General features: G+C 32.3%; 4 protein-coding genes, 1 long non-coding RNA gene and 1 pseudogene across 10 annotated transcripts; 2 read left to right on the forward strand and 4 right to left on the reverse strand.

The window, feature by feature from the left end:
- Window positions 1-5,043: 5,043 nt before the first annotated feature.
- On the reverse strand, window positions 5,044-29,859 carry LOC134264509 (uncharacterized). 3 transcript variants are annotated; one of them, XR_009991541.1, is made up of 3 exons: window positions 6,718-6,825; window positions 5,752-5,869; window positions 5,044-5,260 (listed from the first exon to the last, which is right to left on the reverse strand). XR_009991541.1 is itself a non-coding variant. In XM_062746802.1 (3 exons), exons 1-3 carry the CDS (start codon window positions 29,848-29,850, stop codon window positions 5,140-5,142), a joined length of 381 nt encoding a protein of 126 aa, XP_062602786.1. In that variant the 5' UTR covers window positions 29,851-29,859; the 3' UTR covers window positions 5,044-5,139. The 3 variants fall into 3 exon arrangements, 2 of the variants coding, with proteins under 2 accessions (XP_062602786.1, XP_062602787.1); XM_062746802.1 differs by lacking the exon at window positions 6,718-6,825 and adding an exon at window positions 29,709-29,859; XM_062746803.1 differs by lacking the exon at window positions 6,718-6,825 and adding an exon at window positions 8,889-8,987.
- On the forward strand, window positions 16,766-22,735 carry LOC134264507 (uncharacterized). Its single transcript, XM_062746799.1, has 10 exons — window positions 16,766-16,811; window positions 17,022-17,117; window positions 17,260-17,319; window positions 17,406-17,502; window positions 18,238-18,328; window positions 19,307-19,426; window positions 20,262-20,385; window positions 21,759-21,890; window positions 22,016-22,320; window positions 22,595-22,735. The coding sequence occupies exons 1-10, from the start codon at window positions 16,766-16,768 to the stop codon at window positions 22,733-22,735; spliced, it is 1,212 nt and encodes a 403-aa protein (XP_062602783.1).
- A 3,382-nt stretch (window positions 29,860-33,241) lies between the features above and the next one.
- Window positions 33,242-35,068, reverse strand: LOC134264513 (uncharacterized). Its single transcript, XR_009991542.1, has 3 exons — window positions 34,927-35,068; window positions 33,521-33,680; window positions 33,242-33,375 (listed from the first exon to the last, which is right to left on the reverse strand). It is a non-coding gene; the product is annotated as an uncharacterized LOC134264513 (long non-coding RNA).
- A 14,955-nt stretch (window positions 35,069-50,023) lies between these two features.
- Window positions 50,024-101,425, forward strand: LOC134264508 (uncharacterized). 2 transcript variants are annotated; one of them, XM_062746800.1, is made up of 13 exons: window positions 50,024-50,069; window positions 51,039-51,129; window positions 52,195-52,332; window positions 52,538-52,627; window positions 53,099-53,194; window positions 53,286-53,349; window positions 54,122-54,212; window positions 54,884-55,000; window positions 57,889-58,012; window positions 63,295-63,432; window positions 63,565-63,869; window positions 64,141-64,282; window positions 64,645-64,733. In XM_062746800.1, the coding sequence occupies exons 2-13, from the start codon at window positions 51,051-51,053 to the stop codon at window positions 64,671-64,673; spliced, it is 1,413 nt and encodes a 470-aa protein (XP_062602784.1). In that variant the 5' UTR covers window positions 50,024-50,069; window positions 51,039-51,050; the 3' UTR covers window positions 64,674-64,733. The 2 variants fall into 2 exon arrangements, with proteins under 2 accessions (XP_062602784.1, XP_062602785.1); XM_062746801.1 differs by lacking the exons at window positions 64,141-64,282; window positions 64,645-64,733 and adding exons at window positions 100,807-100,948; window positions 101,330-101,425 and having other exon boundaries at window positions 50,042-50,069.
- LOC134264510 (uncharacterized) lies at window positions 66,695-118,160 on the reverse strand. Of its 3 annotated transcripts, none has more exons than XM_062746805.1 (3): window positions 118,022-118,160; window positions 116,272-116,389; window positions 66,695-66,867 (listed from the first exon to the last, which is right to left on the reverse strand). In XM_062746805.1, the coding sequence occupies exons 1-3, from the start codon at window positions 118,125-118,127 to the stop codon at window positions 66,747-66,749; spliced, it is 345 nt and encodes a 114-aa protein (XP_062602789.1). In that variant the 5' UTR covers window positions 118,128-118,160; the 3' UTR covers window positions 66,695-66,746. The 3 variants fall into 3 exon arrangements, with proteins under 3 accessions (XP_062602789.1, XP_062602788.1, XP_062602790.1); XM_062746804.1 differs by lacking the exon at window positions 66,695-66,867 and adding an exon at window positions 115,753-115,966; XM_062746806.1 differs by lacking the exons at window positions 66,695-66,867; window positions 118,022-118,160 and adding exons at window positions 115,753-115,966; window positions 116,820-116,976.
- A 4,395-nt stretch (window positions 118,161-122,555) lies between these two features.
- LOC134264512 (signal peptide peptidase-like 2B) lies at window positions 122,556-132,628 on the reverse strand (annotated as a pseudogene).
- Between the last annotated feature and the right edge of the window lie 11,551 nt (window positions 132,629-144,179).

The following is a 144,179-nucleotide window of genomic DNA, read 5'->3' on the forward strand; positions in this document are numbered from 1 at the left end:
ACAGATGCTTTTTTAATTATTATAACTCCTTTTATAAATGATAGTGGACATTTACAAATAGCAAATTGTAAAAAGTTGCATTGAAAAAAAGAAACAACTTTAGGATCAAGTGCCAAAAAAAATAGGGTCAGTCGGGTAGCAGGAAACAAGACTATTTTTTATACCTTATGTAATATTTATGTACATGTAATAAATTTATGTAAGTATATTGTATGCCCAAAAAGAGCCCTGATTATAAACAGATATCATTATAAAAGAAATATTCAATACTACAGGTGAAGCAAGCTATTGACTAGACAGTGTATTCAGCTTTCTCTGCTGAAGTAATGTGACTAAATCAAGTGTCACCTGGAAAGAGGAATTTCAAGGGTGCTTTTTACATTAACTACAACGTAGCCATTGGTTTGTTTTTTTCCTTTCAATTTACACTTACACATGTATCAGGGAAAATCAAGAATTTTTTTCCAAGAGGGTGGTAAAAAGAGGCGTTTATAATGCATGTATTATAAATTTAACTTTATGATTTTTAGTCCTTGTATTTTCAATTTACACACTATAATGTACATACAGTATTATTGTATACGTGTAGAAGCATTTTCTCAAGTCAATAACTTCTCATTGATCATATTAATATTTCAGGAAAATTCAAGCCAGATATGCTACAGCAAACTGAACATAAAGTGGCATACTTGTTTGTCAGGAAACGACGAATATGTTTGGCTGGACTGAGAATCTTACCGGGGATCCCAGCATCATGGTTAAATGCTTGTGTATAAACATATACACAGATATATTGTAAATTGAATTCAAAACTGAAAAGCCAAAACAATTGTAAAATGTAAAGATGTCTTCTAACTTGAATGAAATTGTTTCAAATGAAGCACCGAAGAATTGATATGATAATGTGAAGAAGTCAGTATTGCAAAAAAAAAAAATTATACCGGTAAGTGACATGGTTTTTTTAACAATACTGACTTCTTCATATTATCATAGGTAAATTTGCAAATTAAATCAAAATTTATTGTTAATAAATTCTACAAAAAATGATAAATATATCAAGCTATCTACTTTTTTAGCTCTACTGGTCAGAGACCAGAAGAGCTTATGCGAGAGTAATGCGTCCGGCGTCCGTCCGTCTGTCTAGCTGTCCGTCTGTCTGTCTGTCTGTAAACAATTTTTCAAAATGCTACTCCTCCTACAATTTTGGTCTGATTTCAATATAACACAAGTAGACTACACTAAGATACATAATTCTGTGCATCTGTTTTTGATTTCGATGAGCGATGTTGCCATGGTTACTAAAAATAGAAATTTCTTTAAAATTCCTTTGAAAAACTACTTCTCCTACAGTTTTGGTTTGATTTCATTATAACTTGGCACATACGTAGACTACAAAAAGATACATAATTCTGTGCATCGGTTTTTGATTTCGATGAACGGTGTTGCCATGGTTACTAAAAATAGAAATTTCGAAATGCTATATCTCTTACAGTTTTGGTCCAATTTCAATATAACTTGTCACACAAGTAGACTACACTAAGATACATAATTCTGTGCATCAGTTTCTGATTATGATGAACGATGTTGCCATGGTTACTAAAAATAGAAATTTCTATGAAATTCTTTCAAAATGTTAGTCCTCCTACAGTTTTGCTTTTATTTCAATATAACCTGGCACACAAGTAGACTACACTTAGATACATAATTCTGTGCATCAGTTTTTGATTTCGATGAGCGATGTTGCCATGGTTACTAAAAATAGAAATTTCTGTGAAATGCTTTCAAAATGCTACTCCTCCTACAGTTTTGGTCCGATATCAATCTAACTTGGCACACAAGTAGACTACACTAAGATACATACTTCTATGCATCGGTTTTTGATTTCGATGAACGATGTTGCCATGGTTACTAAAAATAGAAATTTCTGTGAAATGCTGCTACTCCTCCTACAGTTTTGATCCGATTTCAGTATAAATTGGCACACACCTAGACTACACTTAGATGCATAATTCTGTGCATCGGTTTTTGATTTCAATGAACGATTTGCCATGGTTTCTAAAAATAGAAATTTCTGTGAAATTCTTTTAAAATGCTACTCCTCCTACAGTTTTGGTCCGATTTCAATATAACTTGGCACACAAGTAGACTATACTAAGATACATAATTCTGCGCATTGGTTTTTATTTTGATGAGCAGCAAAGATCATTTTTCTATTTATTGCTGTTTTAAAGTTTCTTAACTGCTACTTTTCTCTTCCTTTGTTTTAAGTATAAACCAGTAGAGCTACAGTCTCGACGGGGACTTAATTTTGGTTTTTATTTTATTTTCATAATGTTACAGATCCCATGGAAATAGAGGATCCTTGGCTAATCAAGTGTCATCTGCAGTGTTACAAAAGAATAATGGATTTATATCAATAAGGTAATTGGGGACAAACCTGAATTTAAAAAATGGAATAAGATGTAAAAAGAAAAGTATTTTAATTCCACATATAATAGTTATGTTGCTAGTTGTATATGTATTGATGTGTCACTGACAGGCACATGTAGTTTTTTTTCTTTAACCCCATGATCTTGGCCTCGGAATGTGGCCTACATTTAGAAACTAAAATATTTGATCTTTATCATTATATACCAAGATTGTTAAATTAAGACAATTCATTAATCCAAATAATTTTCCTTGGAGCAAAAGAGCCCAGATTAATTAAGCCGACTTTATATGCATTTAAAAAGGCATCTCAGAAGTGTCATATTCATATAGACATAGTCATACTATGTTTGCAGTGTAAGAAAGAAGTAAAACATGTGCATGTATTTTCGTTCTTATTGCAGTGCTCCAAGTCACACTTGCTCTCAGGTCGCAAAATGGCGACCTAAAAATTTCTTTGGTCGCCATTTCAGAATTTCTGGTCGCCATTATCAAATATTTCACTCGCCATAAAAAAAAATACATTTTATGAATAAAACTTGATAATTTAAATAAGGATATGTATTATGTCTATATTATACCATAGATTACTTATTACTCTGACTATAAAAATTTGCTAGGTTGAATGAAATATTTTTATTGAATACATGTACCCTTATGGTTGTACAGAAGAACACAAGTAATCTGATTTATACAGAAATAAAATTTTATCAAATGAAAATACAAGCTTGACAGCTGTTGAGACAGGACTTTGCCTGCTGTTTGTCATGTTTGCTTACTTCTACGTACCTAACCCATTACACAGTCATTATAAATGCCGCTAAAACAATTTTTTTTAATAGAATGATAATACAATCATGATTCATTGTGATATGCAAGCAATTGATCAAATGCTTCAATAGCAAGGTCGGATCTTAAAAAGTGTACGAAGTTTGGATGCATTCTATCAGGAACATTATTTGTCCACGTCTCTGGTTCAGGTTCTATCAAACTTTGTATAGCATGCCATGCTGTCATAACATTACGTGATTTAAGTCCATGCAACGCTTTGTAAAGTGTATTTAAGTATATGTCTTCATGCCATTTTCTTGATAGAGAATCTTTACAAATGAAATCTCAATCCCGATTTTAAAAATTGGACGTTTCCAGCCCAAATTTTCTCAGTCGCGAAAATGCGAGTTGTTTTCATTTCTAGTCGCAAAATCAATTTTTTGGTCGCAAATGCGACCATTTTAGTCGCAACTTGGAGCATTGTATTGTATTAAAATATTTTGTTCTTTTCAGAAAAAGAATTACCAGAAAGAGACAGTAAAGAGAAATCTACATATCACATCATAAGACGTGCTTCAAAATCTGAATATACAGAAAGAATTTTGCTCAATGCAGATCCTTGTGAAAGAACACCTTTGTTGTATTGACATAAAACAACGGAATTGTCAGAATCCTTGAACATGACGCAACTGGCTGCATACGATGGCAATTAAAAATGCATACATGTTTACATTAATCTTTGTTAGCCAATAAGACAAAAAGCAAAATAGCAAGTTTATCCTATTACTGTACACGTACTGAATGTATTCACTTTATTTTGTTGAACTACATCATGAGTTTAAAAATAATCATTTACAAGTTGTCGTAATTTTAATGGGAAGCTCAATAAATGAATTAAAAATGTTGGAGAACAAAAAGAACGAGTAATCCCTGTATTTTTTTGATAGTTATGTTATTTCAATAAGTCTTGCAATGCGGTTTTAATATTTATTATCAGCAACTCTCAAAATGATTATTTAAATCACCTTTGAAATCATTATTTCAATGTTAGTGAGAGCTTTATTTCAAATGTGAACATTATTTCAAAAGTGGTTGCAACCTATGTTTGGTATTGAAATGCACTCCAAACCACTATTGAAATAATTATTTAAAAGTGGTCATATTTCAATAGTGGTTGCATACTATGTAGTTATTGAAATGCATTATCAACTGCTATTGAAATAATTACTTAAATAGTGATCGTTATTTCAATAGTGGTTGCAACAATGCTGCATGCAGTGATAAAAATCGCTGCATGATCAGGGGATGTTTTGAGCATGATATATCGATTTTCCTAAGAATATTTTCTAATACATTTTAACCCCTCAAGCATCACATGCTTCTTGTGATTTTCCAATTCAAACTTAAACCTATCAAACATTCTGAAATCAGGGATTTCAATATAACTTAAAGTCATGCAAACAATGCAACTATGTTCATTCTGAAGTCTGTGGCCCTTTGAACTATTAGCTAGACAGGCAAAACTATTCTACGTCATATAGTAAAAAATGCATCAAATCTGTGCTAATGACTGCTACTGAGTTCAACTTTTAAAAGCACACTTTCTAATTGCTTTAGTATGATGAATGCTTATGCATAGAATTGTATAAAATGTTAACTTTATGGCTCCTGGATTAGGGACTTTGATAACAAGAAGGGATTTTGAGTGAGCATTTTGACTTTAAACTTTTCTAAAACAATCTTTGTAACCCTTCATTTTTGAATATTTTCTTGATTAAGACAGGATGTTGCACAACAGTAGAAGAACCAACGAAAACAAAAAACTATAACAAGAAGGTACTGCATGACTTTTTTTTCTACTATTCAATTTCATTTCACATGTACGTATCTACGACTTTGCGTGTCATTCGGTGGTGTGCTTCATTCAGTGATGTAGTGACGTCACTTCCCTATAGCCATCAATGGCTGACATTGAGAGCCGTCAGATTCGTGAACAATCTCCTGTACACAGTCCTTGGTTATGACAACACAACCTTCTGGCAGCACGTAACTGGATGTCATTCTAAAAAAATACGATATTGCTTATATATAATATACCTATACATTGTATTTTTAATGAAAAAGGTGAGGGACTTTTTATCGCCATCTTTGCAAGTAAGCAATTCAAAGGAATTACATTTAAAAATACTTATAATGTATCTATTAAACATTACTGTTTAAAGAAAAAATCAACACGAGGTAATCATATGCAAGATAAAATTTAACAAAAAATAACACTTTTATAAATCAAATTTACACAGTTTTATGTTTTCAAAAATAATATATAATAAGATATTTTTGTAATTTAAGTAAATGCTATGTCGGATAAAATCTGCTGAAAAAAGCTTCCCCTCGCAAAAAACATTTTTATAAATCAAGACAGTATTCGACATTAATCCCAATGCAAATAATTTCACTTCCATTTCAGCAAAAACTCACTCACCAATTAATTAAGTCTGTTGGGAGGGAATTAAAAATGAAATATATTTAGGAATATTTAGATTAGTATCATACGAGCAGCAGGAAACATAATGGTTCTCTTCACATTCACACTTAAGACAGCTGGTCGTGTTCGTGTAGGTTTCTCCGGCCGCTAAACCCACGCCATTTAGATTACAGTGGTGTTTAGATGCTGAAAAGAGAACAAGAGTCATATATGCATCCTACGTGCATGTAGATGTTCGTCATAGCACATTTAAGTACCGCATTTAACAATTTCTGCGGTCATAATCGAAAACATAAGACCAGTGTGTTATGACTCATTTATTTATCATTTCGTAAGTTTTATGGTCAATACAATGACTTTGTCAGCAAGTACAATTTATCATTGAGTCAAATGATGACTGACGTTTTTCATACCAATTGTTAATCTATTATTTATACACTGAATTGACGATGGGTTTTTCCGTTATTTCCTGATCATGACAAGGAGCGCTAGCACACGGAGGGTGTGACCGGTCAGCAGGGGATGCTCACTCCTCCATGGCACCTGATCCCACCTCTGATGTTTCGGGGGTTCGTGTTTGCTCTGCTCTTATTTTGTATTGTTTTATGGACTTTGAGATTGAATACTGTTCGATATCTCCATATCCTTCTTGATTGTTTTTCTTCCATGAGTCACGGCACTTAACAACTACAAAAAGTGTCTTCATGTAATATTTACTTTTCAAGTTTCCTTATCACAAATAATGTTCTTGTATAGCACGTCTGTACTTCTGTATAATAAACAGTCAATGTATGATATTTTAGTCCTTGTAGTTCTACTGAAGAATGATCTTGTGATATTTCACTAACTTCATCGAATTCTAATCTCTTAGTGAAAGGAAACATGGTCTATTGCTTTGTTACACTCTACCTTAAAGCTCCAATAAATTTTTAAAAAACTGTCAATCTGTTATACTCCTCAGGAAATGATTTCAAACCAAGTAGAAATCAAGTTAATGATGTCAAAATCATTAATGAAATCACCCCAACTCCTACCTTGCGTGCCTTGTTGTGATGGCGTCGATGTGTAACACTACGCTGTGCAACAAAAGATGAAGGAGAAAAAGAAACACAAAGACAGAAGAACGGACTGCATAACACAAAGAATTATCAGAAAGAAACACAAAATTCTATAGGACCTATATCGATAGTTTACTGACCTACCTCTCTCTTATCTTTCGTATAATTGTTCTTGAATTTAATATTTACCTTAATATATTAATGCAGTTTTCAAGAGAATATTTTAACAATAAAGTATATTGACTCGTAAATCTTAAACTTAGGCTTATCTCCCTTTTTTGCCAATATATACGAGGGGTGATCAAAACGTTCGCAAACTACTTCTCTATCTACCTAACTACAGTTCTGATAAGAATGAAATTTGTCACAAATATAGCCCTAAACATGTGCTTTATGCAGTACGAGTCATGTTGAAATGTGCGTCATAATTATGACGTCATGATGTTAAAATGACGTCAATATAGAGGCGACTGTGACGAAAATGGATGAGTCAATCGTACTTGAACAAAGAACTATAATAAAATTTTATGAAAAACTAGGTAAATCCTTCACGGAAATATACGATGATTTACATAAAGTTTATGGGGAATGCGGGCTTTCAAAAGGTACAATAAGTAAGTGGATGAAACGTTTTATTGTGGGAAGGGAGACGGTGAAAGATGATAGATCTGGGTGCCCGCTGAACGTAAGTACCGAGATAAACGTGTCTGAGGTTGAACAATATGTAATAAAAGATCGAAGAGTTACGATTAGGGAAATAGCTAATGATCTTAGCATGTCTTATGGAACAGTTCAAGAGATTTTAACGAATAAGCTTAACATGCGGCGAGTTTGTGCGAGATGGGTCCCTCGCCTCCTTCTGCCAGAGCAAATGAGGGTGAGAGTGAATGCGTGTCGGTCCTACGTTAGTAGATATGAAAAAGAACAAAATTATTTCATGAATAGAATCATCACATGTGATGAAACTTGGGTACATTTCTATGAGCCAGAAAGTTAATAACATTGTTCAATTTGGAAACATCCTTCCTCGCCATCACCAATAAAAGCACGCGTAACCAAGTCAGCAGGGAAGGTTATGCTCATAGTTTTCTGTGACATCAACGGTATAATTCTAAATCACATGGTACCACCCAAAACTTCAGTTACTGGGGACTAATATGCACGGGTTATCAAATCAGATTTGATGAGAGCAGTAAAGAGAAAGCGCCCAGATCTGATAAGATCTGGATTCATTCTGCACCATGATAACGCACCTAGCCATAAAAGTCGGGTTGTGATGGACACCATGGAAACACTGAGTATAGAAAACCTAATTCCTCCCCCCTACAGCCCAGATTTGGCAATTTGTGACTTCTGGCTATTTCCAGTTTTGAAAGATAACCTACGGTGAGAAAAATATGAGCCCGGGAAGATCTTGGTACTGCTGTGAACAAGGTGCTAAGGGTCATGTCACGTGATGGCTTGGATCACGTGTTTCGAGCATGGGCAGAACGATGGGAAAAGTGCATAAAAGCTAGAGGGGCCTACTTTGAAAGAGAATAAACTCAAAATCTCACTTTGAAAAATATTTTAAAAGTTATTGAATTAGTTTGCGAACTTTTTGATCACCCCTCGTATTCTATGCATTGAAAATTGGGGTTTACCTTTTTGGGGGTTTAGCCCCCCCCCCCACTTTCAAATTGCCCGCCCCCTTTCAATTTGCTTCCGACGCCCATGGATAGATGGTATCAGTGAATTACATGTAAAGCTCATTTACAGCAGTAATATATTTTTCTGAAAAAGGACTATAAAAGCATAACTTTTGATTGCATATTATCTATAAAATTTTCTGGCAGAGTGTACAACTGTGTGAATATGAAGATCTATACTTTTATCCATAATAATTATGAACAAACATAGAGACAGTCCCCTTAAGATCGATAATATATAATAAGAATGTAATTCTAGTACATGGTCAAATTTATGGTCAAATATCATATATCTAATGATGATACAGTGGAAAACAATAAAAGTCCAAACAAAAACTTAATAGAAATCAATACTCTTTTAACTTAAATTCAAAACATACTATAACTACCCTCCCGTTTGAAAATAAACATTCTTAAAACATTACAACATCACATTTGAAATTCGTTCTTAATTCTTACCTTGTATTTGTGTCGGTGGGTAGGAGAGGCAGTATGCTGTACAGCAATAGATGCAGCAGAGGAAATAAGACAATATCACAAGAACGGACTGCATTACACTTCACTGTTCAAATATAGAGGACTTACACATGTACAACAATAGTTATACTTTAAACCTATCTCTTATCATTTTCATAGCTCATTGTATTAGATTATTTCTATATAAGGGAATGACTTGTTAATTAAACGTTTGAAGAATAATTTTATATATACAATATGATATGAATTTCTTTTTGTTAAAGTATAGTTATAATTTAAAATGAAACATGAACAAATCAAATTTACATTACAACACAGGAAGCCTTTAAGCTGAAGATTATACAATAGAAACTTCGCATATAAGATATCAATTTTTAAAATGAATTCAAAAATGAATGAAGAGTAAAAATGCCTTTCAAATTTCTATTCTTTACAACGAACTTAACATTTATCTTATCAGATATGTAGGAATAACAGAAATTGAAGTATTTTGCACTTACCTTTATTTTTACGAGGTCCAATGTACGTATAAGAGGCGTAAAGTCTTTCTTTTATAGGAAACTAATAATAAGTTTAACCATCGGTTCATTATCTATATTTGTCAAAATAATTGTCATTTACAGTGCAAATAATAGACAAATCATAATTTGGAAATAAAAATATACAAATGTCAGTTGTGAAACTGCTTACATAATACAATTTTGTCCCTTGCACGTAGGCCTCATTTTTTCATTTGGATTTCCGAAATCAAATAAGTTTGAATAATAGGCCTGCCAAGGTCCTTGAAAGGGACAATGTTCATCTTACTCAAGATGGTGTTGCCATGTTAGCATCCAATATTAAAAGATCAATCCTTCTAGCTTTAGGAATTGAGCAGGTTCCATTTATAAAGATTTGTATATGTATACTGTTAACAACCCCCCGAGGGATCACTTGCAATAACACGAAATAATGTTAATATTCCGGAACTTAATTGAACAGAAAGATATTATTCAATTTAAAGATTTAGGAAATATAATGCTTGTGGAGATTGTAATGCTAGAACAGGAAATGCAACTAATTATATACTAGATGATAACAACCAATATTTACCCTTATTTGAAACATATGAAACTGATAATGATATTTTCAACAGAGTTAATTGGGACACTTGTGTGGATAAGAGAGGAAAAGAACTAATAGATTTTTATATTGGAAACCAACTTCGAATTAGAATGGAAGATTTTTTGGTGACATTTTTTTGAAATTTCACTTTCAATTATTATCATGGAAGCAGTGTTGTTGATTATCATTTAACTGATGAAAAAATTATACAACGTTTTTTTTTGTTTTTTGTTTTTTGAAGTATCGGATTTTATTTCCACATTATCTGACTGCCACTGTATGTTATCACAGAATATTTTTTATCAACATGATTTTGCGTATAGAGAAAAAAAGTGTAGATAATAATAATGTACAACCCCCCAAAATAAAATACAATTTTAATAACTCCATGAGCATTAATGACATAGAATCTATAGAATCAACAATAAATAGATAAAAATGATTTCCTGGAATCTGCAGCCACTGTGTCATTAAAACCAAATTTACCTAAAAATAAAACATGTAAAATTAACAAAAACTATGCTAAACACAAAGAATGGTTTGATAATGAGTTGATAAATATGCGCTCAGAACTAATTAGGAATTGAACTTTATTTGGCCACAACCCCAGGAATATCAATGTTAAGAAGGAGTATTACAAAGCATATAGAATATATAACAAACTACAAAAACAAAACTTTAGAACATACCATTGTCATATCATCAATTTGTGATAATGAGTGGATCAATCACTTTAAAAAAATGAATAAAACTTATGAGATCAGTTTTAGAAGACCAACTAAAACAAGCTGAGTTTACAGACAGATAAAAAAAATAGAAAATAGAATAAAAAAGAATATATACATAGCATATTATATAAGACATATTTGTACATGCTAGTAAATAAATTACTAGTATTAAATATTGTGCAATAAGATAAAATTCATTTAAGAAAAATTTCTTCACCTGTTTAAATTATAATTTTGCAAATATGCTGATTTAAAAGAAGCTAAAGAATTACAGTTTCTAACAGTGTCATGCAACTTGTTCCATTAAATTGCAGTTGAAACTTTAAAAGATCGTTTATAATACTCAGATCGTGCTTTTGGAATGTATAAAAGGCCACTAACAATACTCCTTGTTGCCCTAGAGCTAACCTTGCTCACATATCTAAAAACATTCAAATACTCTGGTGTCATACTTTTCATCACTTTAAAAGCGAGGACAAGTTATATTGAATTTGATATTGACTCATTAAAAACAAGCAAAAGATCCAAGTGCTTTAATGGTCAACTGAGTAAAATACAACAATTACATGTATAAGGATCCAGAGAGTATAAAATAAAATGATAGAAGAAACTTTGTTGCGCAAAAGGGGGTAGGATTAGGTTAAAGGTCGAGCATTCAGTAACAACTCATAAATAACATGTTCAGTTCTAATCTGTCCCCTCATCGATTACTATCACTATTATTAACGGACTTCTGTACCGTATTTACCCCCCATATTTTAACCTCTAATATTGAACTCTCTTTGTTATTAAGAACACTTTCTCTCAAGGTTTTCTTTATTTGTTTTTAACACGTCTACTCGATCATTAAAATTATGAAATTACCTATGGCATTATACAATAAAAATCATCAAATTGTATAACACTTTTGAATACATTATTTACAGCGATTGATCATGACGAGTGAATGGAAGAGGAAAATCAAAATACCCCAGCAGTATAAAGATTGAGAACAACATGGTAGGACTAAAATACATGTACGTGACCAAATGACCAATACTGCAAAAGTATTACATTTGGCTGTTTATTCTTTTAGCGCTTTTGGCGAAAAGCAATTACCACTAATTTAGGTACAACGCTAAATGCCTTGTACATATACAAATAAAGAAGAATTTTATAAGATATGCTAAATCAGATTTCCGCTAACTAGATCGTAATTCAATTTCCCCCAAATATCATACAGGCTAAATATAATACATTTACAGTATGTTCATAAATCTGATATTTATGATATTAGACGCTATCTTATAAAAAAAAGTATTCTGGTTACCTCCAGTACAACAAAGAACAGAGATTTTTTTTTAAAAAAATGCATTTTCACTACCTATTAGATACAGACCTACACTACAAACAAAAGAATCCATGATCAATGATAATTATATTCACAGATTTGGAAAAGGTGCCTTTATCATTATGACAATGCACTGAGTAAAAAAAACAATCAAACCAATGATATTATTGCACTTAAAATAGCACAAGAATATACCGTCCTGTGAAACATCAATGCATAGGACATTAGACAACATGTTTTAGAAATTAAAAAAAATCGTAAGAATAATTCTTGCTTCTTCAAAACAATGCATTTTGTGTATCTGCTAATCACAACTAGAGGTACTGTGAGCGATGAGCTCACTAAATGATACCCCCCGCATATAGTTATAATGCAAAGTCCATGTTTTGCTGAGGCTGGGAAACCCAAAATATGTGTCGGATCAAAAAGTGAAATAGGAGGTGCACAATGGCAATATGTAATAAAGATTCTGTGAAAGTTTCATAAAATTTCATTCTGTGGTATGAGAGGAGTTGCGGATAAGAGATGGGTACCCCAAAGCGTAACAGACGGACGGAAGGACAGACGGACGGACGGACAGACGTACAGACGGACGGAATTAACGATTACTATATACCCTCCCGCTTTTCAAGCGGGGGGTATAAAAAAAACAGACAGAAAATTTAATACAATACCTACATTTTGATCGTGTTATCAAGACTAATCTTTACACCCGAATAATTGACCCAGGAACCATGAAACTTTCAATTCTGTAAGAGGCAATCTTGCTCGTCATAACAATTTTCTTAGAGTGTTAGATATCCAATAGTATAAAGAAATCAAGTAAAAAAACTTAGAAAAATATTTAAAAGACACATTGCTTCTTTTCACTAAATAATCAATAGAATCAACCCTCCGATTCTTTAACAAACCCCCCCCCCCCCATCTAAGTGCAAGAAATTCTACAACATACTTGCTGATGACAACCCTGCACAAAGGTAGTTTTAGTTGTACCCAGGAGCAGGGAAGGAGATTTTCAAAGAATTAATGTTTTAATTTTAAAAGATCCTCTCATCTTGAAATTATAAAAATGAAAGATGCCTCATTGATTGATTACAAAATTATGTACTTTTTTCTTTTCTCCTAGGAACAAATTAGCGGATTTTCAAAGATTCAATGAACCATCTTATTGAATAAATAAAGTCCCATCCTAAAACAAGAACCCCTGGCGAAGACGCAGTCAAATTATATATTTAAATAGTTTGTTTACTAAACAGGGACATAGAGAACACTTTTTTAAATTAAGGTCCTTTCACTAAATAATCAACAGAACACACTTAATAATCAATAGAACACTTTTCTTACGCCTCTTTCTTACCTTAAGCCCTGATCTTGTTGGAAAAAAGCTTAATGTTTATTGCAGTTTCATTGCTTAATGTCAAGTGCCAAAAAAGTTTTCTATAGATTACACTTATATTGATGGTTTTAGCCCCAATCTCATCATCTGGGGGTGGCGGAGGGGGAAGGGACTATAAAATTTTGAAGCAATGACAGACAAGCGTGGAAGTCAAAAGATGACCTGGGTGACTCAAGTTACCTCAAATATCATCTTAAATTATCAAAATTAAATTTCTAGTAGAAATTTGGAGAAGGATTTTTGATGAGCATACAATTCGATCTAAAATACAATTTAAAGATTTGTGATTTATTATTTTTTTTTTAACAAAAACCAAACTGGGACAACGGTACACATACATAATTCAAATAAAGTCAAAAAGATTCCTTATGTGAATGCATCACGAATCGAGCTACAAATATTTCTTGTTATTTTTCTTCTTCAGTTGGGTAAATTGTATAAAATAAAAAATTATTAAGTTATGTATTACTTAACCTAACCTGTACAGAATTCTATTTGCAGTGACCAATTATTAAGAGTTCAAAACAAGTACCCAGAGAATCTCATCTTCCAAAACAGTTTGACACTTAATACCATATCTTTCATCTCATGGAATGATAATAATACCTGCAACCCTATACCAGTAATTTGTAGCAATATGGAATGGCGAACCATGTGATTAAAATAAATCAGGTCATTTAAAGCCTTCAGGTCATATATATTTTTTCAAATGATGAGGGTTTTTAAAATTGTACACCTTGATAGAAAGCAAAAATGACCAGTTTTATCCTTTATAAGTTTATACACTGAGTAAAGTATCATCTTAAAATCAATAATTTTTCACCAAAAATCGAACTACAACATTTAAATTTATAATCTTATGAGATATTTTCCAAACAGGTCAAAATTGTATTTTAGTATGACCCGCTGTATTTACACAGGAATCAATGACGTCAGAATCAAAATACACACAATTTTCGCCATATTTGTAATACATCTGCTAGGTAATTTTTGTTTTTCTTTTTTTGTCGGATTTCTATTTCTTTCTATGAAGTTCCCATGTTTTTCATCTCCCATACCTTTCCACGCAGTAATATTTGACATTTTAAAGTAATTTAAAGTAATTTGTCGTCATTTAATTAACGTTTAAGGTATAATTTCCTTATACCCATCATGCTGCATTTTTATCGTGTTTTTACCCAACTAGAAAAATGCTTGTGATAACAATCAGAAAGTAAATCATGATTTTTTCAGAAGGTTGAAGGAACAGGCACATATTTCGTATACTGTTTTCCTACTTATTTTTATTCTATAAGCGTCACAATACGGGGGAGGGGGTGTTATTCCCCTTCTTTTTTGCAAAGATACATATACTGTAGGCATTGGAAACTGGACTTAACCTCAGATCAATTTTGTAGGGTTAGCCCCCTTCCCCTTTTCAATTTGCTTCTGACGCCTATGTACTTGTCATTTTATTTCATACACCAGGAACCCCCTACCTATTTTCATCAAAAGATATAACTCAATACTAGGAAATCTCTATTAAAGGCAGTATATAAATCTATCAATCTATAACCTTCTGCGATAGTTAAGTTTAAGATATAGTTTGCTTCAGACTTATTTTATCTCAAATGTATTGTCCCAGATGTCCTTGGTCAAGCCTCTAACCACCTTTAAATCCTTGAAAATCATATCATAATATCTTAAGACTTTAGAGGGGTTATATCATTTCCGGATATGGTTATAGTGTAGGAAAACCACAAGCTACCAAGATCTTCATTCATATATACTTGCCTTAAGACAGATGACAATATAAAACTTCCTTTACAGGTTTTTCAGCTACTTCTTTTATGTTTTAATTTTATTGATACTAGATTATAAAATGTGTCTCTCTTTCATAAATGAAGTATTTAGCAATTTTTTTTATTGTGAGTATTTAATTCAGGTGTACAAAAGTTTCAAGGAAATAATGTATTACTTAAATCTGAATATACATTAATATAGACTTCGAAGAGGATGAATGATTCAAAGGATCAGCAACCAAAAGATAATTGGCACAGACATGATTCCCTGTCGCTTAACAATAGTCTGGAAGGTAAAGTGTATCAGCCTTGTAATTGTGATATTTGAATTTAAACATATTGTATTGAGTATTTATCATTTTATGACTTAATCATATGAAACAACTAAAAAAATGTTGATATATTAAGGGAATAAAAGAAAAAGACAAAATTCTCTTAGACAAAGTTACCTTTTTTTTTATTTATCTTTAATTTCTTTCCATGTATGTTTCTGTATAAGTTGTGAAATTAGATATATCAGGGATTTTTTTAGAATAACATTTTGCATACGTGTTCATATATATGTACATGTAGCAAGAAACCAAAAACTGGGTTTCAATGTGCATCTCACCATCTAACTTGAGCTTTCTCACTTAAAATGGAAATCTTACCTAAGTTATATGTATAACATTTTTATCTATTTTCTTTTAATTTTAACTATTCTAGCAATTGTAAAAACAGTTTCAATACTTGTAATATGCATCATTGAACAAATCATGCCAATTTATGTGTATAGAATATTGTGATACTTTGATACTTCTTGCACTAAACATATGCTAAAATGTATGGTAGTTTTGGCATAAAGAAATTAAATTATGCAATTATGTTCTTGCATCAAATTTATGTTTTAGTGCTTACTTGTTGAAAATACCATATGGTATAAAAAAAGAAAGTTGGGATTAGTGATATAATTTGCAATATTAGTCAAAATATTCAGTTTTAAGGCTAAAAACTGAATATGTAATTAGTTTTACATAAATTTTCCTCCTTGGGAAGTATGTTGACTAAAGGTGTTGATTTAAAATCTACATTTAAACCTTTATTTTTGAAATAGTCCTTATATATAGTTACAGAAATATTTTTCAAGTTGATATATTTGGGACAAAAGTTCCTAGATTTAAAGAATGTTCAATAAATATAAACTACATACTGCAGTACATACATTTCACTACAAAAAATAATCCTTTATCGATATTGTTTTTTAACTGGATACTGGCTATAGTCCATTGTTTATATAAAATAGGATAGGAAAATTGGATTGTTTAAAAGTTATATATTCTGACCAAGGTTTTCTTAAAAGCTGACGAGTGACATACTGAACAAAACATTGAATGTTGGAATTTGCAGAAGATGGTGCAGAACCTATGGAAATTGACTATCAGGAAAGTGGTTATCCAATAATGAAAGATACTTGGACTAGGTTGAATGATTCAAAGGCCAAGCAGCAACCCACTATTAATGGTGACAAACATGATCCTGTGATGCTTATCAATGGTCGGGAATTTGGAATGCGCCAGCTTTTTAATGGTAATATTTTAATTCAAACAAACTGCATTAAGTATTGAAATAGTTTTTGACTCAGTTATTTGAAACAGCAATACAAATTTAATTAAAAATAAAATGCATATTAAAGCATAATAATAGAATGAGACGGGATTATTTTGGTCGGCCGGATATGCTTAGAGTCACTCACTTTTTCCAATGTTACTTAAAACATTAGAATTGTTGCATTTGCAGAAGTTGGTGCAGAATCTATGAATACTGATCATCATGAAGGCAGTTTGGTTTCAGTGAAGAAAGCCAAGGACTTAAACAAATTGTCCGAAAAATATGGTATTTGGAAGCTTTTTCATTCAAAATCTGTTTTTGAAAAAATTTTATAGAACAAAATAGGTTTGAAAAGAAAGATTAGTATTTATAGGAAATTCTGTAGCAAAGTTAGCTGTAAGAAACACCAGAATTCTTTTATTTACAGGTAAAGGTGTTACACCCATGGACGTTGACAACCAGGAAAATGAATCTATGTTCCAAAGAAGTAGTTTTTATTTATTTATCAGAAAAAAAAATAATAATTTGAATTTCTGAAATGACCATTAATAATTTTTTTTGTCATTTTTAAAGACTTTTACTTTTTAGAAGGAAACACAAATACATGTATGAATAAAGAGAAAAAAATGGAGATGATTCAAACAGGCAAACGAACAACGTTTGAGAAGGGGTAACACTTTTTTAAATTTCGGGAAAGAGCTTCCCAAACTATTCATGATCGATGTTTTCAGAGGTAGAATACTGTGAAATTACGAATTTTTGCGGGGGTTGAATTTTCGTTGTTTTCGAGGCATGGAGAGACCCACAATTTGATGTCCATCACGATATGTAAACTGTCAAATAAATAACTACTCAACAATTCTTCATCCACTAATTAAAATCCCCAGAAACCAAGAGTTTTTACTCAAACCATGAAAACCTGACCCCACGAAAATATGTGATTTTACAGTAGCTTAATTGCAAGTAATCAGGCAAAAAGTTGAATTCAGTCGAATTTATTCTTGAAGAAAGACCCACTTTTCCAAGGATTTATAGCAATGCTGTAATCTGAGTAAACTTTATAAATATCTGCTCCAAATCGTATATTTCGTTATAATGAGGGTTCCAAATAGCAATTTTTTTTTTAAATATAGTTTTTATTTGATAAAATTTGTATCAAAATGCAACCTTTATAGTCAAACACTTTGTTCCAATCTGATCAAAATTAACAATTACATGTGATCAAGCGATATAAAAATATTAAGCCTTTTTTCTTTGAATTGATTTCGATTAGTGGTCCTTTGAGCTAGTGGGTCATATTTTTTTTTACCTTTTTCTCCCTTCCAGTGCTTGCAAAAAAGTAACTTACTAGTTAAAGGCATTTCATGAAAAAAAAAGTTTGATCTTATTTAAGCTATGTTTACAGAAAAGTGGTGGATGGAAATACTCAAGCGCTTAAAGATTTGTTAAAAGACCAGGAAAATTTAAAGGAAGGCACGACAGGGGTCATCATTAAGGTATATATTATCAGAAAAATGAAACCCGAATAGAACGACCTCATAAGATAGGGTAGATTTTATTTTTTTCATGTAATATTCCTAGTGGTAAGATGAGGCCACAATAGGGACTTTAATCTAAAATAAAAGAAACGACATTCATAATCGTTGTTCTTAATTTCTATGTGTGCAAATTTTTCCAATGAGGTAAAAATGTATACGACATGTACAAATTAACATTCAAAATTTTAATATTTTATAACATGTAGTAAATCTAAATTTGAGCACAAGCAACTAATACCAGTATCTGGCAAAGAAGTCATAATTATCTCAAACAAGATTGATAAAATTCATATACTCATAAAACTCATATAAACTTTGCATCGGATATTTAAGAAATTTTTAATGGGCAACGAAAACAGATAATTACGCATCCAAACAAGCTTACAGTGTTTTTGTTTGCAATCCATCTAAATCCCCGATATTCCAGATACAATTTTAAGTATAGTTATTAGTACATTGGTTTTACTTATTAGTACATTAGTTTTACTTATAATAGTAAAATCTAGTATGTTTTGCATAATAAACATATGAGAAGTTAAGATAAATATCAGGTATGCATTATTAGTTAGGTCTGTTTATTGGAAGAATCTGAAGAGAGGGGTCGGACAAAATTGAACATGCAACGTTTTCTACAGAAAAAAAAATCTTAACGAATATTTATAAAAAAAAACCCCAGCATTTATTGGTTACATTTTTATAGAAGTATCCTAAATATGTGAAGATTTAATGAACAAGGTTCACTTTGGACCTTTTGACTCAAAATATATTCATACTTCTCAGTTTAAGATGAATATTAGACAATTTGGTCCTTTACTAAATGATTGGAAATCAGATAATTTTTTGTACTGCAGATAAAACTCTTTCTTTATAAAAATCCAATAATTACTAAAAATGTTTATAAATAATCATAAATTCTTTGTTGCACTTTTTTTGCAGGAATTAAAGAGTTCTGACATGGGAAATTTTGTTGAAAAAGAGACATTGGGAGAAGGTTCTTATGGTGCAGTGGTTCGATATAAAAATTTAGCCAATAATAAACAGCTTGCCATGAAAAAGGTACAATTTCTCAATATGTTTCGAAGATGGATTGTAAATGTAAATTCACATTAAGAAGTTTTTTTCATAATCTTGGAAGTGATCTTTAGATACTTGATTTGAAGGTTCATGTTAGTACTTCTTAATTATGAGATATTGTTTTTGTCTATTCGTCTTTCTTTTTTTTTTACTTTCTTAAAAAAGGCCTCCAAGTTAAAGTTTATCAATTGTGAAAATTTCCCACAAAAACATCTACTTTTTATTTGCCTCCAATACATGACTTAGAAATCGTTAAACTTTACCTAGATTTTTTTGTGATAAATATTATTAAAAAAACGCTCAATGAACTTACATTAATGATTTCAAGTTGAAAGTTAAGTTGTAGGTCATTCAGTGATGTATATCTTGCATTCTATTTCTGTCTAGTTATGCATTGTTTGCCTTGTCTGTCATAAACTTGTTAACATTTAAAGGATCAACCCTTTAAACTGATTAACAAATTTAAACTAAATTTTTGTGAAGGAATCAAAGCGTTTTTGATTTTTTCAAATTTCTTAAGATGCTTCATATGAATAAAAATAATTTGATTTGTACATGATCTATACAAAGTAGGCCCTATGTACGGTAAGTATTGTTAGTTAATGTGTCTTATGAGTAGATTTAAGAAAATAAGTTCGCTGATGGGAAAAAAATTATAATCTGAAGAACAACAGATTGGTCGGGCGACCATTATGGCCCATGTACCTTTTATTCCTGGATGTTTTAACTCTTAAAAAAGGTTGCTTTAAATAATTATCACTTGCAAAACTTCGTGAAACTACATGTAGCTGTGTTTTTAAAAGATGGTACATTTTAGGTACGCAAGAACTTTACTGTGGGGGAAGTTTTGATGTTGGCAAGTCTCGAACATAAGAACATCATTACCGTATACGGGTATATCAAAACAGACGGCATCTCTAATATCTTAATGGAATTTGCAGGTGAGAATTTTATAATGAGAAAATTTCAATATAGGAAAGCAATAATTATTTCATTTTTTTAAAGATCTATTTATTAGTCAATGGTAGGCGTACTCAGTGCAATCTAAAGATCAGATGTTGAAATTTAACTTCTATGTACATTTACTAGTTGTTAGTTGACCTAGAATGTATGAACACTGATGAAAGATTACACATAATCAGTATATTTTTACTGTTAGATCACTTATATTTAAGGGGTTAATTTTTTGCAATTTGAAAAAAAATGATTTGTTGGGATTTTATTTGTAAATATTTAGATGTTTCTTCAAGTGTAGTCTACATATTTCCAAAAATTACATTTTCTTGAACATGAAATTGTTGGATTCTTCATACCATAAAATGGACAAAAATTAAAGCCCCTACCACAAAAAGTAACTTTCCAGTAATTCTTCAGTGCATTGGGTGATAGATACAGATATCATAAAAGTTTTCAAGATATGAAAATCTGGATCTAACAGCAAATGAATCTTAACACATAGGCTAATCAGCAGACATTAACTGTTTTTTAAACCCATCAGACCTGCTCAAACAAAAGACCAAAAATACAAAAACTCTGCGCTGGACAAATGACCAGGGGATTAATTTACATATATAACATTCAAGTTCAGATGGTATTTGAAGGCTTTTTGACATAGAAGTAACAACAGCACACAAGTTTCTTTAATAGGAGGTTGACGATGAAGGAGAATTTGTGTCTATTTGGTTCTAAGAATATTGTCATGTGATGACAGAGAAAAAACATTTGATTGTTACAGGTCTTTTCAAAGAGAGAAAAATTTTTTACACCTGAAGAAACTTTTAAATTAATAAACCTATCCTTCATTGGGAATTACAATTATAGTCAACGAAAATATGTTCTCTGCCGCTAGGGTACAACACTCTCACTTTTCCTTTCGACAACTATTTTTAAAAAAGAGTAAAACACACCCATCCATAACAGTATGAAATATAGAAAACAATTCTGTTCTAGCTGCTATAACCTGTTAACATTCATCTCAATCTCTGCAATGATAATGGTTATTGGGTAACGGTTTACGTGTTAAGCAGACTTGGTTCTTTTGATCATTGGTGAGAAGGCATTAATTGTGCATTTTTAAAAAATCAATTTTTTAAGGGAAAATATTTTAAGGAAGGGGGTTAATAAAAAGATAAAATAAAAGAAACAAATATAATTTAGTTTAAAGAAAATGCTTACTATTTACTTGTATAATTTATTCATATTTTAACATATGTACTTATCATATAAAACCTCTTAATCTTAAAGGCTTTTGAAATCTATTTAATACTGTGGTTCATGACATAATAATTATTCAAAGGCTTGTACATTTGTTTAGGAATTAACCTGGAGAACTTCGTTTTGAATGTAAATATGGTGGAGGAGGAATTGTTATGGAGCATAATCAGACAAGCTCTCTTTGCCCTTGAATACCTTGACCAAAAGGAGATTAAGCACTTTGATCTGAAACGTAATGATTTATACATAAATTCCTATAGTTATTTAATACAATGTATTGAATGAAACACACTTTTTCCATTAAAAATGAGTTTATATGCAACAGTTTATAACTGTGAAGTTTTTATTTGTGCGTAGCTGCCAATATATGTGTCACAGACAGCATCGTGGTAAAGCTGACCGACTTTGGATCTGCCAGAAAAGGCATGCCGGAATCTGGCTCTCTTGTATGCACTCATGAGTACATGGCCCCTGAAATGTGCGTTTTTGTCAAACCTCATGCCAGCGTGAAGAAGACGGACATGCCACTGACTGGGAAATCAGACGTGTTTGCGTTAGGTCTAGTGATACAATATATCCTTGATAGAGAACACACTCAACTGAAATTTTATGGCCAATTCTTCAGGAATATGGAACAGCTGAGGGAAAAAATTATTTTTTACGTACGTAACTTTTTTATTGTGTTAAATAGCAAAAATTTATAAAAACACTTAACTTTCAAATGCATTTCTTTTGTCATAAAGCAGCAGGGTTTCCTCCATCAGCTTACAATAACATTATACTTAAAGGGCAGTTAAGCTCTTTGGGCCTCTTGTGTGTTTGTATTCTAAATTTTGACTTTCATCCTTATTATTCAGTGCAGGTAAAGATAACTCAAAGAATTCTCTATGAATGACCATATTTAATTTTTGACTGTAAATTCGGATTACTTCATAGAATGCAATGAACCCTGATATGGTATTGACAAAAATGATAACGGAAAATGGGAATGATGCCATACGAAAACTTCTTAAAAAGCTTCTACAGGGATGGCCACAAAATAGACCCACTGCTGCACAGGCCCTATGCATGGTCTAAGGTACAATGATATCATTAAACATTATCATAAATTATTTACAACTTTTATATATGAAGCTGAATCATATAGTCCGTGTTGCATCATTATGATACACCATTCATTGAAGAACTGCATGTGTCTTTATTTCATTTTCTTATTTGACGCCATTGAAGCTCTTTTCAGACTTAAGATTTGAAAATTCTCTTTTCATGAAAAGAATGGGCTTCAATTATGATATTTATGTGTAGGTATATGGGGTTGGGATGTGGGTAAAATGGGGACACTGTTCGCAAAAGCAGCTGCTTGGGCCAAAGTGTCTAAGGTTAGTGATACGACTCATAGGATTCTTGTATGTCTTTTATCACAAATAATTATTTCTTTTCAGATTTCAAGCTGGGACCAATGGCTAAGAAGCTGTATGACATTAATCCATAGTTATTTGCCAGAAAACTAATAAATCTGATATATAATTTGAATGAGTGTTTGTTGGTAATCACCGGGAGGGTGGATGATCCTATAAGAAATAAGAATGCTGTATATTGCGAAATTTTCGACCCCGTTTCATTTGAAAAAATCGCTTTTTTCGTCCTTGTCACAAGTCGGCGAATTTAAAACGGGGCTAGTTTAAAGAAATATATATGAATTCTTAAACAGAAATGTGACTGGAAAATTTAAAATGGGACAAAATTGTCAGCAAGTGTGAAGGGGCAAAAATAACGCTGTATACATTTATATTAGAGTATACATAATATAATGAAATTATGTAGAAATTATTCTGCTGGCATGTCCTATGATGCAATTATATACATATCAGGTTTAAACTGGTAACGGATAGTATTCAGTAAATGCCAGATTGGTTCGTATTTTACTCGATCTTGAAAAAGAAAAAAAAATCATCGTTATTTTGATTTTAATAATGCTCGAATTGTCTATAAGATTTTGGGTATATTTTTTTGTAATCTGGTCTTTCTGTCCTTTTGATCACACTTTCTTCCCCTCTTGTATCTTAAGCAGTACTGATTATTTTGGACTTTGATTGATTGTGTACTGAAGAAGTGCAGTAAGATAGTGGAAGTTTAAACTTTACCCTGGGACCAGGCGCGGCTCCAAGTCCAAGTTCATTTATTCACTTTAAACTATTCAAATGAGGACAATGAAGCATATATACTGTATATGAATTCAGGTAAGAGGTGCAATTCAAGTATATATGATATACTTTATAAGAAATCGGAGAAAAGGTGAAGATAGAAAAACACATATGATACATGTACATGTAATAATGAAAATTGTTATACCCTTATAAATAGATTTCTGAAAGAGAAATGCTGGTGTCCTCTATATGAGCAATAATTAGGTTTCATTTACATTTTCACTGGGGTTAAATGAGGGTTAAATTTGAAAGATTTTGTTAATTTGTGCCAGTGTTTTCATCATAAAAATGTATTTCTTGTGAAAAGACCTTTTCTTGGGTACGAACAATTTTTGATACTTGAAAAGGTAATATACTTAAGCATTAGTTTTGATATTTAAGTAGGAGGGATTTCCTATTTTAAAATTATACATACAGATCAGACCTAGCTTGTGGAAATCACCAATTTTAACCGTGACCTTGAGTTTGACGTAATTTTGAAAAGCTTAGTTGGAGTATTTCATGCGAAACGTTCTTGCCTTTGATATCAAAAACCAGCACATGGCATTTTGTCTTAATTTAATATGAAAATATAAATATTAATGAAATGCTATATATCAATTATGGATATATTTAGGAACCGCAATTCGTGCCAATTGAAATTTTCACAAGTTCTTCATTAGAAACTGAAAAAAAAAACAAGACTAATTTTGACTTTTTAAAACATTTTCAGCAAGTTTAAAAATAATGCAGTTATCTTCGAAATAATAAACGATTCAAAGGATTACGATCGAATCGCTGGATTTCGTGGACGTTTATTATTTTCTTTTTTTATTTTCTTTTTTTTTTATTTGTTGAAACCTTTCATTCACGAATAAAAGTCCATTATGAATATATAAACAATTACATTGTATAATTTAACTGTGTCTTTGAAGGTAAATGAGAATACACGAAGTTGAGTTATTACAAACCTATTAAATTTTAGCAATCCATGAAAATTTGCTCCAGGAATATAAATGATTCTATGGTAATTCTATGAAGAAGACATAATTTGAAAATGGATTAAATGTATCAAATCAATGTTAGATCGCGTATAAACGATTGAGGGACAAGATGAAAACCATCTACTGTTAACCATAGTATTTTTGTTAGGGATCCTTTTGCATTCAATAAGCCAGAAGTGAAGAAAAAGTTAGATAAATTAATTGATCAGTACTTACTGGTCCCTGCTGACAAAATTGATAACAACATTGTCTTCGTTTGAAAGACCCCTTATATAAATAGTACATAAGAAGAACTTGGATATAATTCTACAAGTAGTAATCCAAATTATAATCATAGTTCTCTTTCTAAGGAAGAAATTCTTGAAAAAAATATATATGTGTTTTGAATATTTTTAATATGCCGGAGAAACAAAATGAATTTGAACTACCACGCATATATTGGATTCCGAAGCTTTATAAGAATCCTTACAAACAAAGGTACATTGCCAGTTCAAGAAAATGTTCAACCAAGCCTCTTTCGTTAAGTCCGTACAATGTACTAAGATATTGACAGTAGTGGAGGCCAACCTGTAAGAGTAATGTGCAAAGATATATTCAAGAAGTGGTGTAAATCAGATGTGGATACTCAAAAATTCCAAGGAACTTTTGGACAATTTGAAATCACAAGATTTTACCAAAGTAAATATCTAAAAAAAAAAAATTACGACTTTTCAACTTTATACACAACTATTCCCCACAATAAATTTAGGTCCAGGGTTTCTGAAATCATTGACAGGTCTTTTTTCGATGTAAATGAATTTCGAAAATTGACTTGCCTGGTCATTGGTCATTTGCAAAATTATTTTGTTAAAACACATTCTATGTAGATTTTGGAGACCAGGTCTTCCAATAATATATTGGAATCCTAATGGATACCAATGGCTCTCCCTTGTTAGCAGACCTATTTTTATATTTTTAGGTAATATTACGGAATTAGTACTTGATCCAGCCCCATTATCTTTTTTTTTTATAGAAAGCTAGATATGACCAATTGTTTTTTTTATGATGTCTAGTATAGACACAAATGTATGATTTATGAAGTCTCACATATCCAAAATTAAGTTAAAATTTCGGTAAAAATATAGTTACGAAGTTAAGGTTACGGAAGTTAATTATTCAACTTTTACAACAAAAGTTAAAATTCTCTGCAATAGTTAAAATCAAAGCTTGTTTTATGATATTAAACAAAAGTATGAAGAATTTCGCTCCCCAAAGAATGAAAAAAATTATTCTGTCATGCAAAATCCTTCCTGAATTACCATTTCGGAGGTAAATGTTTTTCTTCGGTTTAATCTGCTATATCTAAAAAGGCATTGTCTTAAAAATAAATAACTGACTCGCAACTAGTATTAATGAAATAAGGTTTTTTTTGTAAATTTCAGTTCTTTTTGAAACATGCAAATAATCTTTCCGTCAAATTTAGAGCAAACTCAGTACTGAAGTTAATTAATTTTTAGTGATATGCTATGATTACTTATGAAAGAAGATCCATGCATTTCTTTTTCGAGAAGTGGTTTAATTTCATTTATTTATTAAAGATAAAAAACTTTAACATCCATTACAGTTTGTTAGGAACGCTTTTACGGCTGAGAATCCCGTCTTGAAATTTGTATATAAACTAGAGCAAAGCTCGTTGCAAAGCAACGAGTAGGTCTTCCGTCCTGTTTGACCGGGAGTAACGTTTATTTAAAAAAAGAGAGAGAAATGGCGTCTCTAATGATTAAAATCTTCCAAATCTATGTTGAAAATAGCAAAAGTAAGATATTTTTTGCTACTTCCGGTTTGCTGATAGTGACGTCGACGGACGGAACATTAAGTTTCATGCTTCCAGTGACAAATATTTCCCCAAAGCATGTCGGAAACGGCTAAAATATGCAGTTTCGGACTACTTCCGGTTGGCCGGAAGTGACGTCACAGGACGTTTTTTGATGACATAATTAGATTTTACCAGAGATTTTCAACAACTTTGCTTCTTAGATGTATAACAAATTCTCAATACTTTTTGAGGTATCTTGAAAAATTTTTTGGCCCCTCTAGATCCCTTAATTTAGGGGTCAGCCCTTTTTCCGAGATTTCATTTGAAAGATCTTGTAATTCTGCACAAATTATGTTCTGTGTATTTTAACAAAATGTTTTTAGTTTAGAAGATAAAAAGCAAAATATGAGTAATTTTTGGCTCTTTTAAGCGTTCTAATTTTTGACCCCTATATAGCGCCATATTGAATAAAGAAATCGAAAAAAAAAAACGATGTGCACAACTTCAATCCTTCTATAATCTAAAATCAGTAGAAATTTTGCTCCAGCTTTAGCCGTCTCTGAGCCTTTGTCTGGAAAATATAAATTTTCGTTTAAAGGGAAATAACTCAAAACCGGAAGTGACTTTTTGAAATTTTGGACATTATTTTCATAGAGTTTAGTAACTTCTAGTAACTCTGAAAAATTGAGCGAAATCAATTGAGAAATGAGTGAGATATGAGGCTTCAAAGTTGGCGTCTAGGAAGTAGAAGAAAAAAAAAGAATAATAATCTTTGCCAACAGAATCAGTTGAAGGTCTTCCGTTGGAAACGGAAGACCTCAATGAAGCGACATTAAGATTTGCATTGGAATACGTTTTCAGCATTAGGCATTCATGATGTTCATATCTAAACTTTAACTACATATATATCTTAGAGCTGAATTCGATCTTAAAATTTATACTTAAGATATTATAAGGGCAAATCTGTAAGTGACATGAAAAAAAAATTATAATTGTCCATGCTTGTTTTTTTTTTTTAAGAATGGCTGTTCCGTGCTATGTCTCTCCCTTTGTCTCTCCCTTTGTATATAACAACCATGGTAACAGAAAGGGAAATAATTCAAACGAAATTAAGTTTCCGATTTTTAAAAAATAAATATCTCAGTGTATATTTATTATTTTATTTTCATGTTCCTATACATTCATTTTATATTAGATAAAGATAAGGGTAAGAAAAATAATCGCGTCAGTTAAATGCAGTTTGTGCGTTAGCAAAAATATATCTTTCATCGAAATTTACTCCTAATATGTTTCGTCGTTGTGACAGCTTTTCCTTTCAAAGTACATTTAAAATACTAGCCTAAGGACTCGAAAAAAGATCTATAAGCTTGTATATTTTTTTAAAAACTTTTAATAACACATCCGAAAAGTAAGAAAATGGTAACGACAATACCTGATTACTTTATAAATTATTCCTACTACATGTAGGAATGACATTGAAATAGTGGGTGCGCGAAATCGGGGCGTTGGGTACTATCACTTATATTCTAAAGCTAATGAGAATTCCCTTTATTACATGTTTATGGCTCAAAACGTTTCGTATATTATACTTCTTCTTTATAAATAATTCCTTTCAAAAATTAATCAGTTCCATATATTAAAAGAATCGATTTATTTAAGATCGAGCTCATGAACGATTTCATTGTGTACACGTAAAACGTTAGATGACGTCATAGTGTTTTTTTTTTTGTTTTACTCGAAAAAGTTCCAATATTCAACAGCAAATATTTCTGTAACGGATGCTCGTACCTTTTAATGTCCAATGAAGAAAATGTAGGGAATAGTCCCCGCTTTTAGGATATGGCATTCATTTTTTTTATCGTGTGCTGTAAGTGAGATACAACCTACAGAAGATAGCACAAAATCACTTATTTATGCGTAATTTTACTAACTTCCCGCAATTATATTCAATGTTCAATTTAAGTTAACAATAATTTCTTAACATCGCAGAGAAAAACTGATAGTTGAAAAATTGTTGTGTTTCTTCTCTAGTTTCAGAGAATATGAACTGTTTTGTTGTATCCCAATTATTTACAAAACGTCAATAGTTAAATCACTGTGATGCTGAAAATGCGCAAAAGGCGCACTTGGCCGTTAAGGGGTTAAGTGAGCAGTGAAGGATATAACAAAACAGTTATAGACTGGGATTCGGGCAACATATGATTTGTTGGACCCGAAGTATAAAATGTTCCCTTTCACCTGCGGCCTCAGACAACATTTTCATCTTCAGGTACATCAAATCATCTGTTGCTCTCATACCCAGTCAATAGCTGTAAAATATGTTAGGCTTTTATAATCAACTATTTTCCTCAAAAAGATTACTGCATAATAAAAGCGAGAGTTTTTATTGCATGTGATCTATAATATTTCAGGTACAGTGTACAAAAGAATGCATATAATGATTATTACTTTTATCTATAAAAATAATTAACCAGCGTAGCTAGCTTAGTCCCTCAAGATAAAAAACACAGTAAGAATGCAATTCTAGTGCAGAGATAATTTATATGGTACAGTGATATAAAATATCTAAAGACGATAATGTGGGACACAAAAAAGTCATAACAAAATCTTAAATCTCAAAATCAATAAAAAATAATCCTTTTAACATGTATTTAGTACATACTGTAATGTGTATCCTTGCGTAGGGTTCTCAGGGGATAATTTTTTCTCTTACTTTACCGGAGTTTATGATTGGACTTTTCACAGAATAATTTTTTTCCTAAACCTATCTGGGTTTTTCTATTATATCTAAATCAAGCAATTATATACAAGTGTGGCTAAATTATTGTGACTTGGTAACTTTTAACTAAGCACCGTGTACCTTGCCAATGGTTCCTATTGATGGCGGATACTAGTAGTTTCGTTCTTATTCAGATCTACCCCCCCAATATCTCCCTCAATTCCCTGGGATTCTTGCCACTGGTGCAATGTCCTATTTCTTTTATTGTACCATGAGTACACTGTACCCCCTTCGTTAATAGCAAAACATGACAATATCACATTTTATAGTCGTCCTGAGTTCTTACTGTGTGTTCCATGCCCTAATTGTGGCGGTGGGTAGGTGAGACAGGCTGCTGTACAAAAGTAGATGAAGCAGAGAAAACAAAACACTATAACAAGAATGGACTGCATTATACAACACTGTACGTTTGTAGAGGACTTACACATGTATAACAATAGTTATACTTAAAACTTATCTCTTATCATTTTCATAACTCTTTGTGTTGCATTATTTCTAAATAATGCAATTAATGTTTATTCCAATGTATATCTTTGTGCAATTTACTAAGGAATATTGAATCGCTTTGATTTTTAAAAGAGTTTTCCTATGAATTACTATGTTAATTTTTGACACACGATTGTGGTCCCATTTTACACCCAGGGTCATGATTTGAACAAACTTAAATCTACACTATATGAATATTGGTTCTACATGAGTTTCATCTCTTTTGGCCCAGTGGATCTTTAAAGAAAGATTTTTGAAAGATTGTTCCTATGTATCCGTATGTTAAACTTTGATACGCAATGTGGCCCCACCCTACCCCCCGACATCATGATCTGAAGAAGGCCACATCCTACACATGGGGGGTCATGATTTGAACAAATTTGAATTTACACTATCAGGAGATGCTTCTTCATGAGTTTCATCAATTCTGACCCATTGTTTCTTAAGAAGAAGACTTTTAAAATATCGTTACGCCATTAATTTGTCACTTATTCATAATTATCTCTCTTTGGAAAGAAGACATGGCGCTTTATTTGAACAAACTTGAATCTCCTTCACCCAAGAATACTTTGTGGCAAGTTTGGTTGAAATTGGCCCATTAGTTCTTAAGAAGAAGATAAAAATGTGTTAAGTTAACGACGACAACGACGACGACAGACAACGGACAAATTTCGATCAGAAAAGCTCACTTGAGCCTTCAGCTCAGGTGAGCTAACTGGCTTACATTTGGTACATGTAACTAGGTCGATGAAGCTGAGGGTATCGGAATTCACGTAACATCAACATCCTACTCGTAAAAACTCTAAATTGAGTAGCAAATAAGTTTGAAAACATGACAGCATAAGCAGATGAAAGTAAAGTGTTACTAAATGAATTAGAAATCTTGATAGAAAAGCTGGTCATCTCATTTGTCACACTATTTCATTGTAACTTTATAGTAAGCTTGTATATTCAATGGTCAGTAAAACTTCAAAACTGGAAATAGAGTTGACAGAGTCTGGGATACATCAAGGCCATCTATGAATAAAAACAACTAAAATTGTTATTTCTGAATGTCGAACCAAAGACTACTGCATATGTTTTCTTCTCAAATAGTTTCAGATTTGGATGTTTCACTGATTATTAAATATTAAGGCTAACTATTATGTAACAATAAAATAGCATGTTAAACGAGATACCAGCTTTTTAACCAAGTTTCCTAATGTATTTATTAAAATCCAACTTTCTCCTGCTTATGCTGTTGTTTTCAAACTTATTTGCTACTCAAAGCTTCAATACATGTACCAAATATCGGGTAACCTACATGTGAGTGAGTTGTCTGTTCCGGCTTGTTTCAAACCAACTGTAAGGCTTTCGTTTTTATAGAGAATTTGTCTACGAAAAGTATCAACGACCTGATCAATGCATATGATGGTGTGATCGGTAAACAATTACGTTAGATATCACTTATCCGTGGTCAAATAGTATCTGTGCTATTTTTGAATGAAAAACAAAGGGAAATTATGTTTATCTCCTTAATGTGGCAGCACAGTCACTATGATATTACGTCAAATGGTTCTGCTATGCTTATATGACACAATTCACAAATGACATCATATAGCTTCTTTGAATTTCTAATAGCCTTAACTGTTACAGTAGAAATATAAAATTATAATTTGTAGTACTTTACTTTACATTAGCTTATATGTGAACACAATTAAATTCACATTAGTTTAAATCAGATTTTATTTCCCATGAATTTACTGTTAATTTATCTATTCTTGGGAACAGCAACCTACTGAGTATCCCAATCTAATATGAAGAAATGTCATACAACTCTGTAGGAATGAGAGAATGTAATGGTGTATATCATATAACAAAAGTTAAGATAAGTTTCATACCTTATAATTTAATTTCAATGTAAACAATGAGACAATTTTTTTCCATTTTCTTCCTCGGAAAAAGGCTTTAAGGATATCCGATCCTCAGTTAGGAGGGATAACTCCAAAATTTAATATTTTATTTAAAAACCGTCAAAATGAACCTTGAAAATCAATTTTTTCATGAAACAATTTTCATTTTATTCATCTTTATAAGATTCACGGTTTTTGGAAGTCTTAGAAAAGGTCTTATAAAAGTTAACATTTGTACCCTATAAAAGGAAAAAAAAATACAGTTTTAGGAAAATAAGATTTTCTTGTATTAATCCTGAGATACTAATTCTTATTAGCACGATAAGAAATAAGAAGTGATTTGTGATGTCTTGCAATGACAGCAAAAGCCTTTAACACTATATATATTAGAATGCAAGACGAATATCGAAGACAAAAAAATACCAAATAAGTATAAAAATCATGACAATTTCTCTGAATGCTTGGATACCTATCATTTTCAACCGAAAATATATTTGTTGATCAATTTGCAATAAGAAAATGCATTGCTGATATTCCAATTTGCTTTTTCTGCAAAAATATTGGAAAACTGACAATTTTCCCTATATAATATGATTAACTTTAATATTTAATTTTAAAGAAATACTGTGGATAAATTAACATAACTTTGTGGAAATACTTTTATGATACTTTTATGAGTATTTTTGATTGCTTAACTGATAATTTTATAAACCTGAGTATCGCACTACCTTAAATATCGCATATTTTAAAAGTTAACATCAAGCAGATAATACGATTTTGACTTAACTCGTTGTGACGTTGGCAAGTTATGTTAAACAAAATGGATAAAACCGTTTAACCAATCAAATGACGCGTTACAACTAAAATTGAATTATTTGTAAAAAGAAAAGTAACTGACTTTAAATTACACATGTACATGCATGCAGTCTTTCGATAAAAAATAGAAGAAATATACATACATGTAATTATTTTTACACAGCTGAATCAAAATTATAACCTGAAAACTTTTTTTTTCAACTTCATTGCCAATTTTTTTTTTTTGGTCTTTTGTTTATAAAACAGTAGTTTTTCAGGAGTTTCAGTTTTATTTTTGCTTTTATATTCTCATTCTTGTTGTTATCATTTACCTTCTGACTAGAATAGAAATCATCTTCCATGCCACTGCTGACAGATTCGAATATGTAGCAAATAATTAGTTGCAATTGTCAATAATTTGATAGATAAAATGTTACAGTAATGATCTCCTGAAATTGAAAAAAAAATGAAATTGTATAGGAGGTGAAATTGTTTGCAATGTAGCAATAAATAATGTTGACCCCCCTCCCTCAGAGCATACAGTTTATACGATTAACAACACAGTGTTTTATAAGCACAAGAAGTAATCAATTCATATTATCACAGATCTTTAACGCTCCTGTATCAACTGCTGGATCCACCCTTTATTAGTCACTTATTGATCAGCAGCCTGCTCTCACTCCCTCCACTAGAAGAGCTACAGCTGCTGTTCTGATCATCTGCCTTTGCTGTTACAACTGACACCCCAGTCTGTGTTTGAGGCTGTGAGCTTGTTTTTTCCTTAAAATAAATGTATATTCAATCACAATATATACAAGTAACACACTGTACAGGTATAGTTTTTGATGTACATGCAGTAAATACTAAAGTATCTGAGAGGGATGGAGTAAATTAAAGTCAGTTGTTGTAAATTGTAAACTTTTACCTGTTTTAAAATACCAGTCCAAAGGGAGCGAGCTTCTCCTCTAATACACCAATCACAAATGTTGTTACAAGAGTAAATGGCACAAGGTACAACAATGCTGGTTGGTCTTTGTCCATCAGATAAAGAGCAATAAAGGTCACCACGAGACCAAGGGCATATGCTGCAAAAAAGATAATTGGATGAAGCTGTCATTTCAAAGGCAAAATGGACATGAAAGGTGACAATTAAACTTAAGTTACGAGTCAAATTATTTTGATATAAATCTTTATATGTTCTATATTGCACCAAAGTTTGCTTTCTTTAAAATCTACGAGAGAGTTGAGGGGGCATGGTTCTAGAAAAATATAAACATAAATTCTATATCAGGAAAGCATGACTTTATATTTGCCCCTCTAATATTACATTCATATAAATTGTTCTGCCAGATTTAAAAAAAAAAGTAAATGATAATAAATAGAATAATTTTTTTCAAGAAGGAAACATTTATCAGCAACGATAAATCCCAGATTATTTCGTAAACCAGATATTCAAAAATCCTTTTTATTCACAAAAACTTAAGTAAAATATATTCTGACAAATTATCTCATTCCAGAAACAAAAAAGGCAATGCCAGTGCAATTACACTTAAACCCCTTCCTCACAGTAACGCATTTTTACGCATATACCATTTCCTATTTCTAACGCAAAATCACGCATATACCGTTTTTACCGCAATCACGCATTTTCACGCACTTTAAAAAGCTCATTTAATCTTTAATTTAATGCCAGTTTCCTTCTATTTTATACTTGCAAAAATCTCATAAAATAAGAAACGTTATTTTTGTATTAAAATGAACATCAGAATATGATTCACGCTAAACTTAAGAGAAACGTATACCGTGCTAAAAGGTGCTTGCGGGGAAATGGTAAATTTCTATTTCTATGACGTGGACATTAAGTGTATGGTGCATAACAGTTCAGTAAGTTGTAAAGAGTCCATGAATCTAACGCGCTTCATGAAATATGCCGTCATGAAGCGTCGTAGTTCATAACCTCATGAATCTTCAAAAATTAAATTCATTTCTTAATTGACCGTTCACGGTATCTCAATCGATAGAGCGCTCGCTACGTGATCGGGAGGTCGTGAGTTCGTATCTCGGCCGCGACTGACCTAGTCGTTAAAATTGGAAGCAACTGTTCCTTCGCCATGCGCTCGGCCCTTTGAAGTGAAAGTTGCGGGTCCTTCGGATGAGACCTTAAAAACCGAGGCCCGTGTCAGCGGCAGGCGTTGGCACGATAAAACTACGAGTAAAGGCAAAATTTGAAGCCCTTCACCGGCACACGGTGACGTCTACATATGAGTGAAAAATTTCGAGAGGGACGTTAAACAATATACAATCAATCAATCAATCGAATCGTAATCTTACCTATAACATTGGCTATAAAATAAATCTTTCTGGTGCCCAATCTTACGTCAAACCTGTTGTTATAACTGACCAGTAATCCTAAAGAGGAAAGATTTTTTATTATGAATAGCAATTCTTAGCATTATTGGTGAAGAAATTTATTTTAAGTGACAAATTGTAATTGCATAATCAAAGTACTGAAAGTACTGATGGGAGTTGATTATTAAATCAATTCGATGTATGATTGATTGATTTATATTGTTTAACGTCCCTCTCGAGAATTTTTGACTCATATGAAGATGCCATCACTTGCCGGTGGAGAACTGCAATTTTTTTACTTATACTCGGCACCCATTGACCAGAGAGAGAGAGGTCTTTTTTCAAGCCAGCACCTACTGCGACCAGGGACCTTCGTTTACACGGTCTCATCTAAAGGACCGGTCTCCAAGTCTTTCGGTGCATGCGATTCGAACCTGAATTCGATGTGTGTAACCTTGCCCACTTTCCAAATTATACTTATATTAATGCTTCTTGATTGAGGCATGTGTTCAAGAAGCAAATGCACAAGTGGATTTCGTGATCTTACAGATTCAAAGCGGTATGGTTTGTTCTACTGTAAATCTCTTATTATTAGAAATTTATTTCCGCGTAACTAAGCAAGACAGCGTAATTTCTCTCTCGCACATATACAATACTTTTGACAGTTTTTAAGATATAACCACAATTCGTAAAGAAATATTTTGTAATGCTAATAAATAGTTACATGTAATGACTATCTCGCGAAAATAAGATGTCTCGAAAATTAAGTGATCTACAGTAATTTGAAAATAGCTTGAACGATATGCGAAATCTTGTTAGATTGATTGTTTTCCTCACAGACTTCGTCCTTATCTTAATAGATGAAGGTTTGGAACTTGTACTTTCAGTATCTAAGATAAAAAAGGTTGTTTTAGGATGAAAATGATACTCAAGACAAATTTGAGAGAAAATGAATAACGCACTCAGTGGGGAAAATGCAATTATCTTAATTTAGGTATGGGGAAATACTAATATGGATAAATATTGACATAACTTGATAAAAATATCATCAAACGATTACGACATCACAATCAATTCATGAATAAGGAGGACAGCGTTTTTCGATATAATGAAATTTAATTGTAATAAAATAACAAATACAATCTAAATTGGTGATGAGAAAAGAACCACGTACTCTAACTCTTGATTCCCGCCTACATTTTGCACCCTTTGAATTCAATTTTAATGGCAATTTGGCCATAAAATCTTGGTTTAGTACAAAGAACAGATCTATGGTAATTGATTAATCATTTTAATTCCAGCTCTAAATAGTAAATGATCATTAATTTCAGCTCCTCAAAAAAGGGGGGTAGACGATATTTTCTAGTGAAATCGAACTTTCAAGAATCACTTAATTATGAAATAGTCTTAAATATGATTAAATGTATTTCATATCTTTTCTTATGCTGTACACAAATAAATAAAACATATATAGATTATAAAAATTCAATTATTTAGTTGTAAATAGCTTTAGAATTGGTAAAAAGTCAAAAAAATTTTCGTTTTTTGTCTATAAACATATGATCCCCCCCCCCCCCCCCCCCCCCCGTGAAACACAAAAAACTTTGGCATAAATTTGTAAAATGGCAGTTTATATTACCTGTAAAAAGGAATTTTTGTTTCATGGGGGGAAAGATGTTTTAAAAATATTTTCCGTTTTCCATTGATTTCTATAGTGAAATACTCAAGTTTTACCATAATTATAGAGTTATCTTTCTTTGGTATCCCAAAAATGTAACGTTTTATGAAAATTCATATAAATATCTATAAAAAGTCTGAAAATCATTCAAATATGTTAACTTTTGAAAATTGACTTAATGCTAGGCGGGAGAACAATACTATCGTTCGTGGTTCTTAACGGAACTTTACTTTGAAGGTATTTCACAAATAAAGATTTTGGTTCACAATATTCATCTTGTAAAATAGGAAAAGACTATTCAAGCCCATATCAACAAATTATCATCGCTAGTATTATGTCTAAGTGTAGGGTTAATCTATCAGATTCAGAAATTACATTTCCTACAGCAAAATTAGTAACAAATTTTTACACACCAGGTATTGAGTTTTAAAAAAATCAATTGACTTTTTTCACAGATTGAGCAGGAGTAAATTCTGAAAATAAAGTTTAATAGCTAGGTTGCTTTTTATAATTTTTTATCATATATACGAATATATATTTTTTGTAAATGGGTAAAACCCCAAAATTTCATGTTCATACAATAAAATAAGTTCAATGATGTTCAAAAATCTGAATATAAGTATAGTTCATGTAGTTTGTGATGTAACAGATTGGTGTATGTATTTCATACTTAATAGAAATCGTTCGATTATGACATATTAATTATGCCTTTTTGCCTGGTATAAGGCCATCCTTAAAAAAATGATTGTTTGGAATTGCCGCCTGGGGGTTTTCAGACCCAGGAGGGAGGGAGGGATTTTATTTATTTTTTTTTTTACAAATTGACGCTAAATGATACAAAAAAATAATAAAATCTCAGTGAACAATGGTAATTTCCATTTATTATCCTCTTTCTTTTATTTTATTAATATTATTTGGTCCGATTTTCAAAAAAAAAGATATGCACAGAACGGTACTCAAATATTAGCCCCTTCACGATAACTGCGGTACTACACTTTTGCAGGGCAAAACAAGAACGTTTGGCAGAGTTTTTGTTGATAGATAATTAAATGACGTATTTTAAACAATTACTTTTACGTCATATTTCACCAAACTATATCATTTTGCCCTGCAAAAGAACAGTACCGTAGTTACTGTGAATCTCATTTAGATGTTAAGATCTGTTCATTTATACCGTTCACGGTAGCCTAGTGGTAGAGCGTTCGCTTCGTGATCGGGAGGTCCGGGTTCGATTCTCGTTCCCGGCGCCGCGTCAAACCTAAGACGTAAAAATAGGTAGCGACTGTTCCTTCGCCAAGCGCTCGGCATCAGAAGTGAAAGTCACGGGTCTTTCGGATATGACCTTAAAAATGTAGGTCCCGTGTCACGGTAGGCGCTGGCACGATAAAGAACCCTCACTGCTCAATGGCCCTGAGTGCCGAGTATAGGTCTAAATTTGAAGCCCTTCACCGGCATACGGTGACGTCTCCATATGAGTGAAAAATTCTCAAGAGGGACGTTAAACAATATACAATCAATCAATCAATCAATCTGTTCATTTATTAATAGTTAAATTTCAGCATCAAACTTCTAGTTTATTTTAAGAATCTTTATTAAACAATACTTTTATCAGTCTATTTCGTAGTATTCAATCTCTTTGTTAAGAAAATGCTTGCAAACAGTTTGAACCACACAATTTTTTTTTTAGGAATAGTTGGGATGTTTTGTGGAAAACCGGAAGGGGGTGCTTGGTACGTTCTCGAGTTTTCATCATGCATCAGTTTTAACATTACGTTTCAAAGACTTGTGATACTGATAGACAACATTTTCCCTTAAGTATTTTGGGATTAAACGTGTCTGATTCATGTAATTTTTTAAGTGGGAACTGAACGATCTTTTTTTTTCAACATGCCGGACTTAACTTATCAAGTTCAATGTGCAATATATTACAATAGCTCTTTCCACGTATCGTTGTATCATTCCATTTCATTTTTTATTCACCTTTTATTTTGATAGAGATGCATTAATGTTGTACTCTTCAACACAACGCTTGAATGTTTCTAACATGGTCTGACATTTTGGCGGCTTTTATTTTGTTAAAACGCCACCTATATTCGCTATATCATAAACACTATGAAGAAAGCGTTTTGTTGACCCGAGTTGTTAAGGAGGCTGGAGGGTCAACAAATTAATCCCAAATTAACCACCAGATTTAAATTATTTTTTTACATACGGTATCTTTAGCTATCAATTTTCAATTGACAAAGAAAAAATTCAGATATTTTAGCTTTAAATTTTGTATATCTTTATATGGAGCTCTCCTTTTAAAGGAGATTGAAATAGTCTAAAAATGGCTGCCACCCCCTAGCCTCGTTAAATTAATGTGAGCCCAAACCCGACTTAAAAAAAAGCTATTTCGACGAACGAACTAACTTGTATTAAACAATGTAAGACGATAAAACGATAAAAAAAAATATTGATAATATTTTGCCAATAAAATTTTTTGAGCGGGGGGTATTTTAAGGAGGCGGGCGGCAATTCCAAACAAACTATAATTTTATTTTGGCCTAATTCATTTCTAAAATGAACATTTTATATTTTTGAGACTGATTTCCGTGAAATCTAATTAAAATTGCAACGAGATATTTTTAAACCACAAAGCATAATTTACTAGTACGTGTGTATTTGGACTTTTTTCCCAAAATGTATATGCACTAGCATTACACAGATCTGTATTAGAGGGAATTTGGATACCGCAGCATCCATCCACATCCTTAAAATACTCAATGTGCCAAAAATTTGCAATAATCTATTTCCACTCTTTATCTAGCTTGCTTAGTCAAACCAGGGACCTATATACTTATAGTATATAGGTCCCTGGTCAAACAGTCATCACGCAAATTGACTATCATAAACTTTATATATAACTGTACAAATTTCCAAAAACAAAAGAAATTAACAAGCTTCATAAATCATCCTGCATATACTTTCATTAACTATCATTCCGGACACAAAAGTTAAAAGGCGAGAAGTAATATTAATCCATGCAGTAGGTCACTTCTGCAGCAGTGGAGAGATCTTGTCTAAATTAAGCTTTACACATATTAGAGATTCGCAAGCACACAATGCCCGCTGAGTTATCAATCAGCCTGAGTCAGGTGCACACATACACATGTATCGTAAACAAAACAGCTAGCCTAGACATGAAGTTTTGTTCTCTGCTTTCCAAATTGACTTTAAATTTTATAGCACATCTGATTACTAAGCCCATTGTTTTATTGTCTAAATATACTGTATCAATTTTTTTTCTGTTTTTAACCACCAGAATACCATCATGTTTTCTCATCACATTGCAGACGCTATGTTAGTAGGGAATTTCCTGTCTTAAAATTAGAAAACATGCACAATGTATGAATACATATCAGAATCGGTATGATTATTTAGGTGACAGATGCCTAAGAGGAAATTAAAATGACAGACTAAAGTTGAATACAAAGTGATTGTGGACTATATTGTCAAGAATTATGATTTCTTTATAGTAAGTATAATGGGGAACTATTTTCTTAATCGCAATGCTCATTTTCCTTGGCAGCTGTTTGTCAGTTGCACTTCCTGTCTGGACCACTGACATAGAGTCGTTGATATAATCAACTCCCAAAAATTGTAACCAGTATTAATTGATTTTCTACATCTACAGGAAAATTCTCTCTAATTTAATTTCCATCCCTTGCGCCCTCTTCATGATTTGTCGAATTTAAAATGGAGCAAATTCAAGGAACACAGCATAATTTTTTCAACAAAAATATGATTGGGCGAAATCAAAACCAGGCAAAACTGTATGCAAGTTGAAAAGAGCGAAAATAATAAGGTGCAAAAAAAAACCTGTACCAAGTATTGAGACAAATGTATTGATTTTTTTTTTCAGTACAGATTCTGGATAAAAAATTCCCATCACTTATGAATGCATTAACTATCTTGCTATTAAACTAATATAGTAAATTTAAAATCTTTATTAAAGGCAAGGGAACATAGCAATGAAAAATTCATAGTATAGCAAATCATTTTCGATATAAAACAAAGAGTTACTGTCCTTTCGTCATAGAAAACATTTTTTCCAAAACTTTAAACCTACCAGGAACAATGTCACCAAATCCATGTAAAGAGTACTACATATTACACACGTTTTAAAACAGCGCGTTGCCGAGGCGAGTGTAATATCCTGTAACTCAGTCTATTAGTCAAAAATACTCAATATTGTTAATTAGTGTTTCCCGTAATTGTCTGTCTCGTGTTCGTATTGGTTTTGTATTTTATGTTATATGCACATGTTCCGGAAAAATAAATATAAAAATTCAGATTGATTTTACAAGTTCATGGTTCTATAGTCATGATGAAATGATATATTAAAATTACGGTCATTTTTATGCGCCCGGATCGATAGATCCCGGGCGTATATTGTTTTTGTCCTGTCTGTTTGTCTGTTTGTCTGTTTATCTGTTTGTCTGTTTATCTGTTTGTCTGTTTATCTGTTTGTCTGTTTGTCTTTCTGTCTGTTGTCAACTTTAACCTTCGCCATAACTTTTGAACCATAAGAGATGGAGACTTAATAATTAGTATGTATACTCCACTAATAAAGTCCTTTCAAATGACATAAAGGTAAATGACCTTGTGACCTTGACTGTGACCTATATGCTAAAAATAACTTTTTCCACTGTTTGTCATAACTTTTGAACTATAGGAGATAGGGACTTCATATTTAGTATACTTACTCCACTAATAAAGTCCTTTCAAATGACGACAAGGTCAATGACCTTGTGACCTTGACTGTGACCTATATGCTACAAATAGCTTTTTACACTTTTTGCCACAACTTTTGAACCATAGGAGATAGGGAATTCATAATTTATATGCATACTCCACCGATTAAGTTCTTTCAAATGACACCAAGGTTAATGACCTTTTGACCATGACTGTGACCAATATGCTAAAAATAGATTTTTTGAACTTTGTTGCTGCCGGGCGCATAGTGTTTCACAAACACATCTTGTTTAACGTAGCATTAAAGAAACGTCATTGAATCAAAAGACAAATAACATTGCCGTTCCAAAATTAATATAACCAAACTTTAGTTATTTATATACGTACATGTATAAACTTTTGGTTTTTAAAAAAAATCAATTAATTTAACTGTTGCCATAAAATTACACATTCAATACTTGAACTACTGTGCGCATTAATCGAATTTGCCTATGATGATATCAATATCACATTCATCGAGAATATGTACATGTATGTTTGAGATGCTCTTCAATTATATTCTGAGAGAAGTTTTACTTGTACTAGTAATACTAATTGCTTGTCATTTGCATTTAGTGTAAGATAAAAAATCAGAATTAAATACTATCTCGCATGATTAGAGGTCTATGGCTTTAAAATGTGTTACTGAGGATGTATGAAGTTGCTAAATTGACTATGTGAATTAAAAAATAAAGTGTTAAATTTACAGATTAAAGTGTAAATTTTACAGATTAAAGTGTGAATTTTACAGATTAAAGTGTAAATTTTACAATTTAAAGTGTAAAATTTACAGATTAAAGTGTAAATTTTACAGATTGAAGTGTAAAATTTACAGATGAAAGTGTAAATTTTACAGATTAAATGCATCCTTTTTTACAGATTAAAGTGTAAATTTTACAGATTAAAGTGTGAATTTTACAAATTAAACTGTAAATTTTACAGATTAAACGCATCCTTTTTTACAGATTAAAGTGTAAAATTTACAGATAAGAGTGTAAAATTTACACTTCAAAGTGTAAAATTTACACTTTAAAGTGTAATATTTACACATTAAAGTGTAAAATTTACAGAAAAGAGTGTAAAATTTACAATTCAAAGTGTAAAATTTACAATTCAAAGTGTAAAATTTACACTTTAAAGTGTAATATTTACAGATTAAAGTGTAGAAATTAAAAAAAGTGAAGTGTCCAAGTGGCACTAATACGCTTCCGTACCAAGGGGAACCCAGGTAGTTAGAATTTTCACCGTGATAACTCGTTACAACACACTAACATCGATTCGTTTTTATTTGTCACATAAATATAGGATGGCCCATGTCGCACGAATAGGTATGCTTACATATAGGAGGTGCACTTATGGATATATGGTGTAAATAAGGAATTTGTAGACCAGAAAACCGGTCTTTTGTTTAACTATAGCACAGGTGGCTGTATAGAAACTGGCTGAATTAGCTGATAAACTAAGATTACCAAGCTAAATTACTTGATGGATATTGCTCAGTAAGATGCACACTGACAACCCATTTTGAGTCATGTTTTACGAGTACTTATCAAGAAAATACTTCTTAAAAAGTCTTGATATAACTTATTTCACGAGTAACATAACATAACGTAAATATAGAGAACGAGAAATACCTTTAAGAGAAGACCAAAAAGTCCCTTTTTTTTTTTTTTTTTTTTTTTTTTTTTATTGTGCACTTACTTTTTTATCAAGTCAAAGACAAATTCTCTTTGCAATTTGCAAATGAGGAAAAGAAAAACTGTACTTTATGAAATTTAATTTAAAAAAGAAAACTAAAAAAATATACAGGCACAAAAGGAGTATTATTGTACGGAAGCCCGTTGAGGCCAGTTTAAAGACAGAAATATTTTTTCATCGCGTTTAATTGCAATAATTATTGCGTAAAAACGCAAATCATTGCGTTTAAATGCAATAATTTGTGCGTTTAAATGCATAAACTTGCGATAAATCGCAATAATCATTGCGTTTAAACACGAAGTATTTTGCGTTTAATCGCAATCTTTTGCAATTAAACGAATGATTTTGCGTTTAAACGCAGTTCTTTTGCGTTTAAACGATTAAACGCAATGATTTTTGCGTTTAAGGAAATACTTTTGCGATTAAACGCAATTAGTTTATTATATAAAATATATTTCTATGTAAAATTTTGATCGGCCATTGTAGCCCCACCCAACCCCTGGGGGTCGTGATTTGAACAATCTTGAATCTACAATACCTGAGGATGCTTTCCTAAAAGTTTTATCTTTTCTGGATCAGGGTTCTTAAGAAGAAGATTTTTAAAGAATTTTCCTATATATCTATCTATGCAAAACTTTGATCGGCCATTGTGGACCCGCCCTACCCCCGGGGATCACGATTTGAACAAACTTGAATGCCCACTACCTGATGATGCTTCCCTATGAGTTTCATCTTTCCTGGCACAGTGGTTATTGAGAAGAGGATTTTTAAATCATAGCATCTAATTTTTACTATTTCTGAATTATCACCCCTTGAATAAGGGCATTGCCCTTCATTTGAACAAACTTGAATCCCCTATACCTAAGAAATTGGCAAAGTGGTTCTTGAGAAGAAGTCAAAAATGTGAAAAGTTAAAGACAACAACGACGACAAACAACGGGCAAATTTTGAGTTCATGGCGAAAGAACTGTTGCTACATACACCTCAACGACTTGGGTCAGTGGGGGTTAAGATGAAGAATCCTCATGGTGCGAAGTTATGCTTCATTGATAGTTTCACGGTGACTTTTCTATATGAGTCAAAAAATCCTTGACCATGAGGCAAAGCAACGTGCAATCGAGAAATTCATTATTGTGATTTGTTTTATTTAATTTTTTTTTTTATTTATGACAGTAAGTACATTGTATGAAAATGGTCAATTATTTTTAAAAAGTGTTTCTCTTAACACAAAATTCCAACGCATGAAAACCAGGACAAAAATATCACCTTCCTTGGTTCATATCAATTTTTGATTAATGTTATTATAATGCTTTATTAATTGACATATATCAACATATTTATTTCAAGTTATTTATGTTGACTTACAATTGATTGTTCATAGAGATTAATGATTATGTAATGTTCTTAGACATTCGTTCTCAAACTATATTCTGTCAGGAAAATTGATGTTTCAATAAACGTAAAATAAATAAACACTTTTACACACTCGGCGGCTGAAAGTAATATTACTCGTCCTCATTTGTGGACAGATTTTAAAATGCAAATCCCCATGACTAGCTCAACATTTATTCACTGCGTCAGACGGATTTTCATCTCATCAGCACTGAATTAAAAAAATAATAATTTAACGCTTATTGATTTCAACGTGCAACCATCTGGTGAAAAATTGTAAAACAATAGTGTATGAAAGAGTTTTTTTTTCAAATCAAAGATTGACAAATTACATTTTTTGTGTGTTTTCATGTGCATGTAATTATCAAAAGGAATAAGAACAATTTACTCTACATTCCGGACACATTATGTAAACCTTAAGGTCAATATACTGAAGCTATACGTAATTATGGCAACCAGGATACTAATATGGAGAGTTCATATCAATAGCTGTCGATACAAAGTTAATTATTTTTTATCGTTTTACCACTGTTGTGATTAAAGATTGACAGGTCATGCATGGCATAAAAATCTAACTTTTTATAAATCAATAATAGGTCGACAAAGTACATGTAGTCTAAACTTTTAATTATTGAAGGCAAAGAAAATAACATTCTTTTTACCACATCTCTTTAAGAAAATTAAGGTCTCTGAAAATAAAATTTTGGTGTGGCATTCATATATTGTACGCATACACAAAAGCCTCGAGTCGACCATTTCCCTTTTTATTCTATTAAGAGATAACCTGAGCACTAGCGACAGAAATCACGTTTACATTGAGTTATCAGACTTTTGTTTAGATATACATGTTAACGTTCTAACATCCTGATATACCAAAGTGTTCAAATTGACATCAAGCAAGCAAGAGATCCAAGTACTTTAATAGTAAACAGAGTATAATTCAACAATGAAGAGGATTCATTGAGTATAAAATAAAATGATACATTGTAGAAGAAGCTTTGTTAAACCAAAAGGAGGAGAAATAGGATGATTAGGTTCAAAGGTCTGTCTTGCATTCAGAAACAACTCATAAATAACGTGTTAAGTTCTAATCTGTCCCCATCGATCACTATTATTAACGGACTTCTGAACCGTATTTACCCCCATATTTTGACTTTTAAAGGGACATGGACACAGTTTCAGCTGAAATTTTAAAATTTATTTTTTCCCCATTTTTACAAATATTTAACTAGAATCTGTCTAATGATGATCAAGAATTTGACCGCCAGTTGTCCAGATACAAGACAGAGCTCCAAACCTTTGTTATGTAAACAAGGTTAGTGTCATGTCTTTGTTTACACAGGTTAATATACTAATTCATGTATAAGATCGCTCAAAGTAGAAACATTGTAATTTCAAATAAAAATTAATTTTAAATACGATTCGACAGTTACTATTGATTTGCTGAACTTGTTATAAATATGATATTTTCTCTATATTTAAACAAAAACAAGTCACGAGCCTTGTACACATTATGAAGATCTTTAAGTTCTGTATCTTGTTTGTTAATCAACGAACGATGTTCAAATTTTTGCTAATTATTCAATGATGCCTTCGGTAGGAATTGTAAACATAAAAATTGGTTTAAAAAAATAAGTTGAAACTGTGTCCAGGCCCCTTTAATATTGACCTCTCCTGTTATGAAGAACAGTTTAGCTTTCGTTTTTCTTTATTTGTTGTTAACACGTCTACTTGATCATTAAAACTATGAAATTACCTATTGCATTATAAAATAAAGATTATCAGATTGTTTTAAATTTTGAATACATTATTTAAAGTGATTAATTATGAAGACTGGACGGAAGTGGGGACTTTAAATACCTCAGCAGTATAAAAATTAATAGCGCCATAGCGAGGACCAAAATACATGTACGTGAACAAACGGCCCAGATATCTATAAATCTGGTACATGTAATGGATCCTACATCTTAATAAAAATATACTCTGTTTACCTCCAGTATGTCAAGGAGCAGAGAAGCTTTTCATTTAATGCATTTTCACTACCGATTCAATACAGACCTACCTTTACATCAGAACGTACCATCAAGGATAGGTATAAGTCACATTATCCAACGATGGGGTATACGATGAGAAACCGATGCGTTTTTTGATGAAAATGGCGTGGTTGCCGGCCGGGCACCACTAGTGAACGGACGGTGACTGAGTTTTTATTTGCGAATCGGTGGAGTCATCGGTAGGAAATAATTCGTAGTTAAAATTCAGTGATGTCTCCAACGATGCTTCACATCGCTCTTCATCGGCAACCCATCATTAACATATCTTTCATGGATCGGCCGATGTATGGCCAAGCATCGTCCAATATCCGTTGAATCTGAGGTCATCGGGGAGTCTAGTGGTGTTCAACAGATAACGACCGATCATCGGTCGATGTTCGACCAAACATTGGCCCGTAGTCGACCGATGTACGAACGATGTTCACCAATGTATGAGCGATGTAATATAAATCGGCGAATTATCCTGGAACATCGTTTTATGATTAGCAATGCATCGCTGGACTTTTGTAAGTACGGCAGGCAACCACGCCATTCTTCTCATATAACGCATTGGTTGCCCATCGTATGCACATTGCTGGATAATGTGACTTATACTTTAAGGACTACTAGACCGATGTGTACCGATGTTGGGGCATCGTTAACACCACGGATTACTACCGATTACCACCGGTCTACGTCTACCGGCCGGGAAATGTGACCTAGGCAATAATGAAATTCACAGATTTGGAAAAGATACCTTCATCATCATCATAACTATGTACTGAGTAAAACATTATCAAACGATTGACGTAATTATACTTAAACATCAACACATATGACGCATGGACAAGATGGTTTAGAAATACAAAAAAAATTAAATCGTAAGAACATTTCTTGCCTCTTTCTGCAAATCACAAAAAGCAGATATGATAATTGAAAAGAATACATGCATTTTCACAATATTTCAAGACTAATCTTTTTACTTGAACAATTGACCAAGGATCCATGTAAATCACAATTCTGTACGAAGCAATCTTGCTTATCATACCTATATTCTTGGATTGTTAAATTCCCAGTAGTTCAAAGCAAATAAAATAAAAAGGGACTAGAAAATATTTCAAAAAAATTATGCTTTTTCGCTAAAAAAAAATCGATAGACTTTACCCAAAACCCCAATCCACGGGGGTTGTCCGTAAAGTTTATGGACGACATTGATAATTACTGAAAAACATTAATAAAATATTTGTAACTATTATTTTCATTAATTATTGTTTCATCTTATACATATGCTAATTTCAAACAAAAAAGCGCAAATAGTTATAATTTTATCAAATAAAAAAGACACGCAGTCATACCTGGGGCACTAAAACGAAAATCCCTGACGTTTCCCGACGTCAAAAGCTTAATAATGTAACTTTTCTCAACACAGTCACCATTTAAGTTAATACCTTTCTTATGTCGTGTTAAGCAGTCATTAAAAAAATATGTACAATCTGTTCAGATTTCATATGTAAAACAATATTTACATGTAACACTTCCTGTCTCAGATCCTTCTAATCATCAAACCTTTGTCCGCGTAAAAATGAATTTATTTATGGAAATAGGGCAGAAAGTCCCTTTACGAAACTCATTTTTATAGCACTGCAAATCTGTTCCTTCTGTCCAAAAATTTTATATTCATTTTAAATACTTAACTACGGTTTCTTTACTATATTTTTCCAACTGATTACAGCATTTATGGGTCTCCGTTGGTGTTTTTCCGACGTATACTCAGAATTTTATTACTGCTCTCTGCTCAGCCTTTTCCCAAAACGTCCGTTTTTCGAACAATGCCGATCCTGTCTTTATACATTTTTACCTCGATTTCTCGGCCAATTCTAAACTCTTACGTTCAAATTTTGCAGGTTTGAAGTTATAACTTTTGTCAACCTCACCATGTAAAAGCAATTGGAATTCCTGCGGAATTTTATTAGATACATTTGTAATTCATACAGTTTAAACAACTTTTTAATTAAAATTAAAACTCCGGGTCACCATCCCAAGTCAAATAATGAAGTCATAATTGAAATTATATATTTGAAATTGAATATAATTTTACATGTTGTAATTTACATTTAAGAAATTCTACAACTTTGGAAGAGACATTCTTGCTGATGGATAGCCTGAACATAGATAGTGTTAGTAATGCCAATGAGCAGAGAAGGTGATTTTGAAAGAATTAGTTTCTTTCACTATATAGTCAACCTAACACCAGATCCCCTCATCCAGAAATAACAAAATTGGAAGAGGTTCACTTCGTACTTATTTCTTTAATCCTTGGAACAAAGTAGAATATTTTTAAAGATTTAATGATTTTTTTTATTTAATATATAGAGCCCCATCCTAGCTCCAGAAACACTGGCGAAGACCCCGTCAAATTAGGTGTTTGAATAGTTTGTTTACTATTCAGGGTCAAAAAACGTGTTATTTTTTTTATAAAGGCATTTTCATTAAATAATCAACAGAATATTATTCTATCGTCACTTTCTTACCTTAAGCTCTGATCCTGGAGCCATTAATTTTAAAGGGTAAAGAGCCCAATGCTTATTGCAACCATATATAAAGCTTGATTGCTTGATGTCAAGTGCCAGAAAAAAAAATCTAAAGATTTCACTTATTTTGATGGTTTTACCCCAAACTCATTATCGGGGGTGGCAGAGGGGGTGGGGTGGGGAGGCAATGACATTTTAAAGCTATGAAAGACAAGCATGCAAGACAACATATGACCTAGGGAACTCATATTACCTCAAATATGATATAAAATCATCAATAGTAAAGTTATTTTACATATTTACTGACGGATTTCTGGTGATATTACAAATCTGAAATACAATTTAAATGGATAATACGTAGATTTTTGCTTTGTTTTTATTTCATTTCTTAACGAAAACCACATCGGCCACAAACTTATAACACGTACATCATTCAAATATAGTCACAAAGATTCTTTATGTCAAATGCATCACAAATCGATCTACGAATTATTTTTAGCTGGGTAAATTGTAAACAATTTAATTTTATTAAGTAATGTATTGCTAAACGTGAACTTTTACAGAATTCTCCTCGCATTTGCCATATATTAAGAGATCGAAAAGATTATCCCAATACGCTTATCTTCCACAACAGTTTGACAGTTAATACAGTATCTTTAATCTTTTGGAATAATAACACTACCTTTAAACCTCTACCTGTAATTTGTAGCAATATCGGATGGCAAACCCTTTTTATTAAAATAAATCAGGTCATTTAAAGCCTTCCAGTCATTGATATTTTCATCAGATAGTGAAGATTTTTTTCAATTGCACACCTTGACAGAAAGCAATGTATAATTTAAAAATTAATTATTTTTCATGAAAAATCAAAATATAGCATTAAAATTAAAAATTTTATGTGATATTTCCAAACAGGAATATATAGTTTTTTAGTATGACCCACTGTACACAAGAACCAATGACGTCAGATCAAAATACACAAAAGTGTGGCCATATTTGTAATGCATAAACTTCCAGGTAATATAATTTTTCCTCTATTTTTTTCTAATTTCTATTTCTTTCTATTAAGATCCCCTTTTTTCATCACTTATACTTTCACACGCACTTATATTTGACATTGTAAAGTAATTTGTCGTCGTTGAATTAATGTTACAGAGTATAATTTCCTTATATCAACCATGTTCTGATTTTTATCGTGTTTTCTCTCAAAAAGAAAAATACTTATGATAACAATCGTAAAGAAAATCCAGATTATTTCAGAAGGTTGAAGCAAGCACCATTGCGCACAGGCACATATTTTTATACTGTACTCCTACTTATTTTTAGTTCATAGGCGTCACAACACAAGGGGGTGGGTGGATTATTCCCCTTATTTTTTGCAAAGAAACATATCACGTATTGAAAATGAGACTTAACCCCCAACCGATTGAGTAGGGTTAGCCCCCTTCCCTCTTTCAATTTGCTTCTGATACCTATGAACTTGTCATCTAATTTCATGCACAGGGTACTCCCTACCTCTTTACATCAATAGGTAACTCAATCTTAGCCAACCTCTATTCAAGCCAGTATATCAATTTATCAATCATTAACCTATTTCAATATAGTTAAATTATAGATATAATTTGCTTGATATTTTTTTCTTCTGTAATATATTTTCCAGATGTCCTAGGTCAAGCCTTACAGCCATAACAGTTTAAGAATTTCGAAGGGTTATAATGATTTCCTGTTACACTTATCGTGTAGAATAAACCAAAGGCCTCTCAAGATTTTCATTCATATATACTTGCCTTACAACAGAAGACAGTATAAAACTTCCTTTACATGTTTCTCAGTTACTTCTTAGACTTTTTATTACCAAGACTTTTATTACAGATGAAAAATTGTGGCTCTCTTTTTAAAATGAAATATGAATGATTTATATTGTGAGTATATAATTCCGAAGATCCAAGGAAAGAATATTTTACTTGAATATGCTCATTATTATAGACATTGAACAAGATGAATGATTCAAAAGATCAGCAATCAACTGATGATTGTCACGGACATGATCCAGTGTCACTTACCAATGGTCTGGAAGGTAACGTGTGTTAGTTAAATGGTTATATTTGATTTAAACATTGAATTGACTATCTAAAATTCTATGACAAAATCACATGAACAGCTAAAAAAAATCATCACGTTGATATGTTAGGAGAATAAAAGAAAATGACAAAATTCTTTTTTGTGGTTGAGTTTTAATTTATTTCAATGTATGTTTAGGTATGTCACGTGAAATTAGATATATCAAGGATTTCTTTGAGAAGTATATTTTGCATATGTGCTCATATACATGTACATGTAGCAAGATTCAAATTGACCCAACGGTATACTTAAGTTGAGTTTTCTCACTTAAATCTTAAATCTTACCTAGTATTACTATTTTATCTATTTTTTATTCAAACTATTTTAGCAGGTGTAAAAATAGTTTCAATACCTGTAATATGTATCATTGAACAAAGCATGCAAATTAATGCACATAACATATTGTGAATCTTTAATACATTTTAGTACATGTACTTAAACATGCTAAAATGTATCATAGTGTAGGTATTGAAAAATCTTGATAGGCAATAAAAATATTTTTGGATCAAAGTTTATGTTTTAGTGCTTGTCGACTGGAAATCCCATGTAGTATAAAAGATAATACAATTCGGAATCAGTGAGATAAATTATGCAATATTGGTCAAAATATGCGATTTTACGGCTAAAAAGTATATACAGTCATGTTACCCTCATTCTTTAATATTTCTTATTTTCTTTGTAATGTCTATTTATAAAATTGGTTCTAAGATATACATTGATATACATTGAATGCTATATTTATGAAATATTCATTGTATATAATAAAATGAAACATTCTTCAATTAAAATATGTAGAACTAAAGATGCTCTTTTTGAAGAATTTTCTTCTAAATATACATTATAAATACATTCCATTACAAGAAATAATCCCTTATAGATCTTGTTTTTAAAAAAAAAATGGATAAATTTCATTGCTGATGTAAAATAGGATAGGACAATAGGACTGTTTAAAAGTTATATTTTCTGACCGTGATTTTCTTATTAAGTTGACGAGTGATATACTGAATATTTGAATTTGCAGAACCTATGGAAATTGAGGAAAGTGGTACTGTAATTTTGAACGCAACTTTAGACAGGTTGAATGCAAAGCAGAAACCCACTTCTGATGGTGACAGACATAAACCTGTTTTGCTTATCAGTGGTCAGAAATTGGAGAAAAGTAAGGTTTTTTTAATGGAAATATCTAAATTCAAAAAGATTGCATTAAGTATTGAAACGGTTTTTGCCCCAGTTATATAAAACAACTAATACAAATAATAAAATATAACATGCATTATAAAAGAATGAGGCGTATTTTCTTAGTTAGTCGGATAGGCTACGAGTTAATAACTTTTTCCACTGTTTTTCCGCTGATGCATTTCCAGAATGTGGCGCAGAATCTATGGACACTAATAATCATGAAAGACATTTGGCTCCAGTAAAGAAAGCCAAGGATAAACTGACCAGAAAATCGGGTATTTTTAAAGAATTTTCATTTTGATCCTGAGTTTATTTTGAAAAATGAAAATAGAACAAAACTGGTGTAAAACCTTTCTGACGATGCAATTTCAGTTATCCTACTTTTATTATGTATTGTTTTATGGACATTGATATTGACCATAACTTTTGATAAGCTAGTGCTAGGACTTTCATATTTCACATGTATATTTATTGTGGCAAGGTCTTTTCAGTGTTATGACATTGATATTGAATACCGCCCTTTATCTCCATATAATTCATTGATCATCTTAAGACATTTGAATGAAAATAAGCAATAACAGGTGTGAAAAAAGATTACATAGATCATTTTCCTTGTCGTCAGTTAATTAAGCCACAAACGATGTAAATTATTGTTTTCAAAAATACATGCAATGATGGCTGAATTTAGAGGATATTATGTGGCAAAGTTTTCCAGCACAAAACACTCAAAACTCGTTCATTTACAGGAAAAGGTGTAACACCAATGGACGTTGACAACAAAGATAATAATTTGCTGAAAAGAAGAGTTTTAGATAGACTAACACATTCTGGATATGTTGATGGTAATGTTTGATGTTTTTGCCATAAAGAAAAAAAAATCTGATTTGAACCATTTCTGAAATCACAATACATAATCAATTTTTTTTTTCAAAGACTTCCACTTCCTGAAAGGGGAGCCAGAGATTCAAACAAGCAAACGATCAACTTTTGAGAAGGGGTAACAGCTAAATAAGATATTGTGGAAAAAACTTTCCAAGCCATCGATGACTGGTGTTTTCAGAACTTAATTGCAAGCACTCGAGCAAAGAATAGAATTTAGTTTGGAGAAAAGACCCAATTTTCCCAGGAAATATGATCGATTTATATTATTGTTGTATATCATATACACTTCATGACTTTCTGCTCTATGTTGTAATTTTAGTTATAATGAGGGCCTTAAATTATTTAACATAATGATGAAATGTCTGCAAGATTTTGAAAATGAGCAGATATTAAGGATTGCTACCATGTTCGGTTTGAGATGGAAATCATTCTCTAATTCGATTTCTTTTTTCCACATCATTTGATTAAAAGAATCATTTTATTTCATATCTTATAACATGCGTTCCATACGACACAATAAGTTACGCAAAAAACGCATCACTCCGCTTGATGGTACTTTCAGAAAACGCTCAATTGAAGGGCATGTTTTGAAGAGAAAACAAAATAGTATTCCACTGGTAATTTAGGCTTTCAAAGTACAATTTTAATAGTCAAACACTTTAACTTGTTCCAATCTGATAAAAATTAACAAGTACATGTAATTAAGGTAATATAACTAAACATCTTGCTTCACCTTCGAATCGATTTGGGTTAGTGGTGCTTTGAGCTAGTGGGTCATATTTTTTTTAACTTTCTCTTTCACATTGCTTGCAAGAAATTAACGTATCAGTTAAGGAACTGTTATGAAAAAAATGCTTGATTTTATAAAAAGCTTTTTATACTTACAGTAAAGTTGTATATGGTGAGGTTCAAGCACTTCAAAATTTGTTAGACCATCAGGAGAAGTTAAACAATGACAAGACAGGGGTCATCATTAAGGTAAATATAATGGGGAAAAAAATGAAACTCGTACGGGAGCTTCTTAATAAGGTACAGTAGAATATATATTTTTTTCAATAATGCCCCTGGTGGTAAGATGGGTTCACGATAGAGAATTCAATTTTTACTTTGCAAGATAAAAAAAAGATGTTCAGAATTTTTTTTTAATTAAAGGCATCATGTCAAAAAAGCACGGAAGCCCATTTAGGACCTATCGAAAAATGTTTTTGAATCCGATATATCGAAATGTCGAATTTGTGATAACGAATTTAATTCGTTATAACAATTTATTTGAATTCGTTATAACGAATTTAGTCTGTTTAAAAAATTTGTTGATTTCGTTATAACGAATTCAAAAATTTGTTAATACGAATTAAACTCGTTTGAACAGATTCTAAAACTTGTTATAACGAATTGAATTCAAATAAAGGAATTCCATAATTTTCTAATTATTTATTCAGTGCTTTCAAGGGCATGGTAATTCCATAATAGGGAATGAGAATTTTGCATTGGAATATACGTATAGATATATGAGAGCCCCATGATAACACATGTCCATCATGTCATTTTTTATTCTATTACAGAGAAAATTAAAAAATCAAGTTATTTTTTGTACTGCAGAAAAAAAAACTTCCTTCATGATAACTATAACTTTGTTTCACACATTTCAGGAACTGAGTTCAGACATAAGAAATTTTACTGAAATAGAGAGAGTTGGGAATGGAGTTTATGGTGAAGTGTTCCACTGTCAAGACCGTGCCACTGGAAAACCGTTTGCTCTAAAAAAGGTACACACTATTTGCATGTCAGAAAGACGAATTGTGAATGCAAATTAACAAATTGTGTCATGATCATGTAACTGATTATGAGTTCTCTGGATTCATGGATTCATGTTAGTATTTATGATTTGTTTTTGTGTATTGTCGATGTTTAGATTTCTGGCTTATCACTTTTGCCTTTTATTTATCTACCTTTCTTCCAAAATGCCTCGAAAGTAAGTTTGTGCAGTTAAGATAAATTCTCCTATGCTTAACAACCTACTACTCATTTGAGTCTATACATGACTAAGAAATTGACTGACTTTGTCTGGATATTATCATTTTAAAATTACAGAAACTCTATGAAAGAAATTTTGTTAAAAGTTTCATGTTTCAAGTTAATATTTTTCATCGCTTTATCGAATTAGCGAATATTTGAAAATGTAGATTCAATGATTTATTTGTACTTCACCTGTTTCATTCAGGTGATTTTTTGCATGCTTTGCTGATCCTGTCCAGTGCTGTGTATTTTTTTCATGTATTTTTTTTCCCATATTCTCTATGTGTCTGTCTTTAAAATATTAACAGTTTCAGCTTTCCCCCTTTTTTTATATTAGGACCTAACCCGATCAAAATTAAACTGATCCCTATCAAAATTAATACAAAATAAATAAAATTCTAATTTATCGTCTCTTCATGTATTTACAATGAAAAAATCTATTTTCTTGTCCAGTTCAATAATGTTTAACCAAATGAGCATTCTCGGGGAAATGGTATTTATTTTCACTAATTGTACAATTATAGTTTTGATCGGTTTAATTTTGATAGGGATTGACCAAAATAAAAAAAATAAATTTCTCTTAAATTTGGCTATTTCGTTTCGATTTCTTTATAAATGTAATTAAGGAATGTGTTCTTTCCAGTTGTGACTTGTTCTAAAAAGATTTTAACCAAAATCCAAGCCAAATTTTGTGTTTTATTTTCAATTTTTTTTATTTAAAAAAAAGTTTAATATCTAAACGGTTTCTCTTTACATATTTTATTAGGTATTCATATGATGCATTCATTTACATTCTTTTTTTACTAGAAAGCATCTAATTTGGATGTATATATTATTTTTTTTCTATTGTCTTTGGAAAAATACAACAAAAAAATCATATAAATAATTAAGATCTAATGTCAGCCTTTCAATGATGACACCATAGTTTAAAAAGTTGACTCAGAGATCTATAAAATAAAAAAAGTTGGTTTAGCAGTCCTTCTCAAGTTAAGGCTGAGCTATATCGATCATGTACATGCAGTGAAGAAAATGCATTAATTCTTTCCAATCTCCCCCATTGAATATTAAGTTTAAAAAACTTGATGTATGATTATTATGCTTAATGTAACCTCTAAAAATTGGAATTTGTGGGCGTAAGGTTCTTTATTAGACCAGGACGTTATTGTCTGTATGGGAAAATTGAATTATCTCTTTGAAAATGCTTGGAATGTAAGGGAATAAACTAATTAAGGTAAAAACAAAGACCTTGTTCTTTTTCTGGCTTCCCAGTTGCAGACTTCTTCAGAAGCACAAGGCTCCTTTTAACCACATTAAGAAATTATGCGTAAATTCTTTTTCAAAACAAAGAAAATCGTATTTTTATACTTTCCATTGACGGCTCCATCATGTTGAATGGCATGTGTCATCTTGTGATGCAGAATTGTTAGTCCGTTAATTATACCCTGAATTGACGACAAATTTTACTCTATTTTCTGATCATGACAAGGGGCAGCGGGTGTGACCGTTCGGCAGGGGATGCTCACTCCTCCATGGCACATGATCCTTCCTCTGATAGTTTGGATGTCCGTGTTTGCTCTCCTATTTTATCAATATTGTTTGATGGATTTTTAGCTTAAATTCTGTTTCTTATCTCCTTATATATTATCTGAAAATTAAAAAGCATCTATATATAAGGCAACCTTAATAAGGTTAAAATTGCATATATTTTTTGTTTTAGTTATGTCTCTTGAACTTAATTTTTGTGCAAACAAATTAAAATTATATTTTGGTTGTATTCGGGAGCATCTATGGATCTAGTTTGATTAAATGTTGGTTGCATTCGAGAGCATTTATGGCTTAACGAAACATCTAGTTTGATATGACCTCCTTAATTTTTATTGTTATGCCATGAACTTGTGAATTTGTCTTATTTTTATATAGAAATATTAATTGTGATGAATCCTTATGGAAACATACATCAACTCCATTGAAAGTGATGTTATTAGTTTCAGGATTTTTTTTTACATAATATATACATGTATATTTATAATAAGTGAGGAAAGCAATGGCTAGTGACACTAATTTCTTATGGATTGAACCAAAGTATGTTGTTTTACGATTCATTCGAGGATTCGTGTTGTTATTAAGCTTTCATAATCTACCGTCCAAGGACTTCAAATTTCGAGCTATAGTTTTCACGACTAATGGTCAGTACTGTGGTAACGCCCCCTTTTCTGTCTTGTAACATAGTTTTAAAACGGTCCTGTTTTATTAGCGATTATTGGAAAATAACCCCTCATATGACTTCTTCTTAAAATCTTTTTTTTTTTGCTCAAAACTCAGAAATTACCAGAAATGTTGACATAATAGACCTCATTCGTACCATTGTTTTTTCTGATTTATCACATAAAAATATTCAACTTATATATAAACAAGTATCGATGATGATATACATTGTGTATAATCTCACAAAATAAGTTTGCTGAAGGGAAGATATTTAGAATTTGAAGAACAACAGGTCAGTTATGTGACCATTGTGTCCCGTATATCTTTGATTTTGACTGTTTTACAAGATACATGTAGCTAAACATAACCATAACTTGCTAACTTCTGTGAAACTAACAACTGCCGTATTCTGAAAGGAGAGGACTTTTTTTAGATTTCCAGGAACTTTAATGTGGAGGAGGTAAAGATGTTAATGAGGCTTGAACATGAGAACATCATAACCTTGTATGGGTTTATCAAAAAAGACAGAGTCGCACTTATTCTAATGGAATATGGAGGTAAGAACTGCATGAAAAAGTAATTTCTAATGAATTTTCTTTCTATACTCTAACCATACTAAAATGATTTTATGGTGATTTTCATCTTATGATACCACCTTCCCATTTACGAGATGAAACTTGTTTTTACCTATGCTATACGATATGCATGTTACAACGTGGGGCATAAAAATTTTAGGGGAAAATTGGGGGGTGGGGCGGGAAAGAGAAATAAATATGAAAAAAAAAATTAAATAGGAGGACGCCCACTCGATACATGCATTGTATAAAAAGGTTAACATCAGTACTTAAGAGGCCATGCCAGTAAGCATTGAGCTTTGAATGGAAAGTCAAAAATTTTAATTTTCTTGAAATCAGTGTTTATGGATTATTTCCATCACAATTAAACAAAAAAATACAAAAATACTGATTTTAACCATAACGACACTGTCGTATCCAAGGAAAAACATTTCCTTAGTTACCAGAATAGATTTTTTACTTTCAAAACAGGCAAATATTGCCATAAAAAGAGTATATATGCACATAGATGTTGTCAAAAGATTGTTTGCAATTACTCATTCCTTAAAGAGGACTTAATTCTAAGTTCTTAGGTGACCAACTAAGTATGATTACATTTTTTCAGTACGTTGCTATGGTGATGGGAAGAAGAGATATGATTTGAACAAAAAAATAGTTGAATTTGCACCATTTTTTGAAAGGCTCTTAAAAAAATGCTGTGCAACTACTTATAAACTCTTTAGTGTGATTTTGTTAGGGTTGGGTTAATTAAAGAATTAAAAAAATAAAATTGGGTAGACAATCAAAAACAATGTTGCCATGGAGATTCAAAGATATGCAAATTTAGGCATTTAAAGATGATTTCCTGCAAATAGTTCATGGTATTATAAGTAATTTTTCATTTAAGAAACAATGTCAAATGTAACAGATTGGTGCATCTGGAATGAAAATAAGTCATAAAATACCATGACCTTCTTTTCACCTTGACCTTTGATTTCAATGTCAAATTATAAAGGACTATACATGTTAAGAGCCAATTTTGCCCCCTTAAAAATCAACATTTTAGAATGATATTAAGATATGTTTAATTGATATTAAATTTGAAGATGAATATATATTAGAAATATTTTCTTCTTTTTACCTTGACCTTTGACTTCAATGCCAAATTATAAAGGACTATATATGATAAGAGCCAATTTTGGCCCCCTAAAACTCAACATTTTTGAATGATATTGAGATATGTTTGATTGATATTGAATTTGAAGAAGAGGATATATTTGAAGTATTTCCAAATATTTTTCATATTTATATGCACTCACTGGCTGAAAATGACATGAGAAATAATGCTATTTTTGCTATCTAACCAAAAAAGGCCAAAAAATAGGCCCTATTGATGTTTTGTCTTATGGGAAACAGAGTGCAGTGTAGAACATACATATTTTTTCTGTCACTAATAAGTATTGGATGGAAACATCTTTGGTAAAAATATAAAGCTTGTTCTAGTCTGCGCTCTATATTTTCTGGAAGAAAAACTGCTTGAAAATATGCAGTTTTATACAAAATATGCTAAAATGGCGGGAAAATGTGAACTTTATGATGTCATATTTCTGAATTAGCAGCATTTTGATCAATTGAAAATGACCAATAAATGTTGCATGTATAGCTGCACAAATTAAAGCTATATATAAAGTAAAATAAAGATATTCATTGTAAGGGGCCATTTGAGGCATTTATCATATATTGCTCTTTATTTTTTGCATCATAATTTTCAAGTCATGGAGATTTAAAAATAAGCAAATTTGGGTATTTTTAGATGATTTCCTGTTAACTATTCAGATCACTAGAATTAATTTGTCCTTTAAGAAACAATATAATTATATATTCTTATTCCATATGGGCTCAGTTGTAAAAGGTAATGAGTCATACATTACTTTGACTTCTCCTTACCTTGACCTTTGACCTCAAGGTCAAACTATTTTTTTTTTTGTTATATATTCTATGTGTAATAATTTCTTATCTAAATCTACATGGCTTTTTATATTTTGAACCCTGCTTTGAATATTTCATACATTGATACACAGTGTTTGTGAATTGTTTGACAATTCAAGAAGAGAAATTCATGTTCTACTGTTGACCTTGACCAAAGCTGCAAGGTCAGTTGCTTAATTGAGGTCCATGTTAATAATTTTAAGTATTACTGCCTGTTGTTGAAATACATGTACTAAATATTTCAAACATGTGCAAAGTAATTCATCATGATCAACCTTTTGTCAATACTACATATTGATGCTTCAACATGATTAAAATACCCTTGATGTTCCCTAAGATTTTTCTGCTCTGCAGTATGCAGTATACTATATACTGTTTAAGATGATGAATTCCAAACAACAGCAAAGTTAAAAAAACCAGTTATGACTAATTCCCCTTTAAAAGTCTCTCCTTTAATACACTACTACCGGGTACATGTACTGAAAGCACTTACAGGAAAATGCAATGAAAAATTTATTTTATTTTCCCCTAGCTTTGCTTATGTTATTCATGTCAGACTAGACTAAAAAGTATTTAACAAAAATTAATTTGACCACATTGTGCTTTCATTTGACCTTGACCTCACTTCCATCAAATTGTGTTTCAATCTGTTTTAAAGAAACCATTCATAATATTTTTTGCAACTTCATATGCTGATACATACTGATGAGAGCTTTTCAACTGCATCAACATTTTTTGACCTTGGCTTTTCCTTTGACCTCACTTTTCTGAAATTAGTGTCAAACTTCATTATGCTGATACATACTGATGTAAGTGATTCAACTGCATCACTATTCAAGATATTCTGGTCAAATTTCACACACTAATTCAAATTTTCATGTTGCATTACTAATATAACCTCGACAGGGTATTCATGCCCTATGAACATATTTCTAGTTTTTTTTTTTTTTTTTAAATAAAATAAAATTTAAAAAAATAATTTGTCCCCTTTGCACAATCCTCATTTCCTTTTTAGGGAGGAGGTTTCTTTTAAGTGTATGAGTACTAGTAATGCTTCAACTCTTGACAACTAGTCCTTAACATGCTTTAGACAATACCTGGTAATAAATAAAATCAGAATGTTCTCCCAAATCCCACATTTTAACTTGGAAAATCCTAAAAATCAAAAATAAAATTTTAGTGGCTACTTATTCTTGAAAGTCCCATTTCCTAATAGCTCAAAAATACAAGATTTTTTTTAATATTTAGAAAAAAAAACATGATATTCTTGGAATATTTATTCATTTAAAATTTAGTTTATACATATATAAATATAGTTTATATATAATGATGCTAAAAAAATGCTAAAAAATTAATACAAAGAGTCCAGGCAAGTTGAAGTTTTACCTGTGATCTAGGCATTAACATGAATTAACTCTCCATATCATATTTAAAAAAATACATAACACACATAGTCCTCTATTCCATTCCATTCCTTCACACATTCACTACTGGGGATAGATGTTTTTTAGACAGCTATGTGGCAATTGATATGGAACATGGTAAAACAATTATATTTAAAATCTAAATTATTGTTCGAAACAAGACACATGAAGATTTCCTCCAGTGGCTTCTTTAGAGCAACAGGATGTTATCTTCAACTACCTTTTGCTGTAAAAAAAAAACAAAAAACAAATTTATGTATTAATCCTATATTGATATATATTTCCATGGATATTTTAATCCATTAATTTTATTCAAACTTCTATGTATATATTAACACTCATGAGGAGACAAATTGATTTATGAACTACCTTAACATAACCAATCTTGCTTCCTTTTATATAGAATTTACAGATTCCAATTAAATTGTTTTTTTTTTTTTTTTTTGGGGGGGGGGGGGTAGAATAACTTTTCTTTGTGTCATTAAGTAATATATTTCATCTAAAACATAAAGGTAAATAACTTTGATGCTATATTTTTCCACATTGAATTGGTATTTGTACCATTCCCTACTCATTTGGCAAATTAGTAAAAAAAAAAAAAAACTCATTAGTCAAAAATGATAAGTATATTTGTCAGATTGTTACATTGATGTTATGAAAGACTAATTAAAACTAAGATTTGGACAAAGTTTAGGTTTTGAAACTCTGATTTATTAATAGGGGAGAAGGTGAGTTAAAATGATTTTTGTGTATATATTAGGGATTTTAGTCTTTCCAGCAGTGAACTCATGACCTCTTTAACAGTTTAATACACAGAAATCATAGGCATACAATTATTTTATATTTCATTATTAGCATTTATCTATCTTTAATTGTATTAGGAGTAATTTAACAACTGCAGAATTTAACATTTGTGGTCATATAACAGGTTCCTCTTAATTACCTGTAAGGCAGTAAGTTAGTTGCATCACTCAATATTTGTATCACATCATAGGATAGAAAATTAATCTTGAGGTACCTTCCTAATCTTTACTCTTGCTTTAAATAGATAAATTTATCAAAGTTTACCCAAAAATTTACATGAAAAATGTATATTTAACATACCATTATATGATATTTGTCCAAGTACTCCAAGTTAGAAGTTTTCCCTTTTCTCCCGCATTTCCTCAATTGTTGTCTGTTCCAGTCTTTCCGGTCTCCTTTACTAGAGAGTTCATGCAAGGGAGGCAATCCAATCGTTTTTCAACAGAGTTTTCCAACAATTCAATCTGATATTTTACTTAAGGTTTTAAGAGTCTACCCAATTTTATTTATTTAATATATTGAACAGAACATTCTCCTTCTACAGATATATATAGAAATTTTTTAAACTGCACAGCATTTGCAAACCACTTAGCTCTTTATGGGATATAATTCTACCGGTAAAATCTTAATAAAATTAAGCACAAATTAAATTTTACTTATAAAATAGAGAAATATAGTTCAAAGCACTTTATGACCCACATTATTAAATTATACCTAGAGTTTTGATGTCAAATATATGAATTATAACAGGATAGGCCAGTCCACATATTTCTCTGATAAATATGACAAAATGCTCTGGTTGCCATGGAAATAAGAGGTCATATGCCCGGGTAGATATATTTTTTTGAAAGACTAATCATATGCATCATGTTCACAAAATTTGAGCAAAAAATAAATTTTTCCACTTTCCATGTTTATATAAGGTGAAGCTCAATGCTTATTGGCATGGCCTCTTAATATATAAAAATAGTTTCTTGAAGCATCTTAAATTTATATTAATATATTACACTATTTGTTTTCCCTTAAAAGTTTATGGTGAGTTTTTAAATGTTTTTACAAATATTGTAGCGACTAACCTGGAGAATTTTTTCTTGAATCTACAAATGAACCTAATGGATGAAAAATTGATTTGGAGCATCATCAAGCAAGGTCTTTGTGCCCTTGAATACCTGGATCAAAATCACATTATGCACTTTGATCTGAAACGTAATAATTTTATATCAATTATTGTAGTTTTTAAGTAAAATATATATTGAATAAAAATTGCTATTTTTTTTAAATGCGTTTTAATATAAAAGTTTGAGATATCATCATATAAAGATTTCTCTTTTTGTGTAGCCGACAACATATGTATCACGGCCAGCATGGTGGTGAAACTGACCGACTTTGGATCTGCAATTAGAAATGTAACAGAAAAAGACACCCTTGCATGTACACCTGAGTACATGTCCCCTGAAATGTGCTACTTTGTCAAACCTAATACCAACGTGAGCAAGACGGACATGCCCCTAACTGGGAAATCAGATGTTTTTGCATTCGGTCTCGTCATTCAATACATTCTTGATAGAGAACATACACAGCTGAAATTTTATGGCAAAGATTTCAATGATATAGGACAGCTGAGGATTTGTATTATCATTAACGTATGTCACTGTTTTTATTTTTATTTTGTTTTTGTAAAATAATCGAAATATTAAACATACTAAACTTTCCCAGTGTATTTCTTTTATCATCAAGAAACAAAGCTTCCTCCATGAGCTTACATTGCACATTATACCTGAAGGACAGTTAAGCCTCTCGGGCTTTTGTATTCTAGATTTTGAATCTCATACTCATTATTCACTGGATGTAAAGAATACAAAATATTTTAAAATGAATGATAATTTTTTACTGCAAATTCATATTACTTTACAGAATGCAAAGGACCCTGATACAGTATTAAATGAGATGATAACAAAGAATGGTAATGTTGCCATCAGAGTTCTTCTTGAAAGGCTTCTGCAGGGTTGGCCCAAAAATAGAACCAGTGCAGCAGAGGCTCTAGGCGTGATGAAAGGTACATGTTTATAATGAAATGATTCAACCTAATCATGAATGATTAACATTCTTTTTAAGAAACTTAATCATAGTGTGTTGCATCATTATGATACATCCCTCATTGAAGAACGATATGTGCCTGTTTCTTTTTTTATTCGACGCCATTAAAACCTTTCAGGCTCTGTATTTTAACATCTATTTTTCATGAATAATATGGTCATCATTTATGATAAATATATGTGTACGTATATGGGGCGGGGATGTGGGTAAAATGGGTTTCAAAAGCAGGACCAATTTGTCTTAGGAAATGATATGACTCAAAGCTATAGGCCTCTTATGTTTTTTTTTTATCCCAAACAATTTAAATTTACTTTTTTTCAGATTTCACGCTGGGACCAATGGCCAAATAGCTGGATGACGCTAATTCGTAGATATTTGCCAGAAAACGAATAAATTTGATATAACGATTGCATGAGTGTTTCTTGTTAAACATCGGGAGGGTAGTCAATCCTTTACGAAAAATATATACTATACACAGGGAAATTTTGACCCCATTCTATTTGAAAAAAACCCTCTATCGCCCTTGTCACAATTGGGCAAATTCAAAGAACCTAGTCCTATTCTAAAATACAACTGTAGTTGGCGAATTTTAAATGGGACAAAATTGTCAGCAAGTGAAAAAAATGCAAAAATAATGATGTATACAGTAATATAAGAGAGAACAGGTGGCAAACTGAAATCATGTAGAAATTGCTCTGCTGGAATGTTCCATGATGCCGATTTATACATGTACATGTATCCGGTTTTAACAGTTAGTATCCAGTAAATCTCAGATCATTTGATTTTTTTGAATTTTATTCGAATTCAAGACATAAAAATAAAAATAATTCATTGTTATTTTAATATAATTATACTCAAATTGTATATACATTTTGGGTATATTTTTGTACCATGGTCTTTCCGTCTTGGATATTATTTTCTTTTCCCAAACTTTCCACTGGGACTGTGTTTGGCTCCAAATTTGAGTTCAGGTGTTTTTATTCAATCAAAACCATTTAGAATATATGATACATGATGAAAAGAATTTACAGTCAGGTCAGAGGTATAATTCAAGTATATGGTATACATAACTAGAGAATAAAATTTGGGAGAAAGTAAAAAAACACAAACGATGTATATGTAGTGATGAACAGTGGTGGCATGTGTTTTCTCTGCAAAAATCATACTTCCATGAACCCTTCTGGCATTTAAAGCAATAGCCAAGCAACCTACTGAAAGATGATGGTTTGAGCCATATAGTTGATCAATAAGGTTTATAATTTTCACAGATAAATACGGTTGAATGTGAAAAAGGTCTCATTTCCCAAAACTCTAAGCTTTGCAAAAAAAAATGATTTGATTGATGGGTGCAAATGTTTTCATTATTAAAAAAATGTACTTCTTGTGAAAAGACCTTTTTTGATACCTGAAAAATCAATACCATTGAAGACAATTCGTTTATATTTAGGTAAAAGGGAATTCATATTTTTGAATTGTACCTGCATGCGAGCACTTTTTTGGGGGGAAGTTTAATCGAGACCTTGAGTTTTACGTACTTTTGAAAAGCCTAACTTTTCCATAATTGATGTTTTTGGGTCTTATTTCACAGATGTTTTTCTTGCAAAACGTTCTTCACTTGATTTCAAAAATCAAAACATTTGAAATTTTGCCATAACTTAAAATGAAAATATGAATAATGATAAAAAAATATGTAACAAGTTTGGTTATAAACAAGGAATTACATTTCGTATCCATTTAACTTTGCACCGGTCCCTCATAAGAAATTGAGAAAACCAGCCATGATTTTCATTTTTTAAAGAGTTTGAACAAATTTACCAAGAATGCAGTAATCCTCAAAATCATAAACAATACGAAGGATTACTATCGAATCGTTGTATTTCATGGACGCTCAATTTTATTTTTAGGTATTCGTGGGTACCTCTCAGTCACAAATAAACTTCCTCCGCAAAATATTAAAAAAAATAATTCACGAGTTTTATTGAAGGTTAAAAGAGAATACAGGAAGTAAAGTTCCTACAAACCTATTATATTTTAGCAATCCGTGAAAATGTGCTCGGATATTATTGATACAGTACTGTAGTAATATTATGCATGAAATATTTCATTTCACTTGACACTTTATCAAATTTCATCGTAGAGAAAGGGCCTGGAAAGTATAGCTTTGGTATTCATCCTTTCTCAAACATTAAGAGACAATTGCATTATCAAGGAAACCAAAATCAACAAAATTGATACTCGAAAACAGCTTTTTCGAGGGAATTAAATAGGCCCAAATCTGTATTGAATTATCCATTTTTTTCACTTTCCGGGCACTTATAATAAAATCCAGTCATGTCTTTAATATACTCTTTTAATAATAAATGAGACCCTTTATTCAGAATTTTACACGTGCTATACAGTGACGTCAGTTTCATTTAGTGACGTTATTTTCCTACAGCCGCCAATGGCTGACATTGAGAGCCGTCAGATTCGTATACAATCTCCTGTACACAGTCCTTGGTTATGACGACAAAACCTTCTGGCAACACGTAACTGGAAATCATTCTAGACAAATTAATCAATGAATGAATGTTGTTAAAATCAGATAAACTTTAGCATTAATGTCAGTGAACGATGGAAAGGGATTGCATTTGCAATTTTTTTTAAAATGTAATTTCTATTATTATAACTGTTTAATTATAAGACATATGGAGCACAATTGGTGAATGTATTCAAGTTAAAATCTAACAAAAAATATACTTTTATGAGGTAAATTTATTCAGGCCCTCTTTTACAAAAAAAAAACTTAGGACTAAGACCAAAATTTATTCTGCATATAACTTTCTATGATTTGAAATAAATTGAAAATGGTTTTAAACTTTTTGAAAGGAATGTTGGCATATATTTTCATGTTTACAATTTTAAAGTCAATGATTAATTTTGCAAAATTTCACAATCAAATAAAATTTGGTTTTAGTCGAAGTTTTCTTTTAAAACTGCACCCTGGATTTATGTTTAAAAAATGATTTATTAGAAAGGCTCAAATTAGTTGTGTAATTCAAGTTAAATTAAATTCTGTTTAAAAGCACTCTTCGCAAACAGCATTTTTATAGATCAAGAGAATATTCGACATTGAACCAAACGTTCAAATGAAGAGCCATAGTGCTACCTGGATGTTCAAAAGTTATGACCAAGGTTAAAGTTTTTGAAAAAAGTGGGCCAAACTCTGGGGTTAAGGTAAAAAATAATTACACTCGTCGAAAGATCTCGTCACAATAAATACATATAAGTTGTGAGCCCTAAAATTGCTTTAAAAGCTCTAGGGTAGAACTAAGGTAAATCACTCCACAGTATTTTAGAAGAGTCCATGCAGATCATCTTGCTTTTAAACTATTTATGAAAATTCAATTTTTATAACATATTTAAATTCAATAATGTTAATGTTAACATTCAACGAAAAAAAAAACTGCCAAAAAGCTACCAAAAAAAAAAAACAACAACAACAAAATTTATGAGGGACTATTCCTTGTGGTGGAAGGATATTTAGCAGATACATGTAATTCTCCAAATCTGCACATTTATAAAATTAAGTATCTTGGAAATTAAACCTCACATACTTTTACTCCGAGAATATTTTCCGTTATGATATTGCTAGAAATATTTAATATAGGTCTTAATTTATATTTTTAGAACAAGTTTAACACCTTCCTTTAACAAACTTTGCCATAAAATGAAAATATGTCAAATAAGTCTAGATAAGATTTATACAATTTTTCGCCTGAAAATCACATATTTTGACCAATATTTAAAAATTAACATCACGAAAACCAAATATTCTTTCAATATCTAAAAAAATACTCAATATACTTGTGACTGATCAGCACTATAGTCGTAAAAATCTTGATTTAAGAAAATGTTTTATGGCCTTTTTAATTTTTATTACCCCAAATATGTTCCTTTTTAGTACAAAAAGGTCACACAATAATTTACACTCAATAATTTGCAAGAATTGTTCAGTGATAAATAATATTCAAACTATTTTATGTAAAATTAAATTATATGTATTACCATGGTAACATCTGATAAGATACATATGATAAAGGTTAAAGTAATTTACCAAAGAGTTTAAGTTGAAGTGCAAAAAGGCCAACCATAGATCAGTAAGATGTACACTGACCCCTATTTCCTCTGCGATTTTGAGTCACACTATATGAGTATTTATCTAAAATATACTTCTCAAAATATATATCCTTGATTTAACCAATATCACGAGTGATATACCGTAAGAGAGACTTAGCTGACCATTTTCTGAAAATCAAATAATGAAGGAAGTGCTAGTTTTTCGGCTCTTTGTGACCAATCTGACAGCCTGTGAGAAAATCTTCATGCTCATTAGCTAATCCAAATTTATTGGAAACTGCATTAGATGTGATTTTTCCGTGGTCATACATATACTAGGGCGGGATTTTATTGTATTTAGATTAAATAATCAGATTTCTGAGCTCCTATGAATCTTTCATTTTTACCTCGAATCGATCTTTGAATATATCTATTCTTTCCTAAAATATCTAACGCGTTTTTGTTTTAGAAATATTTTTTAGTTAATAAAAATTCAAAAGTCTAGACAACCTTTGTTTTATTACAAATCTTATTCAATATTCATTTTATGTTTTTATTACATGTATATATTATGATTTTTTAATTTTTATTTATTTATCCAACTATCTGATTGGCTCAAACTAGATTACTGGATCAAGTATTAAAAGTGTTATAGACTGTTTTTTTTTTCTTTTTTGTAATTGTAAACAAAATAACAATGATGGTAAAAGCTTGGCTGCCCAAAAGGAAGAGAAATATGATGATTAGGTTTAAAGGTCTTGCATTCAGTAACAACACATAAAAACATGATTTCTGTTCTGTCTCCCATCGATCACTATCACTATTGTTAACGGACTTCTGTACCGTGTATTTAACCCAATATTTTGACCTCTTATATTTGCCTCTCCTGTTATCAAAAACAGTTTTAGTTTTTTTTATTTGTTGTTAACACGTCGACTCGATCATTAAAACTATGAAATTACATTTTGCATCATACAATAAAGATTATCAACATTAAATTTCTTACAGGGATTAAGTATGATCAGTAAACGGGAGAGTAGAGGAGGGGAATTAAAATACCTCAGCAGTATGAAAATTAATAGCACCATGGCCTAGACCAAATTACATGTACGCAACCAAATAGCCAAGATTTCTATAAATCTGGTTATGGATACTACATCTTAAAACATTCTTCGTTTACCTCCACTATGTCAAGGAAAAGAGAAGTTTTTCATTTAATGCATTTTCACTACCAATTCAATACAGACCCACCCTTACATCAGAACTTGCAAACATGACGTTCACAGATTTGGAAAAGGTATCATCATCATCATAACTAAGCACTGAGTAAATAATTATTAAAACAAAATTCCTTGATGTTTCCCGTCGTCAAAAGCTGAATACATGTAACTTTTTTCAACACAGTCACAATTTAAGTCAAGAGATTTCTTATGTCGCCTTAAGTAGTCATCAAAAATGTTTTTACAAACTGTTCAGATTTCATATGTAAAACAATATTTAACACTTTCTGTCTCAGACCCTGCGAATCATCAAACCTTTGTCTGCCTAAAAATGAATTTATTTATGGAAATAGAGCACAAAGTCTATTTACGAAATTAATTTTTACAGCATTGCAATCTCAGAATTAGGGTATTCCTTCAACATGTCATCCTTTTAACTATTCCTTCCGTCCAAAATTTTATATTCAATTTAAATACATAAGAGCTGCTTCCTTTACAATATTTTCCAGTCTGTTTACAGCTTTAATGGGTCTCTGTTGATGTTTTTCCTATGTCTACGCAAAGTTTTATCACTGTTTTCTGCTCCACCTTTTTGAAATTGTCCTTTTTTTGAACAACACCCATACTGTCTTGATAGAATATAACCTCAATTTCTTAGTCATTTCTAAACTCTGAACGTTAAAATTTTGCAGGTTTGATGTTTTTACTTTTGTCAACCTCATTATGTGAAAACAAAAGTCATTTCTGTGGAATTTTATATATACATAGTTCATCAATAAAGTTAAAAATGAGTTTTTAATTAAAATTAAAAATCAGGGTCACTATCCAAAGTCTCACAATGAAGCCACAATTGAAATTATATATTAGTAATTGAATATAATTTTACATTTTGTTTTTCACATTTAGAAAAGTATTATAAATATGGTAATGATTTAAATGACACCATGATTATTCAAAATTCAGCCTATCCACGAACTTTACGGACAACCTTCGTAAGTGCAAGAAATTTTACAACTTTGGAAGAGACATTCTTGCTGATGGTTAGCCTGTACATAGGTAGTTTTGATAATACCAAGGAACAGAGAAGGTTATTTTCAATGAATTGATGCTTTTTTCACTATATAATCAATAGAGCCCCACCCTAAGACCCTGATCTAGACATTTTAAAATCGGAAGAGGCCCTATTGATGAGCAAAACTTTGTACTTATTTCTTAAATCTTAGAAAAAGTAGAATATATTTTCAAAGATCATTTTTTTTTTGAATTTATATTATAGAGCCCCATCCTAACACCAGAGCCCCTGGAGAAGACCTCATATCTAATTATGTATTTGAATAGTTTGTCTTCTATTCAGGGACAAAGGAAACGTGATTATTTTTTTTTAATAAAGCAATTTTCACTAAGTGATCAACAAAACATTATACTGTCGTCACTTTCGTACCTTAAGCTTTGATCCTGGAGTCATGAATTTTACAATGTTGTTAAAGAGCTCTATGCTAATGGCAACCATATCTATAGCTTGCTTGCTTGATGTCAAGTGCCATTTTTTTCTAAAGATATCACTTATATTAATAGTTTTAGCCCCAAACGGATTATCCAAGGGTGGTGGGAGGGATAGGGACAATGAAATTTTAAAGCAAGGACAGACAAGCATGGAAGACAAAAGTTGACCTAGGTGACTCTTGTTACCTAAAATATTATATAAAATTATCAATATCAACATTTTATTTAATATTTGGAGAAGAATTTTTTGATGATTTTACAATTATAAAATACAATTAAAAGGGATAATACGTAGAATTTTTTGCTTAATATTTTATATTAACGAAACTACATCGGACACACCTAATTGTACATTATTCAAATAAACCCATAAAGATTTTCATGTGAAATGCATAACGAATCGAGCTACAAATATTTGTTTTTAATTCAGCTGGATAGATTATATAAAATATAAATTTCTTAAGCTATGCATAGCTATGTATGTTAATGTGTACAGAAATCTTGCAATGGCCAATAACTAAGAGTGAGAAAAGAATACCCCGATAAGCTCATCATCTTTCTACAAAAGTTTTATTGGTTCTTAATACAATATCTTTCATCTCTTGGAATAACAATACCTGCAACCCTCTACGTGTAATTTGTAGCAAGATCAGAATGCAAACCTTACTATTAAAATAAATCAGGTCATTTAAATCCTTCAGGTTAATCATATTTCTGTCAGACCGTTAAGTTTTTTTTAAATTTGTATACCTGGATAGAAAGCAAAAATTTTTATAGTGTTGTCCTACATAAGTGTATAGACTGAGAAAATTAGGCCTATAATCTTTAAATCAACTTTTTCACCAAATATCAAAATATAACGTTCGTGATATTTCCTTAAAACATGTCAATATAGTGTTTTAGTATGACCCGCTTTATTTACACAGGAATCAATGACGTCAGAATCAAAATACACAGATGTGTATTTAACAAAAGTCATCTGAAACACGTGTGAGTATTTTATTTCTTTTTTCTTTATTTTTGTCGTATTTCTATTCCTTTCTGTGAAGTTACATTGTTCTCTTATACCCCATACCTTCACACGCAGCTATATTTGACATGATTAGTTAATTTTTCGTCTTTTTATAGATATTTAAAGTATAATTTCCTTATACCCGCCATGTTGTTAATCTATCGTATTTTCATACAATAAGAAAATACTTATGATAACATTCGTTAAGTAATTCCAGATATTTTCAGAAGGTTGAAAAAAGTGTCTATGCGCACAGATACATACATGTGTATTTCGAATAAAGTTAACCCCTACTTATTTTTAATTTGTATGTGTCACAACTCGGGTAGTGGGGGTGTTACTTCCTTTTTTTATTTAGGATACACATACTGTAGGCATTAAAAATTGGCTTTAACCCGCAACCACTTTTGTTTGGTTATCTTCTTCCCCCTTTCATTTTATTTCCGACCTCTAGGTATCAGTCATCTTGTTTCATACACATGGAACTTCCTATCTATTTTCATAAAAAAGGTAACTCAGTATTATGGAACCTCTATTCAAGCCACCTCGGGATTGCGATCTGGAAAGAAGTGACACATATCATCTCGTCTTGAAAATTACAGAACAATTACAAAATTACAAAACATGGCGACGCCAATGATGATCGTTCTGAATTTTCTCTGTCTTATAAATTTCTGGACAATTGTTGAAAACAACATTCCAGCTCTTTTGAAATAAACTTTTCTACACCATCTGAAATTGTATGTTATGCTACATATTGCAAACTAGAACTGAAATCCCCGAAAAGAAATGCATCTTTTGTTATACTACTCATTTTGAGTGGGGATATATCACTTAATCCTGGACCACCAAAGGAACCATGTGGCGGTTATTACAAACCTGTCTACTCACTCACAAATCTACTTACAAAGCCGTCTTTTTACTACTGTTGGCACATCAAATGTGCAAACATTTTGCTATTACAGAACATGGAACTACAGTAGGTAATTCGGATGTCTCTTGGACCCTGCTCGACATTTAACTTTTCTGACTCTTTTTTTGAACATGAATCATCTATATTACATAACACATCAATAGATGAAAAATCAAGATGACGTTTTGGGACATACATAGCTCTATTGATGATATTTTTGACAAATTGGTGAATATCCGACAAGCCAAACCAGCAAATCTATTATGTGGATACTTGAACATCAATAGTTAACTAAACAAACATGAATAGTAAAAAGATCTCTTGTACAGAAATATAGTAGACGTTCGATTCAAAGCCGGGACTAAAATTGACAACTCTTTTCCTGACACTATGTTTAAGGTAGTTATTACTTGTGGCGAGCAGACAGGAACATACTTGGAGTAAGATTAGTGGCTTACTTAAGATCAGGCCTTGCAGGTCACAGAATGAAAAGTTTAGAGTTTAAGGAAATTGAATGAATAGGTATTAAAATCATGGTAGACAAAGCAAAATGGTATTTATGTGGTGTATATAAACCCCCAAGTATGCCATATAATGCTTTTATTATGATTTTAGTCGAACTGTCAATAAAATTATCTCAAAGTTTGAAAATTTTACTTTTATTGGCGATTTAAATTTTAATTTTCTAGACAATGAGAAAATGGCTGTGTTGTTAGATCTTTGTGATTTTTTTTATCTTAAAAATTTTATAAGCAAACCAACCTGTTTTCCAAAGAACTCTGAACAATCTCTTTTAAATGTAGTGTTAAGATACAAAACAAATTCTCTAAAATTAGAAATTTTTGTACAGGTATCAGTGACGTCCACAATTTTATCTTTTTACAACTTAATTGTGTGCCTTCAAGAGTTAAAAACAAAACCAAGCTTTTAGGAAGCTTTCAAAATTTTGATTTGGATAATTTTTTGCAAGAACTAGAAAGCCAGAATTTAGATTTATCAGAGAAAGGATATGTAAACCTAGCTTATGAAAATTTAAGTTCATGATTTTTAGACGTTGTGAACAAACATGCACCCCTCAAAGAGTGGAAAATTCTACCAAATCAAGTACCGTTTATGAACAAAAATCTGTAGAGAGAAATCTACAAGAAGAAAATGTTTTTTCCATAAATTTACTACAATAATATCAAATAAAAACTGGGAGGCATATAGGAAACAAAGAAATTTAGTTACTAAACTTAAGAATAAGTCGGTAAATAATTACTTCTTGGAAAGATGCGTAGGAGGTCCTAAATCTTGTGAGTTTTGACCAACAGTTAAAACCTTTTTAACAAACAAAGGTTATACCACAATAAGTGACACTATTCTCTCAGAGGAAAATAAACTTATTACCAAACAGGAAGAAGTTAGTGAAATTTTTGATAATTATTTTGTAAATGTTGCCAAAGATATAAGAGAAAATAGTGTGCAAGTAAATGACAAACATCCAAGCATTGCTGCTATTCCAAAAACTCCACAAATATATTTGAAGAATTTTCTTTTACTAGTTTAACCGAAAATTTTGAAAGAAAAGGATCAGCAAACCAAAAGAAAAGAAGGCTATGGGAATTGATGGTATAGCGAAACATATTTCAAACATTATTAATTTGTCTTTATCATGTTCAATTTCCCCCTTAAAAAAGCTCAGGTTACACCAATCCATCAGAAAAATAGTGTTCTTATGAAAGACAATTACAGACCTGTCAGTGTGTTCCCTGCCGTTTCAAAAATTTTTGAAAAGCAATTGAAATACAATTGTCTGCTTTTAAAAAAAAAATTCAACCCATTTTGGCTGCTTTTAGACCAGGTTTTGAATGTCATTCAGCCCTCTTACAGGTTATTGAAGACTGGAAACATGCCCTTAATAACATTGAATATTTGACTGCCGTCCCCATGATCTACTCATCTTAAAATTAAAAGCATATGGCCTGTCCAATCGAGCTTTAGATTTGTTTAAGAGTTATCTATCAAATCAGAAACAGTGTGTTAAGATTGGTTTCCATTTAAGTGAAATGTAATTTATTCTGAAAGGTGTTCCTCAAGAATCCACTCTTAGACCTGTATTTTTTAAATATCTTTATTAATGACCTGTTCTATTATGTTACAAACTGCACCCTCTACAATTATGCAGATGATAATACTTTAGCAAAATCTTATAAAACTTCACAAAATGTTATAAACTCTTTACGGGAAGACAATCTTTTCTTATAATATGGTTTTCAAATAATAAAATGAAAGCAAATCCTGAAAAAAATCCAAGCCACCGCAATTGGGGCAAAAACACAAAAACAACAAATTTCTTCTAACCTGGAAAATATTATCAGCAAATGTGAAGATGAAGTTAAACTTTTAGGAATTACAATTGATTTTAAACTAAATTTTAACACTCATATTTCAGAGTTTTGTAAGAAGGCAGCAAGACAACTAAATGTTTTGAAACGGATTAGGAAATATCTGAATAGATTCGGAAAGCTTACTATATACTATAGTTTTATTATGTCAAATTTTAGTTACTGCCCCCTGACTTGGCACTTTTGTAAAGAGAAAAATACTCAAAAAATTGAAAAAATTCAATTAAGAGCGCTGCGTTTTATTTATAATGATTATGAAAGCTCATATAAACAACTATTGGAAAGATCCAAACTGCCCTCCTTAAAGACCAGAAGAATGAGATTACTGGCATAGAAATATTGAAAATCATTTAAAAAAAGAGACTACTCTTTCTTTAAAATCTGGTTATAGTTAAAGAAAACTTCTATAATTTTAGGTATTCTAAAGCCGCAGAAATTTCCAGACCCAGAACTAAAAGGTATGGAAAAGGTTCTTTCAGATATGAGGCAGCAAGGACATGGAATACCCTTCCTTATGATATCCGAAATACCACATCATTTAGTTTATTTAAGAACTACATACCTACGTGGTGTGAATATCAGAAATATAATTGTAGTATATGTAAATACTAGTCCATGCTGCCTTTGTCTGAGAAGCCTTCCTAAATGTTCTTTTGCGGTCTATTGAACTATTTGTGTGTGTACGCTTTTTTTGTTTATTTTTTTCTCTTCTGCTATTATTATTGCGTTCTGTGAATGTCCATATGTGTGCAAAGCATGCTTTCTATGTTGCTTTCCTTGTTGTTCAGTTTTCAATTCTGTCAGTGTTTGTAAATGTTATGTACTGTACTGCGCTTCATGGATGTTGTTTCTTTTGAAAGACATATATTATTTATTTCTCTGAATTATTTTTTTTAATCAAAATAATTGGTGCTTATTAACACTGTGATAATCACCCGTGTGCAAACCAATTCTTGCTGCTTATTTTTAAGTTTATTCTTTGTGAAAGTGAGGTGCTAGTATCTGTGATTTTTTTTTCTTTACCCTTATAATGTCATTTAAAATGACTTCATTTAAATCATCTTTTGATTTACTAACAATATATATTATTACTATTTTTTATCTCTGTGTAAATATGTTAAGGTCGGTTACAGGGCTCACCAGAGTTCATGTTGTTTCTGTTGTATTGTATATATGTGCCGACTATAAATAAGATTTAATTGACTCTACTTGACTTGAGTATATCAATTTATTGATAATTAACCTACCTCAATATAGTTAAGTTATAGAATGATATATCTCTCTTAAGACATTTTTCTTCTCTAATATGTTGTCCAAATGTTCTAGGTAAAGCCACTATATTTTAACCACCCATTCAATCTTTGAAAATCTTACCATAACATCTTAAGACTTATAGGGGCTATAATTATTCCTTGTTACGCTTATAGTGTAGGATAAACCACAGACCTCTCAAAATTTTTATTTTCATTCATATATACTTGCCTTTAGACAGATGACAGTATAGAACTTCCCTTAGTACAATTTCATCTACTGCTTACGTGTTTTACAGCCATGATTTTATACCAGATTACAAATTGTGGCTCTCATTTTAAATGAAGTGTATATCAATGATTTGTATTGTAAATATGTCATTCCAATGTTTCAAGGTCCCAAAGAAATATATTCTAATTTAATCTGTATTCTCATCAATATAGACTTTGAAGAGGATGCAGCAATCAAAGGATCATCGTCAAGGACATAATCCCGTGCCTCTCAACAATTGTTTGGAAGGTAAAGATTGTTACCATTAAATGTTATTATCTGAATCTAAGCACATTGTATTGGGTATGTAATATTGTATGACTTTATCAAATAAAAAGCTAAGAAAAAATCACATGATATGTAAAGAGCATAAAAGAAAAAGACAAAATTCTCTTACCCTTAAGTTATCTTTATGTTCTTGAGCTTTAAATTCTTGCAATGTATGCTTAGGTATGTTACTGTAAATCACTTTTTATTCGCGAGAACTTTATTTCGAGTAATTATGCGAGATAGTGTGCTCGCGAAAATTTATATATCGCGTATAATAGTATTTCTTAAGATAATATAGAGCAATAACCACAATTCGTGAAAATTTTGTCAATGACTATCACGCGAAAATAAGGTGTCGCGAAAATTTAGTGATCTACAGTATGCGAAATCAGATGTATCGAGGATTTTATAAGAAGTACATTTCGCATATGTGCTTTTTTTTTATTTTATCTATTTAAACAGATGTTAAAATAGCTTTAATGCATGCAATATGTATCATTGAACAAATCATGCCAATTTATGCGCATAAAACATCGTGATATTTTGATACTTTTTTGTAATTATAATATGCTAAATCTAAATACGAGGGACGTTCAATAAATAATGTCATTAGCTCGATAACATACAATATAGTAGTCATGAGATAAAGCTTGACTTATTTAATCTTTAATAAATTGATAGCAGTTTGTGAGACCACTTTTCATCCCATTATTTAATCGTGGGAAGCTGGAAAACAATGGCTATTCGAGACACTGCATTTAAAATGAATGGTCAAGAATCAGTAAACAAGAGTAAAATTAAACGCCTCATTTAAGCAGTTTAAAATCTGTTATTATCCCAAAAATATCTTAAAGTAATATGAGCTGCAACTGTGATTTCAAAATTTTTTGTTGCAGAATTGTAATGAACTTTTTCAACGAGAAAAAAAATAGCGTTGATAAACTTCTTTTATCCTTATTTGCGATGGAAGAACTGTTTTAAGCTTAGATTGAATAAAAATTGTATTATCATCGTCCTGTACAATAATGATTTCTTATATAAAACTGTTTATTATATAGTCTATTTATAGTCCCTATACAATCTATATTAACGCAAACAGTTCATAACACTACATATTCACCGGTTTTGAGGCCGTATTCACCGGAGTTTCGATACGCGTGCAACGGCATTGTGACGTCACAATCAAAATATCAAACAACGTTGTAAACGATGGTTGCAACGGCCGCAGCGACCTAAGTATCTGTGCAGGAAAACAATTATTCAAACCTATTTCAGGATTATTTTTTAACATCTGGACGTCATAAAATAGCGAAACTTGGAAAGGAAAACACGGAGGCTACAAACAGTAATCTGGAGATTTTTTTTATTTTCAACAATGGAAAATCGCAAATGAAAATGGTGTCGTCATACAGCCTTCAATGTCTTATCTATTCAAATCCCGACTATATAATAAAACAATTATGGACTCTTTTGGTGTTGAATATGGTTTGTTATTCACCAGAAAATATCCATATTGACCTTGGTTTCGCCTCGGTCAATATGAATATTTTTCTGGTGAATAACAAACCATATTCAACACCAAAAGAGTCCATAATTGTATAATACTGGATCGATATAGAAGTCTTTCTTCTGCTTCATTCAAGTCTAATTGATCATAAATGTTTACGTTACATATAAATTTATCAAAATACCACATTTTCACAGCAAAATGAAATTTTCAAAAATGCAGCTCATATTGCTTTAACTAAAATATGTGAAATTTACAGCAACAAATGCCCGTTTTATAGACAGGTGAACAAGTAGATTTCAATAAGAAATATTAATGGGCATCAAAAATGAGTACCACGCATGGCAACAATGACTTACAACAACCAATGTAAATTTGCAAACTTCAACAAATTATCACTGATTATATTTATTGACTTTAAGATACATAGCAAAATTGATAAAAAAAATCATGTTGGGGATAATTCATACTAATTTAAAAAAAAAAAATTATAGTAAAAACGCTTTAATCACAAAGGCCATCTTGTATTTGTAATGAGTGTAAACGACAGTGTGTAGGAATAAAAATAATAAAACTTGAATCCATTTTGCTTAAAGCCCTCAAGACAAATTTACAATAAGATGCACTTGACAAAACTGCAAAGGCCAAAGAAGAGCAAAGAATTGCAAGAGCAAAAACAGTTTTATGTGCTATTTTCTTAATATTAGCGGTCTTGTTATTCAAATTCATATTCGGAGTGGAAGTTCAATTTCTGAAGGAGTCTAGAATTTTTTTTTTTGCAAATAAACTGAAAGGTTTATGAGAGGAAGGAAGCCGAATGAGGAATTCACTAAATTAATCATCTTCATGACGGCATCCAAACCCATAGGCCATGAATAGTAAAGGAGTTTCGGGGATAAACAGAAAGTTAATGTTTTGTCACACCAACAAAATTTGCCAGATCTTTCAACCTTTGACATGTCTCATTTCCTAAACTTAGGAAAAAACATTTATCAGAAAAAAAACAAATAAAGCAAATCATAGGATCTGCAATATTCTAGTATACAAAGGGTCATACTCAAAAATGTGTTCGAAAAACAATAAGACATTGAATGACAATGATACGGATATGCGCATATTCATGAAAGAAAATATTTTAGTTAAATCATCAAGACTAAGTCATAGAAAAACGTTCTTTTCTTTCTTTCCGAACACCAATGACATTGTTAATTGAACGCCCATCGTGGACAATAAAAATGTTCTTAGATCAAACTTTATGTTTTTAGTGCTAATTGGTTGGAAATTCGGTAAAGTATATAAAAAAAAAACAAAACAAGTTGGTATCAATGATATAAATTATACAAAATTGATCAAAATATGCGATTTTAAGGATCTGAACTATATACATGTTACCCTCATCTTTTAATAATACCTTCATTTTTTGGTAATGTCTATTCAGTGAATGTATAAATTAAATTGCGTTTTCAAATTTAAATTGAAACCTATGTTTTTGAGATATAATAACGAAACATTCTTTAGGTAAATATATGATGGACTAAATTTGTCCGATTTGAAAAATTCATTTTGAATACATTCAACTTCAAAAACTAATCCCTTATAGATCTTGTTTTTAAATTGAATATAGGATTTTTTCCATTGTTTACCTAAATTAGGATATGATTGATTGATTGTATATTGTTGAACGCCCTTCTAGAGAATTTTTCACTTACATGGAGACGTCACCGTTTGCCAGTGAAGGGCTTTAAATTTAGACCTATACTCGGCAATCTTGGCCATTGAGCAGTGAGGGTTCTTTGTCGTGCCAGCGCCTACCGTGACACGGGACCTACGTTTTTAAGGTCATATCTGAAAGACCCGTGACTTATACTTCTGATGCCGAGCGTTTGGCGAAAGAACAGTCACTACCTAATTTTACGTCTTATGTTTGACGCGGCGCTGAGAACGAGAATCTAACCCGGGCTTCCCGATCACGAACCGAACGCTCTACCACTAGGCTTCCGTGAAAGGTGTAATAGGATATGGGAATTTGTCTGTTCTAAAGTTATGTATTCTTGCCCATATTCTCTTAAAAAGCTGAAGAGTGACATGCTTAAAAAAACCAAAAATTTTTGAATTTGCAGAAGATGGTGAGAAACCGATGGAAATTGACCATCAAGAATGCGACTCTGCCAGTATGGAAACCACTTTAGAAAGAGTAAATGACTCAAAAGTCATGGGGCAACCCACCATCGATGGTCCTGGGCATAATTCTGTTTTGCTTGTCACTGGAAAGATATTCGGGAAAGGACAGCTTTTTAATGGTAATATTTGATTTCAAACAAACTGTATTAAGTATTGACACAGCTTTTGACTCAGTTATATGAAACTGCAAATACAAATTGAATTAAAAATAAGATGAATATAAAAGCATTATAATAGAATGAGTCAGAATTTTTGGTCGGATATGCTTAACTCAATTTTCCAATGTTTGTTAAAACATCCGATTTATATTTGCAGAAGTTGGTGCAGAAGGTGGTGCAGAATCAATGGATATTGATCATCAGGAAACCAATTTTGTATCAGTGAAGAAAGTCAATGATTTAAAAAAACTGTCAGGAAAATATGGTATTTGGAAGCAATTTCCATTAAGATCTTCATTTGTTTTGAAAAAGTTGTATAGAACAAAAAAAGTCTTTTTTTTCTGTCGAACCAATGTTCATATTGATCATCATATGACAACTGGATAAAAATGTTATATCATGTCTGCAAAAAGATTAAAGACATTCTTTCTTTGTGATTAGTTAATCAAGGCACAGACGATGTATATTATTGTTTTCAGAAATACATGTAATGAAGACTGTATTTAGAGGAAATTCTATGACAAATTTTGCATTTACAGGAAAAGATTTTAAATCCATGGAAGTTGACAAGCAGGAAAGTAATTTTCAAAGAAAAGTTTTTCTTGAGACACCAAGACTCTCTGGATCTGTCAATGGTAATTTTGATGTATTTTCCATGAAGAAAAATAACTGATTTGAACCTTTTCTAAAATGACAATACATAATCACAATTTTGTTTAATTTCTTTAAAGACTTCCACTCTCTGCAAAAGCAAACAGATATGAATAAGTTGGCGAAAAAAGAAGTGATTCAAAGAAGCAAACGAACAACTTTTGAGAAAGGGTAAAATTCAATAAAATTTCCAAGCCATTGATGATTGATATTCTTAGAAGTAGAAACTGCAAGCACTCAGACAAAAACTTGAATTCAGTCTGGAGAAAAGAACCATTTTTGCCAGATTTATAGAAATGCTGTTCATTATGTGAAAGTTATAAATATCCACTCTAAGTTGTGTTTTTAGTTATAATGAAGGGTCAAAATTTGAAAAAAATGATAAGATGTCTAGACGATGTTAAAAATGAGCAGATATTAAGGACGACTAACATGTTTGATTTAAGATGGAAGTCATTATCTGATTTAATTTTGGTGGCACCACATCATTTGATTAAAAAAAATTCATTTCATATTTCATAGCACAAGTTTCCTTCCAAGCGACACTCGACACACCGAGCTATGTCAAAATGTACATGTATCATTCCGCTCGCCTGATGATACCTCTAGAAAACGCTCTACTTGAAGCCATTTTAAAGAAAAAAATCGTATTGTATTTTTTACACTAAATGATGGGAAATCAAATTACATGTATAAGGATTAAATTTAATAGCTATCCAAGTTAGACTGGTACAATATGGGTTGGAAAAGTTTGTTTTTATGAGCTGCTTCGTACAAACTGCCCAAACCCACGCTATACAGTGGAACTAGGGTTCAATCCTTAAATATTTGAAATTAAAGGAACCCTACCTTAATTAATATTTGATATAACGAAACAGTATTCCACTTGCGAGTTATGCTACATGTGTCAAATATCACATTTATACACAAACGTTTCGTTCCAAATGAATGTATACAGAGTTAACCACATGTTACCGAGCGATATAAAAATATAAAGCTTTTTTCTGTACCTTTGAATTGATTTGGGTTAGGGGTGCTCTGAGCTAGTGGATTATAATTTTGTTACATTTTTCTCCCTCCGACTGCATCCAGTAAGGAACTTCATAGCTGAAGAACTCTTATAAAAAGTTTGATTTTATTAAATCTGTGTTTATTTACAGAAAAGTAGTGAGTGGGGAGATTCGAGCACTTGAAGATTTGTTAAAACACCAAGAGAAAATACAGGAAGGCACAACAGGGGTCATCATTAAGGTATATAAAATCAGAAAAAAATGAAACTCTTATCGAAACTTCCTGGTGGTCAATCTATTTTTAAATGACTTTTTCCATAAAAAGCATCAATATTTTATGTTGAAATATACAGATATATTATTATGCCCCCCTTCGAAGAAGGGAGGGCATATTGCTTTGCTGCTGTCTGTCGGTCGGTCGGTCTGTCGGTCCATTTAGTTTCCGTTCATTTTCTTCATAACCGTTGCACATACTGAAATGAAATTTGGTATACAGGTATATCACATGAATATTAAGGTCAAGTTCTGTTTTGGGTACGATTGCACCATAATTGTCAGAGTTATGCTCCTTGGACTTCGAAAAATTCCAATTATTTGCAGTTTCCGCTCATTTTCTTTGGAGAGGTTGCACATATTGAAATGGAATTTAGTATACAGATTAATCAGATGAATATCTAGGTCAAGTTCTGTTTTGGGTACGATCGCACCATAATTGACAGAGTTATGCCCCTTGGACTTAGAAAAATTCCATATTTTTGCAGTTTCCGTTCATTTTCTTTGGAGAGGTTGCACATATTGAAATGGAATTTAGTATACAGATTAGTCAGATGAATATCTTGGTCAAGCTATGCTTTGGGAATGATCACACCATTTTTGACAGAGTTATGCCCTTTTGGACTTAGAAAAATTCCAATTTGTGGGGAAGGGGGGCATAAGTGTTTTACAAACATCTATTGTTATATTAATAAATTTTCCTTAAAACATACGGTTTGAATTGAGATACATGCAGCAGTTTGGACACAGCTCTAGTGCCCAAACTGCTGCAGGTATCTCAATTCAGAACTACTCTGGGATTACACGGCCACACAATTTCAGGGCAAGTTCAGGAAACTTGGAATCTAGAAACAGTCTCATAATCCAGAACAAATTAAGGAACATGATACAGCTTTGGGGCTGCTTTCTTAAATGTTTGGTATAGGTTGTATTGTATCATTCTGTAAGGTTTGCATATATGCAGGAATCTTATCTTTGAAAAAAAAATTTCCAACAAATACTTTGGTACAGGAAAATCTCAAATAAATAACCTAAAGGAGGAAATGATTTCCCAAAACAGACTTACTCTTACTCTTAAGTCAGTGACTCATTAGCTATGGAATAGAGTAAAAAGAAAATGTAGGAACCCCTGACCCTGGGGCAACATAATTCAAAATTTTGGAAATTTTATCATTATTTCTTTTTCATCATAAATTGTTGATTAATGCTAATGAGCAGATTTCAAAGCACTTATTTATATTCAGACTTTGTAACCCCCCCCCCCCTCCAAATATCTCTGACCTAGGGGCCTGGAAATTGACAAATTTGAAAAGGCAGCTTTTTTTATCATAAATATGTTTTTTGATCATTGGTGTAATATCCAGGAGGAAAGGGAAAAAATCAAAGAATTATTCAAAAAATTCATGCATTTACATTATATAAGCATTAGAGCCCCACCCTAACACAAGAAGCGTTTTTTATTTGTTTGTTTTTTTTTTTTTTTTTTTTGTTTTTTTTTTTTTTTTTTTTGTTTTGTTTTTGTTTTGTTTTGTTTTGTTTTTTGGTGTATTTCTGGTGTATATTCTGAAATTCTATTTTTTCTCTCAAACGAAATATTTCATTTTTTTTCCCATGAAAATGATGCAATTGATTTGATTTCATCCATATACACTTGCAGCAATACATCAAGAATATTTCAGGAAAACATTCTTGACTGTACATGTCATCGTCGCACAGTATTAGTCCGTAACACACGACCAATCTTATTGTTTATTTTTCACATCATTATAAACAAAATTTTATAAAATTTTTCCCTATATTTTAAGCTCACCTGAGCCGAAGGCTCAAGTGAGCTTTTCTGATCAAAATTTGTCCGTTGTCTGTCGTCGTCGGCGTTGTCGTCGGCGTAAACTTTTCACATTTTCATCTTCTTCTCAAGAACCACTGGGCCAATTTCAACCAAACCAAAGCACAAAGTATCCTTGGGTAAAGGGGAATCAAGTTTGTTCAAATGAAAGGCCACGCCCCCTTCCAAGGGGAGATAATTATGAATTTGTGAAAAAAGTATGGCATTTTTAAAAAATCTTCTTCTCCAGAACCGCTGAGCCAGGAAAGATGAAACTTATGTGGAAGCATCCTCAGGTAGTGTAGATTCAAGTTTGTTCAAATCATGACCCCCGGGGCACGGGTGGGGCCAAAATGGCCGACCCAAGTTTTACATAGGAATATGTAGGAAAAATCTTTAAAAATCTTCTTCTCCAGTAACACTGGGCCAGGAAAGATGAAACTCATGTGGAATCATCCTCAGGTAGTGCGGATTCAAGTTTGTTCAAATCATGACCCCGGGGCTAGGGTGGGGCCAAAATGGCCGACCCAAGTTTTACATAGGAATATATAGGAAAAATCTTTAAAAATCTTTTTCTCCAGAACCACTGGGCCAGGAAAGATGAAACTCATGTGGAATCATCCTCAGGTAGAGCAGATTTAAGTTTGTTCAAATCATGACCCCCGGGGCAAGGATGGGGCCAAAATGGCCGACCCTAGTTTTACATAGGAATATATGAGAAAAATCTTTAAAAATCTTCTTCTCAAGAACCACTGGGCCAGGAGAGATGAAACTAATGTGGAATCATCCTCAGGTAGTGTAGATTCAAGTTTGTTTAAATCATGACCCCCGGGGCTAGGGTGGGGCCAAAATGGCCGACCCAAGTTTTACATAGGGATATATAGGAAAACCTTTTAAAATCTTCTTTTCAAGTACTTCAAAGCTATGATTTGTGATATTTATATGGAATCATCCTCAGGTAGTGTAGATTCTAGTTTGTTCAAATGATGAACGCCTTGAGGGGGGGGGGGGGTGGAGTAAATTCAAGCCTGATGTGCTCAGGTGATTGCTGTGGCCCCTGGGCCTCTTGTTTCATTGTTATGCTAATGTTTATTATCTTAATTTTATATTGCAACTTTTTCAATGAGGTAAAGTACATATAAATTTATTCTTCAATATTTTGATATTGAGCATTTACAAACATTCAAACATCTCAATATTCTATAATTTGGAATATTTCTGATTTTGAACACAAACATAATTTACCAACATCTGACAAAATGTTATAATTATTTCGAAAATGAGTATATAAATTCATATAAAATGCAAAAAATGAGGTGCAATGTTCACTTGGGGCCTTTTTGGCCCAAGAAATTCAGTTTAAGTGGAAAGCACATAAAATGACAATTAGACTCTTGGTAAATGCGCTTCTGATGAAATAGCGTACATTTCCCGCTAATCTATCAATCATAACTCTATGAAACCTCTCATAATTATAACTCCCAAAAATTATTTTAAAAATACCTAATAATTAACTCGTTATTTTGCATCGAGCCTTACCTTTGATAAAAAAAAAATATGTTTCTTTAGATAAGATTTTGGATCAAAGATGGTCTCATTTTTGTTGAATATATTCTTATACACCTTTCATCTGTTAACTTAAAGAACTATCCATTTCAAAAGGCTTGATTATTACATTGCTTTTTTGAAAGATGATTCTATTCTAGGAAATTAAAAAGCAAACTTTCTTTAATTTAAGCATAAAATGGGACATTGGTTCTTGACAGTAAAATTTGAAAGCAGGGCTGATTAATGGATAATTTGAACTTAGCTCTTTTGGCAAACAATGAATAGAAGAGAAAGGGTGAGGTCACAATGTTTAATAAAATTGTGATGCATGCACAATTCAATATTAAAGTTTTACATGTACAAAGAAATCTAATTTGAAGGGAAAAAAATCAACATGATTTAAACCAAAGCAAAGCCATGAATATTCAAGTAGTGAAGATTAAATTTTTAACATATCCTGTTGGGTCAGAAAAAAATCATAATGATGCAACATTTTATCATTAACAACCACTCGTCAACCTTGTTTATAAAACATGTGTAAGTTACATGGTAAGAAAAGATCACAGGAAGGTAACAAAATATGACCCCTCCCTCTCTCTGTCAAGTATTAGTTACTATACACAACTATATTATTTGGCAAACATAAGAATAAGGATGTCCATAAAGTGCAAAATTTGATGACACTGATAACTAAGAATTATATTTATTATATTAATTATATTTTTCAACTAAATAAAAAATCCTTCTGTTCTAAGTATAATGCCTTTAAAAACAATTATTGTGGAAAGATTCTTGATTGAGAAATTTTTACTTTTGAAACAATGTAGATATACAGAGTATGAGAAAAACTGGCAGAGCATCTGTGATATGATATGATTCATATGTACAAGTCTACATATAAATATGTATTTAAGAATTTTTGCAAGAAACAAAATCTTAATCTTTATACCTCCCCCCTTAATGTAAAGAAAAAAAAAACACTATGCCCCCTATATATTTTTGTTTTTTATTTTCTCTTTTTGATGTTCTTTTCTCTCTCCTTCTCCCTCTTTCTTCTTCTCCTTTTTCTATCCTATATTAAAACAACTTTCACATGTGTTTGATCAAACGTGAACTTGTGTAGGTGAATGTCTTTCTGTAAATTTAATACTTGTATACCTATCTATAATAGATACTTGAAGGAAGATATATTTGTGAACATAAAAAAAAAGTATTAGTTACAGTAAGTGGTTCATATTCTTAAGGTGTTAAAGGTCCAGGCTGTACAGTGGTCCTTCTTTTCGTATAATTAATGTGCATTTTTGCAAACTGTATGTATGATTACCTGTAAAATGAGGGCAGTCATATTAACTTTTTTTAGCTCACCTGAGCTGAAAGCTCAAGTGAGCTTTTCTGATCATATTTTGTCCGGCGTCTGTCTGTCTGTCCTTCTGTCTGTCTGTCTAGCTGTCTGTCCATTTGTAAACTTTTCGCATGTTCGACTGTTTCTCAAGAACTGCTGGGCCAAATTCAACTAAACTTGCCACAAAACAGCCTTGGGTAAAGGGAATTCAATAATGTTCAAATGAAGGGCCATGCCCTCATTCAAGGGGAGATAATTGGGAAGAAATTAAATTAATTAAAATTTGGTGGCATATTTAAAAAAAAAATTCTTCTCAAGAACTAGTGTGCCAAGAAAAATGAAACTTATGGGAAAACATCCTCAGGTAGTTTATATTCAAGTTTTTTTAAATCATTACCCCCGGGGGTAGGGCGAGGCCAAAATGGCCGATCTAAGTTTTACTTAGAAAATTAAAGGAAAATTCTTGAAAAATTTTCTCCTCAAGAAAGACAAAGCCATAATTCATCATATTTATATGGAAGCATGCTCAGGCAGTGTAGATTAAAGTTTGTGCAAATCATGACCCCTGGGGTAGGACGGGGGCAAAATGGCTTACCAAAGTTTTACATAAAAATACATAGGAAAATTCTTTAAAAAATATTTTTCTCAAGAATGACAAATCCACAATTCATCATATTTATATGAAAGCATGTTCAGGTAGTGCAGATTCAAATTTCTTCAAATCATGACCTCCAGGGGTAGGGCGGGGCAAAAATGGCCGACCAAAGTTTTACAAAGAAAAATATAGGAAAATTCTTTAAAATCATTTTCTAAAGAATTGCAAATCCATGATTGGCCATGGGACTACTTTTGGATTTAAAATTTTCAATAATAAACCAATATCTACTTTTTCCTAGCCTTAGTGCTCATGTGAGCGATGTGACCCATGAGCCTCTTGTTTCAAGTTCACGCCCCCATTATATCTGATTGTAGTTAGAACTAGAAAATTTTGTTGCTACAGCAAAACATAAGGTCTTCCGTTCTTCTCTATTCATCTGTATGAAGGATATTTTTCTATAAAAAAAAAACAGACATAATTGACGTCGTGACATCAGACAGTACTAGATTTAACCTGGACTTATTTTTGCAGTCGTTCCATGAAATTGTTTAGATAGTTCGATGGTGGAAATTTCGATACATGCATAATCTACAAAGACGCATGTAGTTCGTCCCAGGAGGAAATGAGCTTTTATTCAAATTACTGAATGATCTTTTTTTAAGTTTACTCCGTGCTTTCATCTTTGAACATGTCCGCTTTGGTTCTCTATAAAAATGCCTTATTATATAAATCTCACTTGCGTATCAAAGATAAAGGCATTTTACTTGTTATGGTTAAATAATTGATTTTTTTATTTTCAGTAAAATTACACCTTGACATTGAATTACTAGTACCTAGACATCAATCACGTGGTCAAATATTTTCTCTTAGTTGCCCTGCTCCAAGTAATGTTAAAACTGATAATACAATGCCTCTGAAAAACGCAGAGAAAAAAGAAAAAAAATGTCTAATTCAAGTTGGCTTTTAATTCTTTATTGTGTAAATAGATTTGTATGTTGCTGAAGTGTTATACTTCACTCCGGTCCAACGATTGTATTTTGGACGATATTGCATTGATAATTAGTATGCATCTTCTTGTTTTTTTCCCAGATGCTTCAGTTCAGAATTTTATCAAAAAATTAAGTAACAGTGTTAAGTAGAGATTCAAATGGTTTGAGAAGCAAAGAAAGCTTTCAAGAAGAGCAGAGGTATGATCAGCATTTTTAACGCTCTGTCAAGATTGGTATCGCCAGGGTTAGGGTTACACGTGCCTATTAAGTGATCAAAGATCTTCCCATTGATTTTATCATTTACAACCTTACTCTGTTTGTTGAATAAAAAATCAGATAGGTCATTTAACATATAAAACTTTACTTGTAAAATGCTGACCCGGGATCTTAAAACATCTTAAGCTGAAGTCGATCTAAATCTTTAAATATTTTATAATAAAATGTTTTTAATATTGTTTCACAGAGATGTTGTTATGAGCAAATGAAGAAATAAATTCCATAATTAATAAATATTTTATCGGCGATTAAAAATTTCACTTGAGTCTTAATTTGTTTCATGATCCTGGAGCCAGGAGCGTCAATTTAAAGTTCTTTGTACATTATTGTACACAATATTGATTACGCATGGTCTCTTGAAAAGATATATTATCGAACGAAGAAATTATATAACATAATATATTATTTCTTTCCGCTTCAAGAATTTCAGCAAACCACGTAAGACAAGATTTTTAGGAAAGCTAATACTTGAAGATAAATAATACACAAAATGCAAAAAAAAAAAAAAAATAAAAAATAAAAAAAAGTTCCTCCAGCTTTTCTCGATCCCAAAACCATTCGTATGAAAGCAAGTCACGCTAACCACTGAGCCATCGAGTTCCACAAAATTAAATGTGTTTTGTAAGCTTATTATTCTAAAATTGAAGGAAATAGTTTTATGGTGAAGGAAATAGTTTCGTAGTAAAGTCATATTTCTTAAAAACTAAGATATTCCCTGTCTCATGTGAAATTTGATTGTAGAAAAATGATTAGAATAATTATGAGACACATTTGCAGTGGATCGGAGTTCTTGTTTAAAATAATTATGTGCAACATGTAGGTATAACTCTGACACTTAGCATATACAGAGCTGTAAATGCGAAACGATACACGTGGTCAGTTGCAGAGGAAATTCAGCTGAAAAAGCCGTAGGCTTTAGAGGATGGTGGTTTCTCAAAGGGAAGGTGAATGACCCCATATCAATTGGTGAATTTTCTTTAGGACATAGATTGAGCTACAGAATACTGGGTAGTCCCGGGTTGAATTTTTGGTACATGTGCACTCTACTAGGCAGATTACATGAAATTTGTTGACATAAATTGTGAGTCACGGGCATTTTTTCAACACTGCATTGTACAAAGCTAGATAACTGCAATCTATCTAACCTATCTGAATTGCGTAGAAATTCATTTGATAGGAAAATTAATATTAAATGTAAATAAAATTGAAATAAATTCTACATACAAAAGAAATCAAGAATACTTGGTATTAAAATTTCGTATTAGAGCAGGAGAATCGAATGCTGTTGACAAAAACTGAAGATATAGCCAATGCAAGTTTAAATTAATTTTTATGCTCATCAGCACCTAGATTTCAGACAGAAAAAAATGTAGTTTTTGCCGATACCTATTAGAATTTCATTATATACTTCAGAGACTCACCGTTACACTCTCAGGACACTTTCTTTGATGTGTCTTCTGCTGCAATCCTTAAATTTCATGTCGATATGTCGTGTCGTTTGAGTTAAACAAAATTTTTCTATGTTGGTATTGATGTTTTTAAAAGAGAAAACAAAGAGGGGGGATATATAAGTATTTGTTAAAGTGAGAGCTGTAAATATTTCCACGAACTCAAGCTTGATTGTGACCTATGGGTGAATGGGGTTAAATGTCATGGTCATTTATCGAGGTCAAAATTCAAGCTCATAAAAAACCCCATAAACTTGAGTTTAACACTTGAAGCTGTATCAAGCTGAATGAGTAAGCGTCAAGGTCCAATGACAAGGTCAAATATCAAAGTCTAAGGTCAAGGACATTTGGGGGAAAGACATCTATAAGCAATTTTAATACCTTTCCAATGACCTTGACGTTTTGATCTTGACGTAGTTGTATTTCTTATAATTTGAAGTTGTTTTTTGTTTTGTTTTTGGTGGGGTTGACATACTTCAAAACTACTGATTAGATGCATTAATGTACTGCAAAAAAAATGGGAAAAAAGTAGAAAATTTTGATTTTTTAAATCACTTCTTGTGACGACCGGAAGTGACGTCGGAGGCATTTATCCCTATATCTGTTGCCTACTCTTCAAGTTTTATTATTCCTTTAAGTTTATTGTCTTGATCTGTTACCATTGCCAAGATCTTGCTATGCTTACTACTCAGTTTGAGGACCGGAAATCACGTGGCCGGAAGTCAATTTTTAATAAAGTGCCCCGCCACAGCATGATACGCCCGTCAAATATTGTTCAATAATGATCATAAACTGGTAATTAGAGTGCAAGAAAATCAGGTAACTTTGATTACCAAGTTCGAGATTACAAGATTGACACTGATTTCAATGATCTAATTTCCATTCCTTATTATATTTATTGTACATACTTGTCTAAGAGTGTAGGCAATAAAATATAAGAAATAATACATCATATAATTCTAAACTGGCTGAGTTAGAAACAAACAAATATCCATCTGCTGCTTTTTTTATTGCATATTTTATGATTGATTAAAAATGCTACAGTCTAAAAAAACATCAAACAGAAATTTTCTTTAGACTATAAAATTTTATAAGACATGGCACTCTGCAATTTGTTGCAAATATATAAAAAATTGAAATGTATTTTTTTTTTCAATGTAAATATGTATAACTAGTTTTTATTTTATCAGACAATATTAATTTAGTTTTAATCATATACTGTATTTTAAAACATCAATTTGTTTTAATTACATTACACCAAATAACTAATTGAAAGATCTTTATCTGAACTAGCCATCAAGAACTCTTAATTAACACAAGCAACTATGAGGCCATTTCTTTTTGCCCAACTCCCAAGAGACAACAGCTGCATGGTCAGAGATGGTCTTCCAGTTATCTCTTACAATAAACTCATTAATTTCTCTCTAATTTGACATGCACATTTCTGCTATCAAAATTCTTCTTGACCAGTGCTTGTTAATTATGCCCATGGGACAAACTGCATTTCTCTTATAACATTAACATTTCTTACAGATTGCTGTATTAAAAGTATATGATGAAAAAATAAGTTTTTTACTTGATTTAACATTTTTTAACAAGGATACAACTATAATTTTACATTTTTTAGGATTATGAAATTAAATATTTAAAAGATTTAGTTTTTTAAAAATTTCACTTAAATTAAAGGTCACAGTGACCTTGAAATAGGTCGCGACACACCTTCTACCCAAGATGTATACATTTGCCAAGTTTGATAGTTCTAGGTCTAATAGTTTACTAGTTATGAGCCGGACAGGATTTTTCCATATTTGGCGATATCATCCTTATTAAAGGTCAGAGCGACCTACTTTTTATGCGCGACACACCGTCTACCCAAGAAGTACCAGTTGACAAAGTTTGATAGTCCTAGGCCTATTAGTATTGAAGTTATGAGCCGGACACGAGTGGACAGACGGACGAACGGACGGAGTCATGAAGCCTATATCATAATACGTCCCGTCTTAAGACGGGCGTATAAAAAGATATTTGTAGTTACTCGAGACATTTGCAGTCTGTATAACGTGTCTAAAATCATTTCAAATACTCTTTCTATAAAATATATTTATGTGTTACGCACTTACGGATTTTCCCCACGACCAAAACAACCCACACATTGGATCACCCCAATTATGCCCTGAATATTTAATCTACGTATCGTAATTTTATTTGTATATATCATGGGAATATTATCAATCATCGTATGTTATTAATGTATGCTTTATAATTCATTGTCTATGTTTATTTCATGAATATTGTGTGGTTTCATTGTACAAACCCGAATTTCCTCCATAGATCAGCCCAATCGTAATTTAGCAAATGGCCGTCTGGCATTGTTATTCTACTGAGGTACATGTACCCGAATCTAACTTGGCATCGTATCCAAAACAATTCCCAAATAACAAGTGATCCCTTTTCCCGCATTTGTAATGCTAAAGCCTTTACTTGGTGCAAAAGTTGTTAGTGTTTGACAGTGTTACCATACAAACGTCGCGCGAATACTGGCGGTACCGCTTGTTATTCGCACGTGAACTAATACGCACCGGAATACCAAAAGGTATATAAAGAAGGCACTTTAGACTTTTTCTTCAGTCTGGGACTTTGGTCAGACTCATTAACATCTGACCAGCTCAAAGAATCCGAACTCCCCATAATTGGGTAAAATCTAATGCCCCAATATTGGGTAAATTGATCCAATATAAAATTGATTCAATATCAAATATTGGGTAACCCAAACTGAATCAGCTGAACGTACTATCCCATTGTTGATATTGAGGAACCCAATCAGCTGACTATTATATATATCCTGACCCAACTATAATCAGCTGAACATATTGTCCCATTGTTGATATTGAGGAACCCACTCAGTTGACTATTATATATATCCTGACCCAACCATAATCAGCTGAACATACTGTCCCATTGTTGATACTGTGGAACCCAATCAGCTGACTATTATATATACCCTGAACCAATATCCATAAGTATACTCTGTATTTAATTTATCATAAATTATTATTGTTATTGATTGAATAAATTCATTTTTTATAGATAAACAAATCTTGTTGATTAATTTGTGTAAATCACAGGAATAAGAGGACCCACATAATTTTTTGTAACACCCAAGATCGGGTCACGTTACATATGGGATACATGTAGTATGAAACTCAATTTATGCAGTTTTTCTCTCATAACCGGAAGTTGCCGTTTTTGTTTCCAGTGAGACGGACATATATCGGAACAACAATTAAGATGCAATAGTGTGATGCCAAGAAGTTTTCCAAAAGAAAAGTTGAAATTTATGATTTCTTCGATCACTTCCTGTGACGACCGGAATTGACGGAATTGACGGCGAACAATCTTAACCCTAATGAATTTGTTTTCTTATTAAGATATATTATTCATACAAATTTGGTGTCTTTATCTCTTACCGTTTCCGACATCTCTTTGTAAAGACTTCTCATTTTGAGGACAGAAAATCATGCGACTGGAAGTGAATTTTTCAAAGATATTTGACGTTATTGTAGATATTTGCAGTCTGAATAACATATCCAGAAATCATTCCAAACACTTTATCTACAAAATATATTTACGGGAAAGAAAAATACTCAAATTATGTAGTATTTCTCTTATAACTGGAAGTTGTCGATTTTGTTTCCGGTGGGACTGACATATTACGAAACTACAAATAAGAAACTATTTTGTGCTGCAAAAAAGTTTCAAAAAAGAAAAGTTGAAATTTTCGATTTCTTTGATCATTTCCTGTGACGACCGGAAGTGACGGCATACAATCTTAACCCAAATGGTCTTGCCTACTCATGAGTCTATAATTCATATAAGTTTGGGGTCTTAATCTCTAGCCGTTTCTGAATCTTTTTGAAAAAGGAAGAAATCGGACAAATCTGACGACTGAAAGAGAATTTTGAAAAAATGAAAACTGTATTTGAAGATATGTTGACTCTCTATCATCCCTGAAAATAACATGTGAATCCGTCAAGCCATCGCCGAGAAATCGTCAAAAAAAGAAAAGGGAAAAAAAAGAAAAAGAAAAAGAAACAGTAGAATCACTATAAGGTTTTCCGTCTGAAACGGAAGAGTTTAATAAGTAAAAGCGTAACTTTCAGTGGCCAAAATCCGAAAGAACATATGACCGTTGATATCATTTGGTCCATTATTTAAAAAGATGGAAGATCACGTTATTATTTTTGCATTGCAGATGAAACTCATTCTTCATGAAAATTCATATATTACTAAAATAATTATAGATAACTACGAATAACTTCGTATAACTTTGTTTCACATCTTTCAGGAATTGAGTTCTGACATCAGAAATTTTATTGAAAGAAAGAAAGTTGGGAATGGTGTTTGTGGTGAGGTGTTCGACTATCAAGACCGTGCCACTGGTAAACAGTTTGCCCTGAAAAAGGTACATACTCTTTGCATGTCTGAAATATGAATTATTATTGCAAATCCACATGAACAAATTGTTTCATAATTATGTAATTGATCATTAGTTCTCTTGAACCATGGATCAATGTGAGTATTTGTGGTGAGATGTTTTTGTGTATTGCTGATGTTTGAATGGCTGGTTTTTCACTTTTGCCTTTTCTTTAACTACTTACTACTTACTTTTCTTCCAAAATGTTCCATTATTACGTTTTTGCAATTATTGATAAATTCTCCTCTACTTAAGAATCTAGTGGTCAAGGTAGCCTAGTGGTACATGTAGCCTAGCGGTAGTCTAGTAGTAGAGCCTTTGCTTCGTGATCGGGAGGCCCGGGTTCAATTCTCCATCGCGGCCCTGCGTCAAACCTAATACATAAACATAGGTAGTGATTGTTTCTTTGCCAAGTCCTCTGCTCTAGATGTGAATGTCACGGGTCTCTCGTATATGATTTTAAAAACGAAGGTTTCGTTTCACGGTTGGCATTGACACGATAAAGAACCCTCACTGCTCAATGGCCCTGAGTGCAGAGTATAAGGTCTAAATTTGAAGCCCCTTACCGGAAAACAGTGACGTCTCCATATGAATGAAAAAAATCTCGGGTGAGATATTAAACAATATACATTCATACCACTCATTTGAGTTCTTTGCATGAGTTAGAAATTGACTTACATTGCCTGGATATTATTAATGTTATCATTACAGAAAATTTATCAAAACAATTTCGTTAATAGTTCATGTTTTAAATAGACATATGGCACTGCATTGCTTTATCAAATTAGTGGGTATCTAAAAATGTAGAGTTAATAGTTTATTTCTAGAACTGCATTCGAGAGCATTTTTTGCTTTAAGAAACATTTAGTTTGATATGACCTCCTTAATTCTTACTTTTTTGTCATGAACTAGTGAATTTGTCGTATTTTCCTATAGAAATATTAATTTTCAGTATTGAATCCTTATGGTAAGATTTCATACAGCAAATTGAATGAAAAAAATGGTATCAGTTTAAGGATTTTTACATAATATATACATGTATATTCATAACAAGTGATGAAAGCAATGGCTAGGGACACTACTTTCTTTTTGATTGAACCATGACATGCAGTTTTGCAATTCATTCGGGGTTCTTGACATATAGCATAGTTTTAAATCGGTCCAGTTTCACAAGAGATTGCTGGAAAATAACCCTTTACCTGACTTCTACTTTGAGCCTTTTTTGCTCAAAAGTTACAAGAAATGTTGGCATAGTAGACCTCATTCATACCATTGTTTTTCGTTATTTATCACGTAATAATATTCAACTTATATATAAACACGTCTCGATGTTGATGTACATTGTGTATAATCTCAAAAAATAAGTTTGCTGAAGGGAAGATATTTAAAATTTAAAGAACAACAGGTCACTCAGGTGACCACTGTGGCCCATATACTTTTGATTTGCACGACTGTCTTACAAGGTCAATAAATATAACCATTACCTGCAAACTTCTGTGAAAGTTTACACTGTACCTGCCGTATTCTGAAAGGAGAGGACTTTTTTTTAGATTTGCAGGAAATTTAATGTGGAGGAAGTAAGGATATTAATGAGGCTTGAACATGAGAACATCATAACCTTGTATGGGTTTGTCAAACAAGACAGAGTCTCATTTATCTTAATGGAGTTTGCAGGTAAGAACTGAATGAAAATGGAAGTTTTAATGTATTTACTTTCTATACTTCAACCATAATGAAATGATTAGAGACCTACATCTTATGATATCACCTTTCCATTTAAGAAATGAAACCTGTTTAAACCTACATTATACAATATACATTTAACATAACGTGGGACAGTTTACGTTTAAATATTTCGATTTCTTTTTTGTGATAACTCTTTACAATGTAAATTAGGGAAATCGATATTTCAGGGACTTATGAGGCCTAATACACAAGTCATGTTAATTTCATGCACGTCTTTCTTTGTGTCTGATGATAAGGAAACCAAATATCCATGTAAATGTCGTGCGGCGGTCTTTGTGTTTGAAGTAAATTGACGCTGACTTTTGAAATTGACATTTGACTTACAATTTTATATCATAATGAAATGGAACTATAAGAGATCACTATCTATTTAGTATATCCAAGTTAGGGACATCATCGATAGTGGGAAACGTAAGATAATTTAAACATAATATTATTTATTTGTGCAGTCTAAAAAAAGGTTTATTTGTTAAGAGTATATTTTGTGGTTTTTGAGATGGTTATTTAGTACATGTGCCAAATTTGTAATTTTCTTTTTTGGAAAACACGGGCAAATTATAAGATCAAAGGTAATTAGAGCCCCTACGCATACTGCTTTCCCAGTAAATTTTGTGCAAGTACGAGGGCTGTTCGGAAATTATTGAGACATTTACTTTTACTCCATAAAGAATAGAAATAAATTCTGGAAAATTCGTCAATCTTTAACGAAGAACAAATTAAACAGTTATAAAAAAAATTCTAATTTCTAGGATAATTACATAATTTCTGGTGAAATCATCAACATGCATATGTCTATCGACCCGAAGGCAGCATCAGTACGTCATTTTAACGTCATGTTAGCCGATGTTTTCACATGTAAACTGTTTTTAAAGAATTTACTCACCTTCCTTTGTTATCATAGATACCATACAAAAATCAAACTGTGTATTTTCTTAGACGATTCTTTAAACAAATGTGTTGTTGCTAAACTCACTTGTGTAAATTTTTCATGCGTTATACATTCAGGATGATTTAGCATCATGCAGTGTCGATTTATGTAATGAGGGTGAACGTTTAATTCCGTACCGATAAAAATTAATGGTTGTTCAGAGAGTCTGATTATAATTTTGTTGAATAATAGAAAAAACAACATACATACGAGATAACAAACCCTTTAATAAGTTTTTACAGTTGTTAATGTTTTACATGTAGCAGGTTGTTTACATGGTTTAGTCCTGAAAAGAGTTTTACATAGCGCTACACAAAAGTTTAAGTTTCTCTCTGCTCATTTTTAACTCCAAAATTCATTTTGTCGTCGTAACCAGATTTATACACTGCGCTTAATCGTTTAAATGAACTCCATATTACTGATCAGAATTTTTACAAACTTGCTCAAAATGAAGTTAAAATACGATTGAAAAGATATATACTGCGCTTAATCATTTAAATGAACTCCATATTACTGATCAGAATTTTTACAAATTTGCTCAAAATGAAGTTAAAATAAGATTGGAAATTATATACATGATTTAAATTATTCTCTCTTATTATGGAACTACCAAGGGTTTGAACGTTGGTGATATATATTTTCAATATCTGTTTTCGTGACTGCTCCAGGTACCTATACCATTGACACATTTTAATATCACTGAAGATAAGAAATTAAATATTTGTAAATTATATCTTGTTTTAATGATTTCTTAATGTTTGTCAAATGCACATGTAAATCTCATCGAAAGGCGTTCGTTAGAAATAAAAATATATACACTGTCTCAATAAGTTACTAACAGCCCACGTATGATAGAATTGCTATCAGAAAATAGATACTTTCCAAGATATGACAGAAAAATAAATTCTAGCCTAAAGGTGGAGCAGCAAGCATAAATTTGTTAATTTTGTGTGAAAGAATATCACCAACAAAAGAATTTCCAAACAGATACATTACTGTGAAAACATGACCAGTTTTTTTTTTATTTTAACATTTTCTGTCAATTTATTAAGCAAAATGAAGGCAAATGCTTTGTCGTTGGACCCTAACTTATTCTAAAATGTTTAGAAGCAGCAGTTAAGATTGCTTTTTGACATATTAGTAGCAACAGGACTCCCAAGTTTGTAATGGCAATTTTAAAGGCAGGGGGAAATGTTTGCCCTTGTTCTTATATGTAGAATGATCATTTGACAAAGAAAGAACAATTGATAGCTTCTTATCGTTTCAAAGCAAGCAAAAATCTACAGCTGAGGAAAAATGTAAATTGATAAACTGGTCCTTCATCGGGGACAGAAAAGTGGAGAATAATAAGTTCTAGGCCGTGGAGGAATAGATGTAAAATACTGTTATCCGTTACTGACATCAAAAATAACCAAAAAAATCCCTTCTAACTACTTTAACTTACAGACATTCAACTCATGACTCTTAACTAAAGTATGTAGTGTAAGTGTGAGTTGTTCTATTGATCATGCAGTAAAATGCAGTTTAAATAAACATTCTAAGGAGAAATTGGGGTGGTGGGAAGAAAAAAAAATGAAATAAACAAAATTATTTTTTTAAAGGACAACACCCACTAGATACCTGTACATGCATATTGTATAAAAGGATTAACATCAGTACTTCTTGAAGCATCTTAAATTCATATTAATATACCACTCCATTTGTTTTCCCTTAAAAGTTTATGGTGATTTTTCTAAATGGTTTTACAAATTATTTAGCGACAAACCTGGAGAAGTTTTTCTTGAATCTACAAATGGACCTTGTGGATGAAAAATTGATTTGGCAAATCATCAAGCAAGGTCTTTCAGCCCTTGAATACCTGGATCAAAATCACATTATGCACCTTGATCTGAAACGTAATAATTTTAATATTAATTATTGTAGTTCTTAAGTAAATTATATATTGAATAAAAATTGCTATTTTTCTAAAAATGTTTTAATATAAAAGTTTGAGATATCATCAAATAAAGATTTCTCCTTTTTGTGTAGCCGATAATATATGTGTCACCGCCAGCATGGTGGTGAAACTGACCGACTTCGGATCAGCAAAGAGAGATGTAACAGAAAAGGACACCCTTGCATGTACACCTGAGTACATGTCCCCTGAAATGTGCTACTTTGTCAAACCTAATACCAACGTGAGCAAGACGGACATGCCCCTAACTGGGAAATCAGATGTTTTTGCGTTCGGTCTGGTCATTCAATACATTCTTGATAGAGAACACACTCAGCTGAAATTTTATGGCCAATATTTCAATGATATAGGACAGCGGAGGATAAATATTATTATTAACGTATGTAACTGTTTTTATTTTTATTTTGTTTGTTGTAAAAATATCAAAATATTTAACATACTAAACTTTTACAGTGTATTTTTTTTATCATCAAGAAACAAAGCTTCCTCCATCAGCTTACATTGCACATTAAACTTGAAGGACAGTTAAGCCTCTCGGGCTTTTGTATTCTAGATTTTGAATCTCATCCTCATTATTCAGTGGATGTAAAGAATACAAAAGAATTTAAAATGAATGATCTTTTTTTACTGCAAATTCATATTACTTTACAGAATGCAAAGGACCCTGATACAGTATTAAATAAGATGATAACAAAGAATGGAAATGTTGCCATCAGACTACTTCTTGAAAGGCTTCTACAGGGTTGGCCCAAAAATAGACACAGTGCAGAACAGGCCCTCAGCGTGATGAAAGGTTCATGTTTATAATGATATTATTAAACCTAATCATTAATAATTGACATCCTATATATATATGAAGCTGAATCATATAGTGCGTGTCGCATAATTATGATATATCATTCGTTGAAGAACTACATGTGTCTTTGGTTTCTTTTTCTTATTCGACGCAATTGCTCTTTTTAGACTTACGATTTTTAAATCTTTTTTTTCAAGAATAGCCTTGTCTTCATTTATGTGATTAATATATGTGTAGGTATGTGGGGTGGGAGGGGATGGGTGTGAGATTGGGGCACTGTTCTCAAAAATAGGGTCAAGGTGTCTGAGGACAGTTATATGACTCATAGGCCTCTTGTGTCTTATTTATCACAAATAACTTAAATTTACTTTTTTTCAGATTACATGCTAGGACCAATGGCCAAGTAGCTTGCATGGATGACGCTTATTCGTAGATGTTTACCACAAAACGAATAAATTTGATATATAAATTGAAGGATTGTTTGTTGTTAAACATCGGGAGGGTAGTCCTTAAATAAATAAATATAAAAGTAGAGTGAACATGGAATAATGAAATCATGTAGAAATTGCTCTGCTGGCATGTTCCACGACGCTGATTTAATGTATCAGGTTTTAACTGTAAACAGTCAGTATTCAGTAAATGTCAGATTAGTTCAAGTTTTCTTCAGTTTCCAAACATAAAAAGGATTCATCGAAGAAAAATTATACTAGAATTGTCTATCGGAATTTGGGAATGTTTTTGTACCCTGATCTTTCCGTCTGTGTTGTCACACTTTCTTTCCTCTGCATTGCGGGTTCCAGTAAATGTTCAACCAAGCCTCTTTTTTACTCCTCACTTAGATATTGACAGTAGTGAAGGAAAAACTTTTAGAGTACTGTGTAACAATATATTCAAGAATTGGTGATTCAGATATGGATAATTAGAAATTCCACAAAACTTTTGAACAATTTGCAATCACAAGATTTTAACAAAATCAACAGCTTAAAAACTTACGACTTTATACTCAACCATTCCACACGATGAATTAAAATCCAAGCTTTTTTATATCAATGAAAACTGCCTTTTAAATAAAAATGGAACTCGTAAATTTACTTACTTGGTCATTGGTTATTTGCAAAATTATTTTGTTAAAACTTATTTGTTTGCATACACAAGTACTCTGAAGTTGCCATCAAAAAGATACTTGATTTTCTGATTAACAATATCTATGTGGTTTTTTGAAGACCAGGTCTTCCTACAATCTAATGGAATTCCCATGGGTGCCAATTACACTGCGTTATTACCAGACCTAATTTTGTATTCATATGAAGCAGAATGTGTAAAAAGAAGAAACACTTGCTGTACTGTGTGGCCTTCAGCTCAACATTTAGATATATCGATGACGTAGTGTCAATTAAGGTTCACAGATACTCTGATAAGAGAGATAACTCTACAGATAAGAAAGATAACTTTCTGCAGACATTTTGTCATGAAATTCAGTAATTTGTCATGCCAGAGTTTACAGATCTCTCTCATAAAGACCATTTTATTGTTAACTCAAGCAAACCTAATCCACTGTTCAGAGGTTGATTTCTAGTTCTATTGCTAGTATATTTATAAATTATTTTTAATAGTTTACCTAAAACATTTATCCTCAGTTCCTTTAAACGGTGTAAATTGATAAAAAATTTATCTCTAAACGTGTAAATCTTTTAATTGTACAGAAATAACAGCTTCAGAATTGTTTATAAACATTTAATTAATATTTTATTTCATTAAAAAAGAATTTCAAGGGCGATAATGGAACGATAACTCTTGTTTATGGATGCATTTTATTTTACATGCACAGAAAACAATTTGATATTCTGATTTAAAAAGCATCGCTCCAGTATGTTTTCTAAAGGGAATTAGATAGGTATGAGAGTAAATCTGTCAGGGTTCAGGTCTTATTTATTCGACACAGTGAGCACTTTATGTAATACAAATGTTATTATAGCCCTGAAATATAATAAAACAACAATATAATAGCACATCAATTCAATCCTATTAATCATCTATACATGTAGCTCTCATAATCAATATATTCATAATGATATATTATGGATGATATACATATATGTACATTTACTCTCAATACGTTTAAGGGAGATAACTCTTAAAGTCAATATATGGATCATTACATATTTTCTCCCATATAAAGGCATAAAAAAATAATACTAATTAAAACAAATAATTCCTCACCATTCTGTGGGAAAAGGCTACCACATGAATGTGTGATGTTTACAGCTTTTTACACAACATGTATATGGACTCTGTAATTTAATACAGTATACATTAAAATATATATTCCTTTAAAATAAAATCATCTGTTCACTTTGAACAAAGTAACCAAATATCTGGGTCATAAAAATATATGGTGTAACTTGAATATAACAATTTACACTTATAATATAATACATTACTGATCTTTACAATCAATAATTCCAATCATAAAAATAACATCTTTCTCTCATGGTCATACATTCAATTAATATGAAGTGAAATTGGGATCTTTAATAAATGCAAATCTATGGAATAGACATATTACTTGACAATTAGTAATAAGGAAAGTTAGTACTTACCAGAAAATGGAATTTGTCAGTCTCCAAAAGTCAAGTCATGGAGTCCATAAAAATACAGTCTTGGTCATTTCTCAACAAGACAAAGAATCAATATTTTGGCGGTAAAACCAATGACCATAAGAATAAAACCAATGAAAATCAACTTGACAACCAAACTACCAATAAGAACCAATAACACTCCAAAACCTTTGAACTGCCCTAAGGTAACTAATTATCTATATACAGGTGTACAGGTAAAGGGCTAAGGATATAAAGGAGCGGATCAAGCTTTTTATACTTTTATATTATGGTAGTTTAAATTATTTACATTAAATTTAAAACACTTATTCATTATATACGCATATTATACACACTACTACAACCTCCCCCTGGTTGCAGAATGACGTCCGCGTCATTCAACAGTGAGGTTTACGGCACAAAAAGTACGGATATCTACAATGATACTAAAATACATACCTGGGTATTACTGAGATGATGACACAATGTTTAAAAGAGTAGTCTGGCAAAAATTAGAGTCTACACTCTGTAAAAGTCCATCTCTCATCATCTCTTTCACAAAGTTAGCTCTACGCAACCAATCTGGTTCTGCTTTACCTTGCGTCATCATCACGTAATCTTTCGTCCATTCTGGGACCTTTCTTTGCCTTGTCGACTGCCTTGGAGCAGGAACTGGGGTGTCTTGCAAAGGTTCATCTTCATCTATGGAAGGCTCATCGTCTTGCTCAACAACTTCGTCTTCTTCTACAATCTGAACTTCTTCAACTTGATCATCATCACCTTCAGGCTGATTGGCAGGCTCCTGCTGCTGAAGAGCGTCCTCTTCTGAATCAGGTGCTGAAGCTTCTCCGGCCGAAGAAAGGTCGTCACCCTCTTGACTGGAGGTCTCTGGTGGTGAATTCTTGTACACTATAGGGTTACCTATAAATGAAAATTCACTCTCTGAATCTGAAATACAAAAAGAATCTTTTGTATTAGAATCTTCATGTTCATCTCTTTTCTCTGCCTTCCTTCTTCGTCTAGGTTTGGGTACTGGAGGTGAGGATGTAAACTTGGATCCTATTGGCAATAATAGGTTACGGTGCAGAACTCTACATCGTCCTTCGCCATCCTCTCGTCTCACCTTGAAAACAGGAATGTTCTTGTTCGGTTGGGATAAGATTTCGTAAGGCACATCTTCCCACTTGTCCGATATTTTGTGCTTACCATCGTATGCCACAATCTTGACAAGCACTCTATCCCCAACATTCAGTATAGCTGCTCTGGCCCTAATGTCGTAATTGGACTTCTGTCTTTGCTGAGAGGACTTTATTGCTGTTTCCGCTTGCTTGTACGCATCTTGCAATCTTTTCTTCATCTCAGCAATATACTTGGTGGTACACTTGTCATCATCATAGGATCTAGACAGTCCAAAAATAACATCAACAGGCAGCTTCGGTTCTCTACCGAACATCAGGAAGAATGGTGTAAATCCTGTTGTGTCATTGATGGTAGAGTTGTATGCATGTACCAGGCTATTGATGTGTCGCTTCCAATCTGCTTTCTGGGAATTCTCTAAAGTTCTTAACATGGACAACAAGGTTCTGTTAAATCTCTCTGTTATTCCATTTCCCATTGGATGGTATGGAGTGGTCCTGGATTTGGAAATGCCTAAAAGTAAACATAATTCTTTAATAATATTGCTACAAAAATTTGTACCTTGATCAGAGTGTAATTTCTCAGGAATTCCATAATGAATGATGAAATTGTTGAAGATGGCTTCTGCTGTTGTCCTAGCTGTTTGATTCTTTGTTGGAACTGCAATGGAAAATTTAGTAAAATGATCAGTAATAACTAAAATGTTCTGAATGCCTCCTTTTGATGGTTCCAAAGTAAGGTAGTCCATGCATACTAACTCTAACGGCTGTGATGTAGTGATGTTAACTAATTCTGTCTTCTCAGCTGGCCTCTTACTCTTGGTGCATCTCTCACAATTCTCAATCCATGTTGTGACATCTTTTTGCATTCTCGGCCAATAAAACCTTTGTCGTACCAATGATAAAGTCTTATCACGGCCTAGATGTCCCATCTTATTGTGGAGATACTTGAGTACTGTTGGAATAGATGAGGCTGGGATTATGTGCTGTTCAAGTGTGTTCCCCTCGTTCTTAACTTCTCGTATCAAAACTCCATCCTTCATCTTCAGTTTTGAGAAGTTCCTGTGAAAAATAAGGTCACTTTCTGTCTGGAGTGAGTTCTTACTAGGTCGAACTCCTGTGAGAACTTGCTGCTTCCAATAAGAGATAGTAGTATCATCATCTTGTAATGCAACAATATCAAAATGGTCTCCAGGTTCACTGACAGGTTGCATAAACTGGCATATCTCTTCATCTACACACAGTGTCTCTGCATAAGGTTGACCTATCTGGCATATGGCTTTGATGGATTCTGATGAAATGGTCTCAGTTTCATTCAGTCTGGATAAGCTGTCTGCATCAATATTATTTTTACCTGGTTTGTAAAGAATTTTGAAATTGTAACCTGCTAATGAAGAAATCCAACGATGTCCTGTCGCGTCCAATTTCGCACTGCTTAATACATAGGTAAGGGGATTGTTATCGGTGAAAACTGTGAATTCTTTTCCTTGGAGATAATCTGCAAACTTTTCAGTGACTGCCCATTTTAATGCCAAAAACTCGAGTTTATGTGTAGGGTAATTTTTCTCCGAGCGGCTTAATCCACGACTGGCATATGCAATAACTCTGTCCGACCCATTTTGCGTTTGGTACAATACTGCTCCCAATCCAGTTTGGCAGGCATCTGTGTGCAGCTTAAAAGGTATGCTGAAATCTGGATACGCTAATATGGGTGGAGTTGTAAGTTTTTCTTTAAGGATGTCGAATGCCGCTTGTTGATCTTGATTCCATTTCCATTTTGGGTCTATCTTTTGCTTGCTGTTACTCCTAGGTTTCTTTCCTACAGCCATTACATCTATCAGTGGTCTGGCAACTTTGGCAAAATCTTTAATGAATTTTCTATAGTAGCCAGCAAAACCTAAAAACTGTCGAACCTGTTCTGCATTAGTTGGTACTGGCCAGTTTTTTACCTTGGAAATTTTGTCTGGGTCTGGCTCAACCCCATCCTTGGAGACAATATGTCCCACATACTTAACCCTACTCATAAGAAAAGAACATTTTTTAGGAGAAAGTTTAAGTCCGTAATTCCTAATTCGCTGAAAAACCTGTTGTAGTCGATCAAGATGTTGCCTAAAAGTAGAAGAAAATATGATTAGATCATCTAAGTAAATAAAACAAATTTTGAGGTGAAGGTCGCCTAAACATTCTTCTTGTAGCTGTTGGTAGGTGGCTGGGGCGTTCGCTAAACCAAAACTCATCTTGTTGAATTCATAGAAACCTAGGGGTCCCACTGTGAATGCAGTTCTCTCTTTATGATGTTCCTCAATCTCGATCTGGTGGTAGCCGGACTTCATGTCAAGGACGCTGAAGTAAGTATTACCGGAGAGGGAATCCAAAATTTCCTCAATCCTTGGTAGTGCATAATTGTCCTTTATGGTCCTTGCGTTAAGTTGTCTGTAGTCAACGCAGAGGCGTAGTGAGCCATCACTTTTGCGAACTAACACCACATTCGATGAAAAGGGAGAATGGGATGGTCTTATTATCCCTGCAGCCAACAGATCTTTAATATGGGACCGCACTTCCTCTATCATGGCTGGTGGTACTCTACGATATTTCTGCTTAAATGGTGTCTCATCGGATAATTCAATGCGGTGCTTTACTTTATCCGTTGTCCCTATATCTGTATCACCAGTAGAAAAGATGTCTTGATAGGATTCTATTAAGTCTCTGCAAGCCTGTTTCTCTTCTTCAGTAATGTCGTCTGGTAAATGGATCTTACTTAATATCCTCTCCAACTCAGGTGATGATGTTGGTTCACTCTTGGAAAATTTACCAGTATCCTCTATAACTACAGGCTGAATTTCACATATGATGGCTTTTGGTGAAATGGAAATGGTCCTCGTGGTGATATTGCTGATGGTAACAGGCAACAGCTGATGTTCGTCGTACATGTACTGGTGTAGTGTTGCCTCTATATCGACATCATCTGGGATACATGATCTTGAGGACTGGTGCATCATAACAGTAACTTGTTGATATGGAATCTTCTTATCAACATATCCTGTGATGGTGGTACTACTGTTCGGTGGAATCACAATTCTTGTTGTTTCTGCACTCTTCACCAGTCCTAAGGCATATCCGTTTTTCTGCAAGTCTCTCTCCCTAAGTACAATACTACGGAAGGCTAAGTACCATGGTGTCTGGATAGCGACTTCCTGTAAAAATCTCGAACCATGTTCCTCTCTAGTGACATCAATGAGACTCTGTAAGATATTTGTCCCTATGAGAACAGGTACATGGGAGTTGTAAGTACTATTGGGTACAACCAGGAATAAGCAATCCTGTAATTGGTCTAGTCCGGGAATTCCAAATGGTGTCAGGTTAACGCTAACATAGCCGAGGTAAGGCATGAGTTGTCCATCTGCACATTCTATCCTTATAGCCTCTTCTATAGAATGTAGCTCCACATCTCTGCTTAAATTCTGGTAATAAAAGGCTTCACTGATAGTCGAGACTGTAGCTCCTGTGTCGATAAGTGCAGAACATGTGACATCATTGATGGACACTCTAATCTCATTTGATGATCCGATTATTGGAACTTTGGGACTCCTTGTTCTGTTGCCAACCCCTTGTCCCCAGACGCTGGCTTCTTGGAGTTTAAATGAGCCCTTCTGTGATCCATTCGGACTCGGCATCCAATGGCTATGTGACCCTTCTGTCCACATTTATAACAGGTAGGGGCTTCATACTCGTACCTCGGTGTGTCTGACACAACATCTGACTGAGGCATCCTAACTGACTGACTAGGAAATCCTCTATAACTTCCTCGTCTTCTTCCTCGTTGGAAGGACGGCCTTACTGGTCTGTACTGCTGAGGCATCTGTGGGTTGTAGCTATAACCGTAGTGTTGCTTCATTCCCCTAACCTCACTAGTCAGTTGTTGAATCTGTGCTTCAAGAGATTCAAAGCTCTTTGTTGACGAATCCACAGAAACTGCTGACTTTGCAGTAGGTAGCTTCTTCTTCTCACTGGGTGGCTGATGTTCTAATTCCACTTTCCTAACCGCGGCTCTTAAACTGTCAAATGTAAGGCACTTGTCATATAAATGACCACAAATGTCCTTCAGTGTTGGGCGTAGTCCTTTAAAGAACATGGTACGCAGCATTTGTTGTGATTCATGGTATCCAACTAATCCTTTCTGTTGTGCTTTACTGATAATATCCTCCAAGCGACAACTCCATCTGGCACACTCTTCGTCCTCTTTCTGATGGGCACTAAAAAATTCTGCTAAGATGTCTTCTCTCTCAGACACGGTTCCATATATGCTGTCGAGTTTGTTGATAATAGCCTCAATGGAAGCTCCTGGGCCAAGATGCATAACGACTCGACTTGCCTCTCCTTTCAGAGAACGTCGTATGGCATGATGAATAGCTTCTGGCTTGCACGACTCTCTAAGCAGGCACTCAATATTTCCATACGTCATAGGATGTGTGTCTAGCCAAGTTTGTTACTCTACAACCCTTGGCAGATTTAGACCTATCAAACGGGATCGCCGTAATTGAGTTAAGTCCCTTGAAGCTCTTTAATATTTGTCCAATGAAAATAGCTGTAACATACTTAGATCAATATGACGTTTGAAACAATGGCTCCTCCATGCAATTTGATGTGGAATATAGGACAACTTCATACATTTTGGGCCATCAAAAGTGGTAGAAAATATCGTTAGTAGATTTTTAGTCATGAGTTTGATACCACTTTCTATTGTTGAATCAATAATGACATTTGAAATGCGGCACATGGACTTGTGGATAATTGTGAAAACATATATAGTTAAAAGAAAAAAATTCTCTCTAACTTTCATCCCTTGTAAAATAAATTTTGCACTTCGTTCGGATTAGTCATGGATTCGCAGCCAATCCGTTGCGAGTTCTAAAAAGCCAAATCTCAAGGGTTGTAGAGTAGGTATCGGATCGGAAACCCTTGGCTAGCGAAGATGAGGATGTGTCAGTCTTGGTGTTTCCAGAGAAGAAGGAAATCTTTGGATAATGAAAGTTGTCCACTGATTTTGATTCTGTTGTGATAGGACTAGCATAATGGTGCTCCATTTTCACTTCAGTTGGCTTGGTCATGGATTCCATCCACTTCAAGAAATCTTGTGGAGTGTCGGCTTTTGGCTTCATCTTCATCGATGCTAGCGCATCTACAATGTTGTTCACTTCCGTCTGTGTAAAGGTTATTTCCTCTTGCTGTGTTGTATCTGTTGTCTCCTTGGTATTCGACATGATGATGAATGTGATAGTAAACAGTAAACAATAAACTAAGTTCATGAATCAATGTGAAAATATTTCTAATATGCAAAATTTCAGTAAATGAAAATGGTAATTTTAGAAATTCACACCAGATAAAATTTTAAATAATTTCAAATAAGCAAGGGAGGGTTGTTCTAAATGAACAAATGAAATACTGGGCTAATATACGAAAATAACTCTCAATTCAGGGGGTTAGTTCACGTGTGAAACTAAAATAAATTTGGTATGCTATTTATAAACCTGAAAAACAAAAATAAATTTCTACTTCCGGTTACTTTACCTTACTTCCGGTCAAATGATTTGAGTATGCAAGTCACATAAGATAATAAATAAAGAAAAAAATTGATGAACACTAAGTTCTCAAATATGCAAGTGCAAGTCTGGTTAAATTTCACTGAAAATAAGAAATATGCAAATGAATTATGCCTAAAGAGTAAATATATGCAATGTAATAAACCCAAACCTTACCTGAAAATCAATTACAAGTTCAAATAAATAACAAACACCTAGAAAATAAACCAAATTTTAAAGTCAAACCAAAAACGTGTTTACACAGGAAGCTGCTTACTGAAAACAAATTTCGCGTAGGCCGAGCTCGATCGAAAATACGTAAACAAAAGAAAGAAACCGATCTCGATATGAATACGGGCGCAAAGGCGGCAAATTCAAAACACAAATTTATAAATTCAGGGCAATGGGAAATATGGGATTTTAAAAGGGCTATTTAGCTATATTTTAGAACTAATTTAAACAACTATACACCACAAACACCAGTGAATAATCCAACAACACAAAACACCACTGAGAATAAATCAAACTCTATAACCTTCACTCAACTTATTTACCAACTGACCTGCTATAAAATACCACAGACTAAAACAACTATGTCTCGTCCGTAAACAGTCAAATGTCAAAAGGAATAGCAGTTAAATATTTTATAAGGTAATACCTGGGTAGGTTCAAGGGTATAAGGCTATGTGCACTGTTAATTTACCACTTACCCATCCTGGCTCTCTTGCTTTCAGTCCAATAATAATTACTCAAATAAAAATAATGTGCACAGTATATACAAATATAACCCAAGCTAAGTAAGACGACAGACGGACAAACCGGTCATGACCAATAATCATTACATGTATATGCATATGCTAGCTAGCTACCTCAAAAATAATAAACATGCATGTATCAATCTAAGAAAATCTTATCTAAAGAAAACCTTATCTAGTGTCTTTGGTTCCGGGTGCACCAGTCGAGTCGATGAAGCATGCATGCAGCTGAGAATCACTACACTGTCACTATCAGCTGATGTCACAAACACACAAATGTTCTGATCAGTCACGCGTGAAACTATGAAATCACATACACTGTTCTGTGTTCACTATGAAGTATCGTCACGAATCGCTGAATACTCAGGGTACCAGTCACGAATGACGTCTCTGTGGAATACCATCAAGGATGTACCACGCCCAGTCCTCTCCGTTCACTGCTGTGCGTCACTGTGTCCCAACGTGGGCGCCAAATTGTAACAGGGGGTGGTGATGAAGAAACAACACGTACTCCTCTGTCAGGGTTCAGGTCTTATTTATTCGACACAGTGAGCACTTTATGTAATACAAATGTTATTATAGCCCTGAAATATAATAAAACAACAATATAATAGCACATCAATTCAATCCTATTAATCATCTATACATGTAGCTCTCATAATCAATATATTCATAATGATATATTATAGATGATATACATATATGTACATTTACTCTCAATTAAGGGAGATAACTCTTATAGTGAATATATAGACATTACATATCTTCTCCCATATAAAGGCATAAAAAATAATACTAATTAAAACAAATAATTCCTCACCATTCTGTGGGAAAAGGCTACCACATGAATGTGTGATGTTTACAGTTGCAATGACATGTATATGGACTCTGTAATTTAATACAGTATACATTAAAATATATATTCCTTTTAAAATAAAATCATCTGTTCACTTTGAACAAAGTAACCAAATATCTGGGTCATAAAAATATATGGTGTAACTTGAATATAACAATTTACACTTATAATATAATACATTACTGATCTTTACAATCAATAATTCCAATCATAAAAATAACATCTTTCTCTCATGGTCATACATTCAATTAATATGAAGTGAAATTGGGATCTTTAATAAATGCAAATCTATGGAATAGACATATTACTTGACAATTAGTAATAAGGAAAGTTAGTACTTACCAAAAAATGGAATTTGTCAGTCTCCAAAAGTCAGTCATGGAGTCCATAAAATACAGTCTTGGTCATTTCTCAACAAGACAAAGAATCAATATTTTGGCGGTAAAACCAATGACCATAAGAATAAAACCAATGAAAATCAACTTGACAACCAAACTACCAATAAGAACCAATAACACTCCAAAACCTTTGAACTGCCCTAAGGTAACTAATTATCTATATACAGGTGTACAGGTAAAGGGCTAAGGATATAAAGGAGCGGATCAAGCTTTTTATACTTTTGTATATTATGGTAGTTTAATTTATTTACATTAAATTTAAAACACTTATTTATTATGTACGCATATTATACATACTACTCGTTTAAACAGTATATCTCACTTGAATCGATACGCAAGAGCATGATGATTCTACGTTTAGAGTCATCATTTTGTAAGTTCTTTTGTCGATGCAATATGATCTTGGTCAGCAAATGCAATTTATCATCGAGTCAAATGCTGACTGACGTTTTTCATACTAATTGTTAGTCCATTGTTAATACAATAAATTGACACGGATTTTTTCGTTGTTTTCCGATCATGACAAGGAGCATACGGCGGACGTGAACGGTCTGCAGGGGATGCTCACTCCTTCATGGCACCTGATCCCACCTCTGATGTTTAAGAGGCATGTGTTTGCTCTGCTAATAGTTTGTATTGTTTTATTGACTTTAATATTGATTACTTTTCGTTATCTCCATATCTTTCACTCTTGTGTCTTAAGCAGTGGTTATGTACAAGGTTTGTTCGGAAAACTCTTTTACTAGCTCCAAAATCCTTTAAGATGCATCAATGAATTATTTTAAGATTTAATAAGCCTCATTGCAGGACCACACTGAAAACTAGCTTTAGGCCAATTGTGTTATCCTGGATAAATAAAGATTATTATTATTATCATTAGTTTTACATGTTTTATTATTTAATAAATTGTTGATGTTTTTGAAAGCAATGATATGTCAAGGCGACAGAACCTTGGAGATTAGTTTTTTGTACCTAAGTGTAACTGAAAAAAATCTCGTTTTTGAAATGAAAAATTGCATCGTAAAATTTGCAATATTCACCCGTTTCAGTATGAAAATTTAATAAGTTTTAATAGTAAGGCCGTTCAATGTTTTTCACACCGAAAAGTGACGTTGATCATCTGTGATAGATGTTCAGCTCCGACCGGCAAATATGCTTTTATAATCAAGTAAAAATCTTTCAGATATATTTACAGTATTATATGCATTCAAATAATCTGTTCTTGATATTGTAAAATCATATAAACAAGACGAGTTTAAATCGTTGCTTATCTCCAAGGAATATCATCTATTAAGGAAGCCAGGGTCAACAAATTATTTTTTATGAACCACCAGATTTAACTTAAATTTTGGGAAGTGGTATCTTAAGCTGACAACTATCATTTGGGAAAGAAAAAAATCATAAATTTTAGTTTTTAAATATGATCATTTTATTATATGTTTATATGGAGCTCTTCTTCTAAAGGAGATCAAAATAGTCTAAAAATGGCCACAACTACCCAGCCATGAATAATAAATCCCTGAAATATAAAAAAATTGTAGGTTTTCCTTGGTGCTTAGATATGAAATTTTGTGCTTTGCCTGCTATACAAAATTTTTGCACAAATTTTAATCTTATGACCAAAAAATTTCACGCAATTCTCCCACTATACTTGGTAAACATTATTAAGGTAACCAATTTAAATGTAAATCTATGAGAAATATTGCTTTTTCTGAAAAAAAGTTTGTGTTATAATCCTTAAGTATATGAGTAAGAGAATGTGGACACTGAAAAACAAAGATGTCAGGTGATCGTATAATGTCTTCTTTCTTTTAGGATAATTTGGTGAATATTCAAGGTATCAAACTATTATTATTAACATTTTTTTTCTTTTGATGTTTTTAGTTGCTTAAAAATTTTGGGAGCATATAATACATAATTAAAGTATTAATTGTATCGCATCCAACCACGAACTTTTCAAACAACACGTACTCTTTTCATTTGGAATATGATTGTGTACTGTAGTTGACCAAGTAAGTAGTGGACAGTTCAACTTTACCCTGGGACCAAAGGGCGGGTCCAAAAAAGTGACAATTGTTTGCTCTACAAAATGCATGGTTCCATGAACTCTTCTTACAATTAAAACAAAAGCCAAACATCTAATTGAACGATGATTGCTGGTGTCTTATACATGAGCAATAAGGTTTCACTTCCATTTTCACAGGGGTTAAATGAGGGTTAATTTTAAAAATAGCCCCAGTTCCCAAAACTCAGCTTTGCAAAAGGATTTGGTTGACTGGTGCAAGTGTTTTCATTATAAATGTCTTGTGAAAAGACATTTTCTTGGATATCAATAATTTTGATACTTGTCCAAGACTGTTGAGTTGTTTGGATTACTCTTGAAAATTCGATATCCCTGAGCATAACTTTTGTATATTTAAGTAAAAAGGATTTCATATTTCAAAGTTATACCTATAGACAAGACCTTTCTTTTGGAAATCACATGCAACATTTAACCTTTACCTTGAGTTTGACGTACTTTTGAAAAGCTAAGCTTTTCCATAGCCGGTGTTGGGGGTGTCTTATTTCACAGATGTATTTCTTGCGAAGCGGTCTTCAACTGATTTCAAAAATCAACATATTTGACATTTTGTCTTAACTTAAAATAAAAATGTAAATGACAAGTTTGCTTATAAGGAAACAAAATTCGTGCCTATCGATCTTTTAAATAGTCCAACGTTAGAAACTGACAAAAACCAAGACGAATTTTAATTTCTTTTTTTTTTAAATTAGAACAAGTTTACCAAAATTGCACTAAAACTTAGTAATTGAAATAATAAATCCTTGAAATAATACTGGTATCGAATCATTGGATTTCGTGGAAGCTCAAATATGGAGGTATTCGTGGGTACCTCTCAGTCACGATAAACGCCCTCCAAAAATTAATAAACATTTAATTAAGAGTATCTTTGAGGGTAAAAGAGAATTAGTACATGAACGCCGACTTCTCTTCCAACCCATTTAGTTTTAGCAATCTATTAAAATTTTCTCCACGAAAATTAATGATTCTATAGAAATACTATGTAGAAGACATAATTTCCTTTCACACCTTGTTAATCTATTGTTATTGAAATTCATCATAAAGAAAAAGCGAGCAAAGTATAGCTATAGGTATTCATCCTTTCTCACACATTTTAGAATTCCAGCATATTTTTATGTAGAGACAGTTATTACATCAACTTTAGCAAAATCAACAAAAAGTAAAATTCGAAGACAAAATTTTCGACGAAATTAACGATATCACAGTCTGTCTAGAATAATCCATTTAGGTCCACTGTCATATTGTATTTTTTTAATTTACCGGTTGGTGTTAAATACAAAAAAGTTCTCATATTTTATTTTTTGTATATACTACCGCCCGGTAAATTTAAAAAAAAACAATATGACACCATGTACTTTCCGGGCGCTTGTTGTAAAATATATTATCCAGTCCCGCCTTAATTCTTTATTATATTCTGTCAATAATAAAGAAACCATTCATTTATTCAGAATTTTACACGTCTTATTCAGTGACGTCATTTTCATTCAATGACGTCACTTCCCTACAGCCGCCAATGGCTGACATTGAGAGCCGTCAGATTCGTAGACAATCTCCTGAACACAGTCCTTAGTTATGACGACACAACCTTCTGGCAACATGTAACTGGATGTCATTCTAAATAAGATAAGATATATATTGTTTATATCAAATATACCTATACATTGTATTTTTAATGAAGAAGGTGAAGAACACTTGTTTCGCCGTCTTTGTAAATATACAATTCAAAGGGATTGCATTTAAAAATTATTTTAAAATAATGTCTATGAAACATTATTTATTAAAGATAAAATAATATAAAAGATCATGAGATTTAAGTTTAAATATTTTAATTACTGAAATTTTTTTTTGTATTTGCAGTGTAGTCTAAGGCACATTCTGTTTAAATAAATGAACTCTCATTTTGAATGAGTATGACATACGAGCAGCAGAATACATAATGATTCTCAGCACAGTGACACTTGAGACAGCTGGTCATGTTCGTGTAGGTTTCTCCCGCCGCTAAACCAACGCCATTCAGATTACAGTGGTATTTGGAAGCTGAAAAAGAAAAAGGGGCAAATATTTATTAGCATCATATATCAGTGTTGTTTGTGGTATCACATTTAACTACATTAATGCATTTAACTGCATTTAACTGCATTTAACTATTTAAGCGGCCATAACTATTTAAAAAATGAAGACAAATATATGTTTTTACAGTGACCGCCTTGGGTCTTCATATAAAGTTTACTGTTTAATTTCCTTATTACAAATAATGTCGATGTATAGCATAGTACATAATTATCTCTGAATGAAAGAAAATGTGGCCCTTCTTTTTGTTACCTCCAATCTCTACTAAATTTACTGATATATGGTAAAAAACAGTCTGACAATTCGTAATATATCGTAATGAATTGAACTGAATAAAAACAATATAAAAACCATGTAAATGATGTCAAGATCACTAATGAATTCCTCTAACTCCTACCTTGTGTGCCATGTTGTGATGGCATCAATGAGTAACAGAATGCTGAGCAACAAAAGATGAAGGAAAGAAAGAAACACACCGTCACAAGAATGGACTGCATGTCACAAAGAAATATAACAAGGAATTGCACAATTCTATAGGACTAATATCGATAGTTTTACTGTCTTACCTCTCTCTCTTATCATTCTTATAATTCTTCATGTACTTAATATTGACATCAATGTACATATGACTGCAGTTTCCACAGAGAACACATTAATCATTAATACTGTAAGGTGAACGTTTTGATAATCATGAACTTAGGGTAGTATATATCAAAAAGTTTTAATGTATAGGATCTTGCATATATGTGTACATATACATGTATGTGTCCCTTATTGATAGGTGATAGTTTTAATCGCACAACAGTAATTTTCATTCTTTGTTCCAATGAAAAACTCTTTTTTTAAAGATTGTAAACGCAAGAAACATTCTGGGAATTATCCTTAGAAACAGGGAACATAAAATGACCCAAAGTCGTTTAGAGATCAAATTCATTGGTTCACTTGGACAGGTTACTTCACAAGAAATATACCTATGAAAAATCTTACAGCAGCAATTTTCAATTCAGTATGCTTCAATAGGGATCATCTTTAATAAAGAATAAATCATGTCCGCCTGCTAGATCCCTGAGAGAGTGTTTCACTTCTTCATTTTGTTCTTCGCACCTGTATCGAACACACTCACCCTGTAGACTAGTAGCTTTCAAGTCTTAGATACTGCACTGAACAATTTGTACCCTAAGGGTTTATCATAAAAGCATAAATTTTTATTGCTACATTCTGGTACAGTGTACAGGAATATTTGGATCTTTTCGTTTATCCATAGAAATAATGAATCAACAAAATTTCAATTTTCATAAGATCGTAAATACAAAGTTAGCATGCCATTCTAGTACATAGATTACATGTAAGGTGAAATGTTGTAATGACAAAACTTTGGGAAACAATAAAAGTGCACATGAAATCTTATTTGAAAAGAATAAAAATCAATAAAACAACATTAATTTGGAACAAACCCTAGCTTCCCGTCTGGTAATATTCTAAAACATTATAATAATATCACATTTTACCGTCGTCCTGAGTTATTACCTTGTGTCCCATTTTACCGCCGTCCTGAGTTATTACCTTGTGTCCCATTTTACCGCCGTCCTGAGTTATTACCTTGTGTCCCAGGCTCTCCAGGTGGTGGTGTGTGAATGAGGCAGGCTGCTGTACAAAAGTAGACGAAACAGAGAAAATAAAACACTTTCACAAGAATAGACTGCATGACTCAACACGGTGCAATAGAACAGGACTAACACATATAATTATAACGAAAGTTATATTTAAAACTTATCTCTTATCATTTTCATAACTCTTTGTATTAGATTATTTCTGTATAAGGGAATAGAATGTTTATTCCAATATACCGTATAAGTAGAATTTTTAGCGAGGATTTAATTTTGGCATTATCAGCGAGGGTGCTGACATCGCTAAAATTGAATATCGCTAAAAATTAATTGCGTATTATTTGTAATAGCTTCTTTAGTAAGCATTTAAAACAATCGCTAACAATCGCTAAAATTACTTCTCGCTAAAAATAGAATACCAGTTCTAAGGTAGAAATCGCTAAATTTGCGTCTCGCTAAAATTTCCACTTATACGGTATACCTTTGTGCAATTTACATAGGAATGTTGAATCGCTTTGATTTTTAAAAGATTTTTCCTATGTACATGTATTACTTTGTAAATCTTTGACACGCTATTGTTGTCCCATCCTACACCCGGGGTCATGATTTGAACAAACTTAAATCTACACTACATGAAGATGGTTCTATATGAGTTTCATCTCTTCTGGCCCAGAAGTTCTTGAGAGGAAGATTTTTGAAAGATTGTCCCTATGTATTCCTACTTTGTTGTCCCCCGCTTTCGCGAAAGCGAGGGGACATTAAATCTCATTCGTCTGTCCGTCTGTCCGTCCGTCCGTCTGTCTGTCCGTCTGTCCGTCAGTCTGTCCGTCCGTCACAAAAACTTTAACCTTGCCCATAACTTTTGATTTAGTGGAGCTATGATTTTCATATTTCATATGTGTATTCCTTGTGATAAGACCTTTTTTTAGGTGCCACCAAATTTGACCTTTTGACCTTGACCTTGGAGTTTGACCAACTTTTACTCAAAAATTCCAAACTTTTACTTTGGCCATTACTTTTGAATAGTAGGACTAGGACTTTCATATTTCACATATTTATTCTTTGTGACAAGACCTTTCATTCGATATCAACAACTTTGACCTTTTGACCTTGACCTTGGAAATTTACGTACTTATGAAAAAACTATAATCTTGACCATAATTTTTGAATAGTAAGGGCTATGGCTTTTATACTTTACATATATTATTCTTGTTAGAAGACCTTTCATTGCATACCAAGAACTTTGGCCTTTTGACCTTGACCTTGGAGTTTTAACTACTTTTTAAAAATAATAACCTTGGTCACAACTTTTGAACGGTAGTTACAAGGACATTTATATTCCACATATGTATTTTTTGTGGCAAGACCTTTCATGGGATACCAATAACTTTGACCTTTTGACCTTGACCTTCGAGATTTACGTACTTCTGAAAAAAAACTTTAACCTTGACCATAACTTTTTAACGGTAAGAGCTAGGGCTTTCATACTTCACTTATGTGATCCTTGTGAGAAGACCTTTCATTTCATATCAAGAACTTTGACCCTTTGACCTTGACCTTGGAGTTTTAACTACTTTTTTAAAACGTTAACCTTGGTCACAACCTTTGAACGGTAGAAACTAGGACTTTCATATTTTAAATATATGTATTCTTTGTGGCAAGACCTTTTATGGGATACCAATAACTTTGACCTTTTGACCTTGACCCTAAAAAATAATATCTCGCCCACAAAGACACCGAAAGCGGGGGACCACAATTCTTTGAATTTGCTTGTTAAACTTTGATACGCCATTGTCATGAGTGTGGCCCCACCTTACCCCCAGACATAATGATTTGAACAAGGCCACATCCTACACTTGGGGGTCATGATTTAAACAAATTTGAATTTACACTATCAGGGGATGCTTCTACATGAGTTTCATCTCTTCTGACCCAGGGTTTCTCCAGAAGACTTTTAAAATACCGGTATGCCATTAATTTGTCAATACTTCACAATTATCTCTCTTTGAAAAGAAGATGTGGCCCTTTATTTGAGCAAACTTTAAACCCCTTTACCAAAGAATACTTTGTGGCAAGTTTTGTGGAAATTGGCCCATTGGTTCTTAAGAAGAAGATAAAAATGTGAAAAGTTAACGACAACGACAGACAACGGACAAATTTCGATCAGAAAAGCTCACTTGAGTCTTCAGCTCAGGTGAGCTAGCTAGCTTATATCTGGTACATGTAACAAGGTCGATAAAGCAATCATATATTTTATGAAATGCCGACGGAAGCTGAGGGTATCGAAATTCCTATAACATCAACATCCTACTCGTAGAAAGCTCTAAATTGAGTAGCAAATAAGTTTGAAAACATGACAGCATAAGCAGGTGAAAGTAAAATGTTACTGAATGGATTAGGAATCTTGATAGAAAAGCTGGTCATCTTATTCGTCATACTATTTCGTTGTTACTTCATAAAATGCATAAAGGTATATTCAAAAGTCAGTAAAACTTCAAAACTGGAAACGGGGTTGGCAGAATCTGGGATATATTAAGTCCATGTATAAATAAAAACAACTAAAATTGTTATTTGATAAGACTTTTGTTGAGATATAGATACGTCTGAATGTCGAACCAAAGGCTACTGCATATGTTTTCTTCTCAAATAGAAGATTTTGAATCAATTCTGCCTTATAAGGATATTAAGACAGGGTATCTTTTTAAAGGAACACAGTTACTGCCCAATAGAATTCAAAAAGCAAATGCAAGTTTTCCAAAAAGCTTTAAGAATTCTAATGGGCACTAACTGTGCTCCTTTAAAAAAATTCCTGTGTTTATTTCCTTATAGGGCAGAATTGATTAAAAAAGAAAACATATGCTGTAGCTCTCAGTTCGACAGTCAGATATACATGTATCTCGACAAAAGTCTTGAAAAATAACAATTTTTGCTGTTTTCATTCAGAAGTCGACTTGATATATCCCAGAGTCTGACAAATCTGTTTCAGATTGGGATGTTTCACTGACTATTCATATTAAGGCTTACTATTATATAACATCAAAATAGCATGACAAACGAGATACCAGCTTTTATTAAATCAAGTTTCCTAATGTATTTATTAACATCCAACTTTCACCTGCTTATGCTGTTATGTTTTCAACTTACTTGCTACTCAAGAGCATCTATAAGTAATATGTTTATGTTACAGAAATTTAAATACCCTCAGTTTAAGTCAGCAGTTCGTAAAATATATTGTTGCCTTATTAACCTTGTTACATGTACCAAATATCGGGTAACCTACATGTGACTGGGTTGTATGTTCCGACTTGTTTCAAACAAACTGTAAGGCCTTCGTTTTTATAGCGAATTTGTCTACGGAAAGTGCCATAGACCTGATCAATGCACATGATGGTGTGATCAGTAAACAAGTTAGATATCACGTATCCATGGTCAAATTTGTATCTGCGCTATTTTTGACTGAAAAACAAAGGAAAATTTTATTTATCTCCTTAATGTGGCAGCACAGTTACTATTATATTACATCAAATGGGTCTGCTCTGCTTATATGACACAATTTACAAATGACATCATATAGCCTCTTTGAATTTCTAATAGCCTTGACTGTTACAGTAGAAATATAAAATTATAATTTTTTATTACTTTACATTAACTTACATATGAACACAATTAAATTCACATCAGTTTAATTCAGATTATTTCATTTCCCATTAATTATTGATCTGTTAATTTATCTCTCCTTGGGAACAGGAACCTACTGAGTATCCCAATCTTATATAAAAAGAAATGTCATACAACTCTGTAGAAATGAGAGCATTTAATGGTTTTAACCTTACCTAGATGTCACAGGTGGTATGTCACAGGTGGTGAAAAGTCAAGTCTCAACAGGGACTCGAACCTAGGGCCTCTGGCACACTGTGCCAGCACTCTAGCCAACTGAGCTACTGAGACCCGATATATTGACTGACTCTCACGCACCTGTGAACCTGGTGAGCTAGATAAGAGGTTAGACATAGTGAAATAATTATACTTTCTGGCTGATATGTAATTATTATAAAAGGTGCAAGACTTCTCAATTCAAAAAAATTTAAAATACTTATTAAATATTTTACAATTTTTATTAGAAAAAAAAAATCATTTCATACCAAAATTCTATTTGAAATGAAAAAAATTAACAGTCATGAAGTTTTGTACCTGGATTATGATATAAACACATAAGATTAAACAATGCAGCAAAGAGTAGTAAGCCAAGCTTTAAATATAATGTTAACAAAACAGCTCACCTTGAAAATTGTTTCTTGATTTTTATCAATGAAATAAAAGTTCTGCAGTTATACTTAATCACAGAAAAACTGCTCATAAAAATCAAACTAATCCAACAAATGCATTTATTACCAGTAAATTATAATATATATACATGTATGCAAAAAAAAAAAAAAAAAATTTTTTTAATAATGGAGATATTCAAATTAATATTTAATTAAATGATAGAAATCCTAAGGAATAAAATGTACTGTTTTTTTTCACACTTCACAGTCTTATAAACAAAAAATAATTAACTTCAAACACGTACATGCAATCTCCATGGAGTCTTTCGATAAAAAACAAGAAATATACATTATTAATTTTACACAGCCTATTTTAAATTTTTTTTATATTAAAACTTTTTTTTCAATATATGCCATTTTTTTGCATTTTGTTTATATAACAGAATTTCTTCAGGAGTTTCAGTTTTATATTTTGTTTTTGTTCTCATTCTTTATGTTCTTTTCTTTCTGACTAGAATAAAAATCATCTTCCATGCCACTGCTGACAGATTCAAATATGTAGCAAATTATAAATTGCATTTGTCAATAATTTGATAGATAATTGTTACAGTAATGATCTCCTGAAATTTCAAAAAAAATGAAATAGTATAGGAGGTGAAATTGTTTGCAATGTAGCAATAAATAATGTTGACCCCCCCCCCCCCCCTTCTTCAGAACATACAGTTTATACCATTAACAACACTGTGTGACTGTGTTTTATAAACACAAAAAGTAATCAGTTTATATTATCACAGATCTTTAACTCTCCTGTGTTTGCTGCTGAATCCACACGTTATTAGTCACTTATTGATCAGAAGCCTGCTCTCACTCCCTCCACTAGAAGAGCTACAGCTGCTGTTCTGATCATCTGCCTTGGTTGTTACATCTGACACCCCTGTTTGGGTTTGGGACTGTGAGCTTGCATGTTCCTTAAAAAAAATCATATAAAATCATCTGATTCTATATTTATATAGGTAACACACTGTGCAGGGTTTTTTTTATGTAAATACTGAATTATCTGAAAGGGATGGAGTTAAATTAATGTCAATTTAACAGTTGTAAATTGTTTACTTTTACCTGTTTTAAAATACCAGTCCAAAGGGAGCCAGCTTCTCCTCTTAGACAGCCAATCACAAATGTTGTTACAAGAGTAAATGGCACAAGGTACAACAAAGCTGGTTGGCCTTTGTCCATAAGATAAAGGGCAATGAAGGTCACCACAAGACCAAGGGCATATGCTGCAAAAAATATGATTGGATAAAATTATATTTGTAAATTCCAAACCAAATGGGCATCATATCTGACCAGTGGACCCAAGAAACAAAATTATTATTACTTGCTATTGTATCTTATTATTACGTACCTTACCTGTTGGCCAATCCTTATTGTATTATTCAATAAAATATGTTTAAAGCAAAAAAAATCTAAATATTTGGATAGAGTTCCCTTTCCTAGATCTAAAAGGTGAGAGAGGCATGGTCCTAGAAAATACACAGTACCTATTCTACTATATCAGGAAAACATGCCTTTATATTTGCTATCTATAATGACATTCAAATAAACTGTTCTGCCAGATTTCAAAAAATAAATATTTTCCAGAAGGAAAATTTTATCAGCAATTAGAAAATTCAGAATTTTCAGATATACAGATATTCAAAATGTTTAGAGCTTCAGTAAAATAGATTATGACATATACCTATAACCGTGGCTATAAAATAAACCTTTCTGGTGCCCACTCTCACGTCAAACCTGTGGTTATAACTGACCAGTAATCCTAAAAAGGAAAGATAATTTATTATGAATTGTGTTTCTTAACATTATAATTAAGAGATTTAAGGTCATACGCAGTTCACAGTTTGAACTGTATTGGTTTCTTCCCTGGTGTTGAAGAGTTCCACTAAATGAAGGACCTTTGTGTAATACTTTTAATGTCTATGTATGGATTTGTACATCTGTTCTAAAGCAAATTTTGATGAAAAAAAATCTGAAATTTATGTTATGTAATTTTTTTTTTAACATTTTTCTTTGATTAATGCAAAAATTTTCATAATTTGTATATATCTATTTATCATAATGGTACAGGTAACACATGCTGAAATTTTTTTTTAAGAACATATAATGATATTATAAGTTTAAATTTAGAATGGCATTAACATTTAAAATTATCAGCAGGCATAACCGTAACGCCCTGTCCCGTATGTCCTTAAGTGACAAATTGCAAATACATAAAAATTGAATTAACCATGCTGAATTTAGTGATTTATTAAGAAACAATTTTTTTTCAGTGAGAATTCTAGATAAAACATTGCCATTACTTATGAGTGCATTAACTACGTTGCTATTGATCTGATTTGGTAAATTAAAAAATGTTTTTTTAAATAAAAGATATTAAATAAAGCAATGAAAAACTGAAAGGACAAATCATTTTTTATAAAATTAACAGAGTTACTGCCCTTTGTTCATAGAAAACGTTTTCCCAAATTTAAACCTACCAGGAACAATTATGTCACCGAACCCCAGTAATGAGTATGGTAAATTACACACGTTCATTAGAGCACTGCCGAGGCGAGGAACCTTAAACACCATGGGGATCTGTTCCCCTGACGACGACCCCTCTGATGACCCCCCAGTGGCTACCTTCACCATCACGCTCTCTCCGTTCTAAAAATTGAAATTTCATAAAACATTTTTTCTAATATATAAAAAATAGGAGTATAATTTGAAACACTTCTTAACATCTACAATCATACTTCATATGCTACTTGTAACTATTAATTCTTTATGCAATGAGTTCATCTACTTGTAATTTTTTTATTCGTTGACAAAAAATTGTACCTAATAGATGCAGTTACATTAATTTGAGTTAATGTCATGTTGTAAAAATAGTTAAACCTATATTTTGCTTAAATTATCTGGTTTCTGAATAAAAGGAGGATTTGACTTACTGAGGTAAAGTAGGGGGTTATAAAGACAAAGAAAATGTCATACAAAAATAACAGCACCATAAGTATGACACAGATCTGAAGAAAATAACATAAAAATTAATGTTTTCAAAGGCATAATTTAAAATATATTTGATAAAAATAAGCGTATATCATAAATAACCAGAGTAAACTTTTCAATTCTAGTATATTTTTTTCCCAGAATAAGTTAATATTTCATTTTCATATTTATTATGTTCATTTCATTTATACCATATTCTATTTTTTCTTCTCTGAATTTTTTTTTTTGCCTGGCAATTAGTTCATGAAAAAAAATTATGCTCGTTTGTTATTATATATACCTTTAGATTGGGCAAGTGTAACGTCTTCAGCATGTTAATACAAAATGCCACACCCAAGATGTCTTGTATAACCCAGGCATAACTAAAATAATTTAATAATGGGTAACATTATGATCAGAAAAATGAGGTTTATCATTATAATAGCATTATTACATTAATTTACATTTTAACAGTATTTAATGATAGTAATGAAACACGAATTATCGAATTGACAAATTCTGATGCACTTCCTTCAAAGGTAAAGTGAAATTAATGAACTTGCAGATCAATACCTGTGTATCTGGAATAAATTTGCATCAAAACTCTGCATTTTTTATTACCCTGCTAATGGGCCTCAGATATTTATGAAATCTATAATACAGTGTCTCAAAATATTTCTACATAAATTTTTAGCAAGTATAAAAGCTGTTAATTTTCCCTATATACCTTTCTTTTCTTTGAATTGCCCAAAACACGGCTAGACTCAAGCACATAAAAACCAGAATGATGTCCCTGTAAAACGGCCGATGTCTCAAGAATGGAATTTTGTTAGCAGGTAATCTGAAATTTAAAAAAATTGTATCAAATTATAAAAATACAAAAATAGCTATGGTTAAGCTTTGGTAGAATTTAACATAAATGTGGATTATATGGGCTTAAAAAAATTTTATCTACATATGACAGCATTCATGTACATGTGCTTACATTAAAAAAAATCGTCAAAATTTTATTTTGAATAATAAACCCACTAACTACCTTGCCTCCCATGGTATTCTTCTCCAAAGAGGTTCCAGACAGGCGTAGAGTCCAGACACTGTAAAAATAAAACAAAGCAATCACTACATACACTGTAAAAATAAAACAAAGCAATCACTACATACACTGTAAATATAAAACAAAGCAATCACCACATACACTGTAAAAATAAAACAGAGAAATCTATAGGTCAAATTGATGCACATGATTTCTAACAGATCCAGGGCTTTTCTTTATTTTCTTTTTGGACTTAATATAAGTGTATGTAATCTCAATGTAGTGTATGTCATACATGTACAAGCAGTGAAGAAAAAGAAAGTTCTATTCAAACTTTAATATTAACACTCACTCCCCACACCACAAATCCATAATTTAATTCAGAGTTTTGCCTATGGACATTTGGGTTGGTGGTGAGGGGGTCAGAAAAATCACCTTAAACCACCACCCCCCACCCCCTCCCCCAATCCAATCCATAATTTCTGAACCCTTAGTGCTTATTGAATATTAGGAATTTCAAGATGCTTTTATGCATTAATTACTATTCAACCTCCTTTTTAAAAGAAATTATCATTCACAATGTGGTGTTTCAGAAAACATTCATGTACTTCATGACACGGTAAATGTAACAAGTATTTGGATAAATTTGCCACATGCAATACGATTAGTGATTCCGTCTATATGAAAAAAATCTATTGAATCTAGTTGTTCTTTAAGCTTCACAGAGAATCCCTTTGCTCTTACCCCCACCTCACCCCCCCCCCCTTTTTAAGTCAAAAATAAATAAAAAATATGGGCACATTTTCTTCCTTATCAAGTCTATATAATTTTATGCTATATATAAGTGGCATACCAACATAATTGAGGAAGAAGTGTAAATAGAATAAAAAATACGGTTAACATATAGATTTCTTCATTGTTCTCTCTGTATGATGTCATATGTTATACATAGAAGGCTTACCGAGATAGTCGTAGAAAAAGTACAGCAGAACGAGGAAGGTACAAACACACAGGAAGAAGACGATGATCATTGGCACCGAGATATCGAGCTCCTCTTCCTCATCATCGCCCTTACCTTCCTCCCCAGATCTTCCTGACGTCTTACCAGAGTCTTTTGATTTTGGTTTCTTCAAACTACAGAAATTTATTTATAGCACTCAATAATATTTTTGTTATAACATCTATTAAACAGTGACATGCATAAATCATTTACATTTCCTTTTAAAAATTAAGCGCTATTTGTATAATCATCAAAATCCTTTACATTTTTATGTATCATCAATTTAGTAAGATTAACCTACATACATAAGAATGAGAATACATTTTTCTTCTATTTCTAGCAATATGCAATTTAAGCCACTATTTCCATAGCATTACAATATACTGACATATTGTACCTCAATCCAATACATGTAATAAATAATTACCTAGATCTCTTCACGCATCAATTACAAATCCATGCCTGCCACTTCATATACATGTACTTACTTTCCTCAATCTTAATTAACCCCCTTACCAACAATAAAATGCCCCCATCAACTCTCTCAACAGCAAAACTATCCCCTAACCCAACAACACTGAATTTATCTCACACTCTTTCAGCATTGATACTTACTCTCTATCCTGAGGTTCAAGCAATATCAACCCCTTTCTGTTAAATCAGCCCTGAACTTGCAGTTCTGACCACTCCTGCCTATCACATACCCCTAACCCTTTCTGCAGTGATACCCTACAGCTACCCCCTAAGGTTCCAGCAATAGGAACCCCTCCCTGTTATATCAGCCCTTACCCTGGGGTTTTGAACATTCCTGTCCAGTAGCCCTCCCCTACAATGATCCTTACCCCAAAATTTCGACCCCCTATGCAATGATACTTACGCTGAGGATTTGATCCCTCCTACAATGATCCTTACCTTGAGGTTCTGACCACTCCTGCCCCTTACAATAATCCTTACCCTGACGTTTTGGCCACTCCTGCCCAGTATCCTCCTGCAATGATACACAGCATGGCCAGGAGGAAGATGACCACAATACAGGGGTCAAACCCACTGCTGTCTGGAGCTACCAACATCACCTCCAACTCCGACCCCGCTCTCTGAAAAGACAAAGACACAAAAAGCTTTAATAGTGACCAAATAAAGGAACTTCTACTCAGTTATATTGAGATAATTCACAAAGAATTATCAAGCTCAAAATTAAGTCCATTGAAACAATATAAGTAATGCTGAAATATTCATTTATCTGCATGCTTTGCACTTGCAGTATCAACTGACATGTTTATTTGATGCATCTTCTACATGTACATTTTAAAAAACAACAAAGAAAAGTTAAAATTTTATAATTACCAGAATGTCTAGGAAGTCTGTGGATTTGATGCTGGCCACGATGATGTTGATGGTGTTGTAATCTGTTGTCTGATTGGCCCCAGGGTAGATCTGGAAATTATCATACAGTCTGTACAGTTAAATTAGAATGCAACTTGAATACAGAGTTCATAGTAAATTTGGACAAAAAAATACTATTGGAAGCATTGTTATATATTAAGCATTTCCAAACAAGTGCTTTGTAAAGCAGATTTTTATATATATGAGAGACAGATTTAATTTTATAAAACAATTACACTGCCATGTGATTACATGAAATGTATATACAAGTTAGACTTAAAATTAGTTTTATTTTCAGAAATATTGTTATGAATCCAATTGTATACGCATCATCTGCACCCACATACTTTGTTTGAAATTTATCTGGTACCCAGACACCTTCCTGTTTCTCGCCCCTACCTTGTTTTTTGACACAATCAATATCCCCGCTGCACCGTGTTTCTTGGCCATCATGGCTTTCTCTGTGAACGTACAGGTTCGATTGCCTCTGGAGACCGCCACGATTTTACCTCTGACATCAGTTTTATTGGTGTAAACACTGCTGGAAAAACAGCCCTCATCTTGGGACAGGTTAACCAGGCCATAGGCCTTCTGTATAAATAAAGAAGGGATATAAGCTAAAAAAAGGACTTGATCAATTTCTTTGTATAATTGTGTACACCTATGTAACTCTGTGTCTTTAGATCAAATAATTATATCAGGACTAAATTTCCATAGGCCTGTTTTACTGTATTGTAATTCATCTGTATGGTGCGATTTTGATTTAGTACAAAATCAATTTTGCTATTAAATAATTTCCTTCTAAATGTACAGTGTTATATAGCTTAATAGGCATTTTGTTTAAACAATAAAATGCTTTCTTTGTTTGTTGTTACTGGAATGAACGGAAGCGGCTGTTGCAGAAAAAATACATAACCTGCGTAAGCGGGTTATGTAATTTTTTTCTGCAATAGCTGCGACCGTTCATTCCAGTAACAACAAACAAAGAAAGACATTTTATTGTTTATATTTATATCTGTTTAAATTATCATTTTAAGTAGGATTAAAATATTAATTATTGTGTTAATGATGCGAACGTCTTTGTACGTTTCATTGATGGAATGGCCACTGATCAAGAAATCTGTACAGGTGATATGCCTAATGTAGTTTATGCAGGGATGAACGCAATGGGTTTTCTTAAGAAATAAAGAAGAAAATATTCAGTGGATGTAAATATAAATGTATATTACAATTATTGACACAGTCTATGTATAACAAACTCTAGTCAAACTAGATTTAAAAAAAAAAATATTTTGAGCAGTATTATTGTAGAATGGCGGCACAAGTATCATAATGAACTAGCCATTCATGGTCACTGCTCTCCAGTTGTTACCTGCTTCATCAAATGAAATAAAATCTGTAATTTATTTCTGCCATTTAATACAATATAGATAGATATGTACAGATTTGAAGAATGAATTATGTCATTGTGTTGGATTTATTCAATCAACTTTTCACTTTGTTAAAGTCGCCCGTGTGACACGGTGGTTAGATCGTCTGCTCTAGAGTCGCGAAGTAAGGAGTCGATCTTTACATATCAGGTTCGAATTTCACTGCGGGACATGGAGACTAGTCCTTTGGATTAGATTGTATAAACCTTGTCCTATGTCACAGTAGGTACTGGTACAAAAATGCTCAATGGCCCTGAGTGCCATGTATGGGAAAAAATTTGCAGCTCTCCATCGGCAAGTTGTGGCAACTCAATATGAGTGAAAAATTCTTAAGAGGGACATTAACCAATATACAATTAAGTCAATCATATGCTTAAAAAATGCAAAATGTAGATAATTTTTTTGTGTCATTTTATATACATGATATAATACATACAGCTTGTGACTTCTCCTCTGGGAGAGAGTGGAAGAATGGATTGTATAGAATACAGAAATGGTCTCCCCATCTACTGTTAGATGAATTCTGCCTGGCAAAAATCACAGCATTGCCATCACACGCAACCTAAAAAAGAGATGATTACACGAGACATGTATTATTATAGTCTATTGTTACAAATGTGTATACACCCCTTACAATGTTGAATGTGAATCATAGTAAAACAAACTCAGGCATGACTTAGACATGGAAAATTCTTCATTGAAAAAGAAAATTTTAAAAGAAGTTTAAGTATCACACAAAATGAGAAATTTGAAAATTTTCTTCCTGTTTTATGTAACATGACCATCGCTTAAAAAGATGATCAATTTTATAATTTTTCCAGTCTAGAGTCACCTTGTTCTACTTCATGTAAACATAGGATCTCACATGATTTGTAGTTGGATATGATTTTTATCCAACCAATTGTGTGGTTTAAAAACACACAATGAGTTGGATAAAAATCATATCTAACTACAAATCATGTGAGATTCTATTTATCCCATGTTATTTACACCACAACCAATGTTTGATACTGTTTTGTATAGGACTCCACTTCATTTAACTTCATCACTCTAACGCAAACCCATTGTGACGTCACAACTGTGTGATACGAAAACGATATCACATGAGCTATATCAACGGGATAAAGGGTAAAACATGGGATTAACATAATTATCTAGTACATGTACATGTATAATAATTATTGTTTATTGGTCCCAACCTTTTATGGTGAATCAGTTGGTAGGTTTCCTCTGCATCTGTCAATCCATCTGTCTGTCAGTCTGTCCTACTTTGATTTCTACTTTTTGTCTAAATGCTTGCAGATATGGAGATGATTTTTGGTGTATGAATCACTATCATGATGAGTTACAGATCAAGCTTGAATATTGTTCCACTTCAATGATTTTTTATGGAAATTCAGCCTTTTTAATTTTTATCAAATTCCATGCTTTTTTTCCTAAACGCCTGTCAATACTGAACTAAGTGTGTGATATGGCTTAAAGGAATTGGAATAAAACTCCACATTTTGATCAGTTTTCAAATGATTTTAAAATAAATGGAATAAAATCATTTGAATCTCAACAATGTGATTAAAAATTTTTACTTTTTACCATGTTTACTAGAGCAAATTGGAAAACTTGTATTAAAAGGATTAATTGTATACAGTTGATAAGATGTGACTTTAATGTGTAATTTCGGTTTGCACTGCCTGTCAAATATCAAAACCAGTTACATGTGCAGTAAGATACATTTATAGAGAGTGTCAAATAATTTGAACTATAAAGTTTTAAACTTCACTGTCTGAGGATGATCTGTATTTTAGATCGCTAACATAAGCTTCTGTTTTGACATGAGTGAAGGGGTGGGTGGGTTGTAGAACTCGAAGTTGAATTTATATTCTTACCATGTTTTATAACAGTGTTTAAAAGATGATTTTCTGATGTGTGTTAAACTGTTAATCTTAATGGATTTAAAACTCACAGTCCCCCAATACTTTTAAAAATAGTAAAACTCATTCTTACTTTCTCATGTAACTAAAAATGCTTTAAAGGCACAGCTTGGGGGAGACATGACATGTATCAACTGGTTCTGAGGGGCCATAAAACAACTCCCACCTTGATCTGTTGACTATCATCTGATCATGACTATGATGACAATTAACATATGGGACCTACCTTTCGTACGGTTACTTATTATTATTTCATAACACAGCTCGAAGAAAAACTTTATACTTTACCTTCTCGATTCCACAAAAACAAATTAAGACAAGAAGACAAGTAAATCCGCGTCTGGTGTTTGATAATTCCATGTTTATGTTTTCATTCTTCCTTCTTGTTGCACTTTCACTTTTCATGAGCTTGCGCACTTGACATTTAAGGAAAGACAACTCGATCTCCTGACGATTTTCTCATTCATTCGGGGTATTACAGAGTTATCTGTCCATAAGACTATCTCAGATTAGCATTCTTATAATCACGCGCGGTGGCATCGTTTTTGAAGTAGGGTGGAAGCAACCAGACAAAATTTTTCTTTTACTTACCTGGAAAAGTTGACAAGGAAAAAAAAACTTGAAAATCCTACATTCTTCTGTTAGAGGCCAACTTTTTTCAGAGGCCAACTCCTTTCAGTACCAATTTTTGGCATACAATACTGCATTTCCTTCAATGTACATTTTACAATAGAAAAAGTAGTTTGGAAAAAAAAGTGCCCCCCCCCCCCCTGTTGCTACATGCCTCGGCCCTGTGTTAAATTCTTTTTTTTTTGCTCCCGTAAACGAAGCTTCGGAGGTATATATATTTTTTGTTGTGTCTGTCCCTCTGTCTGTCTAGCTGTCTCTTTGTCTGTCTCTATGTCCATCTGTCTGCTACATATGTAGAACTTTAACTTTAAAAATAACGGTGCCCATAACTTTTGATTTAGTGGAGCTTTGACTTTCATATTTCAGAAGATTTCAAGAAACTTTAAAAAAGTTTAAATTATAGAATTTTTAAAACCAATTCTGAGTGCGAAAAATATATTTAACACTGTTATCATTTCAATTTAGAAAAAAAAAACTTTTGTTGAGTTTAGAACCACAAATCACCACGTACCTTGCTGGCAGATGGAATGGTACTCAACGAAATGAAAGTTTGTAGCTTATGCAGTAGTAACAAGATAGGAGATGAATATCATTATATTTTAGAAATTGAAATAAACAAGAGGCCCAAGGGCCTTGAATCGCTCTTCTGATAAATTGTACAATCTATCACTTCTATTTGAAGCCTCTAAACCCTAAGTATCATAAGACTCAAGTTGCATCAGCTGTCAAAGTTTGATGATTCTTAGCCAATTAGGACTGAAGATACTTTTAATGATAAAGCTATGAAATATCCTAAGTAGGTCACAGTGACTTACTTTAAGATTGAAGTTTTCTGAGGACTCAAGATGTATCAATAGACAAAGATTGAAGATTCTAAGCCAATAAGTGTTTGAGATATTTAAAAGTATGTCACTGTGACGTACTTTTTTGTCTACATTCTTTGAAAACCCAAGATACATCACCTGACAAAATTTCATGATTTTAAGCAAATAAGTACCTGAGATATTCAAAAGGAGGTCACCATGACCTACTTTTTGGTCGACATTTCTTCGAAAACCAAAGATGCCCCAACTGACAAAGTTTAACAATTCTAGTTCAATCTGTACAAGAGATATGAAAATATAGCCATAAAATGTCAAAAGAAGGTCAAGGTGATGTAATTTTTGGTTTGTGATCCCCGAAAACTCAAGATGCATCTTCTGACAAAGTTTGATGATTCTAAGCCAATATGTACCAGCTATACTTAAATATAGCCATAAAATGTCAAAAGTAGGTCACCATGACCTACTTTTTTGTCTACATCCTTGGAAAACCCAAAATGCATCTACTGACAAAGACTGATTATTCTAAGCCAATAAGTACCCAAGATACTTAAATATAGCCATATAATGTCAAAAGTAGGTCACTGCGACGTAATTTTTTGTAGACGATTTTCGAAAACCCAAGATGCATCAACAGACAAAGTTTGATGATTATAAGCCAATAAGTACTGTGGATATTCAAAAGAAGGTCACCATGACCTACTTTTTGGTCGACATTCTCTATAAACCCAAGATGCAGCAACAAACAAAGTTTGATGATTCTAAACCAGTTAGTACCGTATATACTTAAATAAAGCCATAAAATGGTTAAAAAAAATTAGGTCACCGTGACCTACTTTCTGGACATAATTCTCCGAAAGCTCAAGATGCATCAACTGATGAAGTTTGATGATTCTAAGGCAAAAATACTGTATACTTAAATAAAGCCATAAAATTTGATAGGTCATGTGACCTACAATTTGATAACCTCCGAAAACCTAAGACGCATCAACTCACAAAGTTTGATGATATTAAATCAGATATATACTAAGTATACTTGTGTGTGTGTGTGTGTGTGTGTGTGACCTACTTTTTGGACATCATTCTCCGAAAACCCAAGATGCATCAACTTACAAAGTTTGATGATTCTAAGCCAATAAGTACCGTAAATACTTAAACAAAGCCATAAAATGTCAAAATATACCGTGACCTACTTTTCATTTAAATTCCGAAAAAAATGCATCAACTCACAAAGTTTGATAATTCTAAGCCAATAAATACCTAAGATACTAAAATATAGCCATAAAAAATTGAAAGTAGGTCACCGTAGCCTATATTTTGGTCGACATTTTCCAAAGCCGCCCGAGACTCATCTGCTGACCAAGTTTGATGATTCTAGGTCTGAAGGTAATCAAAATATGCCTGTTAAACAATTCGAAAAGAAATGCCTGTAAAATTCAAAAAGTAGGTCACAGTGACCTACTTTTTAAAATATGTTAAAAAAGGTTTATGCATCAACTTACAAGATTTTGATTCTAAACCTCTCAGTGTCTGAAATAATTGGATTAAATGTTTTTAAAAAAATTAGTCATAAAGTGCCAAAAGTAGGTCACGGTGACCTACTTTTAAACATTTATGTACAAGATTTATCAACTGACAAAGATTGATGATCATAGGCCTTAAAGTGTCCAAAATATGCCTTCAAATCAATTTTAAAACAAATGTCCACAAAATTTAAAAAGTAGGTCATCGTGACCTACTTTTGAGTTAACATGATGTTAAGTCCTAAGATGCATCAACTTACATGATTTAATGATCCTAGTCCTAATAGTAAGCAAAATATAAACGTTCTTATTAATTGAAAATTTAGGTCAACTTTGAAGTGAACTTGAGACCACGCCCTTTGCCCCAGGGTCATGCATTGAACAATTTTTAATCTTCAACATATCCTGATCCTTGTATGTAAGTTTGGTGAAAATCTGCCTGGTGGTTCTGGACAAAAATTAGCAACCAGTACTTTTTGTTTTGCTTTCATATATTAGATCCCCTTGTTTAAGGGTCCCAACCCTTATTTTTAGTATAAAGGGTAGCCCTTGGGCCAAGGATACTATGTTACAAATTTGACACTGATTGGCCCAGGGGTTCTCGAGTTATGGCCCATATTCTAAAAAGTTAACGCACACCGCACACCGCACAGATGGCCATAGCATTAGCCCTCTGAGCCTTTGGCTCAGAAGAGCTAAAAAAGAAGAAAGAACATGTGTATTCCTTGTTTTCCTTGTTATTCCTTTCTTAGGGTACCATCAAATTTGACATTTTGACCTTGACCTTTTAGTTTGACACAGTTTTACACAAAAATTATAAACTTTTATTTTGGTCATACGCTTAACTTTTGAATGGTAGACACTAGACCTAGAACTTTCATACTTCAGATATGCATTTTTTTGTGGCAAGACCTTTCAAAAGATTTAAATAACTTTAACCTTTTGACATTGACCTTTGAGATTTCTGTAATTATTAAAAAAACTATAACATTGGTTATAATCTTTAAATGGTAAGGGTTAGGAATTTCATACTTCACTTAATATGTAATCCTTGAGAAAATCCCTTACATATGATACCAACAACTTTTACCGTTTGACCTTGACCTCTGAGTCTGACCTACTTTTTAAAAACAACCATTGTCCATGAGTTTTGAAGGGTTGGGACTAGCGCTTTCATACTTCACATATTTAATCCTTGTGACAAGACCTTTCATTTGATACCAAGTAATTTGACCTTTTACCTTGGAGTTTGATCTACTTTTAAAAGTTTTCAGCTTGGCAAGAACTTAATTTTAGCTTTAGGCTAGGGCTTTCATACTTCGCATGAATGTCATTGAATGATAGATACCAATGTTTATTAACATGATATGGTACATGTATGTGGATTGGATTGCCTTAATGGGAAGGACTTTTGCAGACACTTTTAGATATAGAATTATAATCAATTGAATAAATCAAGCACTTCTTTCTTTGTAATTATTTATCTTTCATACTCTGATATCATTGACTAAATAATTTTAATTAACTAATAGATTTTATTCATTATCTGAAGATTTATTTCATGAACAGAATTGAAAGAGAAAATAAACAACATGTACATGTATAACTGTTTAATGTAAATAATTTTTCACAAATAACAAAATAACCCCCCCCCCCCCCACCCCAAAAAAAAAATATTGCTATTATTTAATAGAAAAAATGATGCACATTAGAATTATGGCCAATTAAAGATGGTGCATGAAATATGTTCTAATACATAGAATATATTTATTATTCCAGAACAGGGCCATTGTGGGCATATTACATACATGATTACTAAACAATCTCAAAATCCTCCCAGCTTAAAGTAAAATGCCCCTATTTCTCATATGAGACTTCTCTAAATATTTAAGAACGGCTGGATTGCAATAACACCTGGGTCTAGTGAATCATAATGTATGATTTCTATTGGGTCGCGTGGTTTAGCTTCAGGGCTAAATATAGGTATAAAAACCAAAGGAATTCCGAAATATTTTTTTTTCACTTAACAATCCAAGCTTCCGCCCTCTGTACCAAGCTTCCTAGAAAAGCTTCCCGAACTAGAGAAACCGGAAGTAAATGTCCACGTGGCATTAGCACAATCCCTAACAATGTGTCCATTCCGGTCCTATGCGTCTCATGAATCTGAAGCAGCACATGCGCATAAGGGGTATCCGGATTTTGGTCTTTATTAAAGGATCCTTGGTGATTCAAATTCACATAAGTTCCTTTGTATAGCGGTTTTGGTTTGGAGTCATGATCGAAAAAAGTCGGAAGGATGTTTCCATTTTTAGCCAATTGGATTGCTTCGTTCATTTCAAAGCTCGTTGGCTGTGTCATATCTGTAGAAGGTCTAAATTGCAAATGCCAGCTGTCCGAAACATAGTCTGCTTGAGTAGCAGACATATTTTGCCTCCTCCATGCAGAGTTAAAATTTTGTAAATTCCTTGCCTTTAAAACACATCGATTCATTTTTCAATGATTTTATTGCATCATGAAACGAATACAAAATTAACATACACTTCGTATATTATCCAGAATTTCGGCCTATTTAATCCCGAGTAGCCATATACATGAATGTAATTTAAGATATAAGGTGACATAAAAGTGACATAACGTATTGAAATCACATTTTGTCTTTCTTTTAAAACTGCACAAATTATTTGAAAGATATTTATAGTAAAACAAGGCGTATTCCAAACATATTAGTTGCTGAGGAGAATTCTGGACAATAACCAGAAGTCTCTGTCGAGACTACAGCTCTACTGGTTTTTACATACACCAAAGGAAAAGTAGCAATTGAACTTCAAACTTTGCAATAGCAATTAACAGAATTATATTGATCCTTGATTTAGTCTCTTTTTGTGGCAGAATTGCAATTAGACTAAAACTGTAGGGATAGCCTTTTAAATGATTTTAAAAGGCCATGGAGACAGTTCCAACTGAAATATTTAAACCAATCTTAATATTTACAAATCCTATCTAAGGCATCATCTAATGATTAGTAAAAAATTGAACATCATTTGTTGCTTAACAAACGAGATACAGAACTTAAAGTTCTTTATAATGTAAACAAGGCTTGTGCCGTGTTTTTATTTACATCTAGAAAAAATCATATTAATAACAAAATAAAATTCAAATTAAATTCAATATTTACCTTTTTATTGAAATTATATACTTTGAATGAACGTATAATAGTATATTAACATATGTAATCAAAAACATGACATGGTCCTTATTTACATAACAAAAGTTTGGAGATCTAAACCTGTCTTGTATCTCGACGACTGACGTTCAAATTTTTGATGATCATTAGAAAGACCCTTGTTGAATATTTGTAAAAATGAAAAAAAAAACTTTTTAAAATTTATAACTGAAACTGTGTCCATGACACTTTAACAGAAATTTAAATTTTATTTACCATGACAACATCATTCATCAAATTAAAAAAAAAAAACAATAACGATCGAGAATAATGTATCTCATTAGTATATTCGAATGCTGCAATATAATGAAATCAGACTAAAACTGAAGGAGAAGTAACATTTTGAAAGCATTTAAAAAAATCTACTTTTAGTATACAAGGCAACACCATCCATCGAAATTAAAAACCAATACACAAAATTATGTATCTTATAGTCTACTTGTGTGTTAAGTTATATTGAAAGCAATCTAAAACTGTAAGAGGAGTAGCATTTTGAAAAATCGTTTACCGACGGACAGACAGCTGGACGGATGGACGACGGATACCTTACTATCGCATAAGCTCTTCTGGTCTTCGACCAGTAAAGCTAAAAATAGGAAGACCAGTTATCAATAAAATGGGAAACGAAGTTCAGGGCTGCTTAAATTGTTAACGGGTTAATACCCATTTTTTTTCTTTTAACTGTTTATTCTAGATCTTTTGTTAACATCTATTTTTTTGTTTTAGTTCCCCTTCCATTTTGAAAAAAGAAACTCCCCAATTTTTTTTTTTTAAAAGAAAAGAATTGATATACCCCCTCCCCAAAAAAGGACAGTCACACAACTTATGATCTTATGGATTGTAAGGGAAATTAGCTCAACTCATAGCTATATAGATTGGACAAAACAAACAGAAGGTTTACGTCACAGTCACATTTTAAATATCAACTTAGGTATGACAATAACTGCCTGTCTGGTCCGCCATACAGAGCTATGTGTAGATAACGACAGTGTGTACTTTATCAGCGGTCTGGATGTTGACCCGTGGAATGTTGTGTTATACTAACACTTATCTCAGGTCAACCCTCTCACGGAGATAAATCGTGATCGTATTATTATGTGTACGTATTTGATGCCTAAGGAAGTTTAATACATAACCACTGCTTTAAAAAGAAAAATGAGGATTCTTATTTTATGAGCAACAGTTAGAAGTACTGTGTGCAATGAGCTCACTAAATGATACCCCCGCCTCCCATATGGTTATAAATAACTGATGACAAAATCCATGTTTTGCTGTGGCCGGGAAACCCAAAATATGAGTCGGATCAAAAATAAAGAAGGAGGTCACAATGGCAATATATATGTTATAAAGATTCTGTGAAAGTTTCATTAAATTTCACTCAGTGGTATAAGAGGAGTTGCGGATACATGTAAGAGATGCGTAACCTAAAGCATAACAGACGGACGGACGTACAGACGGATCAACTAAGTTCAACAATCTCCCATTTCAATGTCATATATTCTTTAAATCTGGTTTTAATTGAAGGGCTGGGCAAAATAATAATTCAGTATATTGCATCACAGATACAAAACAGGATGTGTTTGTGAAACACTGATGACTTCGAATGGCAACATATAGCCAAGATTAAATTTTCTTTAATGCAAATTAAATATATTAGTACCCAACGAAAGGTCTTCTCACAAGAAATACAGTTGTGTCGTTTACTGATTTTTATTTAATTGAAAATTAAGATAAGTACACGACTATAAAAGACAATTTTAATACATGAAAGCCCTAACATCACCAGTTCAAAAGTTATGACAAAGGGTAAGTTTTTGAACGCTTGGTCAAACTCCGGGGTCAAGGTCAAATATGTTGGGTTTCTTAAGAAGAGTCTTGTCACCAGGCCTAGGATTCTATAAATAAGGTATGAAAGCCCTAATCCTAAAAGATCAACAGTTATTGGCAAGGTAAAAGATAAAAAAAAAAAAAAACAGTTCAAACTCGAAGGTCAAGCTCAAAGGATCAAAGTTGTTGGGATTACTAGGTGTAATATGGTATGAAAGCCCTATAGTGAGGCTTGTCCTAACCATTTCAAAATTATGTTTAATTTTTTTTTTAAAGTAGGTCAAACTCCAAGGTGAAAGGTTCAGAGGTCTTAATATTCAATCTTCGATTACCGAGGCATAAAATATCGTGTTGCAATACGTTTTTGTTCTATCCATTTACTGAGAAAATGCTTGAATTCAGGGGTTTATAGTGAATATAAAGAAAATTAAAGACAGAAAGATTTATGATTAAGCCCATTAGTAAGACAGAAGTTGTTATATGGTAGTATTTCATTGTACAACTGAAATCAAATCAGCAAGATTTTTCTTTTGGTTACTTATCATAGTTATGTACACATGTAAATTGAACTTATTATGATAAGAAAAAGGTATTAATTTTTGTTGAAAAATATTGAAATACATGACAAAAACATTGAAAATATATGTATCGCAATACGAAATCTCGGGTCTTTACCCAGCCCAGTTTTGAATTTATTAATGCATTAGTTAAAAATATGTTTCAAGTGTTCTTTTAACCTCTAAAAGTCTTTAATATAAGAGATCTTGTTAAGTATCTTTTATTAAGATAAATATTTATGTTCGTAGCAGTGAGGTAAAATAAGTTGCAACACAAATCATGAGCAGAGCAAAACCGACTGAACTCCAGAGAAATGAACTTTGCATCTTCGTTATTCAAGCAATACTAGTATGTGTGCTGAATCTTTCTATGAGGATGCATTATTGCTTTTTTCGGGCCATTGTACTTGACCTAGAAAAAATTGTTTTAAAGTATTTTATACATACATGTAGCAGGTCCATGGGACCTAACCCCCAACTGAGTCATTTTCCCCATTATAGTCCTAGGTAACATTTTGATCACATATTGTGTGTCCAAACCTATTAAAGGGGTCATGATGTCAACATTTAAAAATATATATACCTCTATAAAATTCGATCTTGTAACATATCCCTTTACCCAAGGGTCCAAGATTTTAACAAATTTAAATTAACACTTCTCGAGGATCCAATTAAAAAGATAAAAAAACACTGAATATTTCTTTATTCATTGTCAAGGTAACCAATAAAAAATAATAAAAAAAAAAACTTAAGACAAAAATTTTAAATGTGCTAGACCCACTCTGAGACATGACACATGAAACACAGGCCGATTTGAATAAGAAAGGATATAGTGCATAACATATTTCTTTCTTCAAGGTTACTTAGTTTTTAACAATGTATTCAAATATATCATTGAATTTAAATAGAGATGCACTGCACCATGTTGTTGGCTTTGATGCATTTTTTGAACGAAAGTGATATTAAAGACAACAATTGTGCAGATTATAGTTTTAGAATACTTTAATTTTGTTACTTCAAACTTTTAAATTTGAAATTCTGATCAGAAACAATTCACTTATAAACATCCAAATATTAGCGATAGGGTCAAATGTCATTATGGAGTAAAGTATTTAACCTCGCACAACCACCAGGAGGTCCTTTTTATAAAATGATATTTTGATCTTCGTTGAAAAATATCATTCATTCATTCATTTATTCTCTCCAAAAAACCATACAAATGGTACAAGAGGTACATATATACATATTTACAATACGTATGGACGAGCAGAAATTACAGGAGAGACAGTGTCAAAAATCCTTGTAATGAATATACACAATTTTCGTAAAAATGCTGGATCTGTACTGTGCAAATTATAGAATTTTATTATATTTGCATGGTATTTCTGCAACAAGAATCAAAATCTAAATACAAGACAAATTCAGTTAGAAATATCGCAATGTATCGCAATACGAAATCTCTGGCCTTTACGCAGTCCTTGTTCTGCATTCATTAATGCTTAAGTAAAAAATGCCTTTAAAGTGTCCTTTAAGGGGAGACAGGACATATGCCACATGACTAAAACGACATATTACGTCAAAATCGGCAATGATATACATGTTAAACGTTAAAATCAACAGTTCTTGTGTGATTTTATTCTAAATTCTAAAAATGTTTTTTAAACATTTAATAAAAAAAATTATTAATAACATTTTTTAGGATCTTGCCATCATTAAGAAATTGTGAAGTTGTTCAATGCAAACATTTGTTTCTCTTTACCATGTTGTCTGACGTCAGTGACGTCATAGACGTAGTGTTTGATTTCTCAGTGCAGCGAAATCAAGTACACACACCCGTCATGATCTATTTTTTTTAAAATGTTAAACAAGTCACAGTCAATGTTTCGTGATAAATTTCTGAAGCAGATTTTTTTAAATTAATGTTTTTTCGTGTTTGATAGCAGATATTCTCTCTATTTAGATAATTTTGAATGTTTATTTTTTCGTGTGACGTCACAATTGATTTCCCGCACTCGGAAAAATACAAACGTGAAGCGTTTTTATCATGCTTACGTCGAATTCAACAATATGCTGCGTGATATTGAGGTAAGCTTCACCCTGTGATATTTATGCAGTAAATAATTACGATGAAAGACCGACATTCAATTGTAAATTCAGAAATATTTATTGACAGAATTTTTTTCCAATTGAGGTTTTTGTCGTTGAAGCTGCCTTGAAAAATGCAGAAATAACCCCACCCAAATACTATATAAAATTAAAATAATTTCTTTCAGATAATTTAAACACTATGAATATTCTGAAATATTTGATTATATAGTGTTATCTATCATATTTATCGTTTGTGCGTAAAAAATCGCATTATGGACTCCGTTATGGGCCCGTAAAAATGAATTATCTAAACTCAATACAACTCTAAACAGGGCGGTATTTGTGGGGCGATATCTTTTAAATAAGTCAAGAAATCCCATGACAGGACCGTTTTAAAATGTTTTAAAAGTACATATTAAATTAGTACTGTATACAGTGTACAGGTTTATTTTCGCTCCTTGTAATTTTCGCCCTTCCACACATGCAAACAATTTTGCCCCGTTTTAAATTCGACCACTCATAGTTTTATTTAACAAATTATGCCGTTTTCTTTAAATTCGCCCCGTTAAAAGTTTGCCCAAATGAGGGTAGGGCGAAGGGGCGAAAATTAAACGGGGGCGAAAATTTCCCTGTATACAGTTATATGAAAAATACGAAAAAAAAATTCACTGACAGGATTTTTTCAGCGAAAGGTCCTGTTCTTCCTTAAACCTCTAAGATCTTTACAATAAAGATGGTGTTTATTTTCTTTTATTAAGATGCATATTTATGTTTGTAGCAGTTGAGTAATTATGCACTTAGTTTTGAGCGTTTAAATAAGGGACTATGTTCATTTTCGATGTTCGATAAATTTCCAGATTTTTTTTTAAATAAAATATATGGAGATATCGAACAGTATTCAAGCTCAAAAGACCATTCTTACAATATAACAAGAGCAGAGCAAAGTCGACTGACATCAAAAACAAAAGGTTTAAAATCTCAGAGAAATGAACTTTGCAGCTTCGTTATTCAAGCAATGTGAGTGTTGAAAATCTATACGAGGTTGCATGATGTGTTATTTTCAGGCCATTGTACCCACGAGACTTAGACGAAATAGTTTTAAAGTATTTCATACATAACAAGTCGTTGCGACCTAACCCCCAGCTGAATCAATTTTCCCTATTTAGTCCTTGGTAACATATAGATAACATATTCTGATTAACCCTATTCATGATTACAGCATTTTTTTTAAAAAATATATATATACCTCTATAAAATTCTATCTCGTAGCGCATCCCTCTAGCCCAGAGATCAAGATTTTAACAAATTTAAATTCACACTGCCCGATGATTAAACTAAAGATGAAAAAACACTGAATATTTCTTTGTGTCGATATCGTCAAAGTAACCCCCCCCCCCCTCAAAAAAAAAAAAAAGAAAAAG

Source organism: Saccostrea cucullata, unplaced genomic scaffold (genome assembly GCF_032062105.1).
Source record: "Saccostrea cucullata isolate Sc308-1 unplaced genomic scaffold, CSIRO_AGI_Scuc_v1 ctg1166, whole genome shotgun sequence".
In the NCBI taxonomy this organism is placed as follows: domain Eukaryota; kingdom Metazoa; phylum Mollusca; class Bivalvia; order Ostreida; family Ostreidae; genus Saccostrea; species Saccostrea cuccullata.

Excerpts from the sequence above, each read along its gene's own strand:
- LOC134264510 (XM_062746805.1), bottom strand. The coding sequence starts at position 118,127 with ATGCAGTCTATTCTTGTGAAAGTGTTTTATTTTCTCTGTTTCGTCTAC. Across the intron at positions 116,390-118,021 it reads TGGAGAGCCTGGGACACAAG|CTTCCAAATACCACTGTAAT; the intron begins GTAATAACTCAG and ends TTTCTTTTTCAG. Across the intron at positions 66,868-116,271 it reads CATTATGTATTCTGCTGCTC|AATGATTTCCAGTTACGTGT; the intron begins GTATGTCATACT and ends TAATTTGTCTAG.
- LOC134264507 (XM_062746799.1), top strand. The coding sequence starts at position 16,766 with ATGCTTATCAATGGTCGGGAATTTGGAATGCGCCAGCTTTTTAATG. Across the intron at positions 16,812-17,021 it reads AATGCGCCAGCTTTTTAATG|AAGTTGGTGCAGAATCTATG; the intron begins GTAATATTTTAA and ends TTGCATTTGCAG. Across the intron at positions 18,329-19,306 it reads CGACAGGGGTCATCATTAAG|GAATTAAAGAGTTCTGACAT; the intron begins GTATATATTATC and ends CTTTTTTTGCAG.
- LOC134264508 (XM_062746800.1), top strand. The coding sequence starts at position 51,051 with ATGAATGATTCAAAAGATCAGCAATCAACTGATGATTGTCACGGACAT. Across the intron at positions 51,130-52,194 it reads ACTTACCAATGGTCTGGAAG|AACCTATGGAAATTGAGGAA; the intron begins GTAACGTGTGTT and ends TTGAATTTGCAG. Across the intron at positions 54,213-54,883 it reads AGACAGGGGTCATCATTAAG|GAACTGAGTTCAGACATAAG; the intron begins GTAAATATAATG and ends CACACATTTCAG.
- LOC134264509 (XM_062746802.1), bottom strand. The coding sequence starts at position 29,850 with ATGTGTAAGTCCTCTACAAACGTACAGTGTTGTATAATGCAGTCCATT. Across the intron at positions 5,870-29,708 it reads ATTAGGGCATGGAACACACA|CATCTAAACACCACTGTAAT; the intron begins GTAAGAACTCAG and ends TTCTCTTTTCAG. Across the intron at positions 5,261-5,751 it reads CATTATGTTTCCTGCTGCTC|AATGACATCCAGTTACGTGC; the intron begins GTATGATACTAA and ends GTATTTTTTTAG.